A 144,179-nucleotide genomic window follows, 5' to 3' on the forward strand; every position below is an offset into this window, starting at 1 on the left:
GCTACAAACAGATCTCCTCGCTCAGTCATAGTTGTTACCTCCATCCTGGGTAATGTGCCACAGATCGTCTCCTCCTGCTGCTTTTTCTTTTTTCTTTTCTTCTGTTTTTCAGCCTCTTGGAGCAGATCTGTCTGCTTGTTGTGAGGAGACTGGGGAGCGCAGCGCGGACAGAGCAGCTATGTGTGTTTATATCTGGAGCCAAATCAGCCTCATGGACGAGGAGGAGGAGGAGCGCACAACTTTTTACGCGCATTTGGCTCCGTCAGCGCTGTCAAGTCAGTCAGGATGGAAATAAAAAAACTCTACTTCTGCTTAAGACTTTCAAAATAAAACAGGCTCCAAAAGTAAATAAATAAAGATGCAGCAGGAAGAGCAGAGAAAGTGACCAAACATTTCAGTCTTTGAGCAAACTGTGGGTTGGTAGATCTGGCACACTGGAATTTAACAACATACTGTAGGTGCGAAGTATGAATCAGCTACGTGTGGTGTAAATGATCAGTTGTTAGCTGTTAGATAGACATAGTGACAGCACATACACTTAAAAAATTAATATTTATGCCTTTTCTAGTGGCCATATGGAGCTTTAATGCTCATTGCACAGCAGAAAACGTGAAAAACGAGGAGACAAACTTGTTATTTTCACAATCTTTTCAGTCGTGGTGGAGAAATGCAGAACTGGAATGAGAATAGTACCAAAATCAAATGATTTAGGAAACTTTACCAGTATTACTACTTATTTCTAGGGAGCCAAAACCTTTCAACATGTTTTACTCCTTGCCACAACCAAATGATTAAAGTCCGTGTAAAGTAAGAATAAATATGTGTGTTCTGAGTTTGTCAGACCAAAAAACTAAGAAGTGTTATTAACTACCCAGCCAAATTTGAATGATTAAAAGCGACTGAAACGTGTCGGATGAGTTCATAAAATGACATGACGAACTTTGAAACACTCTGAACGAGATGAATTAATCTCTGTCTCTCTGCTCAGGGTGGCCTCAACGTGTCATCGAGCCACCCTTTAAGGACCGCCCACAAAATCCTGAACTGAAAACTGTTTTAACCTCTAACTCCACATTTCTGTGATATATCATTCAAAGTCTTTTCACATGTTTTCAGCAACTATTTTACAACATATTTAATGTATTTTGAAAGAAATCTGCCTTTACACAGACTTTAAGCCATTAATTAATTAATTCAACCTTTGTTTAAACCTTGAAAAATCATTCAAGGTAACACTATTTTATCATGATGTGGGGAGTACAACAGAAAAAATACACAGCAAGAATAATGAGCAAGAAAACAGAAAAACACACTTTATAATAGTTGCATTCATTAGTTTTAAATTGACCTATAGGTGCAAGTGCACTAAACTTTAATGAGTGTTGTAAAAATGTGTGCAGCACAAACTAAAAGTAGTTTTCCAAAATTTAGTGTTTGCATGTGGGACACGTGGAAGCATTAGCTAATCATTTGAATGAGTCAAATAATGACTTCAGGGCCCGTTTAATAAGGAGGTGATGGCAAGCTTCCATGAATAAATAATAAGAAAACAACATACATTTAAATTGTCTATATATATCCTTGTTTTATTGCTCCATGTGGAGCTTTAATGCTCGGCGCACAACAGAAAACAACATGTTGAAATATGAGGAGACAAATTTGTTATTCTCACTTTCTTATCAGTTGTAGTTGTGTGCAGAAATCCAAAGTGTACCACTCAATTTACAAATCAATAAATGCTGCAGGCCTGTTTTCTTTTAACTCACAACTTTAAAGCATGTTCCTCTCTTTGCCACAACCAAATGAGTGAAGTCACCGCGTCTTTTGCCTTCGCCAGCTGATGGAAAACACCTGCTGTGACATCAGGGACTGGAATGTGGCCAGATGAGCAACATTTTGAACATCTAACAACACTTCTGCTCAGAGCAACGTGTGGATATCAAACAAACAAAGCTCAGGTATACTTTCACCTTAAAGTATGACATGTATATGATATAGATTTTATAGATTTGGTTCCTCTCCATGCTTAGAAATGTGCATACTTTTATTTTGAAGGCAGTATTTTCTCACATCTGGCTCTCTCTGTCTTGACTCAGCTGTGTGAGGTGGGGCACCACCACCTACAACTGTGTGTATTAATGTGCAGTGCATAAGGAGCCTATTGGGGTTTAGCTATTTCCTCCACCCACAGTATATCCCCCCCTGATAAAAAATATCTTTAATACTCTTACAGGCTCTTGTGTGCCTGTGGCACCTAATGGGTACTTTATAGCACTCCATTTTTCATACTGTGTTGTATCATTATAACCATCCTACAACTCCTGCAGGGTCTCTAAAACCCAACTTGACTCAATTAGAAAGAATAGACTTAAAACTTAAAAACATATTCTGCACGGCAACATGGATGTGACAAAAAAAATGCAGATGCAAAAGTAGAAAACAGCTGAGAGTGAAAGAGGCTGGATATATATATAGTTTGGATAATGAATTGCACTTCATGCATGGAGCATATGGCTGCAGGTTTTTCATTAGATCCAGGTCTAAGCGTGGATGTTTGAAATACCTGCATGCTTTTGAAGTCTCACCTCCTCCTTGCTCTCATTGTTGCACATTTCTAATGCTGTCTGTTCTCCCCTGAACGTATTGCATTTTACATGTTCTCTCTGTTTTTTCTATGATGCAAGTCCAGGACACTCACAAGCATGGCAAGCATGTAAATATTACTATTAGCTGTTGTTGAGTTTTCAAGGTTTTTTCTTTACTCCTTCGAGTACCAGGATGAAATATCTGGAAGTAACTGCTGCTGCTGTCCTGCTTGGAGCTGAAGGAGGAGGCGGAGGGAGAGTCAGTCACTCAAGTGGTTTGTGGTGTTGGAATGCAGAGAACTTCATCTAATGGATTGGTTTCTAACTGGCCAACTACACGCACAACTGCAGGAAAGGCTGTTTCTCCTGCTGCTACGTCGACCACACAATATTCCTTAGATTATCTCCGTCCACAGTCACGGTGGAGAAAAATAACAGCACTGTTATGTTCCTTCGGTTTGGAATCATCTGCTTAATTTGTTCACGTGGAGGCTGAATATTATTTCATATCGCTTACATCTTTGTGTTTACTTGTGAAAGTGCCAAAAGAGAGTTGTCATCTGGTTGAACAGGTTTTGTTCGAGAAAGTTTACATTCCCTCTCACGGCAGGCTTCATGTCAAACATTGTTCATGAACAAACATTTCACAGATACCAAGTGGATATAAATTAGCCTCCAAATTGCAGGGAAGTGGAGATGGGGACTCTCTTCTGCATGAAGCGCGCTTCATTAAACAATGCGAACTGTTTGCTCTAAAAGCTTTAGAAGACGAGGTGATTAGCTCTTAAATGAATGAAGCTTATTATCATTACTGCCAGTAAATGCATTTGAAGGCGCTGTGGGAGTGCCTGGTGGTTTGTAAAAAGGCAAAGAGACATTTGTGTTTGTTGTCTTACAGCTGTCACCCAGCTGTGACAACAACAGCGCAGAGTGATAGCGAGGTGGCACTGGCACACGTCTGACTCGACATGATTGCCAACGGGTGAACTTGATTGACCATTTCGGGCTTTTATGTTTCGCACAAGCTTTAAAGTACATCATTGGGAGTTCTAAAAAGGATGCTCGCTAAATTTCCTCAGGTCTCCATTATGGGAGATTTCACAGAGAACACTTCACCTCACAGTCAGCTTTGGGTTTAAGGAGGATCAGAGAACACAGAGGGCCACGAGAAGAGCAGACTCATCAGAAAGCAGCAGGAAAGATAGCGTCCCCCCTGCACAGTGTCTAGAAAGACTTGTTCTACGAAATAACCTTCATTTTAGTGCAGCTTCCTGTGGCCACATGCATGGACCAGCAGGCACAGGGAGCCAAACAGGAAGTGAATATGTGTTGCTGATAATTTGTGGAAATGGGCTGAAAGGGGGAAAAGCTGATAAAGATTTCTTACGGGGAGAAGAATGTTTATGTAGTTTCCAAGTCCATGTTTGACCAACCTAAATCCCAGGAAATGTTTATTGCTGTAATTATGTTTTTTTTTTTTGCACATGTATTGTATGTATTCTCTGGCTCCTCCCTGTGGTGGAAAAAACAGTTACACTGAAATGATGTCAGCCTGTGCAACTGTGTGTCAGAGGAGATGTGCGTAAATTGCAGCAAGTTTCACGTCATTACAAGGGAATATATGTGTAAATCCATGTACCTGGTGTCAGTAGGTAGCCTACATTCCTCCCGTTCCTTGAGGATTGGCATTACATGAAGTTATTTCTCTAACAACACTGAAACAATAAAAAAAACACACACCACAAATGGTTCAATGAGGCAGCCATCCAAGGAGTTTCATTGCAAATATGTTTGTGCATGAATTGTAAATTCATCTCAGTGGCCTCAGGACTGATACATTTTGAGTTTTAAGATGAGAAAAACATTGATTATTCTGCAAACAGCAGCAGTAATATAGAGTATATTTGCTCAACCTCACAAACTCACCCTATCTCTCATTATAAATCAAATGAAATTACATAATAAATAAAAGACCGGCCCGTATATTACAGATCCAAAACTGTTGTGTGCACAATGTGTGAGAGCTTTGCTGATGGAGTCGAGGTGATGGCCTGAAAAGTAGATTAAACACAAACAAACTGTATATTTCTAAAGCCGAATGATTTGCAGGCGGTGTGAAAAAGGCCTGAGGGAGGTGTTGACAGCTCTCGATGAGCGTCTCGCAGACACTCTCTTCATTATCAGTAAAGAAAATAACCAACAGAGGAGCCGTGCTGCTTGCTGATCTTTCCCCAGGTGATGGCAGGATGGTCTGCGGGATATGAGCTTTTACCCGCTGCTTCAGAGATGAATGGCTCTGTGAAAAGAAGAGTGTCATGAGGATGAGTCAGCCCAAAGCGACTTTGTCTCTTTGTATTTGCGCAAACCAAGGTCTGATGATTCATGGGCGAAATCACGACACTTCCTTTTAAAGAACAAGATGTATGCTAGACAGAACCTGGAAAACTCTGGTTTTATTTTGGGATTAGACATTGCTCAGGTTAAAAATACATAACTTTGACGTTACCTTTCTTCTGCCAGAGTGCATGAGGTACAAAAGTGTACAGTTTCTAATCCAAAACCCAACATCAAAGAGGGATTGGACAGTGGTGTCAAGATTATGCAAGTGGAAGCAATAAAAGCAATAAGCAGTGCCGCTGCTGACAACCTAATATCTTTTTTCCCTCTTTGAAATGCACTTAGAGCAGCCATTACTTTAAATATGGTGATGCAGGGACATTGGCTGCCAGCGTAAATCTAACTCAGAGCCCAGGTAATATAATAGCTGTGTCAGATTACATGTGATGTCCGGCACGTACGCAGACCCGAAACCTCAAGGCTCAGGTGGCCTATGTATCACACACACAGGCAACAACTACCCTATTTTCATAGTAATTTGCTTTTATCAAGTTTATGTTCCATCTATTCACAGGAGAGATGGTAAACAGCCCTGCAAACACACACACACACCAATACACATTTCAATTCTGAACAACTAATGGCCCACAGCTAATAGGTTTTTTTTTTTTTCTTGATTTATGAGAGCAGCCAACAAACAGTATGATAACAATTGTCCAGCGTACATTAAACAAATTCAATCTTACAGGAGAATGTAACTGAGACTACAATTAAACATTGTAAATGAGCGGTCATTTCAAATGTGGCAAACATCATCTGTCATTAACAAAGAGAGATCATTTATTAATCAGTGTAACCGTGGACTGAAACGGTGCATGTGTTCAATAAGCAGCAGAGAAAAACATCCAAACAGCAGCACACGATGTAGAGGTAAACATGAGTCATGACACTAAAACGGGAACATGTAAATGACTTTTTTTTTCTCTTGGAGTTTAAATCTGACATGGTTGGAAACTTTCATCCAGCATCTGTGAACGAAATGCCGCCGAGTAGAAGTAAATCTGATTTTGCATTTTAGTGCAAGCCCTCTTTTCCACTTCAAAAATAAACTGGAAGAAATATTCCTCCTCTACACACATTCAACAACTTTCCTCGTCAGCAGCAGCTCGTGAACTTAAACTCTCTCTCCTTTCGGTGATGAAGCCAAACAAGCCTCTGCTGCAGAGACACCGCTCAGACACCTGTCAGGCTTTCATTCAGGGTGGAGATGTGGTCGATCACGCAGAGCTGTCTCTGGCTGCGGTGGGCTTGTCTCGGCCTCTGGTGCAGCAGGAAGAGGCGCTTGGCTGCAGCCCTGTACTTCCGTGACATGAGGTTGTAGACGACGGGGTTGATGGAGGCGCTGAGGTAGCAGAGCACCATGGAGGCCATGTTGAAGTTCTGGCTCAGCATGGCCGTTTCGTAGTCGTCCACCTGAGCGAAGAGGTTCCTGCCGATGTGGTATGGCAGCCAGCAGATGATGAAGGCCAGCACCACCACCACTGAGGGCAAAATAAAACCAGGAGGGGGGAGGATTAGTTTGATTTAAAAGGAGATTTAAGGAAGATGATTCCCTTTCTTGGTGAGAGTTAAATGAGATTTACACCACTCTCGTGTCTGTACAATGAAACGACACACAGTCACTTCCTTTCCTGTCATCGCCATGAGGTTGCCAGGCAACAAGCACAGACTCCAGGAGGTCATTGCACCTGAAACCCCCCCTGAAAAAAACATGAACTGATGATTTTAGACTTCAGGATTAAACAAAAAGCTCCAATCTTCTCATCTAACAAGTGTACTACCCAAAATCCCAGACTATTCAAACTATTATTTAGAAAGGTGCGTTCAATAATAATGAGTATACACACAAAAAACATAATAAACTGTAGCTAGGTAGAAAGATTTGGTGTTGCTTCATACTCAGATGATTTGAGTATATGTGACTGGTAGTTAAGCAACAAGTTAAGGTTAGAAAGGAAAAGTTATGGTTAGGTTTGAGTTCTAAGATATATATAATAATAGTTTGTGGGAATGATTTGATCATGTTTGATTGACAGCAGCATGAGTTCTGTTTTCTATCATATTGTTGGTGAAACATTTCTTCTTTCCTTACAGAGCCAGTGAATTTACATAAACTTGTGATTTGACATAACCAGATCATTTCACAGATGTATTTGTGTTGGGCTCATTTATAATAAGAAGCAGATTAAGAAAATTGGTTTCCAGGATCTTTAAGTAACCCATGATCTATGGTCTGTGGTCAGCTTTCGACATGTATTAATGACCAGCAGCAATTAATATCCAAAGAACTCCTCCTCACACACAACTCACTGAATCTTTCTCGTTAAGCGGAGGCGGCGGTGGCCTGTAATTGGCTCCAACAATGATGTCACACAAGTAAAGTGAGCTAATTAGAGTGTGTATACAGCAAAACGACGTCACTGAGGAGAAAAAACATGTCACAAATTAAAAAGATCCAAGCTTTATTGACCCTTTGGTGAGGTAATCACTGAATCACTGGTATTGATCAAGAAGCTCCTACAGATAAAATTACCACCAATTTATGTAACAGGGGGGCGCAGTCGTTTCTATTAGGATAATAAATGTTGTTCATTAATGAAAAGAGATGTATGAGTGAGCTTTAGCTGTCATCTGTAAATTAAATACCTACAGTGTGGATTCACAGATGCCACAGTGACTCCTGTGACACACGGGCAGATTAAACAGGACATGGGAGCATGTAAATTTTCATTAAGGTTGATTTATGGAGGCCTCTGATGACAATCCAATTTGGGATTCAACAAACGTGGATACAAATGGCAGCGAGACTGACAACATGAGCTCTGTGCAGTGTGTGCTCAGGCTAATGAACAGCATTAATATCCTACTGGATGGATCATGATTAAATATTTGATTGATACAGATTGGAAGTGGCTAATGGTCTTTTACTGTAAAACAGGGGTTCCCGCACAAGATGCCAGAGCTGCAAATGAAGTCATGTGCAACAACAACAACAACAGACGGCACCAGCTTTATCTGCTTCAAACTTGCCGGGATAAAAGAAACCCGGCGTCCTGTCAAAACACAGAACAAATCAGCTCTTTGAATGTGTGTGGAAAAAACAAAGACACACAACAGAAAACCAGAAATCCTGGATTCCACGTGAATCTGTCAGCGTGTTTTTCCTTTTTTGCTTCAACAGTGAAAGGCAGGCAAACACAAAGAGAGTTTTATCTGTTACCACTCTTGGGTTTTCTGCTTTTTAAAAAAAAGTTTGAAGCAGAGAAATGTTTCAGAAAGCAGAATCAGGGGGTGTACGTCTGCGTAATGTGAAATGTTTTCGTGCTTTTTGTGCATAATCAGTGGATGATCAATCGACAGCTCTAACCCGAACCCTGTGATCAGTGTGCACAAGTTTACTTGCAAGTTTCCAGCGTGAAACAGCTGCATGTTTAACTGTGCAGGCTTCCTGATATAAATCTTTGAACAGGATGTCACACTTTTATACCGAACAAAAGCGGATAAAGAAGGCTGACACAGTCTTTCACAAACACACAGATGATTGCTGCTTCATATAAAAGAAACAACACAACATCAGAGATGAATAAATGAATAAACCCACTCACCCAGGATCTTGACTGTTTGCCTGTGTGACCGTTCACGTGCCAAAGCACACGGGCCTTGCAGGTCATTTTTGCTCTTCCACAGCTTGCACCCGATGGAGCCGTAGAGGAAGATGAGGCAGAGCATGGGGCAGAAAAAGTAGGTGGTGGACACCCAGAGCATGATGTGCAGCTGCCCGGAGATGATGGCGTAGTCGGTGTGCTTGCACTGCCCGGTATTGTAGTCAGGGTGTGTGACATTGTCATACTCCACCCCAACCAGGAAGAGTGTGGGAGCTGCAGAAACCAGGGCGAAACCCCACAGGGCGAAGATGATGTACTGGACCCTGCGTCTGGTCACCACCACCTTGCTCTTGAGGGGGAAGCTGATGGCCATGTAGCGCTCAATGCTCAAAGCCGTGATGTGGAGGATGGTGGCCGAGGTGCAGCCCTCAAAGATGTAGTGATAGAAGCGGCACACCGCCTCTCCAAACAGCCAGGGCACGTACTTCCACAGGCGGTACAGGTCAAAGGGCAGGCAGAGGAAGATGATGAGGTCAGACACAGCCATGCTGGACAGGTAGAGGTTGGTGGTGGTCTTCATATCTTTGAAATGCTGGATGATGAGGATGGTCATGGTGTTACCCGTCACCCCGATGATGAAAATAAGAATGCAGATGACAGTGACGGGGATGAGGGTGGAAGCCGGGAACAGCGAGCCCTCGTAGTGGTGGTCTTCTGTGTTGTACTGGTCCATGGCCTCTGCTGAACCAGCAGGAAGGTCCACCTGGGGTCTGGTCCAGGGCATGCCAACTTCTACTAAGGGCTGGCACAGCAAAATGTGAAATAAAGACTGAACAAGTAGCTGAGGAGAGAAGACAAATAGACTTTACATTTGTTTGTGCACATTATAAACATCTGTGAGCAGTACCCTGAAACTGAAGCATTATTCTGGGCAGTTTGAAGAGATTTTAAAAGATTACACTGCTTTTTTTTGTAACAAAAATGTAAACTTTGACAAAGGAAGGCTTTATTATGACTGCTAATTTATTCTGACACTACACAGAAATGACTGGAAAGCAGCAGATGCCTGGAAAAAAATGTGAGACACAACAACATGATCTGAAAAAATACTGCAAAATAAAATAAATCTGCTGACTTTACCTTTAAAAATTTAAGCTGGGTCTCTCGACCTTTTTAACTTTTCCTTCACCTCGGTCTTGTTCCTGTGTGTCGATGGAGAGCAGCAGCAGCAGCAGCAGCGACAGGAGAGTCTCATCAAGTGGCAGAGCTGGTCCCTAATGCTCAATAACCAGTCGGGCTCTGGTGAGAGACGAAAGAAAGGAGCACCTCCTCCACAGTACCCTGAGGAGTCAGGGAGCAGCAGAGGAGGTTGCTTGAAGTGCGTGTGTCTAAGTAATCTTCCTAATCAAATGATGACGGGACCGATGGCGGTAAAGATGGAGGGAAGACGATTTGAGGGAGCCCCCCACCTCTGCTGCTCCCCGGAGAGAATAAATGCAGATATCATATTGATATGGACTGAGCATAAACACCTAAGAGATATACGTATTATAAAGAGGGCTATAATTTTATTAATTAAAGCATCAATCACTGAAACCCCAGCGTGTTTGCCAAGCCGTCTGGAAGTAGTCACTGAAAAATGAGTTCTGTGTTTGCTTAATTGTCCACCAGCTCCATCTGTCTCTCCGCTCGGCTTCGTCACTCCACACACCCACCAACTCATCTCCTCCTCTTCATCCTCAGGTGACCTATCAGGCTTGTTATAATAAACCTGACTTCAACAACGCTGGTTAAAGAGGGAGGCTAATTTAAGAAATGACCTAAACTGTTGATTGGTCAGTAGTTAGATGTGTAACCGGGTCAAAATACTACAAAAATCTTTGAATGAATGAATGAAAGGGGTGTTTGATTTCACCTTAATCTATCCCTGATCCTTGATCTGTGAGAGTTCTTCTACCTGGTCAAGGATTTAAGTCTTAAAATTTCAAGTCTCGGAATGAGAATACACGTTTTGATATATTGTGATTGATTTTCAGTCTGATCTTGAGTTTTATAGTGAGAGAAAGACTGTTGCACGCTCTGCAGATCAGTATCACGACTGTGTGGCATTTCCCAACTAGTACACCGCAAGCAAAATGTCTACGACATGAACGTGCACAGGGATGTAATTTGCAGGTCCTGATCTGCAGGTTTTCCAATTTCGTGTCCAAAGAAACATTAATCATGAAAAGCCTGGATGACCTGTTGGGTGACTGGCGGTGTGCCACGTCGGGTCAGAGCCACCCCATCCATTAGATCTAAATGGACCTTTGTAACAAGAGTCACGCTGACACCAGAGTGTATTTGTGTTTACACTGAGCTGACCCACAGCCGGATGGACCACTCGGACCTCAGAGGCAGCAGCAGGAATGTCCCTCCTCTGTCAGTGTTTACTCCTGTCAGCGATGGGGAAAAAGCTTGTTTGCTCTTTTTTACCACCTCCCCTCTTTCTAAAGACCAGTCTGTCTCTCAACAAGAGCTAGAGCTGTACACAGAGAGGTGACCGAGACGAGTAGGCCCACTTTCACCCTCATTAATCATGGCTCTCTTGCTTACACCACTTAGGTGCGCTTGTGTGGTGTTGTATCTTCTTCCAGGAGCTTTCATTCAACGCTGTCTGTCTCACACACACAGTGCTGTGAGGTGTAGCAGCAGCAGTACTGAACTCTGAAGTCACAATGACATGAAGAGCAGACAAAAGAATTATCCCTATGATCATAATTTCAGACTTGATCTGAGAATAAAGTATCATAATTATCATCATCATAACGACAGTAGAATATTGTCTGCTTGATTGGTAGCTGATCATATTCTTCTCAAAGAAAGAGTAGACTTGAAGAAAGTAAAGGATGGAAACTTTTCCCATACAGATTTTTTCACATTTATCTTTTAGCTGACAGAATGAGCACACCGGCACCGGCGTCTCTTACTCATAGATCCTTTGACTGACTCACCGTCACAGATTCAGGGAGGATGCTGCTGCTGCGACCATCTTCTTTGAGAACATGTAGATTTTCTTTATAAAATGAAGGCAGCCGATGACGTCAGTCCTTTTGTTTACTTTCTGTGTCACACATCAAGTCTATAAAGTGGAGCTCATTTTGACTCATGTAGGTAAACTAATAGAATTATAATCAAAATGGATTCAGAGCTCGTTCATATTTCTTTCCCCACTGCTCTGTTTCTTTAATTACTGGTCAAACTTTTAAAGTTTTTAAAGACCATACAGCTGTTATTATTATGTAACTATCTTTAAAAAAGTTGACTTGTGACAGGAAATCATGTTATGACTATTTTAAAATGTATAAAGACGAGAGAAAACGACAGTAACATTTGTGTTAAAGGTCACAATCTTTCCAGACTGGTGTAGGAACACGACTCTCTCGTGTAATTATAATAAAGTCAATATAAAGTATGAAAATAAAAGATAATGCAGAGGTCCTTGTTAATTATTTTCTATTTCTAAGTCTATTATTGTACTTACATATATGCAATATTTCACCAGGTAGGTTAACAAGTCAAAGTAGCAGCTGAGGCTGAGTACTGCTGCCATCAATTAGAGCTGCAACAATTATTTTTAGTATAATGTATTTTTTTTTTATTTGTTTAATTGAAAGTCTGAAAAAATAAACTACAAAAAAAAGTGAAACATTTCCATCACATACATCCATGTCTGTCCACGTCTTTGGTCGAGACTCATGATATATTTAGTGAATAAAACACATTTAATGTATTTTTGGTGAAATCTAAGTTATTATTATATTGATGTGTATGAATCCAGTGTAAAACCTGCTGTCTGGACTATTGTTACAAGCAGCACAGAAGACTGATAGGAGTGTTTTATGACATGGTGTGACGCCAATCATCTGAAGCTCAGTATCAGCAAAGACTACGATGTTCTGGTGGAGTAACATACTTCAAATATAGATGATGCTGCAACACCGAAGACCGGAGTCAGTGATTCAGGATCTGACCACATCTCCCCTTCAGTTACAGCGCTGAATAAAGTGTTTTTGCAGAACATTATGATGTCACAGTGAATTAAACTTTGATTAGACCTTGTCATGGTTAGTGTATGAATTCCTGAGCTGTCTGTGAAGGTTCTCAGTCAACCAGGTCATTCTTGAAGAAGGATTAAACCTGGGGAAACTGGACTCGGTTGTAAATCCATGAAGATGTCTCACCTCTCATCCAAGAGAAACTTCAAACATTAACAACTGTCGTTCACATCAGACCTCAGGTAACTTTAACGACAACAAAAAGCACCAACAAACCAGTGGAAACAACATCCTGGTTAACGATGCCAGCTGGGTTATATACCCGTGTTTCCTCACCGGTCAGTCAGAAATGAAGAAGCCTCTTGGATGAGGTCTTCACAGATCTACAAACAAGTCCAGCTGCTCCAGATTTAACGCTCCCCAAAAATAAGTTTGCACCAAATTTAAAGAAATTCCCTCAAAGCCCTCTTTAGAAATCACATTCAGGAGAACAGGACGGACAGATAGGACAACCTGAAGACATCCGTCTGTCCGATTTTCCACTGGAGAAACAAAGAAATCCTCCCATCAGAGACACTGAGTAAATATTTGGTGATTTAGCTTCATGAAATTACTTAAACAATGAATTATCAGAACAGTTAATGATATATTTAAAGAAAGGTGGTTAGTTGGAAATAGGTTTGAAGTTTCCTGGTATACAATTTCAACAATTCCCTTTGCTACGTTATAGATGTAATCGGGGGGAAAGACAAATATATGCCCAAACGTCAAACACGATTAAGAATTATAAATCTTTTATTGTGCATGGATCCTTTGTAGATATCATGGCTATACAGATACACTTTAGATACATATCTATGATTATACATTTTTTCCCATAACGAACATTTTAAAGTGATATGTCTGGTAGTATGTATAGTATAACAAATTTTCATTTTGGAATGTACGGTGTATGAGGTAACTGCAAACATTAAAATTACATAAAAATGGTCTCTATTTTTGTGCATATTTTTACTCATTTTTGTAGCATTTTGTTAATCTCTTCGACCACAGGTAGTGAGCCCGGCGTGAAGAGGTGTTTAAAATGGCACACGTTGCAATCGCTATCAAAAATAGGAATTTGAATTCTTTAAATGACAAAGAGAAGACATTTTGCAGAATGTCCGAAAGACCAAATCATGTAATTATCCAAGACGTTTTGCAAGGTACCTGTATTTCATTTTTATGGTTGCAACAGCAATTAATCTGCCCAAAAACCAAACAACACTAGACCCTACAGTCAGATTACCTCTGAGAACTCAGTGTTAGCAATCTGTTACAAATACTTAACACACAGAGAGAAAAGGCAAATTTAGATTCACAGGAAGTACATGATATAACACATTTTTGTATCTGCCGTTTGCGTTCCATGATTCATGAGTACTCAGGATTTATTATTTTTCTCTGGAGAGTATTAACTTATATTACTTCAATATTATATAAAAAAATATACTTCACACATTGTATAACTTGACAAAAGGAAAAATCAGAATAAATCATAAGTAATACACTGAACTACTTTTCCATTTTTCCTCTCCTGATTACGTATGATAACTAAACATCAAATAAATGTTGCAAAAAATAAAAGTAAATAAAACACGTTTTAGTGTTTTCTAACACTAAAAGAAAAAAAAACATCAAGACTTAAGAGAAATTAACAAAATTCTCCAGAGATTTTTTTTCCTCTCCAATTAAGGCCTCTGAAACAACTGGTACATACTTCTGTTTTTTTTTTCCTTCTTCTTTTTTTAAACTCGTTTTTTCTTCTTTAATGTTTTTTTTTTGTTTTTTTTCCATTTTTGGCTGAGATAGATCAGCTGTTTCAGTGACACGTCATGTGGTACTACAACTTTTAAAACACCCAAAACACAAGTAGGGCTTGCACAATCTCAAAGTGTGTTCTATAAAATGCATCACAAGACCAAGACACAGTTAGTCAAGGTTTTTCTTTCACTAAGGTGCAAAAAAAAAAAATCAATTACTGGGAGGGGGGAAAAAAACAGAAACGAAATAAAACAAAACATACAGGTAAGCGTACATTTTTTGTGCTGAACAACAATATTTCGGAGTAAAGCAGCAGTATAACTATATGATAGTAAAAATAATTAGAATTCACTGTTAGTTTGGTTTTTGTTTGTTTTCTAACTTTATACTGAGCTTCTTCTTTTTTTATTTTTTTTCCTCAAACTTACAGGTCCTTTTTGTGTCTTCACTGTACAAAAATATACTAACATTTCTCCAGTCATTTTTGCATCCTTAAACATTCTGAACATCAAAAAGGGTTGGAAAGTGCTAAATGAACGTTCTATAATGTGAACAAGATTTTCTGAAATTTTTTCCCGTTTCCTTTCTCACTAAACACCCCTTTAAACTCCAGCAGGGGGCGCGGGGGTAAAGTCCCTTCATCTGGCCCTGAAAGCCCTCCCAGCCGTGTACCTCTGTGGCACTAACTACATACAGTATACACATCTGGACACACACACACACACCCCACTGTGCAAACACTGGCCCAACCAGGTCCCAGGATCAAATAGCACATAGGCTAATGACACACCTACATACTATTTTCAGGAACACATCTATCAAAAAACAGTTTCATACTGGACACATCAATGGAAATATAAATAATGACTATTTCTATACACATACATATATATGTGTGTGTGTGTGTGTGTATATCTATGCACATAGATATATATCTACATGTATATGTACACATGCACACACCGTAATCAACAAGTACATGAGTCGAAGCGCCCCTTCCTCCCTGACCCCTCTCCTCAAATTAAACCTTTTCTCTGCTCCTACTGAGGAAGCGGATCATGACGGGAACAGAAATCTGAACAGACACCACAAGATTGGGACGAGGTGACAAAAGGCAGGAGAGTCAGGAAGGAAGAAGAAGGAGAAGAAGAAGAAGAAGGTGTTATTATCCTCGTTTTTTTAACGGCTTCTCAGCTCTCACTTACCAGCTCTGCTGCACCGCAATGTGCCTAACACGATTACTCTGTCGACAACAGAAAACAATAAGTACAAAACAAAGAATACAAAAACAACAGAGAGAGGGAGAGAGAGAGAGAGAGAGAGAGAGGGGGAAAGAATAAAGCTATAACCCTGCAGCTGGGCGGCGCAAACTGCTCATTTAATGACAAAGTACTGGATGACGAAAGCGATGAGAATGGCGATGACGGCGAAGACCATGAGGAGGAGGAAAGCGCACTGCTCGTCCGTCAGGCTTCGTCTGGCTCGGTTGGACTCCGTGCTGGCCCTGGACCCCAAGCCGGCCGCGCCGCCGCTCAACGCGAGGTCGTTCCGCTGGGGCGTGAGGGTCACTGTGGGGCTGTATGGACCGCTCAGCTCCGGGGCGTCCTGGCACTGCCTGATAGCGCACACCCGGAAACGGTAGTCGCTGCTAGGCTGCAGGTTCTGGACATGGAAGGATGTGGCAGAGCCTTTGTAGGCCTGAGAACAGACGGGAAGACGAGACGGGACGAGAGTGAGAGTTTATGAGAATATATCACAGAGGTAATGCTTTTTTTGCTGCTTCGATATTTTGATGTTTTCACCATCTAAGGCGTCTTTGAGTATCCAGAAAAGTGCTTGTAAATAAAATGTATTATTATTAATAAATTATAGGTTTTATAATATAAAACTAACATACATAAAAATGCCCTCAGCAAATAAATAATCCCCTTTTTCTTAAACATGAGCTTTCCAGTCGAGGCCACCGAGTCCGACAATACGGCCGGAAACAAACTCACGTGGGATGGCAGCCACATATTTCAACTCCCTGATTCGATTGCCATGTATGATGTGTCGAGATTAGCATAAGCCTGCGGTGGCCATTACTCCGCGTTAACATGGCTGGAGGCCTCTGAGAGGAATGAATGTGTTGGCAGGGGTTAGACACCTGAGATACCTCATGGATCAATGACCTTTGCATAATGGCCAATTTAAAGCCAGCGGTGACTAATACAGAACGCTGCACAGCCACGGTAAAAACATTAAAGGGGGCTCTGCATCCATCTGTATCCTGATCTGAATAAAGAAAGGACAGTGTGATGAATGGCAGGTCAGCCGTGGGTAGAAAAAAAAACAAACTCAAAACAACGTCAGTACCTGTTTAAAGTCAGAGTTTCCCATCATACACTGCAGCGCGTAGAGGATCGGGTCTCCCTTCATGGGCTGCAGGGCCTCCCATGTGACCTCGCAGGAGTTGTCATCCAGTCGCTCCACTTTAGGGGCTGCAGGGTGGAGGGAGAGAGAGAGAGGATGTAATGAGAAGGATGATAGGTGCGATCTGTGATAAAGAGCATATTTAAATGTGAGTCACTGTAGATTTACTATCACAGTATTAATCAGTGAAAATACAAACAACACAACAGCTCTTGTTGTCAGAGGTAAATACATGATACAACTGACCTGACTTATAAAGCTAAACTCGAGTTTATTTGAGCCTCTGTGGCACATTACTGCTGCTGACATGTGTGAAAGACGACTTTCAACAACATGATTAGGTTCGACTTTGAACTCGCGCAGAGTAATCGAGAAAACCTCGGGGTTATAATTTAGACCAAACAACATTTGCTGAAGCCGGTTGTAGCTTTGAATTCTTAAATATAAAAGAAGAAATCAAACTTCAAACATAATTTTTTTTTTTTTTACGTGCCGTGAATGTTCTGCTTGAATCAGAGCTTACGATAGAATAAGATAACTTAGCTTTATGGATGTACAATGACTCAGCTGACTACTACACGCAACTTTGCCCCCTTTAGTGGAGTGCCACGCTGTGAGTCATGCTCTTCTTTAGATAGGTGGCATTTTAAGCAAAAAACAATAAAAAGAAGTGGCTTCTTTTGATCTGATAAAGAGGCAATCAGCACAAATTACAGCGGCAGGGAGTGTTTTAATCCATTATCGTGTTAAATACCGTTGATAGCTGAGGGTCTACTTCACCGCGTGGCGAGAGAAAAAAAAAAAACGCTGACAAACCGACACACGGCTTTTGCCTGGATTCAAAAGAGGTGGCGCATTGAGAATAAAAACCCACGTCCTCATTACTGACTTCAACGTGTAGGATCAAAAGAGGCTTTGTAGAGGCCGGCTGAGATAAGACCACAGAAGCTGAACAACCCGACTCGGATGACAGTCGACAAGTGAATCTCGGGGCGGCTGGTTCTTAATCAAATGCGAGTCAAACGTGGGTCAACTGAGGTTAAAAGCTGAGCATACTGGCTGTCTCTGTGTCAACAGTGAGTGTTTATAAAGATAATAAGAGCTGATCCACATTGGGTTGATAGAGAGAGAAAGAAAGAGCTGCCACTGTACCTTTCACAGGGGCTGGAGGAGAGCGTGGGGTGGTGAATGTGTAAACATTGGAGAAGGGCCCTTCGCCCGCCTCATTAAAGGCCTGGATGCGGAACGTATAAGAGGTAGACTCATTAAGCCTCTGGACTTTGTGTGTGTGGCATGGTCCTTTATACAAGGATATAAATCTGCAATGACAGGAACATGAAACAGAGAGAGATTTAATGAGTAAAAGGGTAAAGATGACAAAAAGCAAACGAGACGAATGACTCCTCTGTCAGGAAATATACAGAGGCTTTACAGCAGATCATCAGTTCCTGTCTCCTTATAAAGCCACTCTGCACCGGCGTTGCTTTCTGTGCACCCCGCCCTCCTCGATACAGTTATCTGAAGCTTCTCCTCAAAACGCCAGACTCTTCTCTGTTATCGGTTCATCTCTCGTCAGGCCACTTCCCCTCGCATGACTAATGGGTAACTGACCTGCCGTTCTTGTCCTCCATCTGCAGCTGATACTGGAGGGCATCTGAGGTGGCGGCTTTGGCTGGACCGTCGCCCCACTTCAGCCTGAGGGTCTGATGGCTGAAGGCGGTGCACTCCAGGCGGGGTGGCTGCGGGGGAAGGGGCTTTGTCTTCAGCTTGAAGGTGTGACTAAAGGGGCCTGCTCCCAGGCTGTTCAGGGCTTGGATTCGGATCCTGAAGGAGGAAGAAGAAGAAGAAGACGAGAGACGTCAACATCAGAGACGCACCGAATTTTGTCAGATCTTTGAAGTCAGAAATTGTGTATACTGTCAACTGTTGTTAGACAGAAAGAAAATCAGGATACAAACATTTTTCTAACTTTTGTAACTATTAAATAACTTTTACATTTTCTCACTTGTTAGATTATTTTCACGACAGCAGGTGAGTCACGTGGATAATCGATTACTGTCTGTGCAACTGTGTGCAAGACGAGAAGAAGAAGTATCGTCCAGTGCAGCACGAGTGTAAATCTGACCGGCACAGAATCTCTGGTCAAGGCTGATCAAGCTGTAAACAGGCCAACGCCGGATCAATCACATCTCTAATTAACATTACTTCATCTGTCTGTAAGTAGTCGGACAGTGACACGTTTTATGTTGTTGGCTGTGTATCCGTTTTGAACACACTTTAATTCAACCTCACTCTTTGTTTAATTACCAATGAGTAGAGTGACAGTATGTCAGTCCAGCTTCCAGATTGCACTGAATCACAGCCACTGTTAATTAAACCAGGCTAAAATACATGCCTGTGTGGATTTGATGACATGAATTGTTGTTTTATTATCCTGATACGATTTGAGCCATGGTACGTTTGTAAGTTTGGACACCACGACTGTTTCCCAAACAGCTGCCATCCCGTCTGGAATAAGTTGGATTTAGAAATTAAACTAATTACATTTAGCTTCAGTTGTCCCCTCTGGCATCCTTTGCTGCAAAGCATCACAGGCTGAGTTAATACACTAGCGTGGTGTGTAATTGATTTGTATCACATTCTTTGACTCGTGGCTGCCGAGATCTAACAGTGTGAGAAAACTGTTCGCTCTTGTTGACATCAGAAAGGTGCAAAGTTGTGTAATACAAGTGCGCCGACCTGTAGCTGGTGTCAGGCTGCAGGTGCTGGATGATGTGTTTGGTGACGGGACCAATATTGATGGGCTGCCGCTCTCCGAGGTCAACCAGGTAGGAAGTGATCTCGGAGCCGTGATCACACGGGGGGTCCCAGCAGATGCCCAGGCAGGTGGACGGAGAGTAGAACGGTGGCGGCCTGGAAACGGCGTCCTCGTCTTCCTCGTCTTCATCTACGTCCACTGAAGTCTCGTACCTTTGCAGCTCGGACTCCTTCAGCGCGTAGATGTTGCTGACGGCCGCGGGCACGGAGCAGGGCGTCTGGCACAACACTGCCTCGCTGAAGGGCCCCACGCCGGCCACATTCACAGCCTGAACAACAGCGAGACAGAGTAGAGTCAGCTAATCAGGTAAAGCCTCGCTTGAGACATGAAAAAGACACGTGTAGCGTCCACATTTGACCACAAGGTGGAGTTCCAATGTAAACATGATTGGTATTTGTTGCAACAACCCAACAAGTGTAATTATTTATATTATTTGACTATATAGGGGGGGGAGGCTTTTCATCAACTATCAAAATGAAAGTCTGGTTTTACAGCGTGAGATAATTAGGGGTGGTCTGATTTATTGTACCAAACAAGTGGACTAATAGTGGCAAAGGGGGAAATAAACACGACATATGTGCTGCGTTTCTTCCTTTCTCCCCTGTTGGACCACAAAAGAAGCTGCAAGAGAACAGCACGGCCTGAAATCTCAAGCTGAACCAGACCCCAAGGACAGAGCCACCGTTTTAATGCCAGAATCTGTCTCGCCTTTTACACAAACGCTTCATTGGTCACGGCCTAAAAATGCACAAGAGACATGGTGTAACCCTGCTGCTACATCACAGCCTGTTCATCACGACGGAGCGTAAGTGTTAGTGTTAGCATTAGTTGGCTAATCACACAAAAATCAATCCTAAAAAACGAACTCGTCTTCTGGTGACTGACTCACCACAAATGTTTTTCCAAATCATCACCAACCAAAACCAATCTGGAGCCTTTAAAATGTGTCCTTATATTCTCCATAAATCAGCTGCAACCTGTTGGCACGATGCTATTCATCACGTCGCAAAGTTTTTTAGACAATTACGAGTGTGAGGAGAGACATCTGGGTTTATGAGTATTGTCTTTCCTGCTCAGACTGAAGAAATGTCTGAAATTCTGCCTCCTTGAACTGACTGAACTTGCTCCAGATCTCATCTTCCCAGACATTTTCCACTCGGCAGAGGATTAATAACAATCCACACCGTTTAAATGAGGTCTTCTCAAACATTGTCATGCCTTTGAGGGATTGGACCCCTAACCCCCGACAGTGTTGCATTCTTTAATCCTTTGCGCCACGATGGCAAAGAGTGAGAAGAGTGAGAACACCGTAATAAATCAAATATTTAAAAGAAGAACAAATACCGTGAATAGTTCTATTTCTATCAAATGATGGTGAGACGATGACGTTACTTTAAAAATTCCCCGCTGATCTTTGCTGTTCTTATCTCGTTGAGATAACCTTTACTTGTCAGACTATTATTTTTAATGGGAGCACTCTGGATTCTTCATGAAGACTTCATAAAAATAATCGTACCTTATTACTTTTGTAAGGTGAGATATTTTTTATTTAATTGTACAAGGTGTGATCTCATTCTAGCTTTAGTTTTTTTTGGGGGGAACAGATGAAAATTACCCAGGGGCTTTTTAAGTGTTTATTAGTGCTCACCTGTGCCCGGCAGAAGTAGTTGGTTGCAGGCAGCAGCCCCTTCATTTCGTGGCTGAGCCCTGGTCCACTGTAACACACCTGCATGCTGCCCTCGGCGGCTCCCCACTCGACACGAAACTCTGTCACCGGAGCTCCATTGCAAGGAGGCGCCTGTAAGACAGAACAGCAATGAAAACTGCTTTAGTAATGCAGCAATGTGTAGATTTTATGGCCTCCAAATGATGCAAGAATTATGTTTTATAGGTCAGTTGAGGGGATGGAAGTGGAGCTGGTCTCACCTCCCAGCTAACAACAACACAGCTGGGCGATTTGCATGTGGTGGAAGGAGCCTTGCACTGCTCTGGGGCCCCGGGGCCAGTTGTAACCTCAAAGCGCTCTGAAAGAGGTCCGAACTATCCGCACACAAAAGAACAAAAAAAATTTAATACAACTGAAAAACATATTACACTTTTTAAATCACATTAAGTGAGAGAGGGCTGAACGCCTGTAGCAGGGAAAAAAAAACAAAAAAAAAACAATCCCTTTTATTGATGGATCAGTCCTGACAGTGTTTCTCACCCCAGCCTTGTTTGCCGCTTTGAGCCGGAAGCTGTAGGTTTTACCAGGCAATAAGCCTCCCACTGAGCAGTCCAGATCTGGACCCTGGTAAACCTCCCTGCTCTCCTCAGACTGCGGCCCACTCACTTCTACGCTGTAGCAGGACACTGGGCTGCCTCCGTCTATCTGAGGGGGACCTAGGACATTTGAGCAGCCAGCGTTTATAAATCAATGCTTTAAAAAGAGGAAATAATACAGTATACAGACGAGGATGAACGCACAAAAACTGTAAAGTACAAACTGCATAATCAAAGCTCAACGCTTTGAGGTACTTCACTAGACAAATAAATACATCAACAGGAGCTAGAATACATCCCACGCACATCTGAGTTGGAGAGAAATGACTCACCCCAGCGCAGTTGCACCTCCCTGGCTTTGGGCTTGCCCACCAGCCGAGGGGGCTGGCAGGGCCCTGGGGGCACTGCGGGAGTCTGGACCTGCAGGGTCTCCGAAAGCTTGCAAGGGAAGACAACACAACAATTAAGAGACTTGGAGGGGAAAAAAAACAAATTGACAATCTCACCCCCTCCTCCTCTATTTCTCTGTCTCACACAGACACACACAGATTGTCATTTTCAGCAGCTTATCAGACTGATTCAGGCAGACCAGAGAGAAGACAAACGTGAATTTTCAAAAGAAGAAGAAAAAAAAGCTACACCTGCGTGCAGAGAAATATGCTGAATTCTTTACAAAGCCCTGGATTAAGGTGGACAGATTGTCTGGCGAGTGATAAAATAGGACTCTCAACTTCTGCGACAAAAGGCAAAACATGTGAGTGTTATGTCACATGGTGGTGCGCCAAAAGGCAGGATCCTGCCACCATGAGTCATGTTTCTTTACAAGCCCCGGGCATGAATAAATGCATGCACTAACAGCTGATGAAGAAATTAATGAAGAGTGTCTGTAAACCGAACTAATGAAGAAATACATCCTCTGACACATGCAGGGAGGGTTAATCGATTAGCAGGCTTTGTCTTGTACTTACACACCAGGAAGCATAGTCTAATCTCCCAACATAGGCTGAATGACAATTTCCTATTAAAACTCTCCATAAATAGAGTTCGAATCTGGAATTATTCATGTAGAATTTATCAGATAACCGCGGGATTCATGGCTGCCTGCTCTCACGCTTACAGTATATATTACAGCCGAGAAATGCACCGATAATAGGAGAAAAACAGTGCACAGCGATGAGGTATAGACAAAGAAGTGTAGGTAATTAAAATCTGAGTCACAGATTATAATTTTAATAGCGATTCTCGTACTCGATTGCGTATGTTTCATAAAACAAAAAAAGCAGGTGCGGTTTTGTGATCCCTTTTCTGCCTGTGATAAAATCCTAAGTGCTCAGCGAACTCTTCCCGTGGCAAAACACAAGGCTGTGCACATGTGCTGATGCTGAATGACTCACCGGGCTCTGTCCCCCCTCGCTCATGCAGTAAACTCGCGTCTGGTAGGAGCAGCCGGGCTTCAAGCCTTCGCACACGTGCTCCATCGCAGGCCCTGAGTAAACCAGCTCCCATGACAAGCCTAGGTGCGAACAACATTGCCAATAAAATTTTAATTATTTCAAACCGACAAATGTTTTCAATGCCCCAAACATCCGTTTCCAACACGACTAATTAAACACTTTTATTATCGCCAGTTGTGCCGTACCGCTTAAGCCTTCAGACAGCTCCACGACATACTTTGTGACTTCTGCTCCGCCGTTATCTTTCGGTGGCTCTAAAAAGCAAAACAAACAAAAAAAAAAATCAGCATCAACCTGCACCAACTTCTTCAAATAGGTATCTTAGAAATTGACTGTTTGTGTACAGCATGTGTATTTATTAGAAAACAGTTATAGTGTGTATATGAAGTGTTTGTTCAACATGCTTTCGTACCTTTAAAGAATCATCACTGTTAATAATAATCATGATGATAACAGTGTAATATCAACAACAGCAGCCCTGCTCAATAATTTATTTGCTCCAGTGTGTATGACACAGGAGTGACTCGATAACAAAGCCGCCTTTCAAAACTTAAAAAACTAATTTATAAAGTATTAGAAGTAAGACGTGTAAATGTAGATGAGGCGAGATTCATCAACAATGTGGCCTTTTTCGCCCCCTCGGATTTCTTCAGAAACCAATTTTAGTGGAGCAGAGAGGGACAAAGTAGACAGACATCTGACACTTTTTTTTATTTATTATTAAAGCAGCGGATGATGCGTTTGAGCTTGTCTAATGAAGTTTAAGACAGATTCATGCCGATCTAAGGACGAGAACTGTCATCCGTCTACTGTACAGACAAGTTGGAATGTCATCCGTCTCTGGCACATTCATCTCTGTTCAGACACAGCACAATGAGGAAAAGTGAAATTGTAAATTGGCCTTTCTAGGCTGTCAACTACATTTAAAAGTGAAGGGTATTGATAAAGGGTGAGGGGCAATTCAGAGGAAACGCTCACCCCAGGCCATCTTGAAGCTGTTGGGCAGGACTCTTCCTCTGATGACAGGCCTGCAGGGGCTGCCGGGTCTGTCTGGATTTGTGATGAACTCGACCACCTGGCTCGGGTTACTCTTCCCCTCCGAGTTGTATGCCGCCACCTGGAGGTGGAGCGCGAACACAGGCGGTGAGAAATCATATTATTCCTCTCGTTTGCACAGATGAGCCAATGAGGGCAAGTGTATAAAGGTCATTATGTTTCCTGATAACAAGCTGGTGACTAGACTCGGAGAAGGGTAATGAAGGGATCTGAGAGAGAGAGAGTGAGTGTAGCACTCTCTGCCTGCAACTAAAATGGCCACAGACAAATGCCACATTATCAAAAAGATGTAGCTGCGAGGCATCTACAGATACATTTCAGCTAAATTGTTTAGACACCGCAAGCATCGCAATCTAAAAAAAAACAAGTCAATAAGCTTTAGCGTCATTTGCATTTCAGTGCGGCACGTCTGCGATAATATGGAAATCTGTGTGAGCCTGCTGAGTACGGCTCATCCGCATACTGTACCCGAGACAAACCTGCACACAGCACAGAGGCTCCAGTCGCACTGCACAGCCGGATAATTGGAAACGAGGGAGGAAGGAGTGACTAATGAATATTTCTATCATTTGGGCATATGGCAGTTTGTTTGGGTAATACAAAACCTTTCTGTCAGGATCATGTTTAGGAACGCTGTGCTGCAGATTTTTCTGCCTGAGCTTTTTAATTCTCTCACCAGCCTATGCATTCATATATCTAACAGATAGAAAGAGCACTTGTTGTTGCTGTTGTCACAGGAAAACAAAAGAGGTGTTAAGGAGGGAGGGGTACTTGAAATGCTTGTGGTGCAGCTTCCAGCTTCAACTGATAACCGAGTCTAATCACAACTCTTTAGTCAACCTGACAATGTCCAAGGTATGAAATATAATTTAGTTACACATAATTTGTGCAATAAATAAAACTCTGATCTGTACTTAAAAGGAGGACGGTGTTATTTACTTTTGTTTTTGTCAATATATCTCATATAAGGACTAAAACCACCAATGCATTAGTGTGTCACCGACTCTCTCCTACTCTGTGTGTAGCACTCAGCCCCGGGCTCATTGGTTCAAGACATAGATCAGCGAGACATTGTAGTTTAACCCAAACAGGAGTAAAAAGTGTATTTGTTGGGCATAAACATGCTACCGAGTATTTACAGAAGCAGGATCATCACTAAACACGGTGACGAAGTTCATCTTAACAGTGAAAACACTTTCTGGGAAAGAAATCTACGGCACAGAGGCGACACGCATGCAGTGCTTGTCAACGCTTATCGTTTCTTTCCGCCTTTTTATGGGCGACACTGTGCTGCTGACAATTAAAACTGCTCGCCCTCGCAAGATTTTAAAGCGTAGGTTTGGTCGTCTGCCCTAAAACCTGCAGGCTTCTGAAATCATTAACTGATCCGTCATGAGATGTGTTGTGCTTTTTCCTGCTTCGTTCTCGCCGAGTCAAACTATGCCTGCAGACACGTTACAACAGAGGCCATCTGCAGCCTTCACAGAGCCACATTTACACGCTCGACACATTCATAAATCTACCTGGAATATATCCAGGAATGATTGCAAAAACAAAAGTAAGGAGCAAACTGTTAAAACCATTTGATGTTTTTCTTGTGACGGTGTTAATCAGAGCTCTTAAAGTCAGTGATCTTTTACTATTTTCATACTGACCCCACCTAAATTAATTCATACGCAGGTCTTCAACTTAATGTATATCATTCCTATATTAATTAACGGCAACTGGATTGTTGCTGCTCAGCTTATTACCAGTAGCACCATACGTCTTTCTTGCAACGACCACCGTCTACGCCAGGTGAAGGACGATCACCTGTGATTCATCAGAGCCATTTAAGCAAGTAGTGAATAGCCAAAAGCTCTTTTTACTCAGAGATTCTGTCTGTACACCCTGCTTTGTTTTCTTTTTCTCCACACTTCACACTTGGACCAAACAGTGCCGACATAATGCCGCCTCACTGTGTGATTGATTTCAGATAGCGTCACAGTGTTCCGGAAGAAAAAAGAAAAAAGTTTGACATGTAACAGCAGCGTCTGCGTCCAATGTGACGTCTGTGTCCCGTGCTGCCAGCTCATCCTTTTTATACAGTCTGTCCATTCAGCTCTGTTAGTACCGTTGCTGCTCAAAGGTGGAACACAAATAAACCCTCCGCTTTTTCTGTGTCTTTTCGTTTTATACAGAATGTGAGGCAGGATAACGTCACAACATTCCCGCCTCTGTAAAAAAAGAAGCTAAACAATTAGGAGAGAACATCAGTATGACGGAGGAATACAGACCTAAACTTGCTTGAATAGTTCTCCTGTTTGTGCTGTTAGTTGCCCACTGTCCTGATGACAAAATCCTGCAAACAGATGAGTCATAGGGCCACTGCGGGCCTCAGAGCCCTCCCTGCCTGAAGTCCATCCCCTCTGCACATGCATACTCCACTGCAGCCTAAATTAAACCTGTGGATCACTGGCTTCAGCTGCAACCATCACAGGTCTCACTTACCCTAAACTTGTACTTGGTACTCCTGTGGAGATTCCTGATGGTGCAGGAGAGTTCGTCCCCGTCGTAGCTTGGCTGGAAGCCGTATCCCTGGTACAAAGACAAATGACAAAGGGAGAAAGAAAACAACCATGTGAGCAATGACTTACCAGACAACCACAGCACAGAAAACAAAGTGGTTCTCAGGAGACAAACAGCTTCAGGGGATACGGGAAGTTTTTTGTGTTTTCCCTGACAGGCACTATGTCTGCAAGTAGTTGCAGGCAGAAGGTGGCAGTAGCTATAAATGTCATGAAACTTTTAGGAAAAACGAATTTCTCAATTTAAAAAGAGTCTGTGAGCAACATACCGAGCCTTCCTCCTCCATCTCCAAAATATAGAAGATGTCGTCCTCCTTTGGAGAGCTAGTGGGCCTCTGCCACTTCAGACACAGCCAGGTCACCCCCGCCATCTCCAGCTCTGGAGGGAAGGGTGGCAATGGCACACTGCATGAGGTGAACAGGTCCACCACTTCACTGAACTCGCTGGGGAAGGGCAGAGAGAGAGAGAGAGAGACAGAGGATGGGAGAGAATGAGAGAGAGGGGGACAGGAGAGACAGATTGAGAGAGACACATGCACACACAGATGGAGACAGTGAATGGAAGAAACAGTAACATAAAAAATGGACAACATGGAGGGTGCCGTCCGGGAAATAATCCAACATGTTCAGGCGCCTACCTCACACCCATGTCATTTTTGGCTGAAAGGCGGAAGGAGTATCTTGAAGCTGGTGAGAGCTTGGTCACTCTGTACTGCTTCTGAGGTCCATAGTAGCACTGTTCATAAATCCCAGTGCCCTTGCCCTTCAGAGGACAAAGTCTTTAGTTTAACTCGAAATCTCAGTTGTGCATAAATCACGTGTGTGGTGCGGTGTTTATCGTTTCTTTAATGATAAATAAATAAATACCTCATCCCATTGAAGATGGTAGTTTTGGATTTTGGAACCATTGTCACATGGAGCCTGTAGACACACCGAAGATTTTACAGTTTTATTATTATATCTCGCTCATCATCTCAACATTTTATAGGCAAATTACATTTTTGTAGCGCTAAACATTTCCTAAGATAATTATAAAGAAGCAACCTGCAGCACTAATAATAACGCACACGGTGCAGCCAGGTGTGCAGCACACTTTTCTATGGTTTAATTAAATCAGCTAAATCTGCAGAGCATGCATTGCTTGTTGCTGTGTGTGTGTGTGTGTGTGTCTCTCACACTCTCGTGCATTTAAAAACACACGCCTGGGAGGTGATCTGTGCTACCACGCTGAATCTCATCAGCAGCTGTTGAGGAAGGAGAGATTATTTCTGAATTCTCCCTTTCACCCAGCCAGTTTGGGGATGTTTACCGGGCGAACGGTTTAGTCATTAACCCTCTGCTGTGAGGCTACTTATGTATCAAAAAGGTGCCACAGCTAACAAATGATGCCATGGTCTAAATGTTTTCTTGTTTTCTGTCACATATGTGATGTTGCTTCTTCTTGTCCTCCACACTTCAAAAAACAATCCTGCTCGTTTTTACCTTCCACTGGAGTACGAGTGTGTTCTTGGTCCCGCTGGCCTTCCTGGGAGGATTTGGAGGATCTGGCTCACAGCTTAAAGTGGTGAAGCTCACAGCCTCTGACGGGCTTCCCTGTAAACAGTTACACATGGCCTGGACCCTGAGGAAAGAAGAACAAAGCGGTTACAAAATGTTCCTCTGTGCATTAACACTGTAAACATGCAGAGGGTTAGACCAACCTGACATGATAGTCCGTTGCTGGTCGAAGGTCTTCAAAAGTAGCACTTAGTTCTTCCCCACTGCATAAAAGAAAAACATTATTTAGTGTTGTTTCAAATAACTGTATGTAAAATCGCAGGCATGTACTGTAGCATCCTGCTGTTAGTACTCACTCACCAGTACATGCTCTTGTACTTTCCATCCTTGCCGCTAAACGAGATGGACACCTCGTAGCTGAAGGGCTCCTGGGGGCTGCAGTCATCCTCCGCACTGCCGTTCTCACTCTCTGGCTTGGTGGGCGCACTCCAGGTCACTACTGCTTCCCTTGCCTGGATGTCCGACACCTATCATATCAAAAGTTTCACAGGTCACTAACGAGCTGAGGCAGCACAATCAGACCCGGATGTGGATAACTCGTGCAAAATCTCAGGATAGACTTTTCTAAATTTTACATCCAAAAAGTCTTGCCCCAGACTTCTAGGTCTTTATCATGCGGAAAACATCTCAGTCTTAAATTTCCAAAGAGATAGGGATCAAAATATTCACGCTGGTGCCACTGCCGTACACTTGGCAGGGATGTGTTGTGCAATCCAAAGATTTTTAATTCTGTTTTGAAGAGGTTTAAAAATAGCCTGAGACACACAGCAGGGGGGGGGACTCATATGTGGAAGAATTCAATCAGGTCAAGTCTGCACCTCCTCCTCCTCATCTTCCCCTCTGCCCTCTGGGGCTTACCTTACTCCTTTACTTCCCACAGTTAGATTCTCAGTCGTTTAACAAACCAGCGTTGTTAAACGACTGAAAATCCACTTTCCATTGAAGCTGAACCTTCCCTGTATTAAACATCCTCTCTTAACTTTATGCATCATCTGTCCAAATAGACTTGTTTTGCTACTTTTACACTGAGTTCAGACCTTACAGAGTATGACAAATCCAATCTTATGAGGTCAAGGAAATTCTATTTTGAGTTCTACTGATTCCCATCCAGCTGCTGTCAAAACAGCTATTTCCCCTTTGTGTTTATCCACAGTGCTGCGCCACTAAACAAAGGTTGTTCAAGGGTTTTCAATTTCAAATAATGATAATAATAATAATAATACAAGACTTTTGCAGACATGTGTAATATATAAGTGTAATATTTAATCTTGTCTATGAGCCAGCAAACATAACACCACGAGGATGTGAGAGTTTGGTAATTCAGTGGAAAAAAAAGCTCAAACCGTTTAGTAACTGCTAGCCTAGTTGTTTGGCGACACGTTTGGGAATAGAAAAGCCCCACGTGGATGCTAGTCAGCAAGTCTGACTCCATTACCGAGATGTCAGCAAGAATTAATCATGGATGTTAATAGAATGTTTAATGACGCAACACATTTGCATCATTATGGGTTTTCATGAACACAGCACTAATAGTCACATAAAATTGTGCAATTAGTATTAATTAGATTAAGAAAAACACAAAAACAAAAAAGAAAACAGATGAAGCAGAAATGAATACTAACCACTGGTTTGCTGATGGTACTCAACAGTGCTTGCAGGGCCTGAGCTTCCTCATCCAGCTCTGAGGAGAGGAAAGAAAACACGGATTTATGAAATGTCTGTCTTTCAAAAAAACTGACTTACAGCATGTTACTACGGTAACATTTGTCTATGTAAAGTCTGTTTGCATCTTGGACGGTGTAGTAATGGGTGTAACTTTGCCGCATCTATCTAATATCTGGTGGTATAACTACACTTATGTCAGTAAACTACATGAAGCAGGTTTTACCGACGACTTTCCTGATCAAAAAGTAGAAAAAAATACGTGGATCTAATTTATTGTAGCTAAAAGAAATGATGCACTCATGAGGAGGGTTGTTGCCGCAATCATAGACAAGTCAAGTTCACAAACGTAGATACATTTGGACGCTTGTATACCCACCTCTAACAGAACACATCGGCTTCATCCCCCTTCATTGAAATTATCAAAAGTTAAAAAACACCCCATTTAATTTCCCTTCTCATAATTCAGTGTTCCAAGATTTCATGAGGTCATAAGGTGAAATAATTTTTCCCTCAACTTTCAAAATTGACAGTAATTCCTTAATTATGTACTGGTGTCGCCAAGTGTGCGGTCTTGTGATTAATGAGCAGTCAGAGTTCATGTAATCAAGAATAATGTTGGACATGTTGCTGATCCCTCACCGCCACCAGCTGCTGCAGCTAATGAGGCGCTATTCTGAGCGCCTAAACACAACACACTCCAAACATCCGGAAAAATTCTGCATGTCAGCCCGATTGTAAACTTGGACAAACCCCCTGCCCTTTAACCCTCCTTACCTCCTGACTCTCCGTTTTTGCCCCTGCCTGCCTGCTTGTCGGGGCCGGCCACTGCGTGGCTGAGCTGTCCCTGCTCCGCCTCCAGCCCTTTCCCGCCGACGCCGTTGTGAATGTCAACAGTCATAGGGCTGCTGCAAGTCTTCTGCGGTGAAGAGGGAGGGCTGTCCTTCACCTGCCCTCCTCCTCCACCTCCCTGACGGTCCTTTAGTTTCTTCTGCAGACGCTCGTATGTTTTGCACGTTCTGTCGTCTCGGTGAACGAACGTGGGGCGTCCGTGTTGGGAGTGAGAATCTGCAGAGACTGAAGGAACAAAGAGGCAACACTTGTGAGTTTTTTTTACAGACAGGCAGGAGCACAAATGTCTGGTGGCCAGATAAACAGGTCAAAAAAATGGCAAACTCACAGGTTAATATGAAAGGGAATACAAATAAACAGAGTGGGAGTGAGATAACCCCCTTAAGATTAAAAAAAACACTTGACTCGGGCCTTGATTGTATAACTGTGTATGCAACAAATAAAGTGTTGGGAACAAATAAAAAACATCCTGATATAATAACACTGACACTGCTGTCTCCAACTCACCCTGCTCTGAGTAGATATGAGCTGGATGGTACTGGGAGATGTACTGAGAGCTCATGTCGCCCACGCCGCCCGGCATACCCGTGTACAGGTGGGGTGGCGGGGGCATCATGGCAGGGTGAGGGATGAAGGCAGGCAGGTGGGCATGGGGTGGAGGTGGAGGGTGGTGGAGAGGGGAGTGGCCCCCGGGGTGGAACTCTGGTTGCTGAGGTAAAACCAGAACCCGCCGCACGCCGTTCTCTTCTATGATCTGAAGAGAAAAACAAACAAGAGCGCAGGACGCAGATATCAAAAGCTGCCCACAGATCGACAAGATGCCAATCAGTTACACTGCAACTGGAAATAGTAAGGAGGTAATACCTGTGAAACGTATCCAGGAGGCACATAGATTGGAGGCACTGAACCATTTGGAGACATCATGGGAACCTGAGCAGGACCTGTAAAGAAAGAAGGAGCAAGATCAAACACTTTCCCGCAGGGCAAACAGCTGTTTCATCTGTGGTAAATAGTACTGAGACTATTAGAGCAGTGCGCAGGGCTGAAATTACAGCCTCTGTCTGGCCCGATTCATTCAAGCCTTAGCCTAACAGCTTACAATTGTTTCCACACCGAGCACACACAAATGCATAAACATAAATAAAAGTTTAGTTTAAATGATGAAGTGCCGTCGGATAATAACTATACTACAGGTTTATGTTGATGCCTTGAGTTACAAATATTTCAGAAAACGTGTTTTTTCCCCATCAGCAACTCGACTCGAGGAGACGTCGACTTTCTCCCTTCAGATTTTTGTAGACAGTCTCTGACAGACTTAAACAGATTTATTTCAGTACAGCCTCTTGTCTTTTGTACTCTTGTACTGTCCATCCAGGCCTTTAAAGCACTCAAACTGTCAATCACCGCAAACCTTCATCGCAGATAATAGATGGACTTTTACGTCTGTAACCCTGGACAACCATAACAACTCCTCCCATTTTGCCACCTATCGTATATGACAGTTGGCATGTTTTGACTAGAGCCAACCTCAGCCCAACAGCCAACCTCCGAAGAAAGGAAAATCCCCACGTAGCCGACTCACTCCGCACCAGCTGTATTTTCAACAACCGTTTCATTTTTCAAACAGCTAAGCGAGTAAGAGAAGGCAGAGAAATGCATTTTTCTTAAAAATACTGGCAAACGCAAGATGACCACTTTAGAAAAAAAAAAGTGCTGAGAAACAACAAAGTTTCCTGCGTGGCTCTGTCGTAGGGGGGCAAGTGCAGCGGCTTAGCTCAGCTCGGAGAAGTGACAGCTCAGCAGAAAGCCTGGTAGAGAGAGAGAGAGAGAGAAAGAGAGAGGGACCTCCGTGCCAAGCTTGCACATTCACACATTTCTCTTCTTACAATCCTAAGACATTAACACTGGGGGCCCACCAATGCTAGATGTCATGCAAGGAGAGGGAGGGAAAAAAAAAAGATCCACAACACACACTGACCTCCCGGCGGCCTGCTGGTGGAAGAGTTTTCCTTCATTTTTGTCAAAGCTGCCGTATGCACAGAGAAGGCGCTTCTAAATAAGCAGCCATAACAGGCCCACGACTACAGAGGCAGGCCTGTGTAATGAAACACTGAAACCTCCCACTTCTAACCTCTAGCACCACCCCGTCAGGTGCTGAAGTCCAGGCTCCACCTCTCTGGGAGCAGCAAGTGAATGTTGATATACGGGCCAGCTCCTTTTTGTTAGGAAAACCCGACTTGATGTAGTTTAACACAACAGCCCTGCAATAAATCTGTGGCGGTTATAAAGCTAAATTAAAGAGGTGTCAACTTTATGGTCTGTTTGCGGTGTTGTATTATATTTTACTGAAGATTTTGTTCACCCTGTTACACCAAGCTTAACCTAAACTCTCAGTATAATGTAATAGCATCAGAAGCTCTGGTTTTCATTCACTTCTTTCAGCAGCCACATGTTTCCTATTGAAGCTGTTGATCTCAAATGTTGGCAAGAAATGCTATTGTTCAATAAGAAAGAAACTAGACAAGGACTTTAAGATTGTTCGAAACATATGAGGAATGGATGGACGAACCGGCAGATGAAGAGCTGCACGTGACCTTCAACACTTCGTCACAGCATGTAACACCTTTCACAAGACGACTGGCCTATTTAATTGATGAGAGAAGAAACGTTTGAGCCGATGTTGTTTAAGTATAATGTGTTTTAAAATTAAAATGTACTTTTATTTAGCAGCAGTTAGTCCAAAAAATATGAATAAGCTTGGGAAATGAATCATCTCAGAAACCCAAAAAACAGGAACAGGGTTCATGTTGGCACAGCTCAGGATGAGTTATTAAAACTGGATTTCATTTCAACATAAACGAGCCAAACAAAAGTTTCCTAAAAAACTGGAAGATGCACCGTTTTTTAAAAACAGTTACCGTCTAACGCCAGACAGTCTCACAATTTATTACTTCCCACCGGTAGAAGAGTCACTGGGAAAATATTGTATTAGTCTAACCTGCTAATAAAGTTCATTGGAACAGACAGATAGCAGGTAGGGCTCTTATACTGAAATCAAAAGGGCAAAGAGCTTTGAAGCCCCTCTCAGTGCACCGAGCCAGCAGACTGATAGGCAGTGAGTCATTTCCCTACCGAAGAACACAGGGTCTGCGAGGACACAAATCTCAATTCAGGGAGCATGGGAGAGCTCAGCCTGAATGAAGCCAGTCACACCGCCTCAGCCCTTATTGATTGCCGATTACAATATCATTTGAGTGGGAGTTCAAAGCGCGTACTGTTAACTCCACTCACTTTTAAGACTAATAAATTATGTTGTGCTTATGCCAGGTGCCTGGTGCGCACCTGTGCGACCGCTGATTAAGGAAAACTCCAGTTAGTGCCGCCAGTGTTGACTAACAGGAAACCTGATGAATCACGTTAGCGTTTAATATGACATTGTTTGTCCGTTTAGGCCGAAAGACTTGCGGAGAAGAGGACTAGCGGAAAGCGAAGGGTGAGGGAGGGAGGATGAGGGAGCCACACACACACACATCTAAGAGAGAGAAAGAGAGAAGAGAGGTAGGGTGGAGAATGGAGGGGGGCAAAAAAACACCCACTCTTTTACATCAGACTGACGCACGAGTGCTGACAGAGATCAGATAGAAAAGGCCACATCCCCCTCCTCCTTCCCTCCCCTCCCCCCCCTGAGTCAACCGGAGCATTGGTTGTGCTGACGTGGCCGTGGAGTGCCAGCCTTCCAGAGGAAGCAGCCACGGGAAAAACATCAGTCCTCCCTTCCACAAAAAAAAAAAAAAAAAAAACCGGCTGCCGCTGAGCCAAGAATAGCCACAAACAAGCTGCCCCTTCTGGCAGTGTAAACACAGGCTAGGCAACACTTTGGGTACACCATCATCTTCCGTCAACATCACAGAAGCCATCCTCACCTCTCCGCCTCCTCTGGCATGCTGACAGGATCAACTGGTACGGCGTGTCTGGGTCGACAGGAGGCTGGAGGTTACCGCGACAAGATGGGGATAATTGTTCGAGTTGTGTCAAAAAAGCTGAGGGAGAGACTTGTCAAAGGCCAGGCAACACGTCCACACACACACACACATACATACATACACGGACGTGCAAAAGGTGTTAAGGACACTCTGAGCATCCACCTGTTTCCTCTTGTCTCAAAATGGGTAGAGAGATCATGAACAAACTCAAGTGGGGACTTCACGCTGGTCTCCTAAGGCACACTGCAAACAGAGGAAAACTTGGCAGACGTGGCAAGCCGAGCAAACCGTCGGGTTTAATCGGACGCACAAACGAACCCTCAATTAGACACGAAGAATAAAAAAGAAGCCTGGCTGGGTTAACACAAGAGTGAGTCAGAAAGAAAGACAGAGCGGTGTCATATGGGAACATTCAATAAGCTCTCAATGGCAACATGATCAACTGCGAGCCTATAAAGATGGAGCGGGCTTGATTATTAATTAGAGCTGATAAATTGTCTCCGACCGCAAATAAAGAGGAGAGAGAGGGCAGCCGAGCAGACTAACTGACATAGTCTAATAATTACAGCCAAGCAAGTGAAAGAGGCTAAGTGCTGAGCTGTCAATAAAACAAACAAAAAAAAGTACTAATTGCAAGAAACCCTAACCTTGTTATTTTAAGTGGTGACACTGTGTTCTGTTTTTTTGTGTGTTTTTTGTGCACAGGACAGCACATTTTTTAAAACGCAGGCAGGAAAGATCTTCCATCAATTAAGAGGGTAGTAATTTGCAATAAGTGTAACATTCTATTATCAGATTACGAAGCCACGGACGCGTACGCTTGTCGTTGGCCGTTTAGCATCCGACCACTGTCAAATCCAGGCCGAGAGACAGAGGAGGGGCACAAGTGGGGGGAAAAAAAAAGAAAAAGAAAGAGGAAAAGGGCACTCCGTGTTGATCTGTGTGCAAAACAGAGCCTCGGGGAGGAAGCTGTGCAGTAAACAACGGAACTATTTAATAAGAATAGCCTTTTTTTCCCCCTTAGTTAACTTTGTCTGAATTCCTGATTAAGGCATCTGCGTCGTTCTTGCAACCCCACTGGCACAAATGACGTTTACAGGAGAGGAGGGGAGGGGATCGGTAACCTTCATGCTTGTGCTTATTGCAGAACATCACACTGCTGTTCCTGCTCTCAGCCAGACGGAAACGGAAAAGTTAGTTTTTTTTTAAATAACAAAATTATTAAGCCCTGTTCAGGAAAATTAACATACACTCTCGAACAGCCGTCTCCCATAATGAGAAGCTAATCTTGCAAAACCCACTGATGTTGATAATTTAGTGCAAAAACAGCTGAGCCGGACAGCCTTGTTCCAGACATCCCAACCCTAAATTTAGAAGAAAAACAAAAGTTTGTTGGGGTTTTTTTTTGGAACACCCCTCTCTCTCTCTCATCATCTTTTACCTACCATCCTTTTTTTCTCCTTCCCCCTTGGTATCAACGCAGCAATGGGAGAATGAGTCACGAGCTCAGTCATTCTTAGAGCTACTCACTGCAGAACCTGTGAATGAACCGTGCCTGTGTGTGTGTGTGTGTGTGTGTGCACACGTTCGTGTACATGTACTTAGTAGTTAGGTGGGGGAGGTGTGGCGAGTATAAAAATAATGTGCTAATGTGGTTAATGTGTCTGATGTTTGCACCCAATTATGTGAACCATGATAAACATGCAACCACCCCGAAACCGTGTGCATGGCATAACACCCTCACCACACAGCGTCAGATGTTCAACGGTGCACATCCTGGCTGCTCAGTCTCAGGCACAGGGGACATGACAGCCTCAAGTCCCACTGATAGAAAACAGACTAAGCACATCTGCAGCACCATCAGGAATGAGATGAGGTGTTTCACAGCTATGGCATGAGAGATAAGGGGACAAGTAGACGGATGGGCTGACTGACCAACAAGTATCTAACAAAGAGAAAAGGCAGAGGACGCTGGCAAGCTGCACGCACATACAAATATGCGCACACACACACACACTCACAGACTCTTGAGCTTCCTGTCGAGATGCCAGAATTGCTGTCTTGGCTTTTGTGGGAGGAGGCGCATCTCTATCAGGCTCAATGAGCCCAGTGGAACTAGACGGTGCTTGCGGCCATCAACGAGAGACTGAATCATCCAAAGTGATGTGAATCAGCGGCAGGCTAAGTCAGATAAAGAAGTGGATCTAATCAACCCAGTGGTCCTGATGTTGACTTGCCTCATCAATCACCGAGCTTATCAGGTGGTCCGGTGATACAGACTTCAGACTTACAGTGGGAGACACTGGGAAAAGGCCGGCCTCGGGAGCCCTGGGGGTCTGGCTTGAAGCTATGAAGGCATGTCCACTCACATACAGAACTCCCCTGATGGCAGGGGGGATAAAGAGCAAGAGAGATGCTAAATGGCCAACCTAATTAGCCTCCCTCACTAAAAGGCCCCTCCTCCTCCTCCTCCTCCTCGTCATCCTCCGAGGCAGATATAAAAAAAGAAAAAAAAAAGACAAATGCCTTCTATAAACTGCATTTTACAAGACTGTTGGCTCATATTAAGCAGCCTGTCATGCGCTAACACGCAGCAATTACGCACATCCAGCTGCTAAAAATACATGAAATACATGAATACACAAATTGGTGTGGGATGGAGCAAATCCTGAAAGATATGTGGAAACCAGATCCTGATTTGTAAATGGGTGTCACGCCGTCTCTTTCAACACACACCAGGGTTAAAGGTGAACGCATGTATATGCACAACGGACACTTAAGCGAACAGGGACAGTCTGTTGTTGTGAACACACAACAAACCAACCGACCGACCGACCACATGCGCATACATGCGTGCATACACACACACACACACACACACTCTCCTTCTTCCTCCCTCCTTGCACTGCAAGCGGTGAGTCATCCCTCTATTCACGTCACAGAGAGATGAGTGCACCCTGTGACAGGCCAGTTAGTAGCAGTCACACTGATCTATGTGGCACCTCTCAGCTCTTTGTTTCTCCTCTGATGGAGAGACTATGTATGCTCGCTCCCTATTAGGAAGGTTTACTCAGATCGTAATGGGGGGGCCGGTGTGGGAGCTCAGTCAGACAGGAGTAGGGAGAAGAGCCCCTGCGTGAGCAAACTGTATCATGGCTTCCTGCCTGGGCAGCATCATTTTATCACCGCTTTTGCTCCTTTGTCATCTAAACCTGGATGCACAGGCCCTTTTGTCCTGTTGCTATTCATATACGTCACTACGAGCACTGCTTCATACATGTACGCTAAAATGTCAAGCGCCAAACGTTATTTGCTCACAAGCCTTTATCATGCCGTCATCTTTTATTTTTCCAAATCAAACTGAACATTTAGGAGGCCGGTTAGCTCACACAAATGTCAATGCACGGAGGGATGTCATAAACAAAGTAAATCATTTTCAGATCCATGTTTTCGAGAGAGAAGGGGGGGGGGCTACATTTGATTATGACGGTTTACGATTATGGCCCCACAGCTCTACCTCCTACAACTACTCCAGCTGTCTTCCGTTCACAATGTCAGCGACGTGTTGGAGCCAGGCTTCATTGTTGCCTGTCACAAAGCCAGCACAAACACCAACAATTGAGGAAAAAAGGAAATGACTGCCATCAGGACAAATAGGAATGTGTAACACATCTTAGTCAAACAGCGCCTTTCTGCCCAAACTCCTCTACCAACACGCCGTAATTATGCCATATGCTTCTTTTTACATTATGAGCTCTGTCGGCCTCAGAGTTCATTTTATCATCTGGCAAATTACACGAGAAGAGCGGCATGCCAAATGACATTCAGGTAGCAAAGTTGATGAGGGGGAAAACAATATTGTTTTTTGTTTTTTTTCCAGAAACAAAAAAGCAGGGGAGACATGTCCTGTATTACTGGAAGTGTTGTAATAAAAACATCAATAAAAATCAAAGAGGATGCATTTATGTGCGCACAACATCACAGTTACTGAAGAATGATGATGGTCCGGCAGCATTTCATCTGTCTGTTTTCCACCTGCTATCTTCAATTATTTATCATGCAAGGATACATATTTTATTCGTTTAGTCGCGTATTAAAGAGCAAATGTGAGTCGATGTGATCAAGTATGATAAACGCTGCGTCTCTTAAAATGGATGCGCTTCGATTACACATTCTTTCCAGCTGTAAATTTATCTGTATTCTCTGGAAACATAGGATGCAATTATGCCATTGAACAGTCTGGAAAGCTGTGAGACATAACTGTCATCCTGTTGTCGTGTCTGTAAAAATACGTCAGCGCATCTTGGCCTACCCCCACGCTTCTTCACTGCACGCACACACAGGAAAAAAAAAAAAAGCTGAATGAATTCAGGTGGAGCTACTGCTGAAAATCAAGAAAAAAGCTAAACTGTAGATCTGTTAATTTATTCTTCTGCCAGTTGTAATCATACGCTTGTTAAGACTGATCAGATTTAATCACCTACATGAAAATTGCTGTTAACCGCAGGAACCTTTAGCAATGATTAGATGACAATTTTAGGGGTTGTCGTATACTTGATTTAGAAAAGCCGCTTTATTTGTCATAATTATCCGGATGTACAGGCACAGAGATGCTAAGCTTTGCGAGTAAATTTCAGATGTTCATGTACATTTTATTTATTTATCAGCCAAACACAAATGCAGAGCCTGTTTGTGCTCTTGAAAAGTGTACAAATCTCTTTGTATTGGTGTGTGTTTGTCTGTTGCGTGCGCACAGGAAAACAATCCAGTTTTCGCTGCGCTCAAACTTTTGCTCTTTGGAAACAAAGAAATAAAAAAGTGGCTTGCAACGAGCCAAATATTCCAGCCAATCAACAACAGGTGGAGTTCTGTTGTTGGACGCAGGACAAGGATAAGGTGCAAGGGACAGGTGGAAATCTGGCTAACGTGGTGAACTCCATAACATTAAATCTTAAACTACCAAAGAGGAGACGGCTATGATCAGGCAAGAGTAACGTCGATGAGGTGAGAAACCCCCGAGAGTTGCGAAGCAGGAGGATGTTTCTGCATTAAACATTACATTGTTAGTTAGCTTGGTTACAGACAGATCTGTAAAAACAATCCTAACAACTCATCTTGTGTTTTGGATGCTGTATTGTGCCTACATGTCGCTGATGATGCTTCAGCTATGAGAAAGAGATTTCCACGTCCATAAAAAGCTTTGTCTGCTGTTCTTTCCTGAGGCCGGTGTCGTTTTTAAATTGTTTACAGTGGGAGTGTCACATATTTACACAATGCTACAGACAGCAACACCCGAGGCACTGTACGTCTATTCTCCGGTAAGCGCTGGATGTTTGGCGTTTTCTTCTGGTAGCACAGAGTTGAAAGTTTTTACCCACCTGTCCAATCAGAGCGGAGGAGGGGCAGAGCATGCGTCCATAAGTTTGGGTGCACAGAGCTACCGAAGGAGCTTTTGAGGTCAAGTATCAACAAACTTTCTCCAGAATGACTAATCCAACCTTTAAATGTTTAAATCTTTAATTTAATGAGGCCGAGCTAATTTGTAGTTAATAAAAGAACAAAGCGAGTTAAGAATGAGTCAATTAAGTTTTTACTTTGGATGCATGAAGAGTTGTCTGATGTTATATGCATAATGGAAAAACTATTTATTGCACCGAACATCAGTTTGATTTTATTTCCAGGTGAGTTTGCATATTTTTCGATTTGCATATGATAATAATCGTCAATATTAGCAAAATGTTCTCAGATTATATCGCACAGTCCTAGATATTTACATATTTATTATCATTTGTGTCTCTTAGCGTCCCATGGATGTCAAGGTACTAGCAGAGTACTGAGCGTTTTAAATGAGCCGCACATTTGCAGCCAAGATGGAATATGTCTTGTGAACACGATGGCCTAAACTGACAGTGACAACATGTCGTACTGGTGGAGCATTTCAGGCAGATCTTCATATTTATGAGGCACTGCTAGGACTTGCTTTTAATCATTCTTTGCTTTTGGGGTTGGCATATCTAAACCATATGTTTAGATATTTTTTAAAGTAGAGAATAACATATGGTCACAACATATGACTGGCTGACGTCTGTTTGAAATTTTGTGGAAAGGGTGTGCACTGCAAACCCACTAATTTGGTGTCATCACACTGTATGAACTTGTTTTTATTTCTCGAGGCTAGAAACGCATGTCGTGCCACAAGGAAGAAATTTACATTAATTTACATCGATTTACATCGTCAACGGATCCAAATATATTCATTTATGTTTTATACACACTGGCATGATGCATATGTAACACTTTCTTACCTGTGATACACTGAAACTGACCATCCTCTCGTCGAATAGTGAAGGCCTCACCTGGGTTTACCTGCACCAGGATTACCTGTGGAGAAACAAAGCAAACATTCAGTGGACCGTCTATATTACCGTTCACACTTCTTCTACAGTGTGTAGTTCATTAAAACTGAACCACTTTACACGCTGGCACGTCTCGAACAGAAGCCCAGTCGCTGTTGTACAAACTCAAGATCTTGTAAGACTTCTGCAAATTTCACTCGACAGCTCAAGTGTGAATAAAAGCAGAAACATTTCTGTGAAAAGCACCCGACAGTTTAGTGTTACACTGATGACACGCTCAGCTGAAAAATCATAGTGGGAGAGAAAAAAAAAAACAAATCATATCCCATCTCTTCACTTAAGAGGATATCTGCAATGCCTAATATGTAGGCAGGCACAAGTGACAGAAATAATACAAGCCAAAACACACAGAAGTGTCTTCCATGGGACAAGTGCTCCAGCCTGCTTAAAATATGTGCAGTAGACAGAAGCTATCAGGAGAGGAGTCCATCAAAACAGCTCCGAGCCCACACAGTCTGTCAGTCTTGCTCTCGGTTAACTTCTCATATTTATTTTGTAACTAAGGCTGTGGCAAGCCTTTCTCCAGTGTTGACTGTGCTCCTCAATTTATAATCTGGGTTGATAAAGAATCATTAAAGAACTGTTTCTTTTTGGGGAGACTTAAGTGTTAACACCAATAACCACCGCCATGCTTGGACAACTGAATGAATCGATGTTACACTTGTGTGTGTGAAAGAGGGTGCTTCACAGAATCAGTGCAGATTAAAATCATCAAATAGTGAAATTGCAATCGTCTTTCATGACACAAAATATTTGATATGAAACGTCTGGATTTCATGATCTTCCGTTTGAAGTCTGTTGAAGCGACGTACTGCAACGTATGACACGAAAACAAGAACATGTAAATTTGGACAGATGTCGTCTACAGATGAAACGGAAAAACAGGAAGTGGATATTTTAACGCCACTTTAACACGGTGAAAAAATAACAATTGGCTGCTAGGTCTAAAAAAAAAATACTGTCAATATTTAAAACTGTCATTATGTTTTGTGACTGAACTGTTTCCCCGCTTTAAATGAGCAAACAAAAGAATTTCCAGCCTTTAGACTCATTCATCAGCGTCCTCCATTAACCTAATAATTGTAAACTGTTACTCACACACTGTTACCCTACACTGAGTCATGCTGCTTCTGTCATCACAAAAGACTAGAGAATCAGATCTGAACATGAAAAGCCTCATCTGTTCACAACAGCTGAATAAAAAAAAGAAAATTATGAACAGGACTGAAGACGGTCATTTTTCTCCCTCCCTATTCACTTCGTCGGCAGGTCAGATTATGTTAATTAAATCAACATACCCCTGAAACGTCTCCCTTCGAATCATCTCAAATTCATCACTCTCTTAACTTGTCTTTATAAACTCCCAAAGAACACACATAACTAGGTTTTTTTTGTTGCCCGGCAATGTGTGTGGGCGCTAGTTACCTCACTCTTGTGGAAGTCGCTGTCATAGAATCTACACTCCCCTGGCAAAGGGCTTTGGTTACGATTCTCTTCGAGCACAGAAATCATCAGCACCTCCATCTCTGACACTGCTCCCATTCATGTGCTCGGCAGGGGAAGGGAAAGAGCCCTTTGACTGCCACACACAGAAGCTCATATGTTCATGCACACCCACACAAGGCAGCGTCAGCAGCAAGTGTAGATGGCGGAGGGGGTGGGTGAAGGGTGGGAGGGCTGGAAGGGGGGATGCAGGGGCAAGGGAGGTCTAATTGAATCAAAGTCTAGGCACTTCACAGTCGGGTGCATGTGTATGTTTGTTGTCCGCCCCCTTCTGCGTGAAGCAAACACCCCTCCTCGAAGTTATATTCGAAATCAATACTGAGGCATTCGTTGCATGTTCAGAAAAATCAAAAAGGATATTTTGCTCGCAAAAGATCTGACTGCTACTTACTGTTGCCCGCATTGCTTTTTCTCATTCAGGCGTCGCTATTCACGCAGTCACAGATGCTCCAGGGTCTACCAGACCCTCCACCACTTCACCCAACCCTCATGAGAAATCACATGACCTGCGATGCTAACACATCTGGCCGTGCTGATCCTTTGCGCCCTCCACTTCCATCAACTCCCCGCGCACAAAAAAAAAACCCAGGAAGAAAACTGACGAGACAAAGAGGCGAGAGGAGGAGTACAGCGGGAGCTATGTAGGCGGATGGGGCTTAGTCTCTTAGCGCTGGATGTAGCCTTCACAGAAAGTGTGGCGTGGATCTCTGGTTCAGCCTCATCTGCTCCATAGCGGCACTCTCTGCAGCAGGCGGCTTGTTCACTCTTGCCTCTGGTTCTCAGTGCAGCCTCCCTACCGTCAGTATCCACAGCAACCCCTTCAACAAATAAGCCACAGCGATGTCCGCGCCAAACCTTCAGAGGAGGGATTGAAACCTTATCAGCAGTGGCCACTCTCCGGAAAAAAAAGAGGCAGATGAACCCAAGAAAACAGGACCAAAAATATGAGAAGGACTGGTTGATGCCTAGGTTTGCTATTCAGTTTCCTTCTTGCCTCTGTCACTGACTGTGTGCCAGCTCAGTTAACGCCTGCTGTACTCCTTAATATGGTTAATTTCAATAGCATTCCATCAGGGTGTGATCATAGCACAGCTGAGCCGGCAAAGGTATAAGGGTTCCACAGCGTGGGGAGTCCTTTGTTCTGCCTTTTTTCACAACAACAACAATGGCGTGAGAGAGCTGAGCGACCCACGCAGCTTCTGAGGCTGACATACGACTACGCTACAGTCCCTCTCCCTCCCCGCCTCCGTCCCTGCTCTCCCTCCCCCTCATACTCTCTATGGCTCCCTCTCTCCCATTCACAGAGCGACATGCCATACACCCTCTCTTAATACTCCGATCGATGCGAGAGGAGATGAGGTGGTGGGAGTTCAATTGCGGAGCTACGAGCGCTGGCGACAATTGCACCCTCGAGTTCTCTACTGTCTTCAAAGATCACAAAGCAGCCCACTGACAGTCAAAACAGAGACACTATTTGTACAGCGGCACAATAAACAGAGCTCGCAAGTATTCACCGCTCCTGTAACATCTGTCCTCATTCATTCTGAATGGATCATTCCTTAAAGCGACAGTGCTGATCACTTGATCAGCATGTGTCAAGTTAACAGATAGTCTGCGTCACTGATACCGAAGCACGAGGGTGCACCTACGGCACATCCTCCGCAAAATCAAATCCTACAGTTTGTTAAAAAAAAAAAGATGGATTGAAGAATTAGATTAAAAAAATAGCCAGTGACGAACAATGCCCAAGCAGAGCAGGCTTATGAAGTAAAATGAAAATATGAAGTAGAAAAGAAGATGAACACTTTACACAAGACAGAGTAATAAAAACGTCTTGCATTGACAATATCAACAATCTCTTATAATTATGAAACAACTACAATCATGAAGTCAGATTGTGACGGCTCCGCCTTTATTCCGAAACACCATCTAAAAACACATGCTGCTGTAAAGCAAACATCCAATTTTTAGCCGCGCTGCTTTTCTCTCTTCAGTGACCACATGATTGACAAATCCTATCTAATTTGATAGTGCTCAAAAGCCACAGCGAAGCCTGAGTGAATCAACTCCGTGAGATTGTAATTATTGACGGCCGAGATAGCTTCCAGCAGCCTCAGCAACTCAACAAAATAAAACCGCACCACCAAAACAAGTAACCTGATGCAGAAGAGGCTTTTTTTTTTTCTCCGTCACTTGCTGACATTCCCAACATATTCGCTGCAAAGATGGAGGATGATGTGATAGAAGCCGCTCCCGGCCGCCAGCACCTCGGCCGTACTGCTAAAATAAAGTTAAATTAGGCTTGTTAATGTTCCATTAGACGCATTACAAGTTTTTTCCATTGATAATATTGTGCTGAACTGTGTGATGCCAACTATGTTTTGGGGTTTAGAGACATTTTCAGGCATTTGTACTCTAGATTGATTGATAATCTCAACATTCAATATTTTCCCAGGCTTTGTCTACAAAATATTTAATAACCAAAATAGCAAAAACACATTACACATGTAAATTGCCGCGTGGGAAAAGGACACGGTGAAGGATAAATGTATTTTTAGATTGGCCAAGTTCCTCTTCTGATAACTCTACTTGCTTGAGGCAAACTGTCAATCATAGTTAACCTTATCCTTACACAAACCAAGCTTTTACGTCCCCCTGACGCTCAGCTCTGATACTGATAGCGAATGCTGAATTTATAGTGCTCCTGTACAGACACAAAGCCAAAGCCAGGCCCCGGCTATAGAGCGAATGCATCACTTAATGCGTAGCTGCCATCGCAAACCGACTGCAGGATGACTTCATATGGAAGTAGATAAGACTCTAAAAACAGTGCCAGGATACTGCAAAGGTTACTTTTCACACAGATGACTAAGCAGCGTAATGTGCAATGGTTTCGTGGACACAGTCACAACAGGGAGGATCTTTTTTTTTTTAACGGAGCGCCGGATGGAAAGAAACCGTGCGTTAAGAGAAGAAGAAAAATTAAAAATCAGAGTTGCTCTGCAAAGAGATTGCAGATCAGTTAGCACACACACTGTCACGCAGGTGGCCAGTGCTGTGTTTTATTACCCAGGAGAATGGGCCTGCTGTGTGTTCATGGCTGTTAGCTCTGACGTTTCTCTGCCGTCAGTGACTCAGAGTTCAGGTTTCTCACTATTTGTTCCTCTTAATTGTTTACTGTGCGGTGATGTGACATAGCAGCTGGGGGGGGGGGGCAGGAAACAGGAGCCAAATGACACAGGGAAAATCCTGCCAGTGTCGGAACTAGCCAGGAACTAACGCAGTCTCCCTGCAGCTGATGGCATACGCTTACGTGTGCAATGATAATTCAAGGCAATTTGATGATCCTCCGCCCTCCAGGATCCCCTGGAAACGTTCTGTGACGCGATAATATGACAGAGGCAGATGGGGAAATAAAATCTTACCCAGAGTTGTTCATGTTGTAGCAAGCCTTTGTAAATATTAGTTATCTTTCGACTAGAGGAACTGCAAAACGTTATCAAAGCACGTAGCCGACCATATGCATGCATGCATTCTCTGAAATCTAAGCCACAGTATTTTCCACCAGTGTTCTGTTAACTATGTTAATTAGCTTTCGCTCAATGTCTCAGCATATTTCTATGAACTCATGAATACTCAGCAACCGCTACTGACTTTTGATGAGCTTTGCAAGAGCAAGTGAATACTAGTGCATAGTACATTATGTTTAAAAGGGGCGACACGCTGACCTCGTATGGTAATATCCATTTCAGGTACATGAATGAATGATCAGACCAGATGGCATCTGCCATTTTTTACTGTTCAACCGCTGACATTAATGTCTGGATGAGCAGCTACGTCTACATTAGTCTGGCACAGCTGGACTTCATCACATCTCCGCTTCTAATCTTAAAATGTGATTTATTATGGAGCCAATCGACGACTGAAGCCATTCCTGTATTGATCTGGTTGCATGGTTAGGATCACCGTCTTGCTAAATGTCAAATCAGCACCCAAATAAGTAAGGATGCTACTATAAAACAGGATGTTACTCATGACCTTGCCTGTATTTGGCCGTCGTCTTTGTGTCTAATGAAGCCTGACGCTGCTGCAACCGCCGTGCCTCACATCGGAGCTGGTGTTAGATAGGCGATGCGCTGTAGTAATCTTGATACTGCGGAATTGAATCACTTTTGCACATTATCTTCTGGCTCATGCCCTCTGAATTTCACATGAATTTGTGCAAACTCCAGGTATGCTGTCACTACTTTCCATCCGGCCAAGTCTTATAAAGTGCTGAGCTCAAAGTAGTCCTTCCAGAGGACTGTCTCAGAGTTGCCCTTGGGTTCCAGGTCAAGTTTCCAGGTTGGTCAGTCTTTCGTGATGTGCTCCTCCTACCAAGACATTCTGCTAATTTTCTGATTGATTAATGTTAGGGCTGATTAACTTAATTTATGTACATGTACATGAGCTTAAAGCTTTCAGTGTGTATCTTGACAAACTGCAGTACTTGTACTTGAATGGTCACTGAGCGGAGCTGAGTACTGATTGATTTACGTGATAAAATATTCAGTACCTGTGTCTGAATATTGGTGCAGTAATAATGGTATGGTTTGTCTCACTGCCTGGGAAGAAAGTGTCCTAAATACAGCTGAGTCACACACTGTCCACCTCCTCACAATAGCTGACAAATAGTGGGCTCACCCCCGTCTTCACAGATGATTCAGCGGCCCGACCAGGAGACAAGAAGAGTGGGTTGCATTTTTGTCACAACATCTCAAGCCCTCTGGCAACTTGTGAGGGGCACATGTCCAAGGCCTGGTCTCCTGTGTCTAGCTATAGCATACAAGGCCAGCACCAAAGACGGCTGAGTCAAGAGTGAGGTCTCACTATCCCGGAGTAACATTAGCCCACGCATGGCACGTAGCCACAAGCAGACCACACACTCATGTCTGTGTGCTCCCCGTTCAACTTGTGTAGTTTCTACTTAATGCTGAGTGTTCTCTCACGCAAACAGAGAAAACAGGAGGTTATGGATTTTTTTTATTTTTTTTATATCAGCTCTGTATCTTTAATTATACATATTTCTTAAAAGGTTGGATGATTCCTAGGACATGCTTTGACAGTAAATGCACAGCAAGAAGTTACACAAGTGAGTGAAAATCGCTGCCAAGGGACGGTTTCAATTAATGGTGCAGCAGATTTATTTATTTATTTATTTTTTAAAAGGTGTTTTTATCACTTCCAGTCTGCCAGTCTACAAACACAGACCTGAAAACCAGCAAAACATAAAAACACGAGCACAAAGCGCATGAAAACATTAAATGGCAGGTCTATTAATAAAAAGAAAAAAAAGTAATGAACAAAATGGAAGAAAATATACATAACCATCAGCACGGCTAAGTACATAAGCCATTAGCCCGGCTTAAACATTGACAGAAACAGACTGATTCATCCGTTACCAATTTAGCTGCAAACCAAACGGCAAGTGCAGGAAAAACTTGGGAGGGGAGGGTGGTGGTGGTGGTGGTGGGGGCTTAAATGGATGGAAGCAGTGAATCATACTGTAGCCAAAGTCAACTCTAAAAAGGAATCATCTCAGGTAATGGCCCCAAGACAACAGCTTCCCCTCTGACTCAGAATAATTGGTCCAACAGAGCGTTAATACCAAGCCAAGCCAAAGACTGGGAGAAAGAAAACCCAAGAACAAAGAATGAGGTGTCCTTGCAGCTTCTCAGACTAAAAAAAGGTCAGAAACGGAGGGGTCAGCCATCGTTGCGAATCCTCTTCACTGTCACTACAACCCTGCCTCGCTCTGTCAGGGCATCAGACCCCTCCAGTGGTTTCTGCTCCTCACTCTGCAGCTGTCATGATATTTACACACCTCCTCGGACACACAACACACATATAAGCTGAATCTTTTTTTTTTTTTTCACAGCGACGCTCAAAACAACAATCCTTGGAAAGCTCTTACGACGAATAATGTGAAATGGATGCCTTCTTGCATCAGGATCAAGAAATCTGTTAATTAAATGTGCATCAAATTTCCTCTGTCATATGGAGAAAGCGTAAACTAACACATATTCATAACCATTAATTAAATCAATACAGACGTCAAAAAACCAGTTTGGTCAAATTACAATAGTCTGATGAAGTATGAGTGCTTTGGTGCGTGTGTGTGTGTGACGCACGATTCTTCTGCTAAAAAATTAAACAAATCCCACGCAGACGAAAATGACAGGCTGCACAGTGTACAACAGTCTAGCCAGCTGGAGGTCCAAAGTTCTTTGGATTCTTGTAAAAGCAGTGAAGCCCGTTGAGTCTCAGAAGACAAGAGCAGCACGTAGAAAACATGAAACCACCATAAAAGATCCTTAAAAATATATTAGTACTTCATAAATCTTAGAGCTATGTTCTCTATTACGCTGCCTTGAGTATTCATTTTAAACGGATAAATTATGAGGCAAGCTAACCATGCTAGTGATAGTAACTACACACACCCAGCTCCTCACGGCCAAAGACTGTAACTGAAGTAATAAGCCATTTTATTTGCAAGGACATGCACCCATACCGCATTATAGAAAATGATGGATGAAGACGGATGATCCTGACCGTGAAACTGCAGACTATGCGGATCTGGCAGCGTTTCGGTTGCCAGAAAAGTTGACCACGTGTATCGCTGCCCATTGTTCCAGGCAATACTTGAAACAAAAGATTTGCTGTTATTGATTTTCTTTGAGCTACTTCCTTTCAAACCTCGTGTAATTAATTTAACGTGAAATCAAATATAGCAAAGCCTATGAAATCTTAGCTCGATAGCAATGAATTGTTTCTGTATCCAATTGTAGAACGAGGGATACACAAACACCTCTCATCACGCTGTGGTTAAAACAAAAACAGCTTTGTGTTATTTGATACTTGTTGTTGAAACACATTTCAGTATATGTCAGTGATCATGAACATGCAGTGTTTCAAATTGGTCTGAGCAGCAGGGTGGTAACGATTTAAGCCAGGAAGGGAAAAACAGCAACAGCAATAGCTTCCATGAAAAAAAAACTGTAAACACACGACAGGAGATATGTACAGGTAACCAGGAAACCTTTCCTTTACGGGAGGAGGTAAGGTAACTGAATTCCATGAGACCAACACCCTCAACAAGCAGCAAAACTTGATCTCTATGTGAACAAAGCCTGATTCAGGTGAGGGTTTTTCCACCGTGGTAGATGATAAGGCGGCTGAAAAGGCATATTTATGGGGCCGGGGCTAATATTAGCGAGTCTTATCTTGACAAACTGCACAAGACTGAGGAAATGACGGAAAATATATCACTGTGGGTTCCATGCTATCCCCTGGGAAGTCACGGAAACTTAAGCAAATCGAACTGATGACCATCAAAATGACAGGGAAATCACCCAGGCCTGTCAGGGCCACTCAATCTCACTCAGATACTGACAAGAAGCGGGGTGTGTGTGTGTGTGTGTGTGAGTGTGTGTGTGTGTGTGTGTGTAGGGAGGGGGTTGGGGTATCACCCCAGATCTTGTACCCATGCAGCAAAGGCTGCTGTCAAAACTGAGAAAGATGTGGCTCACAGCTAAACTAAGCACCTGTTGCTTGAAATTCACTCTATGAGCAGCAGAAAACTGAAAATCCGTTTGTTTGTTTCAGTACTTATCTGAGTAAAAAAAAGAAACACATGTAAACCACCAAAGACATCAGGGTTTCACAAGAAGTGGGGGTAGAGCTATATGCTGTGTATGTGCGACTTTATAAAGGAAACAGTGAATCAGATAGGGTTCACGGTAATAAAATGAATAAAGAAAACTTTTATGAAACACATAGCTGGGTTTGAATGCCACACCAGGGTTTGCCTGCTATGTAGTCAAACCGCACACCATGCCAGCGCCTCGAGTGTTCAAGTGCTTTATGTGTGTCTGCTGATATAGCTCAATTTCACTGATGAATGTAGTGAATTTTCAAAACATCGAGGCTTTGCAAATCAGCCCAGCGTTACTGTTTATACTACGAGTAACAGAAAACTGAAAAGCCTAAGGCCCAAAACAGATCAAATAAACCACCTTCATCTGTAATTATAAAACCCATTTGTGCATGACAGACTCAATGCACCAAGTGTGACTTATGACGAAAGAGTGGTCCGAGCTTACCTGCTGGGGACCCTCCCCGTTGACCATGGCTTGGGGTGGTGGTGAGGCCAGGAGTGGGAGTTCAGAGCTGAGAAGCTGGCCGGACTCCAGAGGTGGGGTGTGGTCTGCCATGTCTCCCTCATTCACACCACTGGAGAGGTACTCCTGCAACAAAAACACACGGCAATCAGCGGAAATGTACAAAGTACGCCACAAACATTTGTGGTATCATGATGTTTAGTCATCCAATCAGCCATTAGACCCGAACTGAAAGCCACTTTTACCCAGAATGTCCACAGGGTGCGGCTTCTTTTCTTCTGGTGGACTCTATCTATACCTATAATTATAATAATACTTATAATCTAAATGCACGACTGTTTCCAGTAAAGACATGGTGACAAGCTGAGTGGAAGTTTGACACACATTATAATTAATTTCCAAACACATTGCATTGTTTTCTGTTGCCAGTCATACTCTGTCAATGTTGTGGCGCAGCTGCTCAAAGATATTTTCTAATGGCATCAATTAACGGTCAGGTTCAGCCAGTAATCACATCCAAACTGAAACACGCCTGATCACAGATTAAAAGAGTGAGTTGATCATTCATCATTGGAAACTCCCATTTGTGCCGTGGTTCATGTTGGAACTTGTACAGTCAATATAAAAATCAAATGACAAGCTATAAGTCGATATATATTCAGCCTATTAGTGAGGGACAGTTTATCAATAATACAAATGTGCTCTGTCAGTGTCTGTCTATGTTTTTGCTGAGGTGATGCAGGCTACATTACTTTATTAACAACAATAAATTACAACAAGATTGAAAAGCGGTTGAGGGTATGCCACTATTCAGTCTTATACAACTTACCTCTCCCTTTCTACAGAAGCTAGACAGATTTAATTGTCTTTTTAAAAACACAAGCATGTCTACCTTCACAGAAAAAGGGACAAGAGAAAAACCACAAGTCCTCAACAGCATCCAATTATCCTATCAATGGACTAAAACAACATAAAACAACAAAAGACTAAAACTAGGCATCAAGTGTCATACTGTTATTGTGCACGATGTCTGTCAGGGGACAGGTATCATCGACTTACTAAGCAAAACAATACGCCTGTGGAGTGTTCCCGCATCCTTCACGCAACAAACACAGCCATCCAAAAAAAGCTGATCATGGAGGCATACGACGACGTCGACTAAAATCAATAAACTCAAATGAAAAACAAGGATTATACCTAAACTCGTGTCAAGTCAAACTCTATGACAGTACCCTGCAATAAAACATTAAAAAGGAGCCACACTGACAACCACTTGTGTAAAAAAAACAAAAAAGATTAGATTGTGGCTAACAAATTTCTCAAACAACAACCGAACACCATGAGAGAAATGTAACATGTGTCCTTGAACCTAATTACAATCCAGCGCATGCGCCCCTAAACCCCGCAGTGATCTGGCTTATCTGTAGGCTTTAGCCCCTCCCCTCCTTAAGCTTAAACAACACACTCAGTTTACAGTGTGATGGTCAATGAACTGGGTTTTGAGGACCTGCAACACATTAGCCGAGCGCCGCGAGCAGGCTTTAGACGACGGCAGGGCCTCCTTCATTCGGCCTCCGAGTCAATCACTGCAATCAGTCAGTCAATATTACAAACACGACAGCGACCTAATGTGCGGGTCAGTGAACAGAGAGGTAACAAAAGGAGGGATCCTTTACGTCTGACTACCCAGGAAGCTACAGACTGTGTTTCATTCAAATGCAGGAAATGAAGATTTAAGAGCCAATCACTCACTCCTCTGAGTATGATGTGATCTGATTACGGATATAAAGTGCAACTCCAGTTTATTTCACGTACTTGAAATCACCTGTGCAGGCTGAAGGAGTGGCCACGTTATACCTGTCCTAAAATATGAACACACTGTGTCGTGTACTTCCCCCCCTGAAAGTTGCTGATAAATCATCAGAAGTCACCAAAGCAAAAAAATGCTAAAAACGGCTGAGCTTAAGTTTCGGTTACATTGCACCAAAGCTTTCCTGTTGCAGAACAATAAACATAACTTCCATGTTGCGGTAACATCTGCTGTTGGCCTGACCTGTACGACGTATTTGACTGTGGTGCAGTCCATGAGAACACAACAGCTGTTTCTCAGTTACAGTTTTCATGAAAAGGGGGGAAAACACCTTTGAACAGTTACAATAACAGCAAACCAAAAACACCTCTGTGTATTCCTCCGTGTCATGTATTAAATAGCACAAAAAAAAAAGCGTGGACAAAGTCGTGATAGTGTGGAAAGAATAAGAGAGGCCTTATGTGTGTTAATTATTCAGTTGTCAATGTCTTCAGGTTGTAAGCCAGCAGTTTGTCTGGAAATTTACCAACGCGTGACTTATCTTCACACGGTGTAACAGCTGGTTATCCAGGTATTTAGAGTATATGTAAGAATATATATACACTCTTGCAATAATATTATTATTTGTATCATGGTTTCTTTGCAATGTTTCTTACACTATGGTCACTTTACATGACAATACTCTTTTTATACATCATGCCACTTTTATTTTGTGTGTTTTGTGTAGGTTATAGATATTTCTGGCTGTTTATTGTGGTTTTTTGTTGCCTTTTCTACTTTTTTCTTTTCCTCTGCTGCTGTAGCAAGTAAATTCCTCCATGGTGGGATGAATAAAGTGAATATCTAATCATCTATTTGACCTAACTAGCTGTGGGCTCAGGAGGTAATCAGATGATCGGCGGTTCGATCCCCCAGCTCCCCCCACCCTAGTCTGCATTGTTCAGATACTGTACCCCTAGTCGGCTAAATGTAAACCTAACTAACCCCTATCTCTAGCCTAGACATGAACTCATGCATATTTAACAATGTTCAGGTGTAACGTTGCCTATTTACCCACGGTTATGTTAATTATTGTGCAGCCATGACAACTGTTTACTCTTCTTGCCACAGGTGTGCGTTATGTCACAGCCGTACCTGGTCCCAAATGCAACAAAACATTGCAGTCAGCTAACTAACAAACGAGAGATTTGTTACAGGTGACCTAAAGAGACACAGTTATTGGATAAAACACGACAACAACAGGGCAGCTTACTCACTCAAGTCAGTCGACACAGCAGCAGCAGCAGACTTGACTGATGATGAATCTTTACGCAGATCTTCCTCACACCCACCCCCTCCCTCAAACAAACAAACAAAAAAATGTACACCGTCAGCGACGACCCCTGCTACTACTACTACTTTCTGGCAACACCTGATTGAACTCGCTAGCTGCCCAGATAAACACAAGCCACGGCGATGTGTGACATGCTAGCCGCTAGTTAGCCTAACTAATGCTAACAGTTAGCGAGGATGATGAATGATGGTGCTTTTGCTTCGCTTGTTGTTGTTGTTGTTGTTGTTGTGGTGGTGGGACGACGACGACGACCGTTTGACTACGCCTTTAAAAAAAACATACAAGTGACGAGCAAAGCGACCGAGTGTCGATGATGTCGGCCCTAAACTGCGAAATCTACCGAGATAACTTCCCATCCGAGCCTGCTCCTTCGCACAAAAGTCAGGAATTTCGCCATCGCTTACATCGACTGGGGGGGGGTTGTGTTGTGCGCATGCGCGTTACATGCAAATCAATGACGACTCCTCCAAAATTCCAGGATAGCCTGGAGGAAATATTTATAATAAGTAACACGTTGTTTTTGGATTATTTATTTATTTATTGACTAAACTCAAACTCATGTCCGCTGCAGTTAAAAAAAAAAACGACACATATCCGTCTGCCTTTATTTTCATTACTTTAAGGAGGACCTTAAGGTTGACGTGTCTGTGATCGGTTTGTCAGTCATGTGTATGCGGTGGGTCGTGTACACTTTTTTTATTTCACGTGTGTGTGTGACCTTGTAAGTCCCAGCTCTGTTTGCCAGCAGATATTCCCAGAAAACAGTGGCCAGATCCGCTTTGGAAATTTCCAGCCCACCTTAACAGTGTTGTATAAAGGTGTTGTTCATTCATCTTTATTTATCTGAAACTACAGTTGTCGTACATCTATTTAAGAAGAAGATATACTTTATTAATCCCCTCAATATTTTTTTTATTTACATGCATTTTTAACCCCAAACACACATACAGTACAAGTACAAGGCTCATGGACATGCATGGGTTCGGTGCCTTGCTCAAGGGCACCTCTCCAGCTATCAGTCCATTTTTATTTATCTGAAACTACAATTACCGTACATCTGTTTAAGAAGAAGATATACTTTATTAATCCCCTCAATATTTTTTTGTTTTATTTACGTGCATTTTTAACCCCAAACACACATACAGTACAAGTACAAGGCTCATAGACATGCATGGGTTCGGTGCCTTGCTCAAGGGCACCTCTCCAGCTATCAGTCCATTTTTATTTATCTGAAACTACAATTACCGTACATCTGTTTAAGAAGAAGATATACTTTATTAATCCCCTCAATATTTTTTTTATTTACATGCATTTTTAACCCCAGACACACATACAGTACAAGTACAAGGCTCATGGACATGCATGGGTTCGGTGCCTTGCTCAAGGGCACCTCTCCAGCTATCAGTCCACCTTCCATGTTTTGGGTCCATGCTGGACTTGAGCCGACCACCCTCCGGTTTCCAAGCCAAGTCTCTATGGACTAAGCTACTGACGCCCCCAAATTTATATATTTTTTATATTTTTTAAATTGATATAATTTTATTTATGATGATAGCCATGACTGCATGACTCTCTCTCTCTCTCGATTATTGCAAAGTTTCAGGGATCCGATACTGAGGCAACACCACAGACACTCCATCAGTCAAGACCCAGTACCTCATTTAAATAAACAAATTCACTACATCCTTTGTTTGTCGTGCAAAGCATTTAACATTTTGTGATATGCCACAGTGCTAAAGTCACTCGCACAGTCATTTTCAAAGCACAACTTTTAGTCAAAACTTCATCCTTCCACAATGGCATTATGAGCAGGTTAAGAGGGATAGCATGGTAATTACATATTTCATATTATTTTAATTGTATGTTTTAATTTTAGCCAAGAAACAAACACACTCTGTGTTTCTGAGAATGAAAATGTATGTTTAAAAATAGAATTGAACACACACAAGTTATATTCTAAGGCTTTTTTTTTCTTATTGTGTTTTCTTAACAGGTGATTTTATCCTCAAATAAAATATAACAAAATATCAAATGAGGGTCTGCAAAGCTTTGGCACAAACAAGGCTCTGTCATGCACTGACATGCACCAAGACTAGGATACCTTTGGCTCCACCTGCTGGACTTTATAAAAGTTTTACTGTTTCTGCCAAGACACAGATGAAGGGGAAAAAATTATCTTCCACAAAACTAATAATAAAAAAAGTTTAATTTCCTGATGAATCAGATTGTTTCTACATATGTGTCTTCCTCATACCGTCAGGTTTTGCTGTTCTATCTATAGTTAAAGTAAAAAAGGTCCTTAGAGGAAATTGAACCCTGTTGATGTTTCTAATAAATAGCCTTTATCTTAGCATCATTGTATGTGTAAATTATTGTATATGTAAATCGAAACCAAAATGATAAAGTGACTTCATGCAGCAAAACAGGATGCATGGGAGAAGAGACACAAAGACAGATAACAGAGAAACCGACATGAGAGTAACCACATGAATTGCAACTGTGCATATAGAAAGAGAACACGTACACTTAAAGATAAACATAACATATTTTGTAAAATTTTATATGATGTAATGGTTCAAGTTCAATTGTAGTGTAGTTTAAGGTTTCAAGATTTTAACCATCAATCAATCAGTCTTTATTTGTATAGCACTTTTTATACGGATAAAAAGTAATACAAAGTGCTAACCACATAACAACCAACCACAACCCTCCACACTACTGCACTAAAGCACAACACAAACTGAGAAAGTGCCATCTCATCCATGCGTACAGGGCAGGCAGGTTTAAAATACTAGCTAACGTACAATATAAGTCAGAAAAGGACTGGATAGAGGAGATAAATCATATAAAAGAATAAGAAGAAGAGAAGAAGAAGAAGGAAAGAAGAAGAAGAAGAAGAAGAGAAGAGAAGAAAAGCCAGTGTATAAACAGTTAGATAAAATAGAATAAAAATAATGCATAATAAAATCTATAGGGAGCCCAAAATAAAGCTTAAAATATATAAACAGACAGAACTAACCAAATAAATAAATAAAAGTGAAAATAATGTAACAGATTAAAATATATATATCAGAATAATCTAAAATAGTCCAGTAAAAGCCAGATTAAAAAGAAAAGTGTTGAGTTTGCTCTTCATATAAATATGAACATTTACGTGTCATGATGCTAGAAAAAAACAAATAAAAGTATATACAAATTAAGCAAGCTGCACACCAGCTTTCCAATAAAAAAACCATAATATAATGTGACTTTACAAATGGAAATTCCAGATTTAGGATCAGGCTTAGACTTTCACTCATTTTAATATTGAAAATCACAATGATACATTATTGTATTTTACTACTAATAGCTAGTTTATTCTATTTATACTGATGTCAGCATGCCTGAATACAGTGTCTATCTATCTATCTATCTATCTATCTATCTATCTATCTATCTATCTATCTATCTATCTATCTATCTATCTATCTATCTATCTATCTATCTAGTCATAAAGACAGCCTTGGATAATTCTAAATATAGTTCAAGTAAAAGCCAGATTAAAAAGAAAAGTGTTGAGTTTGCTCTTCATATAAATATGAACATTTACGTGTCATGATGCTAGAAAAAACAAATAAAAGTATATACAAATTAAGCAAGCTGCACACCAGCTTTCCAATAAAAAAACCATAATATAATGTGACTTTACAAATGGAAATTCCAGATTTAGGATCAGGCTTAGACTTTCACTCATTTTAATATTGAAAATCACAATGATACATTATTGTATTTTACTACTAATAGCTAGTTTATTCTATTTATACTGATGTCAGCATGCCTGAATCTATCTATCTATCTATCTATCTATCTATCTATCTATCTATCTATCTATCTATCTATCTATCTATCTATCTATCTATCTATCTATCTATCAAGTCATAATCACAGCCTTGGATAATTCTAAATATAGTTCAAGTAAAAGCCAGATAAAAAAAAAAAGTGTTGAGTTTGCTCTTCATATAAATATGAACATTTACGTGTCATGATGCTAGAAAAAACAAATAAAAGTATATACAAATTAAGCAAGCTGCACACCAGCTTTCCAATAAAAAAATCAACCATAATGTGACTTTACAAATGGAAAATCCAGATTTTAATATTTTAATATTCATTTTAATATTGAAAACTACAATGATACATTATTGTATTTTACTATTTATACTGATGTCAGCATGCCTGAATACAGTGTCTATCTATCTATCTATCTATCTATCTATCTATCTATCTATCTATCTATCTATCTATCTATCTATCTATCTCAACGTATCTTGTATTTATGCATGTATATATGTATGAAGGGCACATACAGGCTGTGGAAACAAATTTCCTATAAAGGACAATAAGGACAATAAACTATCTATCTATCTATCTATCTATCTATCTATCTATCTATCTATCTATCTATCTATCTATCTATCTATCTATCTATCTATCTATCTATCTATCTATCTTAAAGCCTTGGATATATTTTCTAATAATAAACATTTGAAGCTCCCAGCTCCGATTTCCCTCGAACGCACCGCCTAGCTACAGGAAGTGCGGTGCGTTTGCGTGCTCTTGTCTCTCGGCGGTGTAGCAGCGATTAAAGCTAACTACAACAACAACAAGGGCCGACCACAGCTGCTAAAAGACTCAGACTCGTAGCAGACTGCAAAGATGATCCCATCGGCGATTTGATCCTCCGAATATGTCGGCTGAAAACTTCCCGGTGTTTCAGTTTTCACTGATCAGAAAGCGACGCCTCGGACCAAACACTAGCTAAACACAGCAGCAAAAGGTAAAACGACAACAGTTTGGACCATCACCAGCATCTCCCATCAACACCCCCTCATGTCGACGATTATCGGCTTTATAATCGTGCTGTTTTAATAGTTTAAGAGCGCTTTAATGCTGCATTAGTAAATGTAGCCAGGCTGCAACATATCCTGTTTCTGTTGCGTTGTTTGTTTGATTTTCAAGTCTTGGGACAGCTCATAACCTGGGAGGGGCGGTGTTTATGAAGGCTGAGCTCATATGAAGTGCAGCTTCATGTTGTGATGTCATAGCGACTTTTTTCAGAGCGTTGTGACTCTTTAAAGTTTGTTATTTATGATGCAAAAATGCCACATCATGTTATGTTAAATGTGCATTTTCAGTCCAATATAAGAATATAAGCAGGTTTTAATAGCATGTATTGATCCTGCAGAGTCAGGCTGATATTTCATCTCCATTAAATACAGATGCAAGCAACCCATATTTTTAAATCAATTCATGTGGGATGGTTATACCACTCATGCATCCTTGACACGTGGTTTCATTGCACAGGAAATATTGCATCAGGATTCATATCTATATCTATATATAGATATATATAGATATATATATATATGATAGTATCTGTGCACAACACATGCAGAAGAAGTGACATACGCTGGCATTTCTTTCAGCAAATACCAGGTAATGGGTTTATGTCAGTCAACACGCAGCCACTTTTAATCTGTCTACAAATCTGGGCTCAGGGTAAAGTTGTTTTTTTTGTTGTTGTGACACTTTTGAGACAGTTTTAGTTTGTTCTGTACGCTTTTGTTGCTACAGACCGGACGGCAAAATTCCTCAGACAATCAAGTTTTTAGTCTGATGTTTCCCATTAACTGTACTATAACACAATTAGTCCTTTTGTATGCAATTAACCGGAGCAGGAATGGGACAACTTCACCATATTCCTGCTTTACTATGACTCAGCATTTTACTTTACCATTTGAGTCTATTCCTCCTTTTAAAGAGTATCCAAAATACAATATTTAGGTAAGAGAACACACACATTTCCAGATTTATTACGTGATATATATATATTTTTTTTTTAAATCAAAATGTCTGTGTGACATATTTACAACTGTGTCTTCTCCTCCTTTCACAGCGGAGTAGTATGCTGGACGTGGGGAAGTGGCCAGTGTTTGCCCTCCTTCCTCCTGAGGAACTTCGGCTTATCCGGCAGGCTTGTGTCTTTGGCAGTGCTGCAAACGAAGCCCTCTATGTCACAGTTAATGATGAGGTAACACAAGGGTGCTTTAACCCTCTTGTTTAAAATGAAGATGTGTTGCAAGACATGACAGACTTTCCTGCGATACATTTGCTTTGATTATTTTGTATTTTGGATGTGCAATGCTGCAGGCTGCCTCTCCCCCTCTCTGGTTGATACAGGGTGCAGTTCCAGGCACGGGGATAAGCAGATAGAAAGAGGCTATCTTTAGCTAATACCCAAGCAAGCTCCATTTTTATCCTGTGGAAAGGTGTAGACTAGAGCGTGCTTCGTCTTGCCGCCCTTGCTCATGTGTTTATCTCTGAGGCCCAAACAGTTTATGTTTTGGAGCTTCCAACTGGGTTGTAAAAAAAACATATTTTGATGGATTTCACTTCAAATTACATGTTTCCACCTCGCATACACGCAGTTATTATCTAAGTTGATTTTAGTTCAGCTCACAAACATTCTGGAAAAATCAAATGCAGAGGTATTTCTGAAAATACGATCCCACAGAAGATTATTTTGGTTGCAAGCGTTGTTTTATTTGGGTGCGAACAGCACTGAAATGATTAGTCCGTTAATCACGTAATAAATTGAGGTAAAATTGATTGTTAAACCCTCCGAGGTGCTGGGAAATTACAAGGACGTTTTTATAGACAATTGATCAAAATAATAATGAACAATAATGAAAATATCATCAGGCGACAGTGGAAGACAAAATGAAAATAATTAATTTGTAATAGACTGTGAAATGACTTTTCACACTTCAGAACTTAAAACCTACAAAGTGATTATTGTTCAGTCTCCAGATATTAAGTTTTTACTGTGATATATTTATCAGTAAACACCAACATGTAGCAGCATTTAACTATGATTCGTTAATATCCGTGCCGTTTCATCTGCCATGTTTGGTCTCTGCAGGTCTTCGCTCTGGGCACCAACTGCAGCGGCTGTTTAGGCCTCGGAGACCTTCAAAGCACTATTGAGCCGCGCAGGATTGATGTCTTGTGTGGGAAGAAGATTGTGTCCCTTAGCTATGGAACGGGACCACATGTGGTTATCGCAACTGCAGGTAATCCAGTTCAGAAAAGCCTGTATTTGTCCCTGAGGGGAGTTTTCCTCAGGAAGGACATCACAAACAACATGATGATACATGCAGATGCCTGAAATCAAAGTGAAATGAATTAGTTGTTAGAGTTTAATAACGTGTATTGAGATAAGTATAATCTGAGTACATTAAAACACACTTGGTCTGTTTAATCAAACAGTAGACGATTATTGTAAACCTTACTGGTCAAATCTGTGCTTGATCATAGAACTTATAGTTATATTCACATACTTATTGTAATTATAACGTATATTAATAATATGCATTTCTGTTTTTCAGCTATTTAACGTTCAGTATACAGTTTCCAGTTAGTGCTATGAACTGATGTCTGTGTTCATGTTGAGTCAGCTGCTTCTTATCTGTTAATTAACTATTAACCACTGAGACAACATGAATGAAAGTTTGTTGATCTACTGCGATGTAGATGGAGAGGTGTTTGCTTGGGGACACAACGGCTACAGCCAGCTGGGTAATGGAACCACCAATCATGGGCTGACCCCTGCCCTCGTGTCCACCAACCTCCTCAGCAAGAGAGTGACAGAGGTGGCCTGTGGCTCCCATCACACTATTGCCCTGACGACTGATGGAGAGGTAGTCTATCATCGTCTATGTCTCTCCTCCTTGAGTTCCTTTATGCCCAATCTCTGGTTTTACTTTGTGACATCTTTCTCTGTGTTAAGGTGTTCGCGTGGGGTTACAACAACTCAGGCCAAGTAGGTTCGGGGTCCACCGCTAACCAGCCGACACCGCGCCGGGTCAGCAGCTGCCTACAGAACAAGGTGGTGGTTAACATAGCCTGTGGTCAGCTCTGCTCTATGGCTGTACTGGACAATGGAGAGGTAACACATCAATCGGACATGAATCGATGCTCTCAGTAGGACAACTTTTTGGCAGCACTGGCTAATGCAAATGTCTGTCACATATAAGATAATTGTGACTTTTGCAGCTTGTAAAGTAGAGGAATGGCTAGGAATCTTTCAGAAGTGTAATAAATGCCAGAAACTGTGAATGAGATTAAATTAATTAAGCTGCTATAGGCTGACAACAGCCCTAAACAAACAGAAGAGCATCCCACACCAATGCCTTGATGTCCTCTGTTTGTACTATAGATCTATGGTTGGGGCTACAATTGCAATGGACAGCTTGGTCTGGGCAACAATGGCAATCAGCAGACCCCATGCAGGATCGCTGCTCTCCAAGGCGTCAACATCGTCCAGGTAAGAACCAAAGAGAGAGAAATGAATGTCCTAAAGCTTTGTTCATTTGTTTCAGTTCAGCCTAATTACACTCTTCCTCCCATAGGTTGCCTGTGGATACGCACATACATTGGCACTTACAGATGAGGGGTTTGTTTACGCCTGGGGAGCCAACTCATATGGGCAGTTAGGAACAGGCAACAAGAGTAATCAAGCGCTCCCCACTCAAATAAACACAGACAAGGAGAGGTTAGTACTTTGTTTTCTTCCTCTGGCCTCGATTAGCATCGACACCTCTCCGCTGCCACGCTGAGGGCCAGATGACAAGATCCTAAAAGACATATTTCATCGTACATAAGACACCCATACATCAGTGATACTTTAAGCTTGTGTCTGTTTTTGTCACCAGGATGGTGGAGGTGGCTGCATGTCACACCAGCCACACGTCGGCTGCAAAGACCCAGAGTGGGCAGGTTCTAATGTGGGGTCAGTGTCGAGGTCAGGCTGTCGCCAGCCCCCACCTCACCCATTTCAGCGGCACAGACGATGTGTTCGCTTGCTTCGCCACACCAGCAGTCACGTGGCACCTCCTCTCAGTAGGTGAGCGCGTTAAAAGGAGTATAAAGCCAATATTTGCAGTGCGAAGCATTTGGACATTGTTCCATTTACCCTGTACCCAGAGCTAATCATGCCATATAGTGGGTAGTTTGTCATAGGTGCAAATTCCTAAGATATAAACAGGAAACTCTGCTTCCTGTCCACATTGAACTATCATGTGTGTCCCGATTGATCTAATTTGAAGTCAACTTGAACCTAGGAGCAGAAACATGTCAGTGTGAGATCTTCATTGTGTTTACACTCGATTCTGTAAAGGCAATGACACAAAATGACAAAAATCTGTTTGACTAACAAGCCGCTGAAATCTTCAGTGCTCCCATCAGTGCAATCTGTTCCCGTTTGTTACCTTTTCAACTGCAGTGTTAGAGGAACAAATGATGATTTTTTTCCCTTTGTTTTTGTCAGATGGTGATGACTACATGACTGTTGCCCAGTCTCTGAAGAAAGAGTTTGACAGCCCAGAGATTTCAGACCTGAAGTTCTTGGTTGATGGGAAGTGTATCCATGTTCACAAAGCTCTGCTGAAAATCAGGTACACAGGAACAGGAAATGTGAAAATGTCAATCTGTGCCACTTGGTTATTATGATTATGTTGCGACTAGGCAACATCATAAATTAAGTCGTAGAAGAACTGAAACTGTCTCCAGGTTTTCCTCTCTGGTCACTGCTCATTTCTTCTTTGCTTTGTTTTTTAAAAAATGATTTCCTCACCAGAGCCGCCTGCTTCTCCATTCTCGTTTTCATTTTGGTCACGTGTATTTTCGCATTCAGTGGTTTTGCTTGATCATGAGTCATGAAGGCGCTTGCCATTACCGCACTGGGGTTTTCAGAAATCCACTTTGTGATTGTTAATTATAGAAACATAAGACAAACAAATCTTTTTTTATTTATTGTGCAGCCGTCATGACAGCGAACACATTGAGCCACCTTTCTGTGTTTAATGAATTTACCACATACCCCCTGAAATGCTGCGTTGCCTATATTTAAACTCCATCTGTTAGACAGCGTTTCCCCGTCTTTCCTGTTAATGTCACGGGGAAGCAAAGACAGACCTATTGTTTTCCTCTTTTCTTTTTATAACCACACATGCACACAAAGTATCTGCATTCCAGGATCCTTGCTCTTTTGCACTGTCAGTAGGAAGGAGCCAGACTGTCTGCGACGTCAACCCTAGTGCACACACACTCAAACTCAACGAATACCCAACGGTGCAAAACGCCTGCTTTGGCGAGATCACATGCAAATGATACGTCTGAGATGCACTCGAGAACGAAAACTCAGTGGTTCGTTCAGCTGTGTCCTGAGAAGAAATGATAGGGAGGCATTGTTTTGACCCAGTGGAGATTAGCAGTTTGGGAAAAATTATAGAAAAATACTGTGAGCTATAGTTGCTGGCAAAGTGCCTCTGCTTGGCCTCAGGAAGCGAGATAGGATGCCCTCACCTGGTGGAGTGGTTAGGGTTTGGTTTCAACCTGCAGCCCTTCACTATCCTCTCTCTATCTCTTCTCCATGTCCTGTCTACCTTAAACTGTGCTATTAGATCACACAACTATATGTATATTCCTAATTTTTGCTTTAAATAATTGTTGTGTAATAATTCAACTTAAAACTTAACTTGAACATGATATTCATTTTTAAAAAGCTGTTTCTGTACACTTAATAAAATTATGTCATGATGGGATTCACAGGGAAAGAAAATATGATTATATTATATTATTTATATTATAGGATATATATTATTATTTATATTATATTATATTATATTATATACATATATAGGGTTTTCTGTGATTTCCATCCAGTGTGAAAATGAGTTAGCGGATCTCAAATTGTGTGAGCATTCACACATTTCCTTTTTGTTTTTGTTTTTCAAATCTGCCGTCAGGTGTAGATTACACAGTTCACCTCACAGTGATAATAGAGCTTTGCACAAATACAGCCCTCGCTTTGGTTTCTTGGAAAGTAGAAGTAAAACACGCTGCTTCGCCGGTGAGGTATCATTTACCGTGACACACGAGCAACTTTGCACTTTTTGTTCCCCTTGCAGGTGTGAGCATTTCCGCGCACTGCTGAATGAAACCGACGAGGACGCTATAGAGATTCATCAGTTCTCATATCTGGTGTACAGAGCCTTTCTGGAGTACCTCTACACAGACACTATCAACCTGCCACCAGAGGATGCTATTGGTAAGCCGAGACGTACGTCACAGTCGTCTACGCACTGAAAGCACATTAGGAACCTTTGACTTAGTGCTGCAGCCTTGAACACCCTCACCTTTGTGTTGTTTTTGTGTGCAGGCTTGCTTGATTTAGCTACGTTCTACCGAGAGACGAGGCTGAAGAGGCTGTGCCAGGAAACAATCAAGAGAGGCATTTCTGAGGACAACGCCATCACTCTGCTCTCTGCTGCTGTCAAGTATGAGGCGCGGGTAAGCTTATAGCTCCTGACACACAGTCAGGCACCATGGTGGTGGGAGCCTTCTCAGTAGCTTAGTTGTACTCCTCAGCACTGACCAGACAGCCCTCTTCATTTTTAGGATCTGGAGGAGTTCTGCTTCAAGTTTTGCGTCAACCACCTAACAGCTGTCACGCAGACCCAGGCCTTTGCAGACATGGACCACGACCTGCTCAAGAACTTCATTAGTAAAGCCAGTCGCTACGGGGCCTTCAAGAACTGAGTAGAGTGCCCCTGTAGTGATGGACTTAACATGATAAGGGTTAAGCTCTCTGTGGTCCTGAGGGTCGACCCTAGACCAAAGTAAACACCAGGCTGATCAGTACTTCAAAGCCTTTGTCGCTGGGTATGTTAACACTGGAAAGGCAAACGGTTTAAGGTTTCACCTTAACGGATGCTTCTGTGTTACCCCCTCCCCTAAACCGAGCCCAGACACAGTGGTTGCTCGGTGCATAAATATTGGGTTGTACCACTCAAGCAGACAAGCAGTGGTGGAATAGAAAGATGTGCCACAGTGGTCGTCTTTCTGTCGTCTTTGTGTTACCGGTAATGTACAGATGGGGTACACGGGCTTAATCACACTGCCCTTTATCAGTAAGTAAAACAAATAATCAAAGCATATACTGCACTGTAGTACACCGTGTTTGATCAGCAGTGAGGAGGAAGCAATGGGCAAAAGTCACGTGAGCCATGAATTGACCCTTTATGCTGCTTTTCTTTGAAGCCTTCATTCTCAAACGTCCTGGATTGAGAAGTAGTATTTAATTAGGAAAAAACACGCACGCTGTTCTTCTGCAACACTTTTTTTTCTCCTCTGAAGTTATGTTCTCTCGCGTAAGTCAATGTTAAATTTTTGCCACCCTTGTTTTATATTGTAGTTCTTCAGCTTTGCCATCCCAAACGTGTGGTGACTGTTTGATGTACGTATCAACTAACATTTGCTCTCCTTTGGCCACTATCTACAGGCTGAGTTGGGGAGATGAGAGATAAGAACATCCTACTGCATGTTTACCTGCGTTCAGATTAACACTGAGCCGCTTGAAAGAGTGTGTGTGACTTAACACAAACATATTGACTCCTGTGTAGCCTATCAGCGATGTTACACTGTGAGTGCAGCTGATTTTACAGTTGTGTTTCATTGTAATTTGGTATGTTTACAAAAGTTTGGTTGTTTTTATTTTTTTTTCATTGTTAATATGTTGGCAGCAAACTCTTGCTTGTTTTTCAAGTGTTTCTTTATATCTTTCCCCTGGTAGCACTTTGCGATAATGAAGTAGTGCTGGCTTAGTGTAATTGCCAACTGACTGTGTTGAATATAGTCTCATATAGGACCACGAGGTCTTTTTAAATGTAGTTACCGGATAATTCCACATTAAATTCCTGAATCTGTCTGAACAGAACGTAACAAATTGCTTTTACTTTAACGAGCCAATTATTGCATTTTTTGGACATTTTGATAATTACAACAACAAAAAAAATGCCTGTGTTCTTATTTTGTATGGAAAATGCTGTAATCTGCTGACAGTGACACATTAATGGTAATATTTGATAATCTAAAATGTATTAAAATGAATAACAACACCACGCGATGTGTGTGTGTGTGTTATTGCTGTGATTGGTGGTCAGCCTTGACATATATGTGTACACAGTGTAAAATACCAAAGCCCATAACACATCATGGTTGTGCAAATGTACAGCGAGCTCCACGCTACAAACACATAAAATGTGATAAATGTTTTATCAGCAGCAGCTCTAGACCGTGGGGTGCAAAGTGTGGTGCATGTGAATCTTTTGCTACTCGTGCATTGCTGCACTGAAAGCCTGCTCACAGTTAACTGGAGCACGTGTCGGGGCTTTCACACCCACCTCACACTTTCATCCATTACTTTTACTAAACCGTTTATCACTTATCTGCACGTTACTTGCTTTAATGCACTTGTGCACTTCATGTCAAAATAACCCAACGAACATTAGATATGAAATGATTAGTTTGAAAGATAAGCAATTTCCTATTGCACAACTGTTTGTCATTGTGTCATATACAATATAGTCGTGATTATACATTGAGATGTAACAGATACATACGGTCTTCCTGCAAGAGGAAGCGTCTTTTATTTTACAGATATTTCCTGAAGCGTCACACTGACCTCTCATGACATCTTACACACGGTGGCAATCCAAAATAACAACTGTGCAGTACATATTAAACTTGTGAAGTCTAAAATATTACATTTAAGAACTAAACATTGTAAGTGTCATGTTATGCTGAGCCCCAAGAGACAGCATGTTTGGACTAATTCTGATGAAAGGCAGCCAGATCAGCAGCACACAGATAATAATTCAGTCACTCGGTTCCAACTAATGGCAACTCCCAAGACAAATGTTGACAAAATGTATGTGCATATGGTTCGGAGGATAACACCCAATATGACAGTATGAAAGACTATTTGGTGTAAGGGTGTAAAGCTGTCAAACTACTTGGGAACATGACGACATATTGGCCGTATCCAGAACACTTTGCTATATGCAAAGAGGAATCAAAACAGGAAATTACTTTCAGGAAATGTGCTTTTTTTTGGGTTTATTTCCTTTAATTTTGCTTACTAACTGACACACTGTTTACACTTATGTGATGAAAACACATTTCCTTTCCCCTTACTGGGTTTCTCTCATGGTAAGGCACTTTAATAGTACAGTATGCAGAATTATAGGCTGTCAGTGAAGTCCATATGTTATTATGTAGATAAGGCCGAAGACTAAACATATGTACATTGTCACACTAAATGGCTCAACATAGCTGACACACATGTTAAACGGTTTACAAGAAATATGAGGAAGTGTACACAGCTGCCAACGGTAGCTGGAGCTAGGCCAAATACTGAACGGTGAAGGGAAAGTGATCTAAATCACGGATTCATTTGGTCACAATAAAACCCTTTAATTTTTCCTTAAAAAGATGTGGTGAAAAGTATTTTTGTATTTAATTAAAAACAGCAGCACGCCAATGTAAAAATACCTAATTACAAGTACATGTCAAAGTTTAACTTGTAAGTATTCATGTGTAAGAAACATTTAAGTGTTGTCCCTGCTTGGGATCATGATGCTGGGTAGTTTATACTAATTTATAAGCTGATTATATGTTATATAAATATAATCTTAATCCGCAAAGACCTTAAAGATATCGGAATAAAAGTAGTGTTGTGAGTAAATGTGGTTTTCATTCTTGCGAACAGAGGTAGTGAGTGGTGGTCTGGGTTAAAAAACTTTAGCCAGTGTGTCACTTCTGTATGCAGAAAGTGATTTTGGTAGAAGAGAGCTGTATTTCATCTGGTTTATGGTTTGCTCTGAAATGAGATTGGGCTCTTGCTTTTGCTTTCTCTGTGCCAGTTTGTGGCTCCGGTGTGGTTGGCACTTACTCGCTGCCTTAAGATATAAGTGTTTGCACCACATCCTGTTAATACACCAATTTTTTTTTGTAAACTCATAGCTCACTTTTTTGGCGGTTTGTGCTCTAGTATCTGTGAAACCTGTAAACAAACATCAACCGGCTTGTCTTTCCCTCAGAAAAAACTCAAATACCACCACTCTGCACAGCCGTTGAAGCATGCAGTCGAGCTTTTTTTTTTTTTTAACCCCTGACACAAAATTAAAATCAGTCGTCGGCCCACTCAGGTTGACAGTATGCTGTGAAACATATTAATGAATTGTGAAGCGGGAAAATGAAACCATCTGCTGGGGCTATTTTTGGACGGTGAAAAAATGTTCATATAAACCAAGATTTAACTCTAAAAACAGAACGACAGCCAAGGATTTTAAATTCCAAACATGGTGTTTGGAGCCAGTGAACTGCACGAACCTGTTCGTGTTGGTTTTCAATGAAGGAGAAGCTAAGTTAAGACTTTTGGTTTAGGGCGCATACCATTTACTTAGATGCAGCACTGTATGCTGAATCTCAGACACAAGTACTGGAGGTAACAGGTAGCAATAAGGATCCAGTTCATATCCAATCTGTATTTATTGTGCAGTCATTTATTATTATTATTATTATTAGTGTGCACTGCTTTTTATTCGGTAAGTGGCAGTAAAGGTGTTCACCTGTCATTCATTGCTATCTAAGATAAATCCTTACTATTTCATTTAGCTTTGTATGAAGTGATTTACTTTACTTTCTAGTGCTACATATGTTGACAACTTCCCATGTAGTGCATTAGTAACTTTTAAAAAGTCATCTTATCAAGTTGTTAGGGCTTTAAAAAAAGAAGTTGTGAAGACAAGTTCACACTGATGCAGTGAAAGGTCTTAATATAGTGGCGGTGGGTGAAGTATTTGTGGGTGGGGGGTATTTGTTTCAAAAAGCAGTCAAAAGCTTTAAGTTGATAAGGCAGTGTGGGGGAGCATTGCGTTAGTGAAAACCCACAGCTTGAATTTTTCAAATGTCAGGACTGGTTTAGTTTCCTTTTTGTAATACGTTAAAATGTAGGTGCCATCTAACAGAGATGAGATGAAGATGGAGATAATGAAGTTATGATTCAATGATCTTTGTATTGCTGTCATAGCTCACAAAGACATGAGAAGTTTCAGTGTGTTAAATTCTGAAGAAGGCTCCCATTGATTACCTACCAGGTTTAGTCAGGTGAAGCCCCGCCTCATCTGTCACTGCCTTCTTTAGTTGAACATTATCTTATATATTTTTATTTTTATTCTTACAGAAAGATGTGTTTGTGTCTCTGGTTTAGGGCCTACGCTGACTTTTTGTTGCTATAGCAGCCCTGGACTAATTCCTTGGTGATTTGTGTACGGACTTCTGTTGTGTTGTGTTGAACCAATTTCACTTGTTTGTTTGTTTGAGGACACCCGCACAACTTTTGTGTTTTGTGCAGTCTCAGTTTCCAAGGTGAACATGAGGGAATGAGGCGAAAGCCCTTTCAGTCTCAGCGAAGCACGGGCCCGTGGTCCAAAATGTACTTTTGCCAAGTTAGGCATTTGTTCAGCAGTTTTCATTTGGGCTGCTCATTTTTCATGTTGCAGTGATCAAACACAATGAGTTCTGGCGCAGGAGAATGTGTTATTTTAGAAACCTTTTTTTTTTTTCAATTAAATCATTGTTTTGAAAGTCTCAAGTCAAGTTAAGTAACAAAATCCACCTCCCAGCACCTCTGAAGACTGCTAATTAACACTAGCTGATGTGTATGTGGAATATAATAACAGGTTACCCAATAAGAAAGACAGAACACACAGCTTTTTGGCCCGGAGCTACTGTATGTGCTGGTTTACAACGTGAACGAACCAGCTGTAACAGTGTCACGACCAAAAACCGCTCCAGGCTGTTCGGATGTTCACGATGCATGTCTTTTTCTCATGATCAGGTTTGTAACCTATGCCTGCATTGCTTCAGACTGCCGTTGGTGATCATTACACAACAATATTATGTCACCTGTTATCTTTCTCAGGCATTTTTCTCATGTGTTGGAAAAGCCTTCAGTCTTGGCCTTGGGGGTGCCAGACAGTTTCCTGGCATTGTGAGAATTTTAACAGTCCAAGGATTTCAGCCACATGTTTTTGTTTAGCAACCGCATACTTGCATGTGAAGAGCTTGTTTTTATGTGCTGGATGGAACTATTTTGCGAGCGAAAGACAATAGTATAGGTTTTTCTATTTTCTTGAACGTTTCACTCGAGCCTTGATGATGTTTATTTTGTGGCCGACTGACAAAGAGAGGCACGCTGGCAATAAAACACCCACTGTCCCTTTGATTCTCTGCAAGATTTTCCTTCATTTGTTTGACCATTGTTGGTTATGTCTGTGAAGTCCAAATGAGCCATGCTTGGATGAGTGTCATAAACGCTAGCACCAAATAGGGAAATATTACTACAACCTATAAAAAGAAGTGGAACATGTTTGTGCAGTTGTATTCAAATGTGAACTACAAAGAACAGATTTAGCATAAATGTACTTATTTTTGTCCGTTAGACAAGTACTCGCTTACTGACAGGAACCCCATACAGGTATACTTCCTGTTTGACATGGCAACAGCCAGGCAACACAAATACATACATCTACAGTATCCACTCACTACAACTGATCAAGAAGCTGAAAGCACTTTCAAGTTGTCCGAGACTAATAATTTCTAAACTTCACATTCCTCCCTGCTAAGCTACTTCAGTCACAACAAAGGCCTCAATGTTTTTACTGACTGCCAAGTGGGGAGTTTCTACTACTAGGAGAAGTTGAATACTACTTCACACTGCATTGACAGGAGAAAGCTGTGGGCATGGACTGACAAGAGCTGAATAGAGAGAGCTTTCTGTTCAGTCTCGATTCTAATGTCCCTTCCAGAATAAAACTCTTTAGCCGAGCTGCCGCCCACACATGCTGTCAAAAACAACAAGGAGACAATTCAATTTTCTTGTACCTCCCTTCAGACCTGTGTGGGGGCAGTCACCTCAGGGACTTGCAGGGTTGTAGCGAACTTCTCAGGCACTCTTGACCTCCTGTCTTTATAAGCAGCTTGACTGAAAACCCAAATCAAACCACAGTCCGTATATTCATCGTTTTGTCTCATGTCGCACTGGAAGAGAGTCCAGTAAAAGTAGCAACACCACAATGTAAAAATACGCACAAGTGAAACATGCTTACAGTTAAAAATGTAAAAAGGCAGACAGTAATGCAAAAGAATGGGAACCATAAATATGTAAGCGACATTTTTTGATGCAGCTCGTTGAGTTTATTTATATGCTTCTGAAGAAATTAGCCTTTAACAAAGTGTTATATAAGCTCATTAGAGATCTTGTATTTCAATCTGCAAAGTAAAAAGTTAAAGCTGCTAAATAAATGCAGTGGAGTAAAAAAAAAAAAAGTTTAGTCTAAGTCTAGTTGAAGGCACATTACATTTACTTACATGCAGGTTAACAACATAACAGTCTGGCCCCAAGTACTTAATAATAATGTTTTTTTACTTGGTATTTCAGTTACAGACGTTGACAACTTATCACAGAATGCATCAGTTGCTCTCATATTAGTCACCTTATCAAGTGTGCCCAGATAGCCTGTTACTTAAGTGTTTACTGATGACGTAAAAGCTGTGACATAAATGCGATAAAGAAAAAAAGAGAAGTAAAAGTATAAAGGAGCATGAGGACAGTACTTGAGTAAATTCACTTGGTTTCAGTCCACAGTCCAGAGCTAGCTTTTTATGAATAATGTAAGCTTGAAGCACTTTATCTAAAATGTATTTATATTAAACAAACTAAAGATTTTGACCTCATTAAGGCACATTTTGAAACTCTAAATTAGTCCAGCACTGATGGTAAAACACTGAAATATTTTCAACTCTTCTCATTTTTTAGAAAAGTCCATGCATCAAGATGTTCCAGCTTACAGTCATATTTTAGAGACTCCCTCACAATGCAGAGTTGTTTGGGTAGATTCCTCTTTTAATTGTCAGCACACAAAGGAGTAGGAGGAGTTCGATGGGAAGCAGTGGGAGTGGTTTCGACAGCTGCTTTCTCTACCATTCAAAGTGCAAAAACTGTCTGCGATACCGGCACAAAGGAGAAGCAAGACCGTCTGAGTGCATGAGGTGTGCTGAGTCAAAGCTCCAGAGGCTGTCAGAGGGAAAAACAAACTGAGAGAAGAGAGAGAGAGAGAGAGAGAACTAGATGTGACTCAGTAAGAGAAAGAGAGAGAGAGAGAGAAGGGGGTAGGGGACAGGAAACAGACCCTGAGGACAAATAGTGAAACACACTCACATTGTGACACACTTGAGCAGCAGTTCAACCTACGCTTCAGTTGTGCTCTCAGGCAGGAGCCTGGTGGTTTGTGGTCAGGACCTTTTTTGCGAGATGGAAAGCTAATGACAAGTTTTCTGCCTTGGAGCCGAAAAAGAACAAAAACAAAGGACTGAATTTTGACAAAGACACTGGATTTTTCCCACCAAGGCATCTTTTAAAAAACGGACATGCCATCATCCCTTTTGTGGACTCTGGTGCTGGTGGTGGCTGAGGACTTTTTGAGTGAAAAGAAGTCACGTTTGTGTGACTAATTTATCTGAGTAAGTAAATCTCAGCCTGTAACTTGTGTGGGTTCAGCCTCGTTGAGAGACAGGGCAGGGGGAGGGAAGGACACTCCAGCCTGAATCTCTGTCCTCTGGGAGGAGGTAACCCCCAAAATAACTACATCAAGACAGGGAAGGGAACCATGTTGACCATGTGCAGCGATCCTCTCTAACATGGACAGTTGTGTTGGAAGAAACCTTTGTTCCAATGGCCTTAATTATCAGAGGATTATCTTTCAATGCGCTGTGGACTGTTCTGTGCTTTACTCTCCATTCATGGTGAATTCATTGTTTGAGGCAGTCCTTTCATGATATAGCTATTGTGCATAACAGACACCCCACATCCTTCCACTCTTTGTCTCCCAGAATGTACAACAGAGACAATTTAACCCTGCCAGGGGCTGAAAATATCTCAGCAAATATCTCATCCTGCATCAAGAACGACGGCTTCAAATACCCATTGTACAGTACTATCTTCAGCATCGTGTTTGTGGTTGGACTGATCACAAATGTGGTGGCCATTTACATATTCATGTGCTCTCTTAAGCTGAGGAACGAAACCACGACCTACATGATGAATTTGGTAGTGTCTGACCTGCTGTTTGTCTTCACACTGCCTCTGCGTGTCTTCTACTTCATCAACCAGAACTGGCCTTTTGGGAGCATGCTCTGCAAGGTCTCCGTCTCTCTGTTCTACACCAACATGTACGGCAGCATGCTCTTTCTCACCTGCATCAGCGTGGATCGCTTTTTAGCCATTGTGCACCCGTTTCGCTCGAGGGCGCTTCGGACCAAGCGCAATGCGAGGATAGTGTGTATTGCTGTATGGGTGCTGGTGCTGTCAGGAAGTCTCCCCACAGGGTTCATGTTGGAGACCACCTCCCCGGAGAAACGACAGACTAACGCCACCTTTTGCTTTGAGAACTTCTCCTCCAAGCAGTGGAAGTCTCACCTGTCTAAGGTGGTGATATTCATAGAGACAGTGGGCTTCATCATCCCCCTTCTACTCAACGTATGTTGCTCCATCATGGTGTTGCAGACCCTGCGTCGCCCCCAAACCATCAGCCGTGGTGGGGGAAAGCTGAACAAAACAAAGATCCTACGCATGATAATTGTGCACCTCTTAATTTTTTGTTTTTGTTTCATCCCTTACAATGTAAATTTGGTTTTCTATGCTCTGGTCCGCACTAAAACTTTAAAGGGCTGCTTTGTGGAATCGGTGGTCCGAACCATCTACCCAATAGCCCTCTGCATCGCTGTGTCCAACTGCTGCTTTGATCCCATTGTTTACTACTTCACCTCCGAGACTATCCAGAACTCAATCAAGAGGAAGTCTCAGGTCAGCCGTTCGTATGACGCCAAGTTCTCCGAGGCCCTGCAGTCAGAAACCAGCTCCAACCTGCAGTGCAGCCTGAAGAATATCAAAGCGAAAGTCTTTCACAATGAGTCTTCTGTGTGACAGTGGTTCTGCCACACTCGACATGGGAGAGTTGTTGGAAGAAAAACACACCTATTTGGGACAATGGGAATGGATTTGTTGGAGCGCTTCATGAAGCACCTGCCAGAAGTTTTGATCTGATCTCAGTGTTCATCTCAGGGCAAATGTTTGGACCTGTCACTGACAGTCTCAGCTCTGCAGTATTACTGCTACATGACCCTTTGTTCGCATCTGTGGATTTATTAATTACTACTTACCAATTTCCGTTCCCCGTGGAATATACTGTAATTGTGTTAAGCACAATTAGTCAACTGAAAACAGCAGGACAGTTATGATAATGATATATGCTACATGTTCTTGTGTATCTGTACATTTCTGTGGTAAGTTGTGATGCTAACTTAAGAGTAGTATCTATTACATTAACATAAAGTTATATCATGCTATAGCTTGTACAGAGCTTTGTTGTTGTTGTTGTTGTTTTTATGTGAATTGCAAACAGAAGTGCCTTTTTTTTCCGGTAGCATTTTCAGTATTAATGTCTTCTATAGACCATTAAATGCACTGACACAGATTTCCTCATACTGCACTCATGCCACAGTGATGAATAAAAGTCATGTACTGTTTAAAACAAAACGGCTGCACCTGAAAACTTTTGTCATTTGTATGAAGTGGAATATTAATCATTTAAAATGTTAAACCCTAACATAACATAACATAACATAACATAACATAACATAACATAACATAACAAAACAGGACCAAAATTAAAAATAGCATGTCAGTACAATACCTGTTTATTTACTATGTTAAACCTCATGAAACCTCCTGACAAACAGGCGTGACGCCGCAACATTTTACTGCCGAACCTCTCGTGTTTGTCCTGAATTTAAATGAGGAGGTAGAGAAGTGGAACTACAGCCTGATGGAGTCTGTCTGACTCCCGCTGGGGAGTGCCAGCTTCCTGTCTGTGTCACAACCAGTGGTTTAGGAGAGGAAGTCTTTAATAATGGAATCTAAGAAAAGCAGACTAGACACATTTTCAGGCAAACCGTTAGATTAATATCTATGTAAATGTCGTGTAAGAAGCACCGAGTCACGAACAGCAGAGTGGGAGTAAGAGAGCAAGTGGATCCCTTGGTGCTAGAGGGGAAATAAAGTTGTGTTGTGTCTTTTATGTTTAACTTAACCTAGATTGGAATTCCACTTTATCATCCTGTAAAAAACGTTTTTTCCTCCCCTACAAGGACATGGAGCTTTTAATATCGTCACCGGCAAGGTTGGTTATCTGCACACAGTACGTTCAGTACAGCTGCACAATAAATCAGGAGGCTTTTCATCAACAACAGATTTCAATTCTAAAAGCGGCATCATTAAAACGACTGCTCGCACTATTATGTGTGTAGAAATATAATATTGAAGTCAAGTTTAAATGGAACAAATGTTTGCAGTTTACGAGACAGATGACAGATGTCTGTGAAATATTTATCCTGCTGTGGACAAATTTACAAGTGATATGGCATCAGTGTGGAGTCAACACAGCATGGGAGGGAATAACAGAAAGCACATGGTGCTCCGACTTTATTGACATAGCCTAAAGGACGGTCAGCGGCACTTTATTCACACGGCACCTATAACTCTGGTTCAGAGGCCATGTGAGCGACTCAGGGACAAGGTTAAAGATCTGGGCTTGTTGTGAAAACAAACAAGTATAATTTAACACTGAAGCAGTTCGTATCCTCTGTGCAGGAGGTGCACTGTGTATAAAAGCCGCATCTGAGTTGCGACCACGTAGCCACGTTCTTACTCAGCATCGTGCACTGGGACTCGCTCAGGACTGCTCAGACGTCTTGATAACACATTTAAAGGAGACATCATTGATTGTTCATTACGATGAACTGTATGCATGACTCACAAGGCGTTTGTTTAGCACATACAACCTTTATTTAACCACCAGGCGTTTGTAGTTGTTGTCATCTGGGCCAAAGGTCATGACAGAGACATAGAAGCTGAAACAAAGGAAATCATAGTTTAAATGCTGTTAAGATAAGTAAAGACTATCCACTAACTGTAACTTTGCACCAAGAGCAAATAAATAAAGGCTCTTACTGAAGATTTCTGCATTTTTTTCAGAGATGAACCTTCCTCATAAACAATGATGCAAGAGTTTCTCATTTGTTCCCATTTCACAATGAGCATGTTACATAATATCACAAACATGAAGTAAGACTAAAGTCGTGTAGTTGTATAAGCTCTCTCTGTATCAGAGATCGAACCCCTCATGTGAGCCCAGCAGGCTCCTTTTTTCATACACAACAGTTATCTAATCAGCCTGACCTCTCCTTCCCAGCAGGCCGCTGGGTGAGAAAACACAGACGCCACACTGCTTGTCATCACATACATTCTGTTGTGCACTGCTCCGGTCATTTCAGATGGGAGCGAGCATCAAAGCGTTCTTGTACAATACAAAAGACAGATTGGAGATCTGAGAAGTTTTATTGTGTGGAGAGACGTGATAAAATGATATTTAAAAAAAAAAGGAAAAATCACCTGTGTAAATAAGATTAAAGCATTCAGAAAGAAGGTCTGACATCTAATATTTTTTATCTTTTAATATAAAAAGGCTTCAGGGATACATCATAAAAATAATTTGACTGCTGGAATCCTCCAAGGTCGCAAAACAACAAAACAGTTTTGGCTGAGTATCTGTCTGCATCGGGGTCAGTACAGTCAGTACCATTCGCAGAGTCTTAGTGGAGACAAAAACAAGTCTGGATCTAGCCTTTACGTGTAGCTTCAAGTTCCTATTCCCCTGTGTTACATCCAATGAACCTCTTAATGGCTGCTTTGAAGTTCTGTCAGTCCCAACTGACTGGAGATCCTCTGGTGTGTTGAGAACTCGTGTCAGGAGTGATTTCTGCTCGGGCATAAACAGGGAACCTCAATATGGTGTGTGTGAGCTTTCAGGGAAGATTGGCCTGAGGTCTTCGTCCTCGGATTCACTCCACAGCTTTGGCTCACATGACAAGGGAAGTGCCTGTCCCACTAAATGGATCTGGAGTGGGGGGAGAAGGGGATCCCTGCAGAGCATAATCAACCATTTTCCCCAGCGTGGCTACAGGATACATTTAGGAGGAAATGGCCGTTATTACACTGATATAGCCAGAGCCCATTTAAGCATCTGTGCTACTTTCCCATAATTACACCAAACATCCACATTACCTGGTATTTACAGTTCCACCTTGGTTTTGTGGTAAACAGGTATTATTATTGTGCTATAAAAAAAAATTTGTCGGCCTCTTGGGGGTTGTCTTGCTTGCAAGACAACTTTTCTGGGAAGGAGAAGGCAATAAAAACAAACAATGCAGGAGACAGAACATTGCGTTAAGTAATCATTTGTCAGGATGTGGTCTGACAAAAAAAAAGCGGAGGATCTTACTTATGCTAGGACAACAGCCTCACTTATTCTAAAATCAGAGACAGCACTAAACTAATAACCAGCGGTGGAATGGACTGAGTGTCTGCAAGGAGGGAGGTTGGCTCAATAGCTGCACCAATCAGTCACATGTAATCCTCCTTAACTCCCTGTCGCCTCGGACCATAAACAGTCCTTATCAATCCCCGGAGGAGTTATTTGACCAGATCAGCTCTTGGTTACATAACATCTTAGGAATGAAACGGAAAGCATGAGCAGAATGTTGATAATAAACTCCCTGCACTGGGGTACCATGATGTTTACAAAAAAACATGTACGTGGCACGCCAGTGTCCAGCCTGTCCACAACAGGAACGCTCATGCTCATCTTATATCTGTTTTAGCAACGCAGTCAGGAAATGAAAATCAACTACTTTTGACAAATAGCATGTGCACAATGTCACTCATTGTTCTTCTCGTCAACCGGGCGAGTCTTCTACCTTAAGGCAAAAGTTCAGAGCCTGTCTGTGCCTGAAAATGGTGGCGAGAGCATGCGTGACATTAGTATACAAGAACTTAAGGTGTGTGCTTTTTTTGGCGGATGACGAATCACGGAAAAAGGACTCAAACTGAGAGAAGCCATACAGGGATATGTCGGTTTTGATCAATAACAAATCAAAGGGGAAATTTGTGGCTTCACTTCTTTCACTTTGTGTGTGCGTCTGTGTGTGGGCCGCTATGAAGACATACGAAACACTGAAATACCTCAGAGGTGAATCAACAGCTTCATGTTAAATTGATAAGACACAAGTCGCAGCATGAATTAGTGCTTGTAGGAAGAGGTGTGACGGTTCTGACTAAATCCAACTAGGATTTCCCATACACACTTACTCACTTATTGTGAGTACTCACATCGACACACACTATAACATATTTTTGGGATGACAGATTTATTACCTGGAAACGCCTCAAACTTAATTAAAGTGTTGTGAACTGCAGGTTGTCTCTGCTCTGATACATATACATGTGAGATTCGACAGGAAGTCTTCTGCAGTATTTCACCCTGACTGAACAGTCTGTCGGAGAATAAAAAAAAAAAAGGGTTACGATTAGGTGTGTTCTGCTTGATGGGACATGTTGGGATTTCCTTAGCTGGTAGTCGTTTCTCCGCAAACCCCTGGGGATTTAATGTCTGACCGGCCAATGTGAACACATTAATCCTCCCCTGTAGCTGCAGCTTCTGACTAGACAGGACAACCCACCGGTGCAACTGACAGTCTCATGACAGCAAGGAAGGGTCACTGGGTCAAACCCACCGTAACAGCCACGTGTGCTGTCATAATGCAGGAAAATGTACCTTTTCCATGCAAAACCTAATACATTTATGCACTTAACTGCTGAATATAACATTACATCATTACATTAAAGTGCTTGTACGTTCATTACAAACTTTAAGTAATGCTGTAAAATGTCTTACAGTGTGAAAACTTACAGGGATAAGACTCCAATAAGTTGAATTTACATTATTTACATTATTATTTACATTACCTTACATTATTATAGAACAATAATGTGTTGAAGCACACTGTCACATCTTATACAGTTCCTATGTTTTTTATGACCTGCTTGTTGATACCACGCTTAAGCAATGACTGACTTCTTATCTCTGTGTTTATGGTACATATCTGTGAGTGTTAAACTGAAATGAACTGTGACCACAGAGCTGATCAGAAAAAACTTGAACACACCTATCATGTTTTACACAGCGGCTCCACCAAGCACATGGCAGGATTAGTGATACCCAGGCCCCGCTAATACTACAGCACAGACTCATAAACAAATGCCCATAGCACACTCCACAGCACAACCACACATAAAAGCCAACGCTTATAGGTCAGCCTTGAGGTCAGCATGTTACCCATGAGGAATTTCCACAGAGCCCTTTTAGACCACACAATACTTTCTCTCTTTTCGTCAGCAGTATTCTGTCTCCTTGTTTACCTAACCACAGAAAATCATCTATTTATATCACAAGTGACGCTCTTCGTATCTCCTCAACCCACCCACTGTCTGAGAGCAACAGATCTTAGTGGGATTTAATATTTATTGTTTACTCTATAAATTCAAGTTTCCGCTCAAATTTAAAGATGGTGCGCTTTAAACTACAACTTCCACATCCTTTTGAACCGGGCTTGTGGAGAGGCGCCAAATGTACTGATGCTCGTGGCTTCAGGGTGGGGAGGACACGGCACATTGAGGTCAACTGCATCCAAAAGGAAAACTGCCAGATAAGACCAAGATAATACCACTTGACACAGAGATACCATCAAGCAAGAGAGGCATAACAATCTAATTATTAATACCACATTAAAGGGACATTTTGTCAACAGAACAACAACAAGTCAACAAACAACTCTTTCTGCTTCAACTACACTAGACCGATTTCTATCTTTCTCTATATATTAAAAAAACATTGCTTGTGTAATCCATTCCAGTTAAGTCAATGTGCAACAACATGAACAGTGAAAGAGTATGTTCCTTTATTACATTTCAACACAGAACAGTTTTACGCATCCGCGTGAAACATCTCCGGTGATGCAATCAGTGTTACGTGTGCTCAGAAAATTCTTGAGACATGACTGATTAACATCAGCCATCAGCTGAAACATTAACTAACCTCATTTATCAGTCTGTTTGGTTTGTTCTGTGTGGATGCAGTTTTAGATTAATGAGATATGAATACAGCATCACATTTGATTCAGATTTGAATGAATCAAACTCAACAATGAGCTTCACTGATAAACAAATGTAACAGACTGCATCACTTAAATAATCTTGTGCTGCTATTCTATCTAAAAGGTGAACTAAAGTGCGAAGCAAGCCTGTGCGTGTGTTCATGGCAGTGGTTTCCCTACATCAGATTCATGCAGCCAGTGCAACAAGACTCATAAAAACCACAGTGCCTTTCGTTGGGTTAAAAAGATAGTTGGTGGAATGACCTGTTTTCAACAGAAAAGGTGAAAGTGCAGCAAGTTTTAGGTGGGTGGGAGGCAGAGGCGTTAGAAAATATTCTTTCCTGATTAGGAAAGTGATAAACATGCAAGATTTTATCTTCTACTTTGGCACGAAATGAAAATGAAATGTAAATGAAATAAAGTCCAAGAGTTCAAGCTGTATGCTGTACTTGTGATGCGTTTTTTCACCTTGACGTTCTCACAGTTTGTTCAGTGATATCTGAAAATTTGATGCATGCAAAGCCGGCGTGGGACATAGAAGGACGACGTCACATTTCAATACGCTTAAATGAAACAACGTACTTCCTGCTAAGTAAACTGTATCTGAGTTAGCAGTGGAAAGCTACTCTGTTGAAGGTCTTGTCTGCTATTGATCTATTATTGGCTAAAAGGAAGGATGGCAAAGGGAGAAGCCAACAGAGCCTGTGACCCTGTCTAAAGGTGGATCAGGACCCATCAGGATTCAACAGGCGTGTGAAGTGAAGCACAAACAATAGCAGTGTTTAAAAAACTGCAAATTGCCCAACAACCCGGCACTGAGCCCACACTGTCTCACTTCACATAACCTGAGATCCAAATTTAACTGTTCCTGACCTTTTTACTTTGAGCGGCTGATGAATTACAGAGCTCGTGCTTGGCCACGGCGGTCTCTATTGTCTGATACCGAGCAACAAAACACTGGCAGGAGACAATGGAGGGTCACTGCAGAGGGCTCGAAATAATCATAACAATGACAGCTCCCATATTTATAGTTGCAAAGAGACTCCCAACTGCAACGGCTAAGTGCTTTGTTATTAACAGGAAGAGCTGCTCCCCGTGAAGAATAAACAGCGCTTCGCTTTACTGGGTGAGTCATGGTGGAGGGTTTCATTGTTTCCCTTCTCTGTGTGGTTGATACCAGTGAAGCTATAAATGTCTAATAAACCCTCAAATACAGTCTGAAACTAATGTAGCTGAACGTCTGTAAAAAAAAAAAAAAAACTGAAAGAGTTTGGTAGAAAATGCCTTTCTAAGCATCAGTAGCCAGACAGAGATCACTGGGTCATCTTCCATCTGCGGAGCTCTTCCTGAGTGAAGCTGGGGACGCTCAGAAATCAGGCCACAAAAACAGGCGCTGTGACAGGCAGACAAAAGGGGAACAGATATTGCAGATGACAAGCAGATATGTTGTGATGACGAGCGTGATGACAGAAAGAGGGGGTCGAGGTGTGCAGACAATCTCCCCAAAAACCTAAATGAAAGGCCTTTCCGTGCATCATTTGATAAGAAAGGAAGTTACTTGATTGTCTGCTATCAGGTCACCAGGATGAGCAGGAACAAAATCAACGAAGCACTTGAGATAAGACGTCTGAGCGGTAGGTGCAACCTTACCGTGCCTCTGAGTAGATACAGGATGTCACACATTTTTGAGTCAGATTCGAATGTATAACGAACAGAGAAAAAGGAAACGCTACATTACCATGTGCATCTCAGTTCCACTGATTTCTCTGTGCTCAGTCAGCTCACATGCGAGGCTCCGCATGCGAGCGTTGTGGTTTTGCTTGTAGCTACTTGACAGAAAACACAGCAGCGAGGTCACGGGAGGTGTTGGGACCTCGGAACGACACTTCTTCAGTTCTCAGGGTTCTTTTTCAAGTCAGTGAGTTGTTGATTTGACCAGTTTTTGATCGCACACCATCACAGTGTAGGAGTGTTGCACAGAAGAGCAATCCATTCAAAGAGAAATGTCTTTTTTGACCCATTTATAGCCAATGAGATACAACAGACACGACTTCACATCCTTCCTGCAAGAGGAAGCTCCTGTTCATCTGCTTTGTTTGGCTGTATATTTTCTCAACTACAACTTCATAAAATTGTTCCGTCAGGATTTTTTTCTTTTCAAGCCCGCTCCTGCACCCTTGACCTAACAGTAAAAGGACTGAACACAATAACAGGAACACCTGCGCAGTTTCATGCATAGTCTGATAGCAATAAATCCTTTAGTTTATGAAGTCTAATTTGTTGAGACTTTGCTCGAGAGGCTCATTTCTGAGATGTTATGGTGAGGCCTCATTTCCTGTCTTATTATATTAGTGGCACTCAAGAGTAATCTGAATATAAATCAAGGAGGGAAATCAAGAAAAATGAAGTGATTAAGCACACAAAAAGTCAATTTATTGTATGCACTGCGATGTTCTGTTATTTTTACGAGCTCCTCGACCTCAGCTGCCGTTTGCCTGCTTGCACAGGGTTACTCCTTCTAGGACAACAAGTCTTATGTCAGACTTCCAATGTCAATATTACATGTAGACCAAACTCTTTAGAGCTCTTACCAGTATTTAGGGCTATTAGATATAAGCATTTTGCATATTGGTGCAGTAAGTTTGGGGAACATAAACATGCTTTAAATATATATTTTTTAAATGCTCAAAACAACAGGCTTAAATTTAAAACAACAACAACCTTTCACCTAAATAAAATGCAGTGGAACATTACAAAGGTTTCCTGATTTACATCAGGAAATATATGAACAAAGAAGAAGCAAACAAACCTCAGAATCTGACCGAGCATTTTCTTTGCCAACTTGACACTTTTTGATACTCAAAGCTGTGTCCCGAGTACTGAGCTTCAATAAATGAACTATTACAGCCCTTAATAACACTTCTTTGTATACCCCACTCACACACCCCAGACCCCTCAGTTCATATTAGATGCCTGAGCTACACAGATGCTGTCTAGCTCGTCATGGACACTGATGGGAGACCCTCCTATCTGCAGGACACACAGCATCGCAGTGTTGCAGCTCTTCTGTGCTACACCACTTCATCTGTATCTTTGCTAAACACGGACATCTTTGGAGGTACAAGGGGAAACATGGGACAGGCAGGGGACTATAGTGTGTGAGCCCTGGAGGGGGGATTCAGTGTGGCTTCGAGATAAGGGACAAGCTGCAGCCCCAGGCTTCCTCAATAAAACACATCATGAGCAGATATCTGGCAAGAGACTCTCATATAGTCGAGTCCTCTTGTCAGCCAATGGGAAAGGAACCTTGGCAGCTGGATAATCCATCCGTGGTGTGGCTGTTGGTGAATCAGCATCATTATGGTTTTGTTGACTCAAGGGTCTAGTATCTATATCCTGTTAAGCCCGAACTGTCATGGGCGAGGCTCAGCTTTTGTTTTACTGTTGCCAGATGTGATTAAGCTATTGTGTGCTTTTATTCTACGCTGCAGAGCTTTTAATTGGCAAAACAAAGGGAGTAACAGGCTCTACTTGTTCTCTTACGTTAGATGTCTTTATGCTCTGATGGCTACCAAAAACCCAAGAACGTAGTCCCTTAAATTCACATATAAGTGGAGGGTAGAAGGGAGGATTTATGACTACATTCTGGAGGATTTCAACAGGTTTAATGATAACTGAACCAGATTTTCACTCCTTTCTACAAAAAGCTTCATAACAGTGATTTCAACTCCACCTAGTGGCGCATAATCAGCAAAGAGCAGCACTGTCATCTCTGTGTCTGCACTGTTGTGGTCACAGTAAATTAAAGACAACACATCATGTCTAACCAAGAGGAATAAAACACAAAGAATACCAATGACAGACCATGTTTAGTCTACTTTTGATATTGCAGAGGAAACAGATATCAAACAGTGCGGGCAGGCTCAAAATCGTGTGACCCCACAGAGACCCTGCTGCTCCGAGTCTAATATTTCCTGCTTTCCCGACAAGCCAAACAGAAGCTTCCAGACGGCTTCCATCTGCTGGGAATGTTATCACTGGTAACCTGAACGGTGCCCAGCAGATGTTCACATCAAATAAGAGACAGAGCACACAGACACATCACAAGCATCTTGATGTAAAGAAAAAAAGGTTTTATGACAACTAGTTGAACAATATTCAGTTGAAATGTGTTTCATATTTCATAAAAAAAACTTTGTCAGAGCTTAACTGGATTTTTGTAAACTTGTACATAACCTGCTATACATGATATAAATTACTCCTCATTTAAAACCAGCAATGCCTGGTCTTATATACATCAAGTTAAATGATTTTTGGCATATGCACACAGTTTGTGTTTTCAGCTAATGTAAACACAAGGACAGCTTTGTGATAGTATCCGCTGAGGGAGGCTTTAGTGTTCCGAAAACATTTTGTCAAGTTCATCTATCCAGTCACTTGGGTGTTCTTCCTCAAAGTCTCTGTGGAGAGAAGACGAGCTTTGTTTTGGTAATAGATCACAAATTATACAAACACAACATACATTCAACAGAGCAGAACAGAGATTCATACAGCACTCTCTCTACGCATTAATAATTGATGTGAATTTAAATGTGAATAATGTTTATTTTGTCAAACGCTACGAGTCATATTTTTTTTATGTTTTATTTTACAGCTTTAGAAGCTTTAAAAAGTTATTTTGAAAAAAGTAAAATTGACCCATGAGTATCATACAATTCCAGTCAACTAACAAATTTAGCCCTTAGTATCTTTGCAAGATTTGTACATACAGGGCCACACGGTGCCAACATCAACCATCAGGACGTCTGAATAAAACCATAAACCTACAGGTTTACCTTTTTATCCTGCTGATCCACTGTACGACCAGTCAGATTAGACAAAATATGCTCATCATCATCATTATCAGTAAGTCAAGGTCGCTTACGTGTCTTCATCATCAGAGCGAGGCTGAAGCCGGTCCTCATCTACGGCCACTTCCGGCTCAGGGCCGTCTGTGTCGTCACCCTGTGGCTGGGAGAGGGGTCCCACCAGTGGGTCATCGCCTGAAAACAGAAAGCACAACACCACAGAGAACCATTTATATCATCCACAACACTGATGTATTCACATTAGGAGTGAAATGTATAATAATATTTTGAAAATATCCACAGGTTATATTTACTTGTGTGTTTTAGGAAGGCTGATTATATTAAAATGAATTCAAATATCAACAGACCTCCTTTGTTTATTAAAAAGGTGCTGAAGGCTCTTTGCAGCTGGGCCTTCTCCAACATATTCAGAAGCCTCTCAGGAGGATCCTTGTCCCATCGCCTCCTCTGCCTGCCGTCCTTCTGCCCCGCTGACACACCTGGAAGAACAGAATTACATCTCATATGTTCTGATACAACATCAAACCTGTCCAAACTTATAAGGGAGTAAAAAAAAAAACCGCTGCTATCATACTTCCATGAGTAGAGCCAGCGAGGGGCCGGCTGTCTGATGCCATGCTGTCATTTGAGATGAGGCTTGCGTTGGCTAACATCTGCATCACAGTGTCCGACGGCTCAGTCGCCCACTGCTTTCGAGGACCCGGCTCTCTGCTTTCACAGCAGGCTTCAGGTAACTCCACACCTGAGGTAAAATGTTACTCATGATTATTTTTTTCTTATTTGTTTTTTTTTGTTTTCAAGAGTGCCCTGACAAGAAATCACATTTCTATTCCGTTCACAAGAACCCAGAGGGTTTAGAAAAAATGCAAACAAAGTAAAAATGCACTCGCTACAAGCAATGTTGTGGTTACAACGTGCTCGTAATCATAAAGATGTTTCACTTGCAACAGAAATAAATTATTCATGTTTCTTTTTGCATTTAGTGTCAGTTCCTCCTTAAACAAAATGTCTCAGAGTGTTAGAGAAACAACTCAGATGATACTCCTCCTGTGTTTTGGGAATGGCAGCAGTATATCCTGTTGTTATACGCTTGTGTTGACTTTGACTTTGACTCCACCTTCAAATGTCGATGTTTTTATTAAACTCTTCTCTCCCAGAAGATCAGCCACCTTCATCCCCTCTTCTCTGTTCCATCGACCCGGGCGCCTGCCCCGTTCCTCCGTCTCAATCGCCTGTAAAAGATGAGCGTGAGCTTTGCGGACCATCTGAACTAACAGCAGCTTGTCAAAGGTCAGATTCCACGAAGGGGGTCACAGCAGGCTGGGGAAATTGTGTAAGAGTTTAAATTCTCACTTCGACAACATGTGGTGACAGTGTGTCGTTATGATGAATGGGCAGCCATAAACTCACTTCAGGTTCAACTGCTTGAGTGACTGTCACTGTGCAGGAAGCTGAAAAGCTGCAGTGAGTGTGTGGGATTTAATGGATCTAGTGATGTAGATGCTGACTGCAACCTCCTCGTCTCCCTGAAAGAGGATCTGTAGCCTCTATAGATAGAAAAAAGCTTATTCTAAGGCAACAAAAACATAATGATTCTCATTTTCAGGAGATTAGACACTAATGAAAATACAGTTATCTGCCACAAGCCCCCTAAATCTTACACATTGGACCTTCAAGTGCACAGGTAGTGTCTGTGTTTTTACCTGGCAGGGCAGATGTGTTCGCAGGAGTTTGGAAACCCGGTGACAGGTCAGGATGGTATGCAACGATGGCCTGTCTTTTGGGTTTGTCTTGAACATCTGCTTGACCAAATACTGCAGCTCATAGGGCAGATAATTGGGGAGGGGAGGGTACGCACCCCGACACACCTTAAGAATCAGGCTCTTCCAGCTGGACGCCTGGAACTGGACACAAGAATAAGGTGTGTGAGCCACAAAAAAAATACACATCAGATAATCCAATTCAGCTGAAGATACTGGACCTCCATCATTCCACAACAATGCTCTGCAGTATCTCACTGTGCTACTTCATGTAATGCATTCATTGACAATATTTGGACAGAGGCCCGCGGTCAAACCCGCGGTACATGGAGAGTGCAGGGAGGGGTAATACCGGGTGTCGCAGGGTGCAGAGCTCGTAGAGAACGCAGCCCAGAGACCACACATCACTGCAGAACACAACAACACAGAGACGGTTATTCATTCACATCAGACGTTCGTCATGTACTGGCACAGTCAACAAAGATACAAGACCGGTTAACCCACGCATGAGTTACATAACCACAGCTGAGCACAGAACACAGAAAATTTATGAAAAACATTCACAAGCTTTGTTAATCAAGCCCGGAAGGGATAGCCTAAACAAACATGGAGATTTTATAGTGCATTCTTCATTGTTTGTCTGGTCATTGACTGTGAAGTCTCAGATATCAGAGTTTCCCTTTAAAGCACTAATGAGGGAAACACATTGCATATGATAAAACACTTCTGGAGTATGTTAAAGCTGCACTGCTGGTGTCGTACAAACATGCATACTGTAAACATTACATAATGTGTACTTTCTGTAAACAAACAAACAAACAAACATATGTATGGTGTATGTAAAAATACGGAAGTGTATAGTCTTTAGGAGCCGGTCGAACCTCTTATTGTTGTATGGCTTGTTGTCCCAAATTTCTGGAGCCACATAATACGGCGTCCCAACATATGCATGAGCGTAAGCCTTCGAGCTGCAACACAATCACAAATAAATATAGTCAAGGTTAGAGCATAATAGCAGCAAATCAAAGCACTGAGCATTAACTTAAAATAGGCAAACACAACTGTTGACTTGATCTTCCTGTACCTGTTCAGAACACATGCTGAACCAAAGTCCCCGAGCTTGATTGTCCCATTATCTGTCAGGAAAATGTTCTGGGTAAAGGAAATGACAGGAGAAGTGATGACTTAACATGTAGTACAAAATAAAAAGCAGTGTAACCAAGGCAAAATGATGATATTGTGCAATTAATGGGAAATAATAATAATTATCTCATCACTGTACATTTCACTCCAGCGCTCGCTGCATGCGTCCAACCGATACACTAAATTATTGACTGCTTATTTAATTCAATTCAGAGAACAAACATGAATTCATAATACCTGTTCTAATGGGTCAACACATTTCACTATAAAATCTATTAACATGTATACTTGTAATAAACTACAATGATTAACTAGAGGTGACTGTACCTTGGACTTCAGATCTCTGTGCAAAACCCGTTTATCATGGATATACTTTGCGGCGGCACACATTTGAGCAAACCACCTCAAGACCTGAAAAAGATTTCAGTGAAACAAACCTTAAAAAAGGAAGGAACGACAGTCACATAACACTGTGAGAATAGTTAAATTCAGTCGAGGCCTACATCATCGACGCAGAACTGTGTCGTTTTCTGTTGGCGTATCCTCTGGAGCAGGTCTCCACCGCTGCAGTACTCCATAACAATACACAGGAGGTCATCAGCTGAACAAACACAATCACATTGCCTATTCAAACAATAATAAGAGTCTAAAATGTTTTGTAATACGTCTTAAAAGAGAGTGTTATTGTGTATGTGTGTGTGTGTGAATACCTTCAAATGCCTCCCTGAAGGCCACGATATTAGGATGTTTCATTCTGGACAGCAGGACTGCCTCTCTCCTCGAGTTCTCCAGTTTGGACTTATTCTATAAAAATGCAAAATACAAGCATGAATGCATTTTTTTTTTTTTATTATTATGCAAAACAAACAGCATCCACTCTGTCTCTGTGCAGGCACCACAGTCTGCTGTGTTATCAGCACAGTGTAAATAACATTTCCATATCCGACCCCCAGGCTATAACATAACAGTCTGAATTTAAATACAGTGTGCAGAGCTTTACTCAACATGCTGGTGCAAATGCAGCATTTATGTTTAATTTACTATTTAGTCACTGATATGATGTGACTTGCTGCACTGATGGATGGATGTGAGGGTGAGGATTAAATAACTATATAAATATTTGTTTGCAAATACCTTTGGCAGCTGGATTTCTTTGACCACATACTTCTCCTGGGTGCTTTTACACCGGACTAACAAAGCCCGGCCGAATGACCCTTCACCGATGACTTTGTGGAGTGAGTATCTCTCCATGGAGCTCCTTCATCAAGGATCAAGAGGATAAAAACTACTAATTTATATATATTTTTTAAAAGAGACTGAAACACCTGAACGCGTGCTGTTTTTGTTTGGCCGCTACTTCCTTATTATTGCGTGACGTAGGTAAGAGACACACCTGTACCGTGCAGCAGAGCCGCGAGATGGCGGTAGATCACAGTCTGTGACTCCTAAGATAGGTTTCTATAGAGACCATAATATGGTGCCATGTTAGTCAGATCATCTCATATTAAAGTATCCTGATTATCTTTTATGTTATTGATCAATTATGTAATGTTAGTATGTATATAAATCTGGATTTTAATAATGTTTCTCTTATATGTCTGTCCTTATGTCTATAGTACATAGTCCGGCTCCTGTTCTGGCACGACATCGGCTCTGCTACCTGTCAGCATTTGCCCACACTCAGGGCATGAAAACCTCCTCTCACCTGTGGTACAAACACTACCTCCAAACACACTCCTCTGGTACTCTGAGCTCACAGTTCCTTGCAGGTGAGCACAAGGTAAATAAAGGGCGTCAGCTGACCAGAGAGACCACGTGGTTTTTCTTCAAGAGCCCGGATAGCTCAGTCGGTAGAGCATCAGACTTTTAATCTGAGGGTCCAGGGTTCAAGTCCCTGTTCGGGCGGAAGTTTTATCCAATTTCAAGTGGATGGAGGACACAACTTACCTTGCTGGAAAGAGAAAAGCATCCTTGGGTCTGTCAGAAAGCAATCTGTAGGTGCAGCTGAATGAAGACTGTAACCTCTTGTCTCCTAGTTCCTAGTTTATCTTTAAGACATTAAAGATCATGGTTCAACATTTCTGTTGTTTTTTTTTTAGGCAGGACTGTGTAAATGCACAGCCAAGGTCATAAGACCCAATACTTTTTCACATCAGCTATTCTGACATTAAATAGTCCGGTCAACGCGGGTGTTACCAATGACACTAATCAAGATATAACATAAAATCAGTCTACAGGTAAAGCGATGAGACGGAGAGAGAGGGACCACGTGATATTGCTGCAAGAGCCCGGATAGCTCAGTCGGTAGAGCATCAGACTTTTAATCTGAGGGTCCAGGGTTCAAGTCCCTGTTCGGGCGCAAGTTTTAGACAATTATAAACGGACCTTGTAGGTAAGAGGAAATCACTCCAACTATAGATGAGGCTGAATGTTGAGCCTAGTCACTGATCTCACATGACAATCAGCAGCTTCCCTGTGAAACAGATGTGTTTTTAAGAAAATGAAGATCCTGAGTATTAACTCTGAATCAATGCAGAAAAATAATGAGGTCATAAGTCCTAATCCTTCCCAGAGAAAGTTTTGCTCAGACACCAATTTGTATTCGTAAAAATGATGATTCTGCTGAGGGCTTTTTAAAATCAAATGGATTATTTAATGTATTATTAATGGATGCCAAATTCAGTTAACATTGAACATCATATCTAGTGTGTGTGAAACAGTAGAAGAAATTCCTTGTATGCTTATAAAATCAGCTATATTACCAGAAACAATGCACACACAAAACAACCTGACTGTGCTCACATGGCTCTGTTTGAATGTAATTTCTGCCATGCATACATCCATATGGGATATGAAAATCACATCACCTGTGGTAATGCTACGGAGACTTGCACGAGAAGATGTATTGCATTGCGTCGATAATGTAATACTGAGTAAAGACAATGCAGTCTTTGACATTTACTGTGATGGATCACACAACTTAAGCAACTCCCAAGAGTCTGATAATAGATTTTCATTACCCACCACAATGAGTGGAGACCACTGATTGGGCACTACTTCCTTATTATTGCATGACGCAGGGCGAGGCACACCTGTACTGTGCACCTGGGCCGCTAGATGGCAAAAGTAGAACACTGAGTTAGAAGAAATAAGCTGAAATGTGATGAGACATGTGAGTTAAGTAGAAATACGTGTAAACTTCTCAAGAGCCCGGAGAGCGGTACTTGGGTACCGAGCGTCTGTATAATCTCCTCCAATCACGTTGCCCTATTTCCATCTTTCTTCATCTTTCAGCCAATCACAGTAGTCCTTCTCCAAAATTGATGGGACGGACCAATCACGGCCCACCATTTCCATCTTTGCCATCAGCCAATCACAGTGGTCCTTCTCCAAAATTGATGGTACGGACCAATCGCGGCCCACCATTTCCATCTTTGCCATCAGCCAATCACAGTGGTCCTTCTCCAAAATTGATGGGACGGACCAATCACGGCCCACCATTTCCATCTTTGCCATCAGCCAATCACGATGGTGCTTCTCCAAAATTCAGTCGGCTGGACTTCAGGTGTCTTTAGACACCTGTGGAGACTTGCACAAAAAGATGTATTGCAGTGCGTCGATAATGTAATACTGAGTAAAGATAATGCAGTCTTTGACATTTACTGTGATGGATCACACAACTTAAGCAACTCCCAAGAGTCTGATAATAGATTTTCATTACACACCACAATGAGTGGAGACCACTGATTGGGCACTACTTCCTTATTATTGCATGACGTAGGGCGAGGCACACCTGTACTGTGCACCTGGGTCGCTAGATGGCAAAAGTAAAACACTGAGTTAGAAGAAATAAGATGAAGTGTGATGAGACATGTGAGTTAAGTAGAAATACCACGTGTAATCTTCTCAAGAGCCCGGACAGCGGTACTTGGGTACCGAGCGTCTGTATAATCTCCTCCAATCACGTTGCCCTATTTCCATCTTTCTCCATCTTTCAGCCAATCACAGTGGTCCTTCTCCAAAATTGATGGGACGGACCAATCGCGGCCCACCATTTCCATCTTTGCAATCAGCCAATCACAGTGGTCCTTCTCCAAAATTGCTGGGACGGACCAATTGCGGCCCACCATTTCCATCTTTGCCATCAGCCAATCACGATGGTGCTTCTCCAAAATTCAGTCGGCCGGACTTAAGGTGTCTTTAGACACCTGTGGAGACTTGCACGAGAAGATGTATTGCAGTGCGTCGATAATGTAATACTGAGTAAAGACAATGCAGTCTTTGACATTTACTGTGATGGATCACACAACTTAAGCAACTCCCAAGAGTCTGATAATAGATTTTCATTACACACCACAATGAGTGGAGACCACTGATTGGGCACTACTTCCTTATTATTGTATGACGCAGGCAGGGCGAGACACACCTGTACTGTGCACCTGGGCCGCTAGATGGCAGTGGATCATAATCTCTAAATCCTTCATTCGGACTCATTTCATATTTTAATTAATTAAGTGTTTTTAATTAAGTGTTTTTATAATATAGAAGATAACGTCTTTACCATTTCCTCTTCATTTTGTAATGTTATTATGTGTGCACTTTATGTTCTGTTCATAATGTTGCTCTACCATATTTGCCCCTCCTTTTCGACAAACCTGTTCAGTAAATGAAGTTGAACCTTCTCATAAAAGTAGGTTTGGACCTGATCAGTGTGGATTTCCTCCCCTGACCCAGCCAGTCCACTGAAGTGCAGAGAAACTGCATGCTCTGCTGCAGAAGAAGCATCAGATGCGTGGAGATAATGTGTACCATGACTTGTAGGGTCGTGTAATCGTGACAAAAGTAAAATACTGTCAGATGAAATGTGATGAAACGTGAGTAAAGTAGAAATACCACGTTTGCACATGTTCAAGAGCCCGGATAGCTCAGTCGGTAGAGCATCAGACTTTTAATCTGAGGGTCCAGGGTTCAAGTCCCTGTTCGGGCGGAAGTTTTAGACAACTTCAGGCACTTCAGATTAAACTCAAAAGATCCCTGCCGTCCTGCAAAGGCTAAACCCGGTGTAGATAATCGCATGGATGAAGACTTGCTGGTGAAACGGACCAGCCGAGGTGAAGCAAGGGAAAGCAGGATGTGGGTGGAGCTGAATCAAACACACAAGAGAACCAATGACTTCCAGACTAACAGATGTATTTAATGTAAAATGATAAAAAAAAATCCTATTACAGCAACACATGCACATTTGTGTGAATGAAGAGCTGTAGTCTGAGTTCATGAGTCCTTTCTCAGGCACCGAAAGCAATCTGTTCTTTTAAGTTTGTTCACATTGATTTATTCATTCATTGTGTCATTATAGAGAGACAGCTGATTTCTGTTCTTTTTAAACAGTCAAAGTTAAAAGCATCGAAATCAGCCTCCAAAGCCCACCTTGTGTGATTGTACATTCCCAGAAACTGTACAGACAACCTGGGTGTCCTCATTAGTAACCATGGCTCAGTTTGAATGTCTATTTCATACGTCTATTGGTCTCATATATATTCATGTATATATATATAAGATATCACATTATGCGACAATGCTGTGCAGACTTGGAAAACCATATCCTATCTTCTGTTATAAGAGTAGCAGTGTGTGCGTCGTGGTGTGAAAGAGTGACGGTAAATGTGAGCAGAGCAGTGAATTTGTCAGTCTGGTACTGTACACTGTAGGTTACAGTTTGTCAGTGAATGCAGGCTGCAACTTCTCAAGACCAAGCACTATCTGAAGTGCTATCTACAGTGAGAAAACTAAACGGAGGCACCAAAAGCAAATAGATTAGAGTTGAGTCAAACTGTGCTATGTAGTGGAAATACAGCTTTTAGTTTGTTCTGGGCCGTTGTAGAATCACGACCCACTTTATCGAAAACACAACTATTCTCAGGTCATCACTCACAAATGGAAACAACATGAATATTATAGTCAATTACTGCCAATAGTTGCACTTAAATATTGCTGATCCTTTAGCCAACTTTCAAGAGACAGCTAATAGACACATTAGTATTGTATGGAGACAACTGGCTGACACGAACAGCAGGAAAAAAAATACACCCCAAATACGTATAGCATGCATTTGTACAGGGTCAGCACAAATGCAAATTGTGTGTGTGGTTTGTAGTTAAGGAGCTGAAACTGGAAAACACAACGCCATCGCCTTTCATGTTCAGCAGAATCCCCCTAACATCTTGTGCAGCATAAAGCAAGTGCTTCATCGCCAAATTATTGCATAGCGGGTCTAATATTTGTCTCATTACGTCCTGTTTTCTGCTCTCTGGCAGTGCTCTGGTGGCACCTATCAGCAAATAGCCTACCACAGGAGGAAAATAAGGGCAATAATGAGGTAAATATTGGGCATGGTGCAACAGTTTGTCTACAGTTCCTGGATTGTGCTGCACTAGCTGTTTGGAGATAAGTGATGGACGTTTCTTGTGCTTTTATTGGAGCTGTAAAAAAGATGTTGAGGTTAACTTAGTTGGGAAAGAAGGCCTGTACAAAGCTCAGTGGAGCTTCTGTTAACAAATGGGGATTAACTAATATTTTAAACAATTAGCTCTTCACTTTGCAATATAGAATTTAATGCAAGTATCGAGGTAAATCACAAAGTTGGCTTGATTATACCTATACCAGTATTTAAGGATCAGTAAACTTTGTTCTACAAATAAAACCTGAATAAACCGAGCGTGACGCAATCACATTTTTAACCTCAAATAGCAGCTTTCTTTTGTCCAGCGTAACAAAATGGTGTTTGTATAATTGACTAAAGTACAACAATGTCAGACTGGTGAGGAACTTACACATGGCCAGCTATCTAATCATTAATAACTAACAGGGTGCAAAATTTACTTTTTATGTGGATGTTCAAATTTTACCAGTATTTGGCTGCTGAAGGACCAAGCTGTGCAAATATAGTGTTTGTGTGTGTGACAAAATATTTTATCTGTGATGTGATAGGACTGATAGGATAGGATAAATATCATATTTCTACAAGAACGGATACTGCTGTACGTGTTTGTGCTGCTGAGAGCATTTGAATGCAGAATCATAACATATGGTATCAGTCAGACGCTGTGACACTTCTAGTTTGAGCTGCTTCACAAAAAAAAAAAAAAGACATATGACTGACATGAGGCAGCTGTGAGGCAATAAAAAATCAAAGTGAATGACATTCAGAGTCTCTAGTGTAGAAGTTTCTCAATCCTCGGGTCCGACATGCGGGCCGGTGATATACAAACCTGGTCATTAGAAATAGTTGACTTGACGTTTTTAAGATTCCCTCTATATATTAAAGTCAGGACTTCATTCATGTTCTTGAAAGAGAAAACAAAAGTACACTTTATTCACATCACATCTTGATAACTCTCCTGGGGCCATGAGAAGTTTGGGGCCAAAATGTGGCCATGGGGCAAAAAAACAGACACTTTCTACAAAAGATTTTCTGTGATGTGAAAATGTTTTCAGAGAACGTTGCTCAGGTTATAAAATTAGTCATTTTTAAGGTTCATTTAATTTTTTATGTTTGAGGTTGAAAATAAAACATCTCCTCTAACATAAAACACATTGATATCTTGCAGACATACTTTCTAGGAGAAGCGTACATTATGTTAAAAGCCATCAAAGAGTCCTTCATGGGGATGGTAGCAAGTCCACTGCGCCTGAGAAAGCGTTTTTGTGAGTCATTCAGAAACCCATTAAAAGACAGAGAAAGATATAATATTTAGTGGTTTATTATGAAACATAATACATGTACAGATATTGTTGCAATATAGTGTTACTTCAATATCTGTTTGCCCATATGAGACATTTTAGTGTATGAGAGAAACGAAGATGGCAGCGTTAAATGCTTAAATTAATGCGCCTGTGAGAAATTAGATAATGAAAATGGAAAATTACGAAGAGCATGAATTTGTGTTCAGAGTGATGCGGCTGATATAATAAGCCATCTCATAGAGGAATTTCTAAAGATGTAGCCTGATTCCAAACCACTGGATCGCTGCCAACGTCTTAAAATTGTTCAGCGATTCAAACAGAATGGATAAATGAGCTGAAACCAAACGGCGATTCAGACTGATTATCTGGCTATTAAAAACGGACATCAAAGAAACAAAACCGTCATCTGTTATGCTGTGAAGCTGCTTTGTGGATGGTGAAGGTCACTTTGTGGGACGACCCAAAGTTGAGCTAAACTTTAAGGCCCATCTGAGCATCATATAACAGGTTTTTATCACCGCTCTTAACCTGAGAGCATATGTTGAATCCCGGACACTGTCACCTTGTCCTTCTTTTTCAGTTCATTGTCCTCACTGTTGTTTATCTGTTTATCCTTCACAGGCTTTGGGGATGGATCAGACAACACTTACAGCACCACCATCCTCCTGTATGTTAGCTGGTGAGAGCTTCGGGGAGCTCAACAACAAATATCAGGCGTGCAAAGGAGTGGAAATATACCTAACAATATGATTATCAGTTACCTAATAAAGTTTTAGTGAAACAGCTTCAATCCTTCCTGGAATGCACCAAAGTCTGAACCTGCGTGTGGTTGGATATTAAACTGCTCTTCAGGAAGAAAAGCCTACGTACTGCTTCTGTAAAACCTTTCAAAACAAGACGTATGATTGGACGAATACATTTGAACAAACTCTCAGTAATAACATAAATCTAAAGAGACAAAAAAAACATAAAAAGACAAGATATCAGTTTTTGAAAGTGTGTAAAGAAAATCCCAACAAGATTATATGAAACCATATTTGACCTTTAAAGTTATCAAAGGATAAAAAAACATTGATTTTTTTTTTCATTCTCAGTACCTGGGGAGCAGACGGACATACAGCTTTGACATCACCTTATAAAGACGTGGGCATCATCTTATTGCAGTCATGTTAGGAGAAACACTGTCCTCCCCTGACATTCTGAATTGTTATTTATGTCTGCACAATAAAGCCATGCATAATTCAGTTTGAGGGCAAAGTAAATTACTGGACCTTCCCGGGAGAAACAACAAAGTGGCAGAAACTTTGGAAAGAAAACAGGAGTGTTGGCACATCTGTCCATATGCCACCATTGCCATAGTGCATTTTATTTTTTTATGTGATATTTTCCAGTACTCAGAGACTTGTGTCTGTGGTATTTTGGTACATTTACCACAGGATTGCGCCACATGCAGGACGTGTGGTCATTTACCACTGAACCTGTGGTACAATGCTGTGGTAGATGTCCCAAATTCCACACAAGTCTCCGTGTACCACAGAAATACCAGAGGAAAATGTCACAACAGCACAAAGAGTACAAGAGAAAGTTACCTCAAAACACTTTGGGTACCAGGAACATGTTATTTGATATAACTGGGAGTTCTTGAGAAAAATATCAGGCTCTTTTAAATGCTTGATTTTTAACTCTCTTTGTCTGTGATCCAGCACTATGCAGTGGGTTTGATGAAGCTTGTTGGCAATGAGAAATCCTTTTACCATTGGACATTTTGATTTATTGCAGCCTTGAACTTAAATTATTATCATTCGAAAAAGTGAGTGATCTTCATCTGCAGTCAAACAAAGACAGTGACTTACTTAGTGATGGGCTGTCTTAGTTTAATGGGTCTCTAAAACATAGAGTTTCTCAATATCAGTGTCAGTTGGCTCAAACTAACTTGACAATAACAGCAGTTTACGGTTTGGGTCTATAGTTACAGGGGATTAAGGGATCAAGGCTGGATTCTTAAATAGCAGCCGGACTATTGTTTGCTTGAAACTGGATAAATACTAGTGCCCACAGAGCTGTTTATGACTGATAAAACACTGGGATTAACTTTATCAAAGGCCTCCTGGAAGAGCTGAGCTGGGGCAACCTTTTGCGGACAGGTGGGTGCACTTCAAATGACTAACTCCTCTTTAAAAGCACAATGGAAAAGTAGGTTTGGAAGTATTTAAAACACAATAAGCAGATTTGTAATCCATTGCTCATGATCTTTTGGTGAAGGATAAAAGAATCAGCACGTTTCTCGGGGAGGCTTCTGTACTGCAGAGGGTTGATAGCAGAGTTGATTACACTGAACAATACCTGTGTTGTGACAGCTTTTAGATAGCAGCTCAGAGAACGCTGCCCTTGCATCTTCTCTGCATATATCTTACATTACAGTTGGTCTTCCTGATGGGTTTTGGAATATTTGTGAATGTGTTTGTTTGATCTCCATAGGGGTTTATATTCCTTGAGCAAAGAGAAGGCGGTGAAGTTGGATTTCAATTTTCTTTTTTACTTTAAATGCAACAGAACTCAATTCAGGGGCTTCATTCAGTACTGAATGGAAACTGTGCCATCTCTGCAAGTTTTGAGAAGCTCACAATGTTTTTTTTCTTTGAGGCTCTGCCCAGAGATATAGTTTCATTTCTCTGGGAATTTGCGAGGTGGAAAAAGTCCCAGTATTTTGGAACTATGAAGCTGCTGCAGCCAGACAGGGAAAAAATGCTACTGTCTGAGTTTGAAGAAGGTTGAAAGGCAAAGCCTGCCTGCATCCTACAGTTTTTTTTTTACTGATGCTAACTGCACACAAAGATGTGTGGGATGATACCAAAGCCTTTTTCACTCCTCATCCCTCAGTGCCACTCTTCTCTTACCAGGAAATAACTTGGAGATGATAGAATTATGTGGTAAAGTGGGGGAGTAAGGGATACGAGGGCACCGGTCGAGATTTGGATGTTTATCATTTCTCTGTCATGAAAAATTCGTTTCTGTTATTGATGATAACAGATATATGGCCCACAGGTTTACTGATGAGAAGATAGTTTGTTGACAGCAAAAAGAAAACAGCTACATGTTTAAAACTTAAAGTAGTCTTCTGTCTTTTGTGATTTCTTGGCCATAAAACATATATCAGTGAGGAGCTATCACCCTGCATGCAGATGACTGATAACCTCCTTAAATATGTCTTCATTAGTCTAACGAAATATGATCATCCATCACATTTTACTTTTATGGCACACTCATCTTAAACCCACGCAGGTGATTTTAACCTTTCTGGCTCATTAGACCTCTTCATGTATCTCTCGGACTCTCCTGTTTTAGCTGCACATGGTTGGGTTTGGACAAATTAGACTTTTATCATAAGGTTTTTCCACAGAAGACATTTTAATACGTCAAAGTAGGAAAATGTGTAAATAATAGGGTCCTGGTATTGTGCATGCCGGCTCACATATCATGGCTTACTGGGACACTTGAACAGAACTATTGTTATTGCTTTTCCTATGCTGCCTCTAAATGGGGTCAGATTTACAGTCTATATGTACTCTTCTCTAGTTCTTGTGATATTTACAATCTCATATAGTTTATGAGTTGTGATATGTTTGTGTTTTTATTGTAATTTTAGTCACATAGAGTCATATATCATGTACCGTTTAAAGGTCCAGTGTGTGGGATTTAGTGACACCTAGTGGTGAAGTTACAGATTGCAACCATATGAATACTCTCCCACACTTCACCCTCTTCTTCCAAGTATGTAAGAAAAACTCTAAAAGCAAAGGGTCATATCAAGATCAGTGTTTGGTTTGTCTGTTCTGGGCTACCGTAGAAAAATGGTGGACTCCGTGGAAAAGGACCCGCTCTCACTGTAGATATACAGGGCTCATTTTAAAACAACAAAAACACAACAATTCTTATTTTTAGGTGATTAAACACTTATGAAAACATACTAATAAATCTTGTATTCCATTCCTGCTAATAGATAGTAAAAAATCTTACACACCGGACCTTTAAATGCCAAGCATAGCATGTGCATGACTTCACATGTCGTAACCACAAGCTCATGTGTTTTATTGGAAGGCAGCACTACTTTGACAAATCAACGCCTGCTGGCGAAAGCACAGTCCACTGACCTCATGTAATTTCCCGACTTAGCTCTGCGTATTTCAAACCTGGGTTGAGGTGTAATCAGCCAGAATTGGAAACACCTGTGTGGGTGAGCGCGGCCTTTAGAACGTAAACAGTGGCACGGTTAATATTGAGGAGGCTCTAGCAGTTGTTTCTTAAACAAATATGCCGTTCCAGTTTGAGGATTACCTATCCAAAGTTTAAACAAATTGCAAATTTAGAAAACCCTGCAAACCACAGCCTCTCTTTATCCCTGTAGGTGAATCAGTGAACCTTGAGTTGTAATCCGTACGAGCTTTGAGAACAGCCTCTGATCCGCTTTGCTGATGCAGTTTGTCTGGCGTGTGTTATCATGAATTCCCTTCACTCTCTGTCCATATAAACACGATAATTGTAAGACCTCTAAAAGAAAACAGGCATGTACGGCTAATTGGGAGCTCCTTTAAGTGCAGTAGAGCTCTGCAGAGCACAGTCGGAGACGAAAGAACATGACGTGTGGATGGGAGTTTATTTAAAATCAATATGATTGAGTGACTTCACAGGTTTTGGCTTAAAGCACTCCACTTTCTGGGCACACCGATTGTTTGCAGTCTAGTTCATGTGTCTGGATGTTATTGTGCTGCAGATTCTTTTGCACTTTTTTATATTTCTATTATTTACTCCATTCACCTATACAAAATAAACAAAATAACCGCTTCTGGGGTGGGTTGACGAGGCTGACAAATTATTTTTCTATACAACTTCCATACGACTGCAGCCCTGGCTCTCTACCCTGCTATCCTGCAGCAATGTTAGTTATGCAGTATCTTTATGGAGATTGGTGTTATGGTAGCACAAAACCTTTTTGAAGCAGAGTTGCTCTTAAGGGCAGCAATTTTCTCGCTGGGGTACTGTCAGGGAAAAAAAAATAATTAGAAAGAATTAATTGATGTAGAAGTATCTAACTAGCTGCCAAGGCTGAACTCTCTAAAGGTGCTTTCTTCCTTAAATAATCCCCTCCCCAACAATATTAAAAACACACTGCACAATTTAGGTCTTTACAGCTGATGGCATATGATTGTGTTTGCCGCGACTTCAGTCGCATTCCCCTTATGTTCTCTTCCTCTTGTGGCATTACTCTTCAAGGTTAAAGTAAATTCTTCTTTATGGAGGCTACTTTTTGAATACAGCCCAAGCATTTCTGATAAATAGCGTGAGTTAACCCTTATAAAACATCCAAATTAGACTTTGACTATTGGTATTAAACTTATTTTTAAATGCTCTGACACAGAGATTTCTGCCTCTACTCCCAGTACATGATAGGTTGACTCAGAAGCTGATAAGAGCGGCTGTACTACCCGATTATCACACATTTCACACGTTTTAAGACAATCTGCCACCTATGAGTCACAAGATTGTATGCTACACCCTTGTCCGTCTGACGTACGACGTGCTGGTATAAAGAAGGGAGCACTCCAAACCCGACCCCAATGTGTCAGCCTCTGCTGATGAGGCATCTGGTTGACACTCTGTAACAATCGCTGGTGTTATCAACTAGCACAGCAGATCAGAGGGAGCAGAATACAGAGGAGCCACGCTGACATATAAACGCTAAACAGAGCAAGTAGTGAGAAAGAGAGAGAGGGAGATTTCTCAAGTGAGGATGGAGAGAGAGATTATCTGGGGGATGCCGAGCATTGTGAGAAAATGGGCATGCTAATGAGGGCCAAATACGTCGGCAACAGCCGCATTGTAAATGAGCTGACTTTGTACACTCGGGCTCAATCTCTGAAGTGTTGTTTGTTAATCAAAGGAGGAAAAATGGAGAAGAGCAAAATGACTAAAAATAGTGAAAAGCCAGGTGCAGCTCACACCTCTGATGACACACATCCAGTCATGGTAATTGCTCTGAAAAGGTTATCATCATTGTTATTCACACTGTGCAGGCAGGTTTGAGGAAACCGTGATACCCACTGACATTAAGCTGATGGATACACAGCCACTCAGTGTCCCAGGGTGCGATTGCATCTCAAGCTTTTGTCTTGAAGACTCGGAAGCTTTGAAGCTGAGTAACCTGATCAAAAGGCAAATAATCTGACTATAGGTCACGGGATTTACCTCATCAATAAAAGTTAAATTCACAGCTCGGCCTGTCCTTATCCTCTTTATCGAAAAAAAAAAGGATTCCCACATGTAGTGAATGCAACCAAGATCAAGAGGTCATGGGAAAACAACCTTTGTAGGAATGTGAGCGCAGGTCTGTTCACTTCACCTCAGGGTGTATTCTGCAGAAAGCTGAAAGGACACGTTCACACCCAGAACTTCAGTAAACATTTATTTACAAAACAGAAAAAATAATGACAAAGAATAATTTGAAGAGTGAATACAAAACATGTGCTAATATGATAAAATACATTATCATACACGACGTATACTTTATGAACGTGTTAAATAAACTATGCTTAGATTTCTTTTGGAATCTGAAAAGGCTGAATTGAGGAAGCAGGCAGCCAGTGTTGGATTGCTTTACATTAGGTATAGGGGATTATTGCATTTCAGTTTGTGTTTTAAGGCAAGGATGAGACATGAAGAGGAGACAGAAACACTTCACGTAACAATGAAGCAATATTACTTTTTCTCTTCATCACAGGGCACACTATCACATAAACATCAATGACGGAAGTGGAGGAAGACACAGAAATAAAAAGGCGGACACACTTCTCATGAAAGAAATAGTTATGTAACAATTTTACAAATAGGATTGGTCCGTACATTTTTCATTTAAGAACAACTTTTAAGAGAAGAACCAGTTTTCAAAGCTGTGTGTGTGTGTGTGTGTGTACGCATGTGTGTGTGTATGTGCTGCATAATGAAACAGTCCCTGCAGTTGTCAGATGAGTAGTGTCCCATGATGTGCAGAGCACCACAATGACTTGGTGTCTTTGGTGCCTGATGTGCTGTACTGGTGTGAGTCCACAGAGTCAGACTACTCTCCCTTTCGCCGCATCGCCTTGAGGTCTCCGTCCGCCCGTACCCGTCTCTCTCTCTCTTCAGTACGGGTACTGCTTCTGCTTCTTCCCGGCGAAACAGGAAAGCCAGGTGCACAGCAGCATGGCCGCCGCCGCCCCTGCCCCTGTGCAATAATATGCCCATCCGATCTGGCAGGAACCTGCAAAAGAAAGCAGAAGATTCAGGGTGATAACTTTCCAGCCTTTATTTTATCTGCTCGTCTGTCAGCAGGATATCTCAAAATACCAGACAACGGACTTCAATGAAATTTGGACAGATAAGCCTTTGGCCAGGGGACAGCTGATTTGATTTAAAGAGAATGTCTCGGGTGTTAGAGGAGGCCTGCACTGTTTACTCTATATTTATAAAGCCTTTTTAAGAAAATCTCACACCACTATGAGATTGACATTAAATAAAGGACAGGAGTAGACAAAAATAATCTTTATTCAAGGCAACATTTTAGTTCTAACAAGGCTTTAACTCAAAAATCTTTTAGCTGCATAGGTTAGCCTATAAAATCATATTTTTCTTCTCTTGTTTACGCTCCTCTGATTGAGTACACATGGTTTATAAAAGAAAAGGTGTGGAATTGTACATGTTTGTGGTCATATGAAGGTTAAAACACTGACATTTAATTTGTAAAGCAGTGTTAGGAACAATGTTTCTGGCTATAACAGCATGTTTCAGTGTTCATGGACGTTGCTGCGTGTCAGTGAACATAAGTGGAATGTAGTCAGGATTGTGAAAGTGGCAGTCCGCTGATAATATAATTATGTCAGCTGCAGTTCATTTAAAATATCTATGTTCATTTCACATACATTATCTATTTGTGTGCATAACAAATGTATCATAACAATATTACATTATATCTCTAGTCTCGCTTTAGGTCCGACAGTAATATTTTAGCTTTACGAGCAGAAAATGTTGTGACCTGCTTAACATTTTTGTTCAAGTCACAACATTTCCCTTCCTCTTGTGAAAAAAGGGTTAGCACTGTTGGAACAAATGCACTGAACATAGTTTAGCTTCATTTGCAAACAGTCTGGTATGTGACAAATACACTTTACACCAGTGCTGGAAAATGTTGAACTGAGCCAAAAGCCAAAAGCCAAAAAAAACAAACACCCCACACAAATTAAACAAGGATATGAGCTACATTTAATTTTAAGTTTGGAAAATGTTGGAATAACCATCAAGAAATCACATTTTGGGTGAATATCTGATTGAATGTAGTTAATTAACAGACTGGTGGGAGGAGGAGGTGTCTCAGATTCACTCACTGCAACCTGATTTACAAATGAAAATACTAATTTCTCTCATTTTCTGTTGCAAAGTGCTCTCCATGTCAGTCACACTTAATAAAAACTACCTTCACCTCTTTTTTAAAAATGTTACTGTAGTTAATCTATTAACACGACGTTTGAATGTTACATTTTAAAACACGTCAGATCAAAGCAAAGACTCGAATTCATTGCATTCATTCTGGTGACTCCAGTATGATAATTTCTCCCAACTTTTTCATACAAGGCATACATGCAATTAATGTGCCGCGCTGCTACATTCAAAGTTATCTTTGAATTACTAAAGTACTGACTGCTCTCTCCATGGTTAATGAATGAGTCTATGGTGGGGAGATTCGTACCAAACACATCATTTGTGTGAAATCCACTGCTCTCATGGGAGAACATCACAGCCTTTGTCGAGGGCGCTACCGAGAATGAGGTGAAACGGAAATAACTACAGTCGCCTTCAACAAGCAAATTTAATATGCCAGGGGCACTGAGCAGAGCACACGGTTGCGAACACACTTGTTAACAATAATTTATGTACCACGAGCCTGTTCTTTCAAATGGGAAATCACAAAATTAGAACGTATCCAACTTAATTACTTCTGATGACATGGTCTGCAATTTCAGTCACCAAGATGATATATTTAGGAATTTAAATCAGTCAGAATTACAGCTGTCTAAATTATACGCACATGCTTTAGATTTAAATGCGGCTCTATCTGCTGACATAGTGGCAGTAGTAATTCACTTGACTGAAAAATCTATTAATGTTACAGTGTTGGTCGTTTTTTCGAAAGATTTGTTTTCTTTTAATGTTAGTAGATTTATAACCCTTAACACATATTATTTCCTAACTTAATAATATACAGAGCTTGTTCATCCATCTGTCCAGATTAATACCATCAGTATAAAATGTGATATGAATATTCATTGTCTAGTGTTGCTGTGATGCCACTGTCAGGTCAAAAGCTTTATTGATTTATGGAAAGATTTCCTGGAAATTAGCATATACATTGTTGAGTGTGAATGAATGTTTCTGGTGGACCATTGTTATAGCGCCACCATCAGGCCGAAAAATTTCATTTGTAATATCAAAAAATAAAATGGGCAGTTTTCTACTTGTGCCGTCCTCAGGTCAAAATGTCCAACTTCACAGCAGAAATAAACATGTTTACAGCCTGGTACAGAAAACTGTTTTGGTCTCTATAGCTAATTTCTTTAATTCATGACAACTGTACTCAGTCTGAATTTCTATTTGGCTCCCCCATTAAAATTATATTAAGGCTTAAAGTTATGCATAATTAACAGCGTGGCCACTTTGATCGAGCAAACAGGCGGCCCGCTTCAGCTCCACCAATTAGCCACCTATGGTGACATCACGGACACATATGTCCGTGTTTACACTGGTGCGATGCTTTGAACACAACACATCTCATAATCACTGAGACTGACAGGAAAACTGATGATGAACAAGGTAGATTTTAATGACTCCATTGCCTTTCATTTCGCCTTGGGATATTTTGTTTGTTTGTTTGTCTGGTGAGGCTGTAGGAAAGGAAAAAAAAAATGTTTTGTTCATTTCATTGAATACTTTTGTATTATGAGGTGTAATGAAAATCGTACCCTACAGGGGACACGCGTGTGAGGAAGAAGGTGGAGAAAAAATAACATTCATCTGGAAATGATTGTTGAACTATGTGAGAGGAAATCTAAGTGTACCCAGTGCCACAAGCTCAACAGATTTACTAAAAATGTAGCTTTGGCTTTATATATATATAATATTACAATCACAGAAAACAAACGTTGGTACATTCGGTAGAAGAAATCAAACTCTATTTTGATGAGCATGAAATAAAAGAGCAGCTGCAGCACAAACAGCTCTTCCACATGCCTCGTGTCTGATACAGTATAGCGTATTCCTGTCAGTGAGGAAGTTCTGAGGATGCCAGCTGAATACTGAGCACGAATCAGGCTCCTGCTTATTCTCGGCACATATTTATAGGTGTGAAACACTTCAGAAAATCGACAGCTACTGGAGATTCTGTTGATTTCTTATCACACATTTAAAATACCAAGGCATTGACAGTACCAGAAATGTCTACTTGGAAAGTCAAGGGCCCGATCTAATCTGTTCCCAGTTTCCAACTTTTTCATAGCTTTATCTGCTCTGGGAACAGAACATTCAGCGTGCACGAGACGAATTTACATAGCTGAAGCAGTAGTCTGTAATTTAGGCTCTATGTGTAGGCTGTAGGGTTTATTTTGTTTTGGTTTTAATTTTTGTTTTCAGTTCAGTTTGGTTTCAGTTCAGGTAATTTCTAGTTTTGCTTGTTTCAGTTTTATTGTTTGAAAATTTTAAGTTTTAGTTTAGTTTTAAAAGTTTAGAGTAGTTATTATAATACAAGCATAACTTTGTGAAGTCACAGTCATGTCTCAATAAACAATAATATACATCAATGTCTTATCACGCTTATTGTGTTGACAAGCTTCTAGGTTTTATTTTTATTTCAGTTGACTAAAAATGTCTTTTCACACCCAGTTTTAGTTTTTAGCCTAATTTTAGTTGACTTCAAAAACCTTTGTGCGCATATCGGATCTTACCTAGCTGAAACTGGTCTGAGCTGTTGTTGCAGGTCTGTTGTACTTCCTCACTGTCCCATCCCAGCGGATAGAGTGCACATCCAGAGCCTATGAGCAGACCTGAGAAGAAGAGAAAGAGAGTCATTAATAAAGGAACTGCAGTCACTGGGGGGTTTCAAAAAAAATATCACAAAACATGGCTGGAGGCTGACAAGACACCGCGTGTGAGGGGCAGACTTCAGCAAGGACAAACTCTCATCATTAAGGTGTTCGCTCGGCTCCTCGGGGAAGGTCTGCATTGTTTTTGAGAGACCTCACCTCTGTGGGTTTTCATAATTTAAGCGGATTTTCATTAATGAGGAATAAAAAATGCAAAGCGGTGTGTTTTTTTTTCTTTTCTTTGCTGCATCCAGATAGCAAGCAAGGTGAATTTAAACTTAAATATTTTATGTAGATTCCTTCTCATTCTTTCGGTTTATTTTTGATTTAAACTGACCAAACAAGACAACGAGCCGCTGCTCTCTAATAGACGGATGTGTGTGAGTTCAGCTTATCAACCGTTTCCAGCAGATACTGATGTGAACAAGGCAGCTCTGACCCGTTCCAACAGTTTCACCTCTCAACAATCCCTTTGTAAAAATGACACGGATTGTGATTTTAACACTCCATCACATTTTTACTGCAAAACAAAACAAAGCGCTCCTCTGCCAGCAGTTTATAAACCGCTGCAAATGAACAACGAACATATGCAAATAGCTTGGCAATTTCACACACAGACAACAGTGGGGAAAAAAAACAAGCATTTTTTTTTGGGGGGGAAGCAATAATTACTGTAAAACTCTGGAAAATCCTTGAGGGACTGCTTTATGTCAGTGATTAAAGAGACTGTGCTTAAAGCTGCACATAGAAACAGAGTAAACTCTAGTCAAGGCCATTACATTAAGGATTAATATCCTTAATATTAGCCTGCAAACAGGTCTTGACGAGAGTTATTCCCTGGATGCCAAGGTCTGTCTCTTGAAATTACCCTGTGGGGGCCCCTGGTAGGTGGCTCTGCCATCACATTAGCGTAATCCCCTCCGATGTGCCCTGCTATCAGTTTTGGGATGCGAGGATGACAGCAGGATGAAGGGAATGCAAGTAAGTACTGCCTTCCATCCTGATTACCCCTGCCGTACTACATCCAGGCCAGATAACAAGCAGGAGTTAATCCACATGCTAATGCAGATGTTCTAGACAAAACGGGCCAACATCAGAGGTGGAGTAGGGGAAGCGAAAAAGACATCTGCGCCAGTTGGAGCCAAAAGGGCGGTGAATGTCATCAGCTCAGTTTGAGGTGAAAATAGACCTTGCGATAGATAGAGGTAGTACCTGTGGAAGAAAAAATCCACTGAGGGAAACTCTGGCATGTTGATGAGAATGAAGGAATATAAAAAAGGCTCTAACCAAGTCTGTGTCATTACACCTCGGGATCAGAGGGGGATCCAGGGATTGTCATACATAACAACTCAGCCGTTTCTTCTTCAGACCCTTAAGAGAACTTCACACGACTTTCAGCTTCAGACCTTAAAACGACTACCTTTAGCTGAGCAGCAGAGCAAAAGTAACAGGAGCATTTGATGTGAATCCCTGTATGAGTAGCCACTGCGGACCCCCTGATGAACATGAAAAACAACTATTCTACAAAGTACAAAAACGAATTCAGGAGTGAGCATACACACAGTCATTAAAATATGCTCAGTTATACAATGTTATCAAATGTGTTTTTATTCAATTTTGTAACAGTAAAGAGTGTAAAGCATGCCGGCATGGTAATGTATTCATGATTAATATTTAACAAAATCAAAAATTCTCTTTCAAGTGTTATGTAATGCAGAGAGATGCAGCAGCGTGTAATCAAATTGAATTTCCTTGCAGCGCGAGAGAGAGGGGGGAAAAAAATAACGCTGGGCAAAATGTGTCATTGTTTCCCAAAGAAATTGTTATTATCCCAAAATAAATTTAATATTTCCATTAGAAAAATCAAGATTCATGGCGATTCTTTGATCAACGCGTTTGTTAAAATGATCAAAACCATAAAAAGCTGCTGCTCTGTAGCGGGCTGCTCGGAGAGAAGAATGGTGGGGGGGGAGACTTCAGTGCATAGTTTCCACATCAGGTCAGATGAAGATAATGACATGGAATGCTGAAAGAAAGAAAAAAAAATACAGACAGGAGGGAAATTATTGCCACAACAAAGACGAGAGCCCAGTCCCATTGTGCACCTCCCAAAAAAATCCAAAGTTTCTGGGTGAACCGTCAGTGTTTTCTGTTGTTTCTGGGGATAAAGTCACCGAGGCATCAACTCTGCAGTGGGTGAAATCAATGTGAGCGCTCACATGTTACCATGACACCACTGAGACAGAGACCAAAAAAACACAAATCACTGTGGGAGCATATGAACAAAAATATAAAACACATCGCCAAGGTGTAATTCAATTCTGGATCACATGTGGCCCCACATTTCTCTTTTTGCCTTTTATTTATTTGATTTATTTATTTTTTCCCGACTATAGTTAATTCCATCAAATCCCATCCTCCACACTCACTATGTGGGTTATTGAGAAAGCAGAGGTAGGGAGGCTGGTGACTCGGATGTGGGAGAAAGATTACAAAGAATGAAAAATGTTCTTTCACATAATGTATATGAGGCAGGCTTGCGTGAGACGCAATTACCTCGGGCTCTGATTCTCCATGCGTGTTGCTGTAGACTGATACTTCCTGTCCTTGTTATTCCCTAAACTGACACTGATGCGACCCAATCTGCACAAACAAACGGTTGGGGATTTGTGTCATTTAGCATGTGGTTGTCAGCTACAGCAGCCCTTCTTTGACTCTTGAGTCAGCTCCTTCTCGTGACCTCCCTTCTCAGGCTGAAGACATTATGTAATGGGTTTTCCCCCCCACAAACATTTTGTGTATTCTCACAAATTTCTTGACCTAAATCTAACGTCCTGGCCCCGGGCTTGAGAAACAATGAGTTAGCTGATGCACTATGATCAGAAGCACTAAAGCTAGACTTCATAAAATAAGATGAATTTAATTTGGAAGGATTGATTTGCTGTAGAACAAAACGGAGATTAAAATAAAGAGCACTTCACTGCATGCAAACAAGATGCATGAAGACTTTTGAAAGGTTGGCGTGCACTGTGCCACAAAATAAAGAAACCTTCAGTGGATTCAGAGTCGTTTTAATTCTGATAAGGTTGCAAATTGGTGACAACGCTCCATAAGTTAGCAGCTAAGACATCCAACTGGCACGGTGGTAAATGAATGGCTTGAGTTTGTTCTTAACCAGGACAAACGCCAACCTGTAAGCTCGAGGCACAAAGCAAGAGGCTTTTATGGATCTTTATCTTGCATGTTCACTTTTGTGAGAACTGTTGTGCCTCCTGCCATTCAAACACAGCAACCAAATGCAAATGTGCCTACATATAGAGCTGCCACTATAGCTATTTTGTGGCCTTGTACTGGCATGTAGCTGGCCGTCCCCCAGAGGACTTGGAAAAGATGAAAACATTCTCTCCAACAAAGGTTTTTCCTGTGAATTTCATTTCTTTCCTCAAACCACAGAAATATTCTCCCCTCTTTTACAGACAACATCAACTTCAACAAGCGGCTCTTTTTTTTTTCTTTTCCTGTGAGCAGATGGCTGTCATGATGAAATCATTGCAGATCTCAGCTAAGCTGCCATGAGGATAGTACTGGAAGTCACCAGAAGGCTGACTACAGCTACACAGCAACTACATGGCACCGCAGAACAGACGGACAGAAAAGATCATAAACGTGAGAAAATCTGCCAGCATCCACACACACTTCCTCAGAGGCTATTAGGAATTAAAATAACTACTTTCCCTTGAGCAGTATCATCCTCAGGTTAAACTTAAAGATGCTCCGAGTTTCTTGGGAGATCGGGAGAGGTTCAAGTGCCGCTCTATCAACACAGGCCTGGGAGGTTTGTTTGTTTACTTTACCGCTTTTTGCCGGTAACCACTGTTTGTAAAACCTTAGCCCATTTCGGAGTCCTGTTTCCGTTGCTATGGCAGCCTGCTGATGCCTGATAAATCGTCTCTGGCGGAGGAGGTGAGGAGGAGAGGGTCAGAGAGAGCGTGCACAATCTAAAAGGCCAGACAACTTATTCACAGATTGAGTTTCAATTGATCTCCATGCAATCGTTATCCGAATGACTATCTCAGGCCTAATGGCTTCTCTGAAAGGCTATTACATGAACTGGGAAAGAGTTCGGTTAAATGGACTTAACCAAATACAATCAGTCCCACATATCAGTGTGCAATCCATAAAATCTGCTCTAATATAGTGAACTTTTCTTCTATGCATCCTTGCCTCAGATTTCATCATCAGAGTCGAGCTCACTTTTGAAAATCGCATTTTACAGAGAAGTGCTTTACTCCATCAGTGCTGCTCTATTGTCCGCCATCTTTTTTTATGTCAACACTTTTTTACCTGAATGAAAAACTGGCCCCGCATTCTCTGATTTAGGGAGTGCTGATGTCTTTTGTCAAGCCTTCTTGCTCTCTGTCAGGAACCAAGGAATTTCTTTATCCTCCTTCATGCCCCGAGACAATACCATTCAAGGTTATCATACAAAAGGCCAAAGAGGACAGGGAGAAAAGGCTGCCGCTAAGCTCGAGACAATTTTGGTGGCCAGGGAATTGAAGCAGGGACGTGCATGAATGGGCCCGCTTAATGTAAGACATTCCCTTTTGGGCATGGAAGATCATCCAAAAGAGCGAAGGAAATGTAAGAGTAACCACACCTGGGAAGGCATGCCTGAGCTTTGCCAAAATAATGTCTGTGTTTTCATGACCGTTGGTCTTTTACAGTTCAAAATCTTATTTTTCATGCAAGTTTAAAATGATTGCAGTTGTATGCGCTCCTGCTCATCTGTTTAAGGAGTTTTTTTGACACTACTTATTGTTGGCATATTTCAGCAGTAGCTATTGGATGTACTTGCAATCTGTAATTATGTCTCAATATAGTAATTTGCATTGTTAGTGATTGATTCTGCCACTCCCGTGCTGCAAAACAAATTGCTTATGCATGATGGATTCACAGGAAGCATTGTAGCATGTAATCCAGCGTTACTGTTTTTAATTTTATCTCATTGATATCAGCCTCATGGCTTACCGTTCACACTACAATGCAAACCCAACATTTGTTTCGGCAAATCAACCAGGACTAAAATATAAAAAGTGCTCCAAATGTAAAAGAAAGATTTATTTTGTGCAGCTGTGACTATAACCGAACGATAGCTAGGGAATGTGTGCACAGTTTATTAAAACATCACATGATCTGCTTCCTTGCATGTAATAAATAAATAATGTAATGTAATTAACATTATGTTGTAAACATGTTCATTTGTCTTCTGTGCTTTAATTAGTGAACAGAGTCTCACAGTGTCACTTCAGCCTGAAAGAAACAATGTGACTGTGTGTCAACCCTGCATGTTCAGGCATGTTTTGTTTTTTCTCTCTCTCTCACACTTGAAACACAAAGCGCACATCAACACGTACAGCCTGCAAGTGTGTCATTCAAGTTCGTTGGAGCACACTCGTTTTCACAAGGGCTTACTCCTATGTGAGCATTTTTGCCCGGCAAAGCTGGCGTCCAGACGGGGATCTGGAGATTCAGTTGAAACGTTGAGAGATGGAGGATGGATGAGGGGGATGCAGAGAAAGAAGGGATTTAAAGAGAGTATAAGTATGTTATGTGCAAAACAGGAATATAAATGCTGCCCATGGCTGGCATTCAAGCGTTATTTAGCCCGTAACCTACTCACGAGTTTAAACTCACTGGTTAAATGACAAAAATATTCTAATATTCATAAATAAACTGAACTGTTTCTCTATTTGCACAGCTCTTCCCAGAGAGTATACCTCCACGATCCAGTTGGACAAGAGGTGTGTTCAGGAAGAAGTTTTTCTGGTTTCAAATGATATGTTTCCTCCCTACTGTTGTTATATTTTGTGATATCTAACTGTGAAGGGTGTCTACACAGAATATACTTCACTCTGCTGTCGTTTTATGTTTCTCCATGTCGGCTTTACAACTTGGATATAAAACACAGGCGACTGTATTAGGAACAGAGCTCTGTGACAAACAAGTTCGACATCAGGCTCTGACTATTCATTCAGAGTGTGACCATCCTCTCCATGACGAATTCCTCTACCCTCTGATATTTGCCACTGCCGCCCCAAGAAAAGGTCAAACAGTTACAAAGACTCTTTTATCCCATCAGCCATCAAATGACTTAACAAGCCTCATTGTTGAGCTGTGTTCATGTGCGGCCTGCATCGTTATATTTTCATGTCACCCTGCAAACAGACTGTTGTTTCTTCACTCGCTTCGTCTTGTTTCTCTACTAATTAGTAGCACGTGAATGCAAATAATGCGTAACAAAGGGTTGAGGTGAAAGACTTCAAAGTCTGCTTGTTGCATTATCGGGTTTGATTGCATATTCCGAAGGCAAAAAGCAGTATGTGTTTATTTGTTGGCTTGCGCCGCTCTCCTTCAACACGCTCTCATTTCTTTCCGTGTCCGCCCATCAGTCACCATCCCCGGTCCTGGGCGGAAAGAGCAGCTTGTGTTATATTGATCTGTTTCAGTGCTTTTGCTACAGGCATTCTGTCAAGGGCTGCTCTTATCTAATCACACCACTCATTTGTCACACGGTTTCAGACTACAACCAGTAATTAATAAACACACCAATTACATGAGCAAAAATCGACTTATGGTTCATTAAACAGTGGGTATGTATTAAGCAGGGGGAAAAAAAACAAAAAATGTTTTAGATCTACAGCTCAGGAGCAGGACACAGTGCATAGGAGTGAAACTGGTGCGTGCTAAATGCGCAGAAAATACTTTCAAAAAGAGAACATCTTCTGGATGTGTGGGGAGAATGAGCTTTTCACACGAGGGAGCAGTTATTTTCTGTATGTCTCACTCTTTCCAGTTACAAAAACCCACGCCTCCCTGAGACCTCAACCATGTCTCCTCTGATCTCATATTGCAAATTGGACATTCTTCCTCCTCCTTTCAGTTAAGAGAAGTCAAATAAGAGGCAGGAGGGGGGGAAAAAAGAAACACAAAGGAAAGAATTCAGCAGCATCCAAGAGAAATTCCTCCTCTAGCTTTTCCACTCCTGTGCTGAAATGATGTTGGAATCTAAAGCATGAAGAACAGTAGAAACAATGAGTCGAGGTATCTGAGAAAAACCTGCCATGGAAGGATCACCTGACTGCTACAATGCTCTGGTGTTAATTTGCTGCCTTGGTTATTTTCACCAGTCAAAGAGAAGATTAGCTTTTTCGCAATATCTTGCCATAGTTTAATGACTTATTATCATTGCGAGGCTTGGTGGCAGGGTGGTGACGATAAGCTACTTTGCTTGCACATGACACAGATAGAGTCAAAGCCAAACGTACAGTAGTCGAGCAAATTTCCAGGATTTAAATGAAATTTCGGTAATCAGAGTAAGTGGAAAAAACATGCTGGAAAGAAACACAAGCGTCTGTTGTACAATTTCACATCAGCATGCTTGTCTGGGATTTAAAAAGTGATGGATGCTCTGTGCAACAATCAAGTGAAGAAGAAAATGTGTGAGGGGAACAGCAGAGCCAAAAGGGTATGGGAATCCTCCTCAGGGTACGATTCACTTCATAGGGTCCTACAAGTGTAGCTCCCAAACTGGGTCATGTCTGATGTCTTAAACAGCGTCCTCCTCCCCCTGACAGAGCCTGACTGAAAAGCATGACGGCACCCCACGTGTCAAAACGTCAGCGTATACCTACAGCAATGCCTCCCTATCTTAATTGGCCTTTATAATGAGCGGTAAACATGCTAACGAAAAGGCCTCTGGGAAGAAGGAAATCAAAGGTTTAATATTCATGTTACCAGCATCCAAATATGCAATGAATGTTTTAGTATCCTCCACACAGACACCGCCAGACATCAAAATGCCTCTCTGACAGTACTGGAGCTCATCATGTGAGCAACTCCATACTCCAAACACAAAGAGCCTCCTTTCAAACACAATGCAATGCTTCAGGGATCGAGGAAAAACTGACTTTCATTGCCAAGTGTACAAAGTACTCCATAGCATGTGTTTAAAGTGCCGGCCCACTGCATTCACACCGTCTCCTGGGACATAGACTAGGCTGGACTACTACCCCTGGGCTTTGAGTTGAAGCAGCTCTTACCTAACTCCTAAATATTCCTAAAACCAGTGGGTTGATTTATTCTTCCATTTCATTGTGTGTGTGCTCTATTGCATGTCCGTCCTGGGAGAGGGATCCCTCCTCTGTGGCTCTTCCTGAGGTTTCTTCCACCTTTTTTCCCCGTTAAAAGGTTTTTTTGTGGGAAAGTTTTTCCTCACTTGAACCGAGGGTCTAAGGACAGAGGGTGTCACTCCCTGTACAGATTGTAAAGCCCTTCAAGGCAAATGTACTTTGTGACTTTAGGCTATACAAATAAAATTTGCTTTGACTTAATAATGTGAAAACCATTCAGAAAGCTTGGAAATCTCTGTAGAATAAGAGGCTCGTTATAAAGTCCTAGAAGGGTTGTACCAGAATACCAATATATAATGTGATACATTATATCACATGTTCCAAACAAAGAAGACAATTTTATGACTGGACTGTTAAAGAAAGATCATATTTGCTTCCTTGCTGAGATTTAGTCTCTCATTTCTGTACTGTAAATATTAAGCAACCACCTGCAGCCTTTCCAATCTGTATTAAATCCCAATAGTTTGTCTAGTCTTTATGCTAAGCTGAACTAACCGGCTGCTGGCTGTAGCTCTATATTAACCATACACACATGAGAGTGGTATAAATTTTCTCCCAAGAAAGATAATGAGAGTGTGTCCCAGATTAAAGTGAAAAGTTTCTGTTTGAAGTGTCGAGGCTGGACGTTACCTTTTTAAAAGTTTTTATATACTGTTGCATAGTATATGGCTAAGTAAAGTTACATGGTGATGCTCACTTGGCTCCTCTTTCATCACATGCTGTTATCATGACATGTGAGAGCCCTTGAAAAAAAGCTAAAAGAGCCCAAATGAGAACACATTATGTAACGCCAAGTAATCTGCGAGCAATACAATAGGGCAATAGAATAGAGAAGCAGAGATCAGGTTGAGCGCGACCGTGTGCGCGCTTTTGACATTTTGTATGATACTGAATTGGCATTGTGATCCAACATAATCATATAATATCTGGTTTATCCTGCCTGCTCAAGGATGAAAAGCTATTTCTGCTCTGATGATTCTACTGATTGAAACCAAACAGATGTCAAGAAAAGGCTACCAATTCCATTTCATATGAAGATTTACTATTATCTTACCTTTTTTATGCTGCCATGCAATCTCTCTGACAGGGTAGTAAAAAAGTACTGAGGTAAACTAAAGCGGATGTCATTATGCGGAGATAAATGTTAGTGATGAAACGGCAGACTCCTGGTGAAGTCTTGCCTTCTTAACAATGCTGTTAGGCAGTCTTTGAACCCATGGGTAATAAAATATAGAAGAAACTGCAGCTTCTTGATGGAGATTGTGTAAAAAAAATAAAATAAAAAAAAGAGACACGACAGTGACACTTGTTTATTTCACTTTGGTGTTAAAAAACGGCTGTTGTCATAAACCATGATGAAATATGTGAAAAAGCCTGAGGGCTTCTCCCAAACCACCGATTATATTTGTGTCTTGGTCAGAGCAAATGGCTAAATGTGATGACTTGGTTTTTGTTTTGACAGGCACATTCATTAAGTCTTCCTCTTGATAAATGGTTTTTATTTTGTCAGTTTTAGTCCAGAGGGAAACTTAATCAAAAACATTTAAGGTAAAGGGATAAAACCAGCTGGATGAGTATGGACCCGGACAAATTAAAACCCTAAAGGGTAGAGCGGTAGCAGGTGGGCTGAAAATGAAGCAGTTTATATGGGTAATTACAAAGAACACAGCAAACATCCATAATTATCTGAAATAAATCCATGGCTTTCCTTTATTTACTCCTGTTTCCATTTGGGAAAATGTGAGCAACCACGATGTAATGCAGAATGAACAATGGGGTGCTTATTCACCGTGTTGTGTTTCTAATAAGATGGAAACATCTAAAACAGGGATGGTGCCAAGGCCAAGTTTCTTTTTACTATACTTCAAATAATACAGACTTAACACCTTCATTACACTTCTGCCTCCCGCAAACACGTGGCTTCAATCAAGCCGCATGCGTTCATGTCATGAGAGTCAGTGGATGGCATGAATCCTCAGATTATACAATCGGAGCAAGGACGAAGGAAAATCAATAGCTCCCTGAGCCATTGCAAAACTGTCTCTTACTGAGATGTTTGAAAAAGAAAAGAAAAAAAAAACAGATGCAAAAAAGATGTTAGAGCAATGCTCTGTAAGCACCAGTGGTTTCCTCCAGCAGTCGGTGGTTTCCACTTTTACTGCCTTATGCTCAGTTTACATGGGAGTAATAGCACAGTGTGTTGAGAACTCACGTAACTCATCAATTATCTCATTATCTCTGAAAAACATTAGAACCAGCGAATGAAATTCAGCAAAATATTTATTTGTCACTAAACTGAGCCAAATTTCGTTTACAGTTAAAACACACCAACACAAATTCAATTTACATGGGATTAGTAAGTATTACCTGGGGAACTCTGACCAATGTGATGCAGGTATTTTTGCACTACCTAAAATTTCACTTAAATTATAACCATGGAAAACCCGAACCGGGATTAAGATCATCAACGATCTGCCTCAATTATACAAATCACTTCCCAACCTCGGGTTATATTAGTTCCGTGCAAATAGAGCTTTATAAAATTCCATCAGTATTCATGAACATGAACGAGTCTCCTCAGAAGCTTAAAACCAACTCGAGATAAAACTGCGGCACTGACGACGACCAACTCTGTAGGATGAAACTGTGAAACTTCACGGCCAAATTAACTTTGTGCCATTATAGTGCTCTCAATGATGAGGCAGAGAAGTTCGCCTCTGTAATGTCATGTGCCCACAAAGGCTTCCATTCACTGTCAGAAGAGCTCGTCCACAATACGCCTCCTGATTGAATCAATTTGAGAGCCTGTGGCTCTGACTCGTTCCTGCTCACAAATTACTGACTGAATAATCCAAAAATCGCAGGTCAATGCATGTGCAAACTCCTGTTTCCAGGGATGAATCTTTTTTTTTTTCTTGAATGTTGATTACTGTAGCATTGTTATGGTAGCCCCACAGTGACTGAATAGCCTGCCAAGGGCTGTTGAGAATGTACCACTGGACATTTCAGAACTAGTCAGTCTGATTGATTGAGCCATAAAGAGTTTGTCCGTGGGGCTAACAGGACTTGGATAAAAGATTAGGAGTCTGTTGAGTCTTGATTAATGTTATAGGATATAACCTCTGGCCAGTGGTGCTGAAAGATTTATATAAACAGGGTCTCGGCGGCAAGATATACGCGCGCTGAATTGGAGCGATTTGAAGTCAGCGAGGACAAAACAATCACAGGGTATCCCCAGGACACAAGCTAAATCAAAACAGAATTGTCACAACTCCATAATGAGACAAACAAGCGTATTAACTGTCAGACGAAGCACGACGGCAACCCGAGCGGCAAACCAGACTAAACAGAGATATCTCAAAGGCAACAACCATAATTTTATTTTTGCTAAATCAGAAGGAATGTGATGACGACGGGAAAGAGAATTCCTCTGCATATTTATCTAGGACCTTGTCTGTGTCAAGCCCTGCCCCACCCCCTGGACTTAGGCTGTCTGATTAGTATTCAGTGAATTCATTAAAGCACAATTGCTGGTGTCTGGGAACATGGGAACTCTTGATGGAGGAGAGGTTGAGTTCAGCCTACTGGGTAAGTCCCTACAGAGGGGGGAAAAAAAGCCCCATCCCCCAAACCTGAAGGTCACCATGTCTTTCCTCTGCTACTGATCTGATGATCACAGGCAAACATCGGTTGGAGAGTTCAGTGTTAAGATCTTTATTTGCAGATGTTGTGATGTCGCCAGCATGCAAAGATCTGCACTGTGCAGGAGAAGAAGGTACATTTGAGTCGGACTTTTGGCTTGACTGTCCCACAATTCATCACCCAGGGAGTGTTGTTGTGCTGCGTTATAATATAGTGTTTCTCCTTTGCAGCTATAGAAAAATATATAAATGAGATCAGACTTTGTAGCCTGCAGACCATCCCTCCCTCAAAAGCCGCACACACACACACACCCAACTCCCCAACTATTAAAATCAATGTTGAGATGAATGAACAGCAGAAACCAGAGGGGACACCTGGCAGAAAACTCTTCCGGCCGCTCCAATGGTTCATATGTTAGAGGGAGGCGAGCTTTGGTTGCGTCCCGGCAAACCAGTGATGAATCATTCCTCAGGGAAGCACTTACACACTTCAGCCAGTTTAATGAAAAACACCAAAAAAAAAACCCTGTCCTGCATGAAAGCTTCCCAATAATAAATCACAAGCGGGGATAAAATATTGCATAGAGCCACAGTGCACGGATCCAGCAGAGTTTGGCTTAACTCCTCTCCCTCTCACTGCTGGACTGTCAGTCTTCTGTGTTTCCTCTATAATGCTGCTATCGCGTTGACTCCAAATACAACTCTCTTTGCGTCAAGTCCTACCTCTGGAAATGATTTGAAATTATGAGAGAATGATCACACAGAGGCAAAAAAAGACTTCCCCTGGGTTTAATATCGCCATTTATACTCCTCTGTTTCGCTTCAAGTGGTCTCTTGATGGCTAGGGAAAGATCCGATTTGAAGGCGTTGCAATAAAACTAATTATAATTAAAGAAAACAAAAACAAAACAAAGGTGAATAATATGAAGCTGTAAGTCCAGAGCGTATATATATATATACCAGGGAAAAAGCTGTGTCATATCCTGAAGCTTCTTTCTGTTTTCCTCCAACACAATGAGGAAAAAAAAAAAAAAGACTTTGATCATCCGCTATATCTCACTCACCGAGTGAGTAAGGAGGAAAACAGAGTCAGGGCATAAGAGTAGGGCTTTCCACACAGGGGAATGCAGAGCAGAAGAAAATGAGGTGAACAGTCACGAAACGAAAAGCAGAAAAAACCTCCAGTAGCTGCAACACACTTGACAGGAAACTAAGCTGCCGAAGCAAGTGTCAAACAAAACAAATTGCTAAACCTTTCCTGACACAGAGTGCAGAGTGAAATTAAGTCGCCAGGGACAGAGAATGGCACCAACATCAAGACTAAGTTTAGGTAGGTAGTGAGGAGGCGTGTGCTTACAAAAGGATCTGTTCACATGTGATAATTAATTCATAAATGCTTGGTTATTTGCGGTTTCGGTACAGGATTGGAATCTCATTTTGCACCATGTTCGGTTTTTGTCAATGTAGCCAAAGGGCTTTCTCTCAGCAGGGGCCACAGTATTCTGTCTCAAAAGATGCATTTTTCTCTCAGAGACCAGGCATGGGAGGCACATAAGCATGAACGTGACAGCACAAGTGAGTCAATAAACACACCCAGGCAGAGCACTTTCATTTAGAAAGGAGGGAGGACTTCAAAGTTCAGCCGGCAGGGGTTAAGAGAGAATACAAAAGAATAAAGAGGGATCAGCTCTGGCTGAAAATGCATTTTGAGATGGAGAGAAACCAACAAAGCAGCAACAGGACCTATAATAAATACAGCTGTAGTACATTCAAGATGATGAAAAAGCTATTTTATGTCTCTGAAAAGTCTAACTCTAAATGTTAACTGAATGCGTAGGTGTGTTTGTTCAGGGGTACGAGCAGTAAGTATTACACAACCGCAAACTGATATTTATTTCGAGCAAAATCTCCTTTGTTTTGACAAAATGTCCGCACAAAAGCAGCGAGTAAGCATTAACTATAAATCACACTGGAGCACAATGACACTAATGCAAGAAGAAGTAAAAAATGCAAAGGGAGATATATGAGATGTATTGCAGTGGAAGCAGCCACAAAGAAAGGAGTGTGTTCCTCTGTGTGTGTGTGTGTGTGTGTGTAAGATCAGGGGCATGTTGCAAAGGTTTAAGGTACCTATTACTGCTGAGTGTAGCAGCGATGGGATTAGTGGTACCCGGAGGGCACAGATGGCACCAAAATCCTCAGAGTCATTCTGAAAAGGTCACACCAAATACAAGAGAACCATCCCCACCTACTCACCCACCCATACACTGCTACTAACAGATTCCTCAGGCTTGTTTCTGCGGGGGCTTTTAGTCCCTCATCAATCCTCTGAAAGCTCCACAATCATTTTTTTTTTCAAGTGGGTAACAGAGAGCCGTACAGAAATGCCTTTAAAATGTCAAGCGGCGGCGGACCTGACTCGCGGTGTCATTGATGAGACGGTGGCAAAGGCTGAATTCAATAAGAAGCGTGTGTCGCTTCAGAGGAAAACAGATTTTATCAGAGCGCTTTTGTTACGATGTTTAATGGGACAGGAAGCAAGTGGGAAAAGACGCAGATGCACAGTGATGTATCAAAAGACATTAGTCTTTATGGCGGCGGACAGAACAAATGAACCACTCTGCACTTTGTAATTTAGTCTGAAGGTCATTTCTGACCCTTTCCATTCTCATCCTCTCATTCATTTGTCTCTGTCATACTGCAACGTACTGCGCGTTGGCTCTGTTATTTCTTTTTGCATCGCAACAATGAGACTTGCATTCCTCTTCTGTCTTGTTTCGGCATACTGCTGTGTGCGTGCATTTCCTGCCACCATACGGCTGCATCCTCCCTAGGCGCTGGCTCATCCACCAACACCATATGGCAAGGCCAACTAGGCAGGCAGCGCTCCGCAAGACTCACAGCGTCTCCGCTCTGTGTGTTTTTTCTTCGAAGGATCCGCTGAACCGATTACAAAAAGGGTCTTATTACTATATGTAGAAGATGCAGATACACATCGCTTCATATACGATCTGAGCGCGGCGAGGCAGCAGAGCCATTAGCAGAATGTACACAGACTGGATAACAGGTGGTATGTTCATCTGCTGCTGGCCTCGGCCTCTGACCTCAGGAAGGTTTTCCAGTCTCTTTGTGAATCAGTGTAGCTCACTTGATAAAAGGTTTAGAGTCCTCATTCTTCTGAAAAGTAAAGATACAAGTAAGCTATAAAAAATGTGCATACTTCATCAAAAATAAAAATATCTTGTGTAAGACTTATGAGCTCATGAAATTGTGCCCTAACTTCCCTTAAATCAGTTTTTCTACTGAATAGTGGGACATAACATATCAGCGTAAAATAGTGAGTGTACTGAACTGAACTGTAAACCAAGAGGATATCAGCTAAAGAGAGAAAGGCAGCTTTACTTTAACTGATAAGAGGAGGAAGTCGGAGGTAAAAAGTTTTCCTGGAAGACTAATAGCTCCTGAAATGCTCTTCCTTACTCCAGCCTACAGCTTGTAAACTCCTCCACTGAGAATTGACTGAGCCTGACAGCTGGCAAACCAATCACTGAACTACGGGGAACAGTTTAGATGATGACATGAGTCAAAACTCTCAACCCTCCTGGTGAATAACGACTTTAACTACGTGTTGTGGGTATAATCCAGAGTGATTCTTTAGCCGCAGGAGTCACTCCTGACCATTTTTCGCTGGATGATTCATGAGAAAGTCGCTAACAATAACTGTTTTGCAGAGTAACTGTGTGTTGTTGGGTTTTTTTTGTCACGTGAAAAGACCAATGACAGCCAAGTTGAGCAGCGTGTTCATCCAGTCAAGTGCAGGAGAGGGTTTATAATGATGCATGAGTGAAGCAGAGCACTGTCAGTCTACTGTTGTGCAGCGTGGTTGAATTTCTTTTTTTTTTTTTTTGCCAGACCACAATGAATGAAATTCGTGGCTTGGCTGTGTGAGAAAACCATTTTATTCCAAAATGCAGAAATTACAAGGTGCAGCGCAGCAGTATTTGGGTCAGTATGTACTGAACTGTTGAAATGAAGCTGTTGTTGCACTTCACCTTGGCAACACAACATATAAACTCGCCCATCGGCTCCTCAGCTCAGCTGCATTGTGATCGGCTGGAAGGAATACAAACATCAGACCTTAATTAATATATATATATTTATTTATTTTTGCACTGACAAATAGCTTTTCCCCCATTTTAGCACCAGCGGTGTTCGGATGAAACCAACTTGTGAACGGAAGTGCGAAACCAGATCTGGAGAGAAAGCTGCAAATAGATTTAACCAACTCTGTCTGGTGGCAGACGGGCACGTGGAGTACGTGTTATGCTGTGAAGATGAAACATTCACATACCCCAGGATCACACTTCATGTGTTGGAGGCTGCTACTCTCAACAGGAAGCTCCATTCGAATAGGACTCTGTTACCGATGTATCTTTCCATGTCACAGGCATCGGGTTATTCAGTTTTGACCCATTTTACGATGAAAACCTTCCCCTATATGATTTAAAGATACTATAAAATTTCATCTTGCAATCTTGTAATTGATTATCTAATTAATTTTATCTGATGTTCACGTAGATAATCTGCAGCTTGCAGGAACATACATTCAATGCTTTATGCAGTAACTGTGCTGTGTCAGTGTCAAGACATAAAGAGTGACAGCGAGTCAGCACCACCCAGACATCTGTGACTGATTACTAGTTGTAATGTGCCAGTGATAAATGCGTGAACATGAGGCGATGATGAATCTAACACTGTTCCCCAAGGAACAAGGACCTTCCATTACATGTCTTATTACTGTCTCTCCCTCCTGATGCCTTAATTGATCCTTGTGGGCCAACAAAGAAAACCCTCCTTCACCCATCCACAGATTATGATACCCGATAGCCTGGAAGAAGAAGAATGAAAAAAAAAACAACCACAGCAGCTTTAAACCCAACTAGCCCCTTGTTCAACATTTAATTACAAAGCTATAAGGCACTGAGTATCTTGTAATATCGAGCAGTTGCAAGACCATAAAGGTGAATGCAGCGTTTTATCACATAACTTCATTTTAATTGGATACAACTTGTTTTTCCTCACCAGAGAAAACATTGAAATAGGGCCACCGGTGAGATTGGCATGTCCTGCTGCCAGAGCTTCCTATGCTGTGGTGCGTGCTAAACTGAGCGCCTTCATGGATGAATTCAGAGCAGAAATGCAAAGCATGGAGGAATAGCACTCCTTTCTACCCACAGAGGTTGACCACGGCATATGCTGCCGCTTATTATTCCCTGTGTCTGCCTGTTTTCCATTGTATTTATAGCAGGGGGAACTTGATTTAGATCTGCTCCATCTGGTGAATCGCTGTAGGGATAGATGCCACACATCTTCCGCTCGTCTGTGTATTACCTCCCCACAAACCATCCACCCTGCTCACTGGCCTTTATTTAAAAAAGATGGTAAGTGAGATAGCAGGATGTTGTTCCTCTCTCCGTCTTTCTCTCTGACACCAGCTGCTGCTGCACGGTTTATGATGCTTGCTGGGAGGCTTTGGGAGGAGGGGGGAGTCTGGAGCCTGTGGAGGTGTAAAAATCCCTCCCACTTTCTCTGGTGGTATGCAAAGATTCCACGGGCGGCCTCCAGAGCCCCTTTCCTTCCACAACCCTCCCCCAGTCCCAGTTCGCATCAACCTTCAGCAGCCCCCTGAAACTGAAAGGGAGGGGATTGATAGCGGAGGTAGTGGAGCTGAGGTTTGGGGCGCAGAGGAGGAGAGGCTGATTATAAAACATTTTACCTTCTGACTTCCAATTCTGGGTCTCCTTTTAAGTCAATATAAAGATGTGAAGGAGTTTTTTTTTTTTTTTTTTTAAGGATTTGTACCTGCAAATGAAGCAAGTGTAGGTGGCAATTTCTTTGATTTCATGTAAATGCGCTCCACAGGAAATGTGGGGCAGGAAAGCTGAGCTGCCAAAAGATGATTTTCTGATCTAATGAAGCCTCAAAGAATACCGACATAAAACCAGAGACAACAAGAAAATGCAATATGGCAAAATAAAAATCTCTGTATATTGCCCGAACCTTTCAGCAGCACAGACATGAGCCCATTTCCACAGTAATTACTTTTTAGAGGAGATCATAATACCTCTTAATAAGGAGAAAAGTCATTGCAACGGACAACTGGTAATGTGATCGTCTACCCATGACTGACACTCAATTCAAATCTTTCTTTTAAATGCCCTTATTTCATTACCCTCTAATGTATTCTTTACTCGGTGTGCTGTTGCAGAGAGAAGTAGGGGGAGACGAGGGAGGAGAGGTTAAAGACGAGCTGCTCATTTCATGGCTTATTTTTTCAGCTAAAAAAAACACCAACAACAAAAAAAACTTTAAATTGTCAATATTTCTAATCTGGCCTCAGCTCCTTCACTGTGGTGCGATGTTGAAGTTTGCCGAAGCTGTATTTGACTTCCTCTCGAAAGGGAACAAACAAAGAGCTCAGCCACCAGCAGCTTTGTCAGGGGCAACATGTCATTCACTTTGTCACAATTGCAAGACTTTCTGAGTGTACTTGGCAGAGTAAATAACTCACCATAAGGTCCGGCCGTCTGTGTGCTGCAGTATGGTGTGGAGACTTAATGATAGAGTGAATGCAAAACATCAGCAGTCTGTATAATGAAGTTTTAGTTATCGAGTTCTCTGCAAAACTTATGTTCAGAGAAAAGTTTCTAGTTGATAATAAAGTTTGAAATCAAAATAAACTGTTTGATTTGGAATGTGCACGCAAAAGTGCTCATGTACTGACTTCTAAAGACTCACACAGTGCTGTCAAACAGACTGAAAAGCTTCTGAATTACAGTCAGATGGATGCATTGTGTGAGGAAACACAATCAAAAAGCACCCGAATGAATGGCAAACAGTTCTTTGTCTTCCTAAACTCTTAGCGTAAAGGAGAACAAACGCGCTGATTGGGAGCGTCTTTGGCTGCCTCTGCACCATGTGTTTGGATAACTGCGAGACTGACTGTTTGCGCCGACGTGGCAACGTGACAAAGCCGCGACTAGAATTTACAACAGGAAGAAAAACTAAAATATCAAATGTTGTTTCAGTAAACATGCGTGCGTGATATGTGAGCAGCTTCAAAAACTAAACGGTACTGAAGTGAAAAAACAGGAAACGGCACAGCTTCCCATGGTATTTGCTCACAGTCACCTCTGAGTGTGAGCACGGTCACGCCTGCTTGAGGAGGCTGGTGGCTCCCCGTGGGTAAAAAATGGCCGTCTCCGTAGATTTTCATTTTCACGCTGACTGACAGAGCATGGGGGGAAGAGACAGGCCACTGCTCCGGTGCCCACCTGGTGACCAGATGAAGGCTTCAGGGTTCAGCATTCCCTCGTGGCTCTGCATATGCAAGCGCGACAAGATAGGCGCGAGGCTGGCCCCTGCCTGTAGCCTGTCTTGAAGACGGATGAGGTAATGGTGCTGGCCTGGGGCCCCAAGGCTCCCCGCAGGGACCTCACTATTGGGCTGGTAGATTAGGTCTGGATCACAGTTGACGTGCCACAGCAGAAAGCAATGGGATGTTGGAGGCGGTGTTTCTCTGCGTTTCAGAGGTGGAGCAGGCAACATGTGATCCAGTGTTTGAAAAAAAGTAACATACATATAAGATGATCAATGATTCAAGCAACAGAAAATTACTGTAGCATTCTCTGTTCTGTGTATATAATTTTAAACTGAATATCCTTGGGTGTTGGGCTGTTAGTTGCACACACAAGCAATTTGAAAGTGTCACTTTGGGCTCTGGGAAATGAGCTGCATATAAATATTGATCATGAAAACCCCATGTGCAGCTTTAGGCTTTTCATTTGTATCATTTGGTCCATTAGAACATAATGATAACAGATCGGATTTCAAATTGTTTAATATTATCACTGGAAAGATCACATTAGGAGCCACTCAGGCGACAGCACCCCATTTTCCCCCATGTTCACCTCCCCGCCCCCACCTATTACCGCTTCTTGAAGATATATAGTCATCCATATACATGCCAATGAATCACAGCCCCGCTCTGCACGCGACACGTTGCCCTTGGTTGGGTGTTACTTCTCAAGCTCAAGGTCTAACAACGGGGTAATTATCACAAAGAGGTGAGATAGAGGAGGATGTTAGAGTGATGTTTAGCCAAGGTGCGAGGGGGGTTCCTTAATTACTAGATGTGCGGTGTAAGATCAATCATTTGTTGGGTAGCAGAAGGTCAATGGCTGCATGTCAGAGAGAGAACAACGAAGTGCTATGTGAAGAATGTAGATCAAGATTTCTCAGAAAGTGTGAGAAGAAGAAAAAAAAACGTATAAAACAAATCCAGAGTACACAGCGAGGCAGCAGAGAGTTGCTCATCATCACAGGTGACAAATAGTGGTCTGACACGAGCTCAGGACAGGACGTATATCTCTTTTCACAGATCAATAAGTCCTGCAGACACCCCTGTCGCGAGCCTGGGCCTGGTGCCTGCTTTTGTCTGTCTCCAACCTGCACTCACTGTCCCCACAACTCCCACTCGCCTCCTGTATAACTGCCTGCGGGGCTTGCCAAAGGGAGAGGAGCACGCTCAGAACAACAAAGCTTAGAGCAAGGACACTTCCAGGCTCCCAGCTGACGGATCTGAGCTTTGATCATGATTACAGATTGCTGTGGCTCAGGGCAGGTGTCTTCCAGACTCAGCAACACCCTGCTGAGAGCCCATCAATAAGCAGTGGGAAGGACGCCTGCTCGAATGCTTTGGCTCATGGACAGCACACCTTTAAGTCCCTATGATACCTCTCTACAAGTCTGCTTTGAATGGTTGTTTTGTTCAGTTGTCTTCCAAGAGAGAGGATGTTTGTGGGTCCCAAAGGAGATTCTGACTAGATTTCAGGAAGGAAACCCATTGAAGGAAATCACAAACTCTTTCCCAAAGAAGTTTATGTTACATCATTTGTCTATCTAAAGGTTCTTACTTTGGGCTTTATTGACTAGCTGTTATCACTCTATCACATGTTCTACTTCAGAGCAACTGTGCTGAAAGTGACGGCAAAACAGTAGTGCCTTCTCCCTCCGAAGTGATGTGCGCGTCTTAAATGCGTCTTTTCAAACTGAATGCGTGCCACCGGGGAAATCTCCACGCACCAGTTGCCAGTATCTGGCCCGACAACCGCTCAGGAAAAAGTGTTCAGCTCCTCTCAAGTCTTTCAGTGCAAATGTCTCTGGAGAATAGAGAACAAAGCTGTGGATTGACCAGTAACCATATATTTGCCATTCAATTCAATCGCCTGTTGTGTACGCTTCTCCTCTGAGTCGAGGGCTAGAAGAAAAAGCAGAGAGTGAGATTCACACCAGCGAATGAAAGATCTAAACTCTTTAATTAAGTCATTTCTTTAAAATAATAAGCTGTCAGATTTCCTTTTAAAACCTTTGGCATTTCATTTCAGACCCTGCTGTTTTTCCTGTCCTGTTAAACCACATATTTCCAGTCCTAAAATGGCTGTGAATACAGTCATATTAATATGTCTCAGTTATATGATTGCTGGCAGCTTTAGAGAGTAACTCCACCCATAAACACTGTACGCTGTTTTTTAAAAAAAAGAGGCTATTTTCAGTTCAGCTCAGTTTAGGTGGTGTCATTTTTTTTTCCACTCCAGCAGATAACTGGCTAACAACGTGTCAAGGTATATTCAGTGCAGTTATGGTGATAGATAGTAGGAAAATCTTCAGTAGTGTAAACATCCAGAGTAAAAAAGAAGCTCCTTTCTTTGCAGTCAGGCTGATTGGAACCCCTTTGCAGAATAGACAGATGTACCAGTCGAATAGCCGGTTGATTTTCATTATGATGTGCGCTTTGCAGTCTGATCCAACAGTTGGTCTAATCATGCAGGATGCATCCGCCAAGATTCATAATAAAATCCTGCTCATGTCCTGGAGGACATTACCAGCACAGATCAACGGCCAACGAGTCCACATGCTTTTCAGTTGTCTCTCAGCTCTTTTGACAGGCAAAATAACGGATAACTCAACTTCAACTGCATCGCCCGAGGAAGTAGAAACTATATCATCTCAGAGCTCCAGACACAGCGGAGGCTGGAGGGTAGATGCTGTGATAATAATGGACATTTAGTGGCCAGATCGCAGCAGGTTATTGCAGGGTCTCTGCACGCAGCTCGACTGTCTCTGCTTTTATTGACATTTTGTGCGTGCAGCCTGGGTCAGTTTACCGGATGCTTTACAGACTACAGCCTCGATGTCATTGTTTTATGGGAGACGTGCAGCGTGACTGTACTGAATGACGGATGTCAAACTCACCTACATCTATAATAGCCACCTCTGTCACCTCACACCAGACAGCTGCTGCAGTTACAGCCTACAAAAGACAGTGTTGTGTAACATTTCATTTCCAGATGCCTGTGAATGAAAGATGTTGGCACAACATCAAATCTAAAATCCGATATAAAGCTGGCAATCAAAAAATACAACCTAGGCCTAGTCCGATCTGCTGTGTGACTGACAGTCTGCACGATGTTATCAGCAGGCCTGAGTGCCTGTGACTTCTCTGCTCTTATTATCTTCCTCTTTGCACATGATGAGCCATTCGGGATCCATCATGAGTGAGGCTGAGTGCTTTCAGCTTGGAAAAAAAAAAAAACATACTCCGACCGACCACTTATTCTGAGGTTATCTTCAAATGTCAGATGGTGAAGCGCATCACGGTCAGGCTGAGGCATGTTGAGCAGAACAGCTTTGGAGGACTTCACTTCCTGATCCAGCAGGTCTCAGAGATTCAGCGATGTTCGGGGAAAAATAACATCGACTTCTAACCTGCCATCGCTGCGTCCAGGAAACTACGCCGCTGTGACAAGCAATCAGCTGAATCTCCCTTTTTTTATTTGTGTAATAAAAGTAATTTCGGCCTGAAATAATCACATCAAGCGTGCGCCATGCCGAAGAGCCAAATTCAATTTGTGACTCCTTTCTGACAATTTTCTAATGAAAGCCATATCTTTAATTTTCCTGCATTTACGTGCTCCAGCAGAAAGACAGGAGACAGGAGAAGAAGTTGGCCTGAGGGGAATGCCGACAAAAGGGGGCCAACATTAGAGCAGCACTATCAGGACAGTGGCACATTCACTAATGATCAAGTCTTAGCTGGAGGTGTAGGAGATAAGTAGATGTGAGCGATATCACAGGCAGCCCGGCAATACGCTTCTCCTCCCAAGGGCTTGGCTCCACGTATAATCACTCCGTAATTACAAATCCTCCATTCTGCTTCACCTTAACAGGTGACATCCTCATCTTTAGTTGAGTCAGTTAAAAGCTTTACGGTTTCCTTCCAATCTGCCCGTGTAATGGTGCTTCCATACAGGCGAGAACACTAGGTTGCGGAGACTGTGGTTTGTGTATTTCATAAAGGAATCAATACTTTCTTCAGATACCGGATACTAAAACAGCTGAGACACTGCCCAGAAAATGTAAATTTGATCCCATTCTTGCTCTTGATTTAGATTACTTTGTCCTGCGATGATTTATTTAAACTGAACGCCACAACACAAAGCAGAGAAACGATAGTGGTCAGTGCGTGCATTATCTTGGAGCTGAAGATTGGTGTTTTCATTATGTTGGCCGAGTTTATAAAGCCACAGAATAACTAACGTTTAATCATTTCGATTCATCCACACACCATCTCCCACTAGACACATCAACTCGTGAGCCAGCTCGAGCAATAGCCAGAATATGTGATTAAAAAACCCTGAATTGAGTCACAGTGTGACTCTAAATCACCCTCAAGAAAACTTTCTGTAATATTCTGGGGTAACTGTAATTACAGCCAGATCACTGTTGCTATGAGGACCCCCAGCGAGCCCCTGGGAGAGGAACTGGGTGCAGTTGGCTTGTCAAGCCTGAGAGAACAACATTGAGAAGAGGGGAGGAGGCTCAGACTGGTCCAGACCCAGAATTAGTGCAGAGAGCAAAGTCACTCTACTGGATCAAAGACTACCTTTGTTCCCAGGCTCCCTTTGGAAAGAAGCAGAACTCTCAGCTTTCACTTTTCATTTCAGTTTTCTGTGACATTTTGTTTCTGTTCGAGCAAAAAAGAACATGCACACACGAGTCAAGCGGGGAAAAAAAAAAAAGTGAAACCAGAGAAGAGTATATCCGACCGATGATAATAAAGTGCATGAAAGCGGCAAAGGAAGAAGTGGAGCGGGCACGGAGGGCAGAGTGTCTCACTAATGTTCTCTGCTCGTATAACAGGTGAGGAAAGAGATAAGGTATCACTGCTGATATCATTATCCCCACCATTCATACAGCTATGTGCCATCTGACGCAACATGCCAAAAAGTAAGTTCCTCAGATTTGGACTCACACTATTTTATTTCCAGTTTATTCATTAGACCAATAGTCTCTGCATGGCATTTCATAATAGCTTCCAAACCTCAGGCAGCTCTATACAGCTCACCAAGCAGTTTTTCCCCAACAATCCTATATATGGCCATCAGCTCTTGCTGATCTTCATAAACACACACAAATATGGCTCGAGCCCATCTTCTCTCCTGTTTATAGCCTCCTCTGGCTTTCTCCGAGATGAAACTCACTTTGTGCATTCCAGAGACCTTGTGTTATGCTTCACAGGCCTGCATTTTGGAGAGAGCGCTCAAAATATATCCAGCCAATCTGTCTTATGGTAAACTGAATGGGCGTCACGTCTCAGGGCCTCTTATTCCCTGAGCACATTCACTAACTTAGTCTGCAGGCTAGATGGGGTAAATGTCTGACTTTAAGCTCTTTCTTGCCGGGTTTTGTTTACTGTATGTCTTACTGCAGCTGCTGAATATTCTTCTTTTTCTTTGGGTTCATGGGAAGAACAGCCATCAAGGTGCTGTTTAACTGTTGTGGCTTGACTACAATCTGTTAATGGAGGGTAAAAATAGACTTTAGGAGTCGGGCTGACTATCAGCAGAATGGTGGCGTGTTGTTTCTTGAATCTAAAGGCAATGTGCAGCGTAACTAGATTATCTTAAGCAACAGACCACTGACCACTACAAGACTCTGGGGATTTCTTCAAATGTTGACTCTCTCTCTCTCTGTCTGTCTGTCTGTCTTTCTCTCTCTGTCTCTCTCTCTTTTCGGTCTGCACCCCCTGCTGCTTTGGAAACCAGATCCTATAATGGGAGAGCCCACCCAACTGCTGCTGACCAGCTGGAATGAGAGTCTGGGAAGCAAAGCAAAACTGGAGTCACACTGTGTCGCCTTCCACCCAAACACCAAACCCTCCCCAACTCTCCACAAATACAGCCGAGGGCCTCAAAATGGCGATTATTGTTCGGCTTGTGTCAGCCCTGTAAAAAAAAAACTGAGGCATGCACACTTTTTCTTCCTGAGACATAATTTCATGAGGCACAATTACAGGGTTGTCATTTTACGATAATGACAGGAGTGACATTTTGCTTATTACCGTGCCAAGGTGCCTTTGATGGTGTGTTTCTGCAAAGCTTCAAAAAAAAAGAAGAAAGAAAAGAAGCCAACAATGCACATTCTGCTCCTTCAAATGAAGTCTTATTTGTATTGATCACTAAACTCACAAACACTCATTCTCTCAAGAGTCTTGCCGCCTCTAATTTATACGAGCTGAATTCATAACGGGGGAAAAAAAAAAAAATCCTCGACTCTGTTGGCATTCACATCACAATCACAAGCTAAATATAGATTTCAGCCCGCTGCTGTAGCGACAACAAAAAAGGAAAGCTGTGAAACTTATTCAATTCAAACACTCTCCCTTGTGCAACACATGCAAGAGCGCGCATTAAAAGCCTTAAATTTAACCTGTAGTGGTGTCGAGGATGGTGAAGTTATGAGGGCTGGGGGAGGCAACAGAATATATTTACCCTGAATTCCCGGCATTACTTACGGCAGACAGAAGAGGCAGGGCATGTCCCCAGCACACAGGACGAGCACTGAGCGACATGCAAGCTGATCTACAGGCACAGAGACACAGCAAAGAACAACAGAGGAATAATAAAGCACACGTCCTTTTCACATATGCTGCTCTACTGTTATTAAGTCATTAACAGTCAGCAGGCCACTGGTGATAGACCAATACATGTGTACGGCTGACTGCCCCCGTCCACCTTTGATCTGCTCTTCAGCTGCTTTTTACATCACCTTCACCTGTCCTCAGTGTCTGGCAACACAACCACATGTGTTCAAGTGACCCAGCGAGGGCCAAGGTTTCTCTGCACACTGACCCTGATCTAATTCTCCCGGAGACAGAGGCTGCCCTTTTCCACACATTAGAGCTCCAGCTCTTAATGCAGCTGTTAATGCTATTCCTGGCCTTTCAGGCATAAGATGGGAGGAAAAATACTCGGACGCAGTGAGTCAAATTAAACAAGTCAAAGTGGAGAAAAGAAGAAAAACGAGCGATTCTTTAGCGGGGTATTCGCATTGCCTCTTTCTGATACGGAAGTTTAACAATTTTAAAAATGTATCCGCAGCATGGCTTGAGGGTAAAGAAGCTAAAGACAGGAAATTACTGTGGATTCCTTTACACCAAAATAAACAGCTCTCCGGGCTATTCTGCGCTGCCGTTTTATTTGAAGATCTGTCTCCATACATTCAGCCCATATTCTATTTCCTCGCCGGCTTGCTATTTGACCTACGAGAAGGCGGCACAAAAGGAATATTGACCCCACATTCCCCCTCACTAGGAGGAACAGGGTATAATTAACTGGAGTGTTAAAAGCACAGTGCCTCTGAGACTGTAAAACAGGGTATGAATACTGAGCAAACTACTTTATCCCACAGGGCTCAGGCCCAATCCACCCAATCCATACTTATTAATTTATTCAGCCGACTCATGGCCTCTGACTCCCTCAGAGATGCCTAACAGGTCAAATGTTGGCTTTCCATCTTCTTCATTCCTAATTAGACATAACATGTGGTGAAGAAAACATGTATTTTTGTCCTTTCCTTTGTTCTCTCTGTGTGTTTCTGTTGGCACCATGGGGTTTACCTGCCACGGAAATGAGGAGGATGACAAACCACATGATAGGAATTTATTCTCGTATCTCTACCTGTGACTAAAGTATTGCTCACTGTAAGTATCGGCGAAGGGCAGTGACATCAAACATGCCCTCCACAACGCGTGTCACCGGTGATACATAGAAGCTGAGCCTCTGCCATCTGTTGAGCATCTGTCTGAGCGGTGATTCATCCAGTTCGCACATATTCGCTGTTTTAAGTGTCGGAAGCAAAGACGTGATATGTGTTAACAATGTCTCCCTCGGCCTCTCTGTTAAAGCAGAGAACATCCTGTGAAATCGCATCAGAACACAAACTACTACACGACGAAATGAATGTGTCTGCGGCTTCGACTAACAATGTCAGTTTTTCACTTTTAAGCGGGATGACTTCAGGGATTTCAGCTTCCAGTCCAAAATAAAACAACAAAACAACTTTTGAATGTATTGTCAATTTGGTTCAGACATTTATGTCCCCCCCTTAGGATGAATAACGTTGGTGATCCACTGACTTTTATGTAACGACACCACATTTTTTTTTACAGTACTTCCAAAACAATCCTCTGGTGTACTTCTTGGTTTTTCATGCGACTGAACAAAATATTAGCAAACTGACACAGTAAACTAAGATGGTGAACATGGTAAACATGCCCACTTTTCATCGGCATCTGCAACATAAAGCATAAGCAGACTCACAGAGCTGCTAACATGGTTTAGTCTTCTAAAAGGGCCAATATTTTACACTTTTCTGGTGTTTTATTTGAAGTTCTAGTATTCACATGATGTATTTGTTGTATAGTTTTCAGTTGCATTTTGCCTTTTTTTCTGATTGGCTGACGCAAGGCCAAGCCAACCACAAGTATGAGATTATATATATATATATATATATATTATTTTATTTTATATTTTATTTTATATTTGATATTGGGCTGCTCCGGGACCAGGGGAAACCAATTTTCATATCATCCCATGTTTACATGTGTTGTAATGACAAATAAAACTCCTTGAATCCTTGAATCCTTGAATCCTTGAATACTCTACCTGGATGACGGTTCTGGGTTGGCTGTGCAGGGAGGTGACTGTATTAGTTATGACCTCACAACCTCATAAAAGTCTCGACATCTCGTTTTTTAAATAAGGTCTGTATGTATTTTTCTGTGGATTTGATACTTTCACAGTATTTACACAGCACAGAGACATGCTTTGTAATAAAACCAAATGGAAATCTCCCTTTCTGCAATATGAGACGCCAGAAAATCAGTTAAATATTGCTCATCCAAATTTCCCAGAGGCCATAGTCAAACTGCTTGTTTTGTCTGACTAATAAAACAAAACCAAAATGAGAATCGTTACATTCGAGTAGCTGAACTCAATGAATCTCTGACACTCTTGCCTGACAAATTACTTCCAAATTAACGATTAGCGCTCATTTATATCCTGAATTCATTCATTCCCCGCAACTGTCGGGTTTCCTTTGCTCTGTGTTTTCACAGCTGCATTAATGCCAGACACGAACGCAGACACACCAGACACGTTTTCTGGAACAGTTCTGTTCCGAGTGACAAAACCAACTCGATATGCAGCACGCCTGCTACTATGGCAGTGAAAACAATGACTTAACAGAGGAGCAGACTGAAATAACCCTTCTGTCTGTCCTTTGGTTCCCCAGACTTCCTGTTTGACAAAATTAAATCCCAGTTGATGCCGGGCTTTCCGCCCTGTTTCTCTCTGTTACTCTGTCTCTCTCTTTTTTTTTCATCCGTTGTCTCTTTCTGTCTTTCTGACTGAGACCAGGTCCACTCTTTGGGTCACTGGGTACTGGCCCAATATATATTTTTCCCCCGCTTGCAGACAGCCACTTTGAGAGGCAGGATGAGATTGAGGGGAATGAGAGTGTAAGGACACAGAAGGGTGGACAGAAAGCAGAATTAGGGGAAAGGTGAAACAAGCCTGAAACAGAGAGTTAAAGACTGAGAACACTGAAATGAATACTGGAGTAACCCTGAAAGGTCAGAAAAGAGGCGCAGGAAAGGATGTGTGAGAGAAAGTGAGGGCTGAAGAAAAAAGATAGACCAGAGTGTTGGAGAAAATAGAGTGTCGATGCTGCACAGGCTACGTTTCACTGCTCTCTGACTCCAAACACCCTTGCGGTGATGTTGGTGGGGGTTTGAGAGAACTGTATGTTGAGCAAAAATAGCTGGCGGGCTGAATGAGCACATTACAGTGTTGCGCGAGTGGTCTGCACTTTAGGTGATCAATCAACCCAGAGGAAGAGATGTCCATTTCATAACCATCAGTGACCGGAAACATAAGCAACGAAGAGCAAGACAAAAACCATTTCACAAAGTCTTGTCCGCGGTGAAAAGGCCTGGCTTTTTTCCCCTCAAACATACAGGCTGGTGCTATCTTATTAGTCTATGCAATGCCTACATGGCAGATGAGACAGTGTAGTTCATCATCATCACATCAAACTGGCAGCCAGGCAAGGAGGCAGGAATACAGATGATTTCTGAACGTAGACGGATAGCACGGCACGTCAGGGAATATTTACTCATTGCCTTGGAAATGTCTCGTGATCCGACACCATTAAACAATGACTGTCAGAGACACTGCTCCAGACATAATATTCCCCTGGAAAAATGAGCTCTTTATCCCAAAGCCTTCCTCATATGGATGCTATTTCATTTTGCTGTACCTCTTGAAAATGAGTGCCGGTTGTGAGAGGGGAGTGGAAGCACACATTCTGGGACTGGGCGGGATCCAGCTGGCAAGAACTCACAAAGCCGACACAAGGACAAAGCTCCTGGCTGTGCTGGTATGGCTCTGAAACAGGACAACACACTCCTGAGCCAAATAGCCCTTGGCAACATTATGGAAGCCACAATGGCAGCCCATCTGTAATTTATTTACATGTCTTTAAATTTATCGCTCGTGCTCATGCCCTTGACATACACTTTGAGCTACAGAGGTGGTGCAAGACAGATGTGGTAAATTTAATTTCATCTGACCTGAACAGCACATGACCAGAATACTGTATTATATGTTATATGTTACAGGTGACCTCTGGGGGAACAATAGACCTACTCAAGAAAGCGATACACTTAAAAACGTCCCGGAGAGCCAGACTTAAACATATTTCATGAGCGTGTCCTCTCTGCAGCTTCATATTGTTCATTTACTGACATACCCAAACCAGCGTGGGCAAACGAGATGCTGGCACAGAGGTGTAAACAGAGCAAATCAACCAGAAAACGAAATGGAGAAGCTTTCCCAGAAGGCAACACAGCCAATTATTTGATAGTTCAGATCAGCTGCAGCTTGAGTGGAGGTTAGTGCGGAAAGTATTCAACCACCGCGGCCAACAGGCCCGTTCACAATGCAGAGGCTCGACCCGACTGTGCCGCATTGTTTCCCAACCACAAACATGTCCTTTTGTTCAAGCCTAATATGGTTTCATCTATTTTTTATTAAGAAACAGAGTGACTCGCTGAGGGAGAGAGCTACAAGTCGTGTTTTCATGTTGTTGTCATGTGCTGGGTGTGCTGTATCTCTGTTACTGTTGTGTGATGATGGGTGTAAAGTGTAGCGTTGATCTTCACTGTGATGCACAGTGCCGTGAAAAAGAAATCCCCCTCGTGTACAATGAAGTCTCGCTAACAAAAATTCTGTTTATACTTGCGCCGTCTTTGAAGTTTTTGCCATTTCTTCGAATCAAAACCAAAAGCTGTGAAACTGGTCAAAAATTCTCGTATGTCAAATAAATGACTCTGAACGACCTCACACGGGAGCATCAGAAACCCACAAATTTCTCATCGTACTTCATCAAAGCACTGTCACAGGACACGGGGGTTATATTTAATGTAAAAGTCATTTAATGTCTCTCATCAATAATAAATAGTTGTACCCCCATCCCACACCGACGGCATTGAAGATTCCTCCCGAAACTGTTCACAGTGCAACAATGACAGACAAAATTAGATTCCCCGCTGACCACAACCTCCCCTCATGGCAGTGAAATATGCTGCATTGAGCTGTTACAGACTTTTACATCCCCTGGAGAATACTACCCCTCATAGGTCCGCACCTCCTCTGAAACAGCAGCAGCTCATATCAAGTCCTCCGCTTGTACCCTACATACAGTCCTAACAAACTCCCTAAAACCTAAAGTAGAGCCTGTCATGCATTATATTGTTTTGCTATTTCGCTTTGAGTTTCAAGGACGCATCAGTTCAACACCTTCTCAATAAAATATAGCCCATGGGCTATCCTCCAGCCCCGAGGAGTTCATGACATTTTTATCAAGAGCTAAAACGATTTCAATCCGGCTGACATTCTCGGTGGGTCAAGGCAATATTTTTGAGAGATTTCAGGATCGTTTCACGATGCTTCATCACTGCCTCCTCTTAAGGTGACAAGTGATGTTATTTGGTCTTCAAAAGCTGCACATCAACCTTTGGAAGCTTTGTTTTTTTTTGGATCACAGCAGTTTTATTATTATTTATCTGTCAGTGAAATAAAATGGGTCAAAATCTGTAATTCATGTTACCGAATGGACATCAGGAAACATCTACAATAAGCAACAAAGCCGGTGAGAACTGCAAGAAAAGTCAAGCATATAGGGGAAAAGAAATACTTTGACCTCCACTATTCAATCTATATAATAAGAACACCAGATGGTGCACAGTGTAGGCATAGCTACAACGGCGACAAAACCATTTCAACCTGCTTTTCCTGCACCCTCTCTTCAAAATTTGGCATGCACCTCTTTCGGCACAGGAGTTCACACAAACTCTGACTTCTGTGTACTCCTTTCTCAAACTCCAACTGCACCACAGTCGGTGACATTTCACTTTTATCTGCCCCCACTGATCAGAAATATTATAAAGTTAAAGTAGTATCTCAGTATGATGGGGGGGAAAAAAAGCCCATTAAAAACTGACTTGGCGATGCCCGAGGCGCCCATCAATATACCTAATATTTAATTGGCGAAAGAGCCGACCAGTCATCCAATCACAGAGTCTGCCAAGCTGTCAGTCATCTTGAGGCAATCAAATAGGAAAATGTGCAGAGAGGAAATAGATGAAGTCAAAAAAGGACACGGAAGCATACATTAGAGGTGGGTTCATTATTATGTAAAAACAGACATACATCTTTAAAACAAATATCAAATAGTTTTCTTCCTTCTCTGCGTGGGGCACCCAAAAGCCAAGGCAAAGCTTTGCAGGGGAAATCAAAAACTCCTAACAACCAAATCCAAACCATGTCAAGAATCTTTTAATGTCTCAACCTCCCATCTGTGCCACAGTCCTCTGGAGCTTGCATCGCTGGATAACTAAGACAAGAAACTACAGTGAAGGCAGTTGTTTAATGTAAGCAGCACAAAGTTTTCAGGCCTTTGATTCATGAGCCAAATAGTCTCATAGTCTCATACTAAGACTCAAACTCTTTGGTCTGTGGAGGAAATCTGGGTCTTTGTCATTACCAATTAACAAGCTCTGGAAGAATTGGAGAAAACAGCAGTATAAGACAACAATAATAGTTACTGTTCAAAGTTCTTCTTTCAGTCAGGACTGCACTGATAAATTCTTTCAGCTCTAATCTGGTTCATGGGATTGAGAAAACATTGCTGGGAGATATAAAGTGGATGTTTTACTTGTGGCAGCCCAGAGGCCCTGGCCTCCTCTCTGGTAAGACAGTCTTCATTAGCGGTCTACAATAGGAGCAGAGGAAACACAAAACGGCATCCAACGGGGGAACCATGAGGCTCCTGCATCTGGTGAATTCACGTGTTGCCTCAGCGACTGTTCGCCTCATTTGCTCCCGCTCCCTGTTGCTGCTAATCACTGAGATTTTATGTTATCTCTCGGCACACATTTTAGTATTTCTCCCCGCAGATCTTCATTTCTCAGCGAGGTTCTCGGTTAGTAAGAAGCGATCGCCGAATGTTTCAATCATCAGGTTTTTCTTCTTCACTCTCTGAACTTACCTCCGTCTGCATGCCTTGACATTTACTCGCTCTGTACGAGATAGAAGACGGTACACGGAGCAGCCCACTGATCTCCCCAATCGTGTCACTTCCAATTAACCCTTCTGAGACATCTCTGCCTTTTAGCTCACCAGAACTCAAGTTAATATATACTGAGCGGTGCCCCTCGTATTGTACCCCGCCTTCCTTAGCTCTCCCTCCGTCTGAATTCATGCGTGTCTGGATTTGTGACTCCACAAAAGAGAGAAATCGCAAGAAAGACAGACAGGGTTTTTTTTTTTTTTTTAATCCTAGGACCCAAAATAGCAGCTTGCTGTAATGCTAGTACAGTGTGCACGGGGTTTCTCTGAGCTTAAAAGGAGCTCTCCCCTTAAAAGTGCACATTTCTGAATAAACCAGCCAGCCTTCACCTTAATCATCCTCCATATTATACATCATTAATACTGGTGTTCCTGAGTAGTTAAGCCTTTTAGAACTGGGACATGGCACGTTGTGGTGGTCCCTCTGTGGATTTATCCTTCTGAAAAACCTGGCAGCTTTGTCAAAATCTGTCTGCAACCTGCTTTTCTGTCACATCACTTTTTTTTCTTTTTTAAAGCCAAACTGAAGTGATTGGGATTGTAAATAGCAGAGCGGTGAGCCACAGTATGCGAGCAAACGTTTTTGAGTTAATGAGAGGGTTGGAGCGCCACAGCTTCTTAAACTAGGGCAGAGAAACTTGCAGCTTCAATGGAAGCCTTCCCTCAGACCTCACGTCCCGGGAGAACACATGTGAAAAAACCGACAGCACACATAAACAAAAGCTGGTGCCGTGCAGATCCGTGTCCACTAACTGTAATCAAACAAACAGACAAAAAGACATGTCTATAGTCAGAGCTGCAGCGTGGACGGGACTCTATTTTTGTAAAGAGCCTGACAAAGGGCGTGGGTTTCTTTTCAACTTTAAGAAAGGTGCACACTGTGGATCAACCCCAGGGCACAAAATCACACTGACATATTCTGGTCACGCTTGTAGACCAAATGAGGCTCAGTTTTCCATCATTTCATCAATCAAACCAAAAACAAAGAATATGAATTGATGCCAAAAGTCTGCTGCACAAGAGTAAGAAAAATGTTTGGAGTAAAAATACAAAGAGGTATTATGAAACTCAGCGCTGTTTTTTCTTCATCAAATTATATGTTCCACATTATTTACAGGATGTGAGCCCAAATCAAGCTTTCATAAACAGGACCAAAAACCAAAAGTCATTCACAAAACGTGCATGAAACACTTTTAGCACACACACACGAAATCAACAATTGAGTTTTCTAAATGCAGTGCTTTGTTTTCTAGGACATTCTTTCGAAAATTCACTCCAGTCCAATAAAAGCAATGTGCAGAACTGTGGGTGTGTGTTGTTTTTAAACTGCAGTCATGAGTTAGAAGAAATGTAAACTGACCCAACGTCATTAAACGAGTAACATGACACATCTCACTGGGAGACTTTTCATTTCTTGTGGAGCCGAGTATCTGAGGAAGCGGCAGCTTTCTCTGGGCAGACAGCAGGTTTGTTGGCCAAGAAAAGTTGGCCAGAGGTGAAATCTTCATGGTTATTAAGATTTCAATGCCGCCTTGTTTCCTCACCAATGTGATTTTGTTTCATGGACAACACTTGTGTCCGAGAGTTCAAACCGAGTTTGATGAGGAGTTAATTATAGCCCGGTTCTTCTACAGACATCTATATCTTAGAAGTTATAAAGAATCTGCAGCCTTCTTGTAGTTAAACTTCACAGATCTCGTCTTAATTTAAATCAGAGAGCACCCTCGGTCAGAACAGAGCTACCCATTCACCTCATTGTGGAGATGGTGGAGGAGTCTGGGTTGGTTATCAGTACAAACACAAGAATGTGAACTCACCTCCAACAAACTGGATGCCGCCGGCCACACGGCCAATTGTACGTGAGATGAGATCAGAGATGCAGCAGCCCATGAGAGCTGTGAGTGCCACCAGCAGGAGGAGGCCACATCCCACGCCCGTCACCACCGTGCAGATCCTCCACTCCAGACTCGGGATGCCGTTGAAGGAGGCGTAGCGCCCACACTGCTCCAGCATCACCGTGGCCTGCCTCTCCTCGTCCCTCACTGGGTAGGAGCAGCGCCGAAAGGTACCAAAGGACACGGGCTTATCCATCTGTGTACCCAGCAGCCAGTAGGGCATGAAGAAGCCAACGCAGGAGGCAGCAGCACACAGCAGGGACAGCAGGGCCCAGATAACACCCGTACATGTCAGACTAGACGCCATGGTAAACAGTCTGCCCGAACGAGTTCACACAGTCACTGAACTAACAGCAGTTTTATGAGCAGTCGCTGTTGTTGTGGGAAGCCTCGCAGTGAGCATTTAACACACAAGCAGTCTTCACCTTCTCAGTGACTCCGGGTCCCTGTGAGGAAGAAGAGAAACCAGACTGAGCACGGACAGAAGAATCATGTGTGGTGGTAACAAGTTGTTATCTTTTGGAACAAGAACAAAATCACAGCTTGATGTGAAATGTGCAGCTATAATCACAGATATGAAAGACTCCAAGTGAAGGAAAATCATTGTGAAGTACTGAAGACTTTTCTTAAATGATGCAGGAGTAGACTGAACAAAACAAGAGGCATAGTTATTATAATAATACAATCTGATAATAAATAACCAACTCAAGTTTGATAAGCTTGGGTCAAAGATTATTCTCCATCTCAATTATTTATTCAAAGCTTTCATTAAGGAACATTAAGTAAGCATTTAGATACATAATAATGTATAATGAAAAGCAATGGAACCCCCATAATAAACTTTTAAATGACAGTCACATAGTCACCCCTCTATATGGCTGCAATATTAGATGAACTAGTACCACTAAGCTGCTGGAAACTGCACATATATACTTGGAGAAACGCACTTGAGTCCCTGCAGGAGCAGCCACTACAGAATAGTGATTTTTCGTTAGGGGTGACCTCACGGAACACGCAGTATTATCGCAGTGCTCACACTGTCGGAATGTGAATAATGAAAACAAGACTGAGAGAGGGGGGGAAAGGAAAAAAAGGGGAAAGAAGAACTGAGCTTACATGTTGGGAGAGCTCCGGAATAAGGTGCGCTCGGTGGACACTGAGAGGTTATTTCCATCTGCCGACTCCTCCAGCTGTGTTTGTGTCTCAGAGCAAACTTTTCTTCAGTCGAGGAAAAAATAAAGAGAGAGAGAGAGAGAGAGGGATGTGTCCTGAGAATGGGAATCCACGAGAAAAAAAAGAAAAAGAAAAAAGAGTGAGCGCAGAATCCAAATCACTTCCTCCTCATCAATATATTTAACCGA

At 41.9% G+C, this 144,179-nt stretch overlaps 7 protein-coding genes and 3 non-coding genes across 14 annotated transcripts in view; 5 read left to right on the forward strand and 5 right to left on the reverse strand.

The window, feature by feature from the left end:
• The window catches only part of zgc:153184 (capZ-interacting protein), a 15,136-nt gene extending 14,889 nt beyond the window's left edge, over positions 1-247 (reverse strand). Inside the window, exon 1 of one of the 3 annotated variants that reach the window (XM_019259331.2) lies at positions 39-247. In XM_019259331.2, coding sequence (XP_019114876.2) covers positions 39-44 — 6 coding nt within the window. In that variant the 5' untranslated portion in view covers positions 45-247. The remainder of the gene's footprint in view (positions 1-38) is intronic. The other 2 variants (XM_019259332.2, XM_010743362.3) reach the window with 2 other exon arrangements.
• Positions 248-5,030: 4,783 nt separating this feature from the next.
• mlnr (motilin receptor) lies at positions 5,031-10,118 on the reverse strand. The gene is made up of 3 exons (XM_010743363.3): positions 9,728-10,118; positions 8,588-9,428; positions 5,031-6,463 (listed from the first exon to the last, which is right to left on the reverse strand). Exons 2-3 carry the CDS (start codon positions 9,369-9,371, stop codon positions 6,156-6,158), a joined length of 1,092 nt encoding a protein of 363 aa, XP_010741665.1. The 5' UTR covers positions 9,372-9,428; positions 9,728-10,118; the 3' UTR covers positions 5,031-6,155.
• Positions 10,119-13,401: 3,283 nt separating this feature from the next.
• Positions 13,402-54,706, reverse strand: fndc3a (fibronectin type III domain containing 3A). Its single transcript, XM_010743364.3, has 26 exons — positions 54,195-54,706; positions 51,111-51,254; positions 41,356-41,431; positions 31,932-32,008; positions 31,575-31,821; positions 30,993-31,292; positions 30,176-30,234; positions 28,854-29,020; positions 28,697-28,756; positions 28,479-28,617; positions 27,864-27,917; positions 27,635-27,759; positions 27,266-27,440; positions 26,920-27,006; positions 24,352-24,490; positions 23,559-23,627; positions 23,314-23,432; positions 22,252-22,357; positions 21,864-22,039; positions 21,584-21,697; positions 21,306-21,455; positions 19,579-19,925; positions 18,451-18,663; positions 17,992-18,158; positions 16,783-16,907; positions 13,402-16,125 (listed from the first exon to the last, which is right to left on the reverse strand). Exons 2-26 carry the CDS (start codon positions 51,219-51,221, stop codon positions 15,802-15,804), a joined length of 3,726 nt encoding a protein of 1,241 aa, XP_010741666.3. The 5' UTR covers positions 51,222-51,254; positions 54,195-54,706; the 3' UTR covers positions 13,402-15,801.
• A 4,093-nt stretch (positions 54,707-58,799) lies between these two features.
• Positions 58,800-67,274, forward strand: rcbtb2 (regulator of chromosome condensation (RCC1) and BTB (POZ) domain containing protein 2). 2 transcript variants are annotated; one of them, XM_027280308.1, is made up of 12 exons: positions 58,800-59,087; positions 60,207-60,341; positions 61,233-61,383; positions 61,844-62,010; positions 62,100-62,258; positions 62,529-62,636; positions 62,722-62,864; positions 63,025-63,215; positions 63,639-63,765; positions 65,281-65,420; positions 65,532-65,662; positions 66,654-67,274. In XM_027280308.1, exons 2-12 carry the CDS (start codon positions 60,216-60,218, stop codon positions 66,669-66,671), a joined length of 1,461 nt encoding a protein of 486 aa, XP_027136109.1. In that variant the 5' UTR covers positions 58,800-59,087; positions 60,207-60,215; the 3' UTR covers positions 66,672-67,274. The 2 variants fall into 2 exon arrangements, with proteins under 2 accessions (XP_027136109.1, XP_010737091.1); XM_010738789.3 differs by having other exon boundaries at positions 58,800-59,086; positions 60,205-60,341; positions 65,771-67,274.
• A 5,932-nt stretch (positions 67,275-73,206) lies between these two features.
• lpar6a (lysophosphatidic acid receptor 6a) lies at positions 73,207-75,812 on the forward strand. The gene has a single exon (XM_010738791.3). The coding sequence runs from the start codon at positions 74,109-74,111 to the stop codon at positions 75,198-75,200; it is 1,092 nt and encodes a 363-aa protein (XP_010737093.2). The 5' UTR covers positions 73,207-74,108; the 3' UTR covers positions 75,201-75,812.
• A 7,975-nt stretch (positions 75,813-83,787) lies between these two features.
• nek3 (NIMA related kinase 3) lies at positions 83,788-91,225 on the reverse strand. Of its 2 annotated transcripts, none has more exons than XM_027280970.1 (13): positions 91,044-91,225; positions 89,807-89,900; positions 89,600-89,697; positions 89,424-89,507; positions 89,038-89,105; positions 88,835-88,921; positions 88,306-88,360; positions 87,897-88,097; positions 87,311-87,425; positions 86,768-86,935; positions 86,541-86,672; positions 86,250-86,367; positions 83,788-85,785 (listed from the first exon to the last, which is right to left on the reverse strand). In XM_027280970.1, the coding sequence occupies exons 2-13, from the start codon at positions 89,847-89,849 to the stop codon at positions 85,719-85,721; spliced, it is 1,236 nt and encodes a 411-aa protein (XP_027136771.1). In that variant the 5' UTR covers positions 89,850-89,900; positions 91,044-91,225; the 3' UTR covers positions 83,788-85,718. The 2 variants fall into 2 exon arrangements, with proteins under 2 accessions (XP_027136771.1, XP_010737094.2); XM_010738792.3 differs by lacking the exon at positions 91,044-91,225 and adding an exon at positions 90,231-90,508 and having other exon boundaries at positions 83,789-85,785.
• On the forward strand, positions 90,929-91,001 carry trnak-uuu (transfer RNA lysine (anticodon UUU)). Its single transcript has one exon. It is a non-coding gene; the product is annotated as a tRNA-Lys (tRNA).
• A 157-nt stretch (positions 91,226-91,382) lies between the features above and the next one.
• trnak-uuu (transfer RNA lysine (anticodon UUU)) lies at positions 91,383-91,455 on the forward strand. Its single transcript has one exon. It is a non-coding gene; the product is annotated as a tRNA-Lys (tRNA).
• A 2,555-nt stretch (positions 91,456-94,010) lies between these two features.
• Positions 94,011-94,083, forward strand: trnak-uuu (transfer RNA lysine (anticodon UUU)). Its single transcript has one exon. It is a non-coding gene; the product is annotated as a tRNA-Lys (tRNA).
• Positions 94,084-103,285: 9,202 nt separating this feature from the next.
• lhfpl6 (LHFPL tetraspan subfamily member 6) overlaps positions 103,286-144,179 on the reverse strand; it is a 40,999-nt gene continuing 105 nt past the window's right edge. Inside the window, exons 1-4 of the mRNA XM_010738794.3 lie at positions 143,935-144,179; positions 142,741-143,264; positions 107,864-107,962; positions 103,286-104,133 (exon numbers count right to left, since the gene is read on the reverse strand). The exon at positions 143,935-144,179 is cut by the window's right edge and continues 105 nt beyond it. Coding sequence (XP_010737096.1) covers positions 104,015-104,133; positions 107,864-107,962; positions 142,741-143,125 — 603 coding nt within the window. The 5' untranslated portion in view covers positions 143,126-143,264; positions 143,935-144,179 and the 3' untranslated portion in view covers positions 103,286-104,014. The remainder of the gene's footprint in view (positions 104,134-107,863; positions 107,963-142,740; positions 143,265-143,934) is intronic.

The sequence above is a fragment of the Larimichthys crocea genome, chromosome VII, assembly GCF_000972845.2.
Source record: "Larimichthys crocea isolate SSNF chromosome VII, L_crocea_2.0, whole genome shotgun sequence".
Taxonomy (NCBI): domain Eukaryota; kingdom Metazoa; phylum Chordata; class Actinopteri; family Sciaenidae; genus Larimichthys; species Larimichthys crocea.

Coding starts and splice junctions, on each gene's coding strand:
- mlnr (XM_010743363.3), bottom strand. CDS start 9,371: ATGCCCTGGACCAGACCCCAGGTGGACCTTCCTGCTGGTTCAGCAGAG. Junction 6,464..8,587: donor GCAAACAGTCAAGATCCTGG/GTGAGTGGGTTT, acceptor TTTTGCCCTCAG/TGGTGGTGGTGCTGGCCTTC.
- fndc3a (XM_010743364.3), bottom strand. CDS start 51,221: ATGGCAGACCACACCCCACCTCTGGAGTCCGGCCAGCTTCTCAGCTCT. Junction 22,358..23,313: donor GCGAGGGGGGACAGAGCCCG/GTGAGTCATTCA, acceptor TTCCCTTGCAAG/CTTTCGGAGACCCTGCAGGT. Junction 21,698..21,863: donor AAGCGGCAAACAAGGCTGGG/GTGAGAAACACT, acceptor GTGTGCGGATAG/TTCGGACCTCTTTCAGAGCG.
- rcbtb2 (XM_010738789.3), top strand. CDS start 60,216: ATGCTGGACGTGGGGAAGTGGCCAGTGTTTGCCCTCCTTCCTCCTGAG. Junction 62,865..63,024: donor ATAAACACAGACAAGGAGAG/GTTAGTACTTTG, acceptor TTTTGTCACCAG/GATGGTGGAGGTGGCTGCAT. Junction 65,663..65,770: donor CTGTCAAGTATGAGGCGCGG/GTAAGCTTATAG, acceptor CTTCATTTTTAG/GATCTGGAGGAGTTCTGCTT.
- lpar6a (XM_010738791.3), top strand. CDS start 74,109: ATGTACAACAGAGACAATTTAACCCTGCCAGGGGCTGAAAATATCTCA.
- nek3 (XM_010738792.3), bottom strand. CDS start 90,347: ATGGAGAGATACTCACTCCACAAAGTCATCGGTGAAGGGTCATTCGGC. Junction 89,508..89,599: donor CACAGTTCTGCGTCGATGAT/GTAGGCCTCGAC, acceptor AATCTTTTTCAG/GTCTTGAGGTGGTTTGCTCA. Junction 86,368..86,540: donor CTTTTTAATAAACAAAGGAG/GTCTGTTGATAT, acceptor TTCTGTTTTCAG/GCGATGACCCACTGGTGGGA.